Source organism: Antechinus flavipes, chromosome 1, assembly GCF_016432865.1.
Source record: "Antechinus flavipes isolate AdamAnt ecotype Samford, QLD, Australia chromosome 1, AdamAnt_v2, whole genome shotgun sequence".
Lineage (NCBI taxonomy): Eukaryota > Metazoa > Chordata > Mammalia > Dasyuromorphia > Dasyuridae > Antechinus > Antechinus flavipes.
In genome coordinates this window covers 668,774,550-668,916,736 of record NC_067398.1, presented here as the reverse complement: position 1 = coordinate 668,916,736, position 142,187 = coordinate 668,774,550, and the positions used below count along the sequence as shown (strand labels likewise).

General features: G+C 45.6%; 5 protein-coding genes across 8 annotated transcripts in view; 2 read left to right on the top strand and 3 right to left on the bottom strand.

Annotated features, from left to right (window-relative positions):
- LOC127545083 (myeloblastin-like) overlaps positions 1-5,171 on the bottom strand; it is a 6,686-nt gene extending 1,515 nt beyond the window's left edge. Inside the window, exons 1-3 of the mRNA XM_051972123.1 lie at positions 5,054-5,171; positions 2,928-3,084; positions 1,549-1,690 (exon numbers count right to left, since the gene is read on the bottom strand). Of these exons, the coding sequence (XP_051828083.1) occupies positions 1,549-1,690; positions 2,928-3,084; positions 5,054-5,099 (345 nt within the window). The 5' untranslated portion in view covers positions 5,100-5,171. The remainder of the gene's footprint in view (positions 1-1,548; positions 1,691-2,927; positions 3,085-5,053) is intronic.
- An 18,384-nt stretch (positions 5,172-23,555) lies between these two features.
- On the top strand, positions 23,556-40,143 carry PLVAP (plasmalemma vesicle associated protein). Of its 2 annotated transcripts, none has more exons than XM_051972122.1 (6): positions 23,556-24,014; positions 29,340-29,436; positions 31,115-31,818; positions 33,431-33,488; positions 33,856-33,937; positions 38,813-40,143. In XM_051972122.1, exons 1-6 carry the CDS (start codon positions 23,652-23,654, stop codon positions 38,817-38,819), a joined length of 1,311 nt encoding a protein of 436 aa, XP_051828082.1. In that variant the 5' UTR covers positions 23,556-23,651; the 3' UTR covers positions 38,820-40,143. The 2 variants fall into 2 exon arrangements, with proteins under 2 accessions (XP_051828082.1, XP_051828081.1); XM_051972121.1 differs by having other exon boundaries at positions 23,557-24,023.
- A 4,629-nt stretch (positions 40,144-44,772) lies between these two features.
- Positions 44,773-53,639, bottom strand: GTPBP3 (GTP binding protein 3, mitochondrial). The gene is given in 10 exon segments (XM_051972120.1): positions 44,773-45,382; positions 45,722-45,991; positions 46,437-46,602; positions 46,979-47,122; positions 47,278-47,350; positions 47,643-47,845; positions 47,936-48,022; positions 48,538-48,782; positions 53,420-53,508; positions 53,511-53,639. Coding segments are annotated over 10 exon segments (1,623 nt in total). The 5' UTR covers positions 53,625-53,639; the 3' UTR covers positions 44,773-45,150.
- Positions 53,640-68,957: 15,318 nt separating this feature from the next.
- Positions 68,958-90,049, top strand: ANO8 (anoctamin 8). 2 transcript variants are annotated; one of them, XM_051972117.1, is made up of 19 exons: positions 73,762-73,862; positions 78,279-78,389; positions 78,575-78,707; positions 79,265-79,403; positions 79,534-79,630; positions 81,240-81,356; positions 81,756-81,883; positions 82,323-82,484; positions 82,864-83,016; positions 83,155-83,281; positions 83,780-83,835; positions 84,358-84,432; positions 84,779-84,922; positions 85,287-86,078; positions 86,354-86,545; positions 86,657-86,788; positions 86,951-87,061; positions 87,429-88,065; positions 89,229-90,049. In XM_051972117.1, exons 2-19 carry the CDS (start codon positions 78,323-78,325, stop codon positions 89,603-89,605), a joined length of 3,639 nt encoding a protein of 1,212 aa, XP_051828077.1. In that variant the 5' UTR covers positions 73,762-73,862; positions 78,279-78,322; the 3' UTR covers positions 89,606-90,049. The 2 variants fall into 2 exon arrangements, with proteins under 2 accessions (XP_051828076.1, XP_051828077.1); XM_051972116.1 differs by lacking the exons at positions 73,762-73,862; positions 84,779-84,922 and adding an exon at positions 68,958-69,246.
- A 5,149-nt stretch (positions 90,050-95,198) lies between these two features.
- On the bottom strand, positions 95,199-131,840 carry DDA1 (DET1 and DDB1 associated 1). 2 transcript variants are annotated; one of them, XM_051972119.1, is made up of 5 exons: positions 131,724-131,840; positions 105,914-105,994; positions 105,318-105,369; positions 102,860-102,921; positions 95,199-96,122 (listed from the first exon to the last, which is right to left on the bottom strand). In XM_051972119.1, exons 1-5 carry the CDS (start codon positions 131,832-131,834, stop codon positions 96,012-96,014), a joined length of 417 nt encoding a protein of 138 aa, XP_051828079.1. In that variant the 5' UTR covers positions 131,835-131,840; the 3' UTR covers positions 95,199-96,011. The 2 variants fall into 2 exon arrangements, with proteins under 2 accessions (XP_051828079.1, XP_051828078.1); XM_051972118.1 differs by lacking the exon at positions 131,724-131,840 and adding an exon at positions 122,887-123,206.
- Between the last annotated feature and the right edge of the window lie 10,347 nt (positions 131,841-142,187).

The following is a 142,187-nucleotide window of genomic DNA, read 5'->3' as shown; positions in this document are numbered from 1 at the left end:
ATCCTCTTAACAACTGATGATTAATATTCATGTTTTACAGATGAGGAAACTGAGGCTCAGAAATTAAGTGATTTGCCCTTGGTTACATGTAGCTATCAAGTGTCAGGGCTAAGACACAAAAACAAGTCTCTCCTAAAGGCAAGTCCAGTATACCCTTGGGTCCTGCCATGTGCTAATTGTGCGAATTGGGGTAACTCTGTATATGCTTGTATAGACTAGTCACCTTTGTGCTGGTGTGTGTGTGTGCGAGCACTAATTGGATATTGTTAATTGCATATGTGAGAATTCATTATGTGTTTTATATAAAAATTAGGTATGTCTCTAATTATATATGGGTTCATATATGGCCATTGTGTGTAAGATTTAATCACATAATTGCATGATATCTCACAGCTGACCTGTGCTAACTGCCCAGGTCAATGGATATATTTCAGTCGTTAGAAATTTCATGAGATGGAGGACAAATCCATTTCTGTAACATGTACCCATTGTTGCTAATTCTGACCTCTGCTAGCCCCTCAGACTAGCAGGTCCCTGAGGGCAGGGTTCTGTTTCTTCCTTCAAACTAAGGGCTTCCCTAGGCTGTGCCTCCTCTCTCTCTGTCTCGCTCTCTCTGTTTCTCTCTCTTTCTCTCTCCCTCTCTCCCCCTCTCTCCATCTCCTCTATTCCTTCCTTTCTCCTGGTCCCTCTATCTTTCTTTCTCTCTCTCCTCACCTCCATCCTTCTTTCTGTCTCTCTCTCCTTTCTTCCATGCCTTCCTCCATAACTCCCCCCCCATTTCTCTGTCTTCTGTCTGCCTATCGGCCTCTCTGTCTCTGTTTTTCTCTATCTCCCTCTCTCCCTTTCTTCCTCCCTCCCCTCCCTCCATCTCTATCTTCCTGTTCTTCCCTCCCTCCCAGTCCCTCCATCTTTCTCTCCCTTCTTCCCTCTCTCCCTTCTTCCTTTCCATCCCTCCCTCTTTCCCTCCCTCTGTCTTTCTCTCTCTTCCTCCTTTCCTACCTCCAGCCTTCTCTGTCTCTCTCTCCCTTCTTCTATCCCTTCCTCCATAACTCTTTTCTCTCTCTCTCTCTCTCTCTCTCTCTCTCTCTCTCTCTCTCTCTCTCTCTCTCTCTCTTTATCTTTCTTTCAGCTAAGTCCCTTCAGGTCCTGATAGACAAATCATCACTGAACTCCCCTGAGCTGGAAGGAACCTTAGAGACTTTCTAGTCCAATTCCATGGATAACGCTTGCCAGATCAGGGTTCAAGCTCAGACCTTAGATCCAGTTCACTTTGTAGTAGGCTTCTCCTAAATACTTCCCCCCACCCAACCTTCCACAGATCTCCCTATGACAGGACCGCCATCCTATCAATGGCCCCCCAGAGATATGGAGCCAGTGCTGGCCATTCTCTAGTTATTCCCATGATGTCTCTGGACCTTTGTGTGTTTCTTCTCCAGACTCATGAGCTAATGGACCTTCTTTTCTCCTCTTCCTGTCTCCCTGGCCACTTGCATCCCAATATGGAGTCAGAGGCCCACCTCTCCCCCTGCCCATCTACTTCCCCCTCACCTGAATGAGTGCGATGTCATTGAGTTTCAGGGTTTCATCGTAGTTGCTTATATAGAGGCGCTGAAAACCCAAGGTCTGCCAGGAGGCCTCAGGGCGTGTCAAGTCATGGGCTCCAGCGACCACCATCATCAATTGAGGCGTGCTGGAACGGGAAGAGAGGTCACAGAGTTGGGGAGGAAGGCTTCCGTTAGGTACAGTGGTCATTATAGTCACGTGTTTGAGGGACTGAGGGATCCTCAGAACCAGAGGGAAGACAAGTCTTGTTCCCATTTTATAGATAAGGAAACTGAGACTTAGACCAACCCAACGTCACAAAGCTAGAAACTGGGACCATCAGGATTTGGGTTCAGCTGGCACCAAGCCATGTCTTCCCCCCAACCCTTCACTGCCTCTTTCTCATTCCCCTACACTGGAAAGCTCAGACTTCTCCCTGCCTCTTGCCTCACTTTTACACAATTAGAATAGCCCAACTTAGAAATAATAATCATTGACATTTTTGTCCATCTTTATTAAGAAGCACTTATTCCTAAAAATAACATTGAAAGTTAGATAATGGCCTCGAGCCTTGCTCATGCTATCTCCTCAATATTTCTCCTGCCCCTCCTTCCACCGGCATCTACAGCTGCTGGGACCTAGCAGAACAGGCGCTTTGCTGGTCCTCCTTGCTTCTGGCTACAATCCATCCTTTGCTGCCAGCCATCCCTCTCTCTAGCCTCCCCCTTCTTTTACTCAGACGCCTTCCTTGGCTCCCTATGGCCTACAGGAGAAAGTCTAAACTTTTGAAAAAGTCCCTTATTCCCTGAAGCCTTCTTAGATTGCTCCCACTACTTTCTCAAGGAGAGTCATGTTTGCATTAATATGGTCTTGATCTTATGTTTATATATATTTATATATATATTAATTCAGAGAAGGTTTCTGAGGCAGGGTTCTGTCTCCCCTTTTAGACTAAGAGCTTCTCTAGGATAAGACTCCTCTCTCTCCCCTCCCTTCCTCCCTGCCTCACTTTCTCTTCCTCCACCTCCTCTTCTTCTTCTTACTCCTCCTCCTCCTCCTTCTTCTTTCTGTCTCTGTGTTTCTGTCTGTCTCTCTGTCTTTGTCTCTCTATTCCTCCTTCTTCCCTCTTTCCTTCCCTCCCTTCCTCCTTCCTTCCTTCTCTCTCTCTCTCTCTCTCTCTCTCTCTCTTTCCATCTCTCTCTCTCTCTCTGTCTCTGTCTCTGTCTCTCTCTGTGTCTCTGTGTGTGTGTGTCTCTCTCTCTTTCCTGAGGTAAGGGTTAAGGTCGGGGAATAAGACCTAGCTCTCCCGTGTCCCTCTCCCTGAGGAGGACACTTTGCCCACAGAGCCCAGAGGACCTCTCCGCTCCCTATAATTAATTACTCACATTCGGGCGACACAGTGGGCTGCCGTCATCACAAACTGAGGGTGGATCAAGGTTCCCCCACAGAAGTGACTCCCTTGAAGCTGTAGGGAGACTATATAGGGCCGAGAGTGGGGAATGGCAGTTCTGCCACCCACAATCTTAGAGCTAAGGACCAAACCTGTGGTGACAATACAGAGAGGAAGAGACAGATGAATTCAAGTATGCTGGTTCTATCCTTCAAGGTCCTCTCAGCAACTCATCCTCAAAGGGGACTCCCAGTGACCAGTAGTAGAGATGTCTCTATCACTCAGGTGTCTAAACATTACCTGAGGCAGGCAAAAAAGCCTAGACTGGGAGGCAGGAGTTCTGGGTTCTAGCCCCATCTCTGCTACTGACTAACCCTATGGCTGTGCATCTCAGTTTCCTCACCTTTAAAAAGGGGCTAGTAATTCTTGCATTACCCACCTATCTCAAACAGCTGTCTGAGGAAAGTGAAGCCTCGGATTTCTAGAGCCATAAAAGGAGTTATTCTTATTTTTCTTTTCACCTCTTCAATGGCATTTTGAATATTTTTTAATATTATTGGGTCTCATGATTGTTCTCAGTGTCACCTTAAATTCAGTGATGTTCTTATATTCTTATCAATTAATAGCATTAGATTATTATTCTCAGTGAATATCCCAATGTCTCCAGCTCATTTTACAGATGAGGAAACTGAGGGAAATAGAGTGAAGTGTCTTGCCCAGAAGTACATAGCTAGTAAATGTCTGAGCCCAGATTTGTACTCAAGAAGATGACTCTTACTGATTCTAGACCCGGCACTCTAGCCACTGTGCCCATTATTTAATACTGCTAAGTCCTTAATAACATAACAATATAATTAGGTTATCATCATTATTATTACTGGGTAGTAATAATAAAACTCAGGTCTCTGCATACATCTTCTTCCAATGTCTCATTAGGACATAATGTTGTCATAAAGCACCGTATACATGTCATTTATCATGATGATGATCATGATGTTATGCTATATTATATTATTAATGTACATTTATATGTAAATATGTTAACTACAAAAGCATAATCATCATATTATAATTAATGGTGTTATGCTTATGATGATGTTAAATTATATTATTAGGTTTATATATAATATATTAAGCAATAATGTAAATAATTATCCAATTAAATATTATGCTATATTTAATATATTGCTATTATCATTATGATGAACATTCCTTATTCCTCTCTGCAAGGAACTAAGGAAGCCCAGACACCTCTGCTGTGAGGTCCCTTTCTGACAAAAGATCACATCCTTCAATCTCATTAATCTGATCAGGGTTATTTGTTATTATTCAGTTGTGTCCACCTCTTCCTGATCTCATTTGGGGTTTTCTTGGCATTCTTGCTATTTCCTTCTTTAGCTCATTTTACAAATGAAGAAACTGAGGCAAGAAGAATTAAATGACTTGGCCCTAGAAAGCATCTAGGGTCACATTTGAACTCAGCAAGATGAGTCTTCTAGATTCCAGAGCTGTTACTGTATCAATTGTTGTTATGGAAGGAAGCAACTTCTTAATTCCCCCAGGGTTTAACAACTACATTAGGTTTGGAGTCTGGAGGACCTAAATTCCAGTGTCATCTCTTGTCATTTACTATCTGGATGTCCTTGGGAGGATATTCATCTATGAGCCTCAGTTTCCTTATCTGTAAAATGTAGAGGAACAATGTGAGACTAGGAGATCTCTAAGGTCCTTTCCTACTCAAAATCTGTGATCTCTATTTTCCATAATCTCCAATTCTCCCCACATCCTCTCCTTCCCTCCCCTCCAGCCCCAGTCCAGACCCCAAAGTCCCTGAATGATATCTGGGAGACCCTGAACTGGCTTATTTCTCCACAAGTTCCTGAGGAGCATTATCTTTGTTTTTATAGATGAATAGAGACTGAGTCATTTGCCCAAGAGCACAGAGATAATAGCTATCTGAGCTAAGATTCAAACCCAGCTCTCCTGGCTGAGGGCAAATCCCCAGAGTCACACAGAAAATCAGAGGCAGAGAGCCAGGTCTGCCTCCCTGGATGCCTCATGCCCCACCCCAGGCAGGACCAGACAGAAAGGTGGTACAGTAAGAAGGGAGATCATACTTACAGCCTTGGATAGAAACCAGCAGTGAGAGGAGCAGTAAGGAGGCCATGGTGTGATAGGTCAGGGGGTGCTGGTAGAGCCTGGGAGTCTCTGGGCTCTCTCTTTCTGATCTGTCCTCTTATAGGCTCTTTGAGAAGGCCGTTGGGATTGCTCCACAGACACATAAATCCAGGCTTCCCCCAACTTCCTCTTGTGCCTCAGTGGGGTGGGAACCAGAAGATGGAAACAGAGAAGGAAGGGAGAAAAACAGCAGAACCCCTGCACCCTCAGGGAGCAGCCCCTGCCTCCATTTGTCATCCCATTGTAAGATTCTTAAAGTCCTAAGGATCCCCCAAGGCCATCCAAGCCAGCCCACCTCCCAAAGGGATGCCCTGAACCATCCCCCAGAAAAGTGACTACCCTCAGAGTCTTATCTGCCAATTTGGAAGCCCAAAACAAGCCCTCTATAAATGGGTGCTACAATAAATTATTGGGGGCACCTCAACACCTGGCCTGGGGGAAAGCCCTCAGGATGCCACCGGGTCAAGTTCTGGAATCTACTGCCCAGAGAAGAGTAGAGGGAGCCTGGGTTTAAAGAAACTGTTGTGTGGCTGGATGGGATGGGACCTTCTTAATTTAATTCTTAGTTATTTTTAATAATAAAAATAATAAAATAATTATTTTAATAATAAATAATAATAATGTTTACAAGGCACTTTCTATATCTTATTTGAAAATTTACGCCCTCTATATTTTAGTCATCCAACCTCCCATAGACAAATACTTTGGGCACTTCACTGGAGACCTTCTTCCAAATTGACATTAAATCATTAATTGTAAAGAATGTTATTGCATGAACCATGGTAGAGTCTCCCAAGCTCATTTTGGTCTGAGCAGCCATTTAGACACACTGGCCTTTGACCCCAACATGTCATTTTGGTCCTCTTTAAGAATAAAGGACAACAACTAACTAAATAACCAAACTGTTAATGATCACTCCTTGGGATGGGCCATTCAAACAATTCCAAATCCACCTAATCTGTTTTCTAGCCTACATTTTCCCTTTCTTTTCATAAACAGAGCAACAATCAATCCATCAATCAGCATTTAAGTACCTATTATGTGCCAGGCACTTTACTAGGGAATGGATGAAAATTTTTATTACATGCTCTGCTAAAATCTAAGGAAACCATATCTATATAACTCTAGGTTTAAAAAGGAAATGAGGGTGAATCTAACATGATCTGTGCTTGATGAAGCCATATTTGCTAAGATATTCACTAGCCAATTCCTTCACACAGAACTTGGGGTAGGAAGAGTACCTCTGATGGTGTCTACTCTAACTCCTTCACTTTACAGATGAGAAGAATGAGATTTCTGGGATTTTGCCGGCAATAAAAGTCCATTTCATTGCTTTATATTTTGCAGGTTCTGTACTCATTCCTCTTACGAAAATCCAGACTGAATTGGCCCTTCTCCCGTCTTGTGGGATGGTTCTGGTTCTCTTCCGTCCTGCAGAGACTCTGGACAGTGGATCAGCAATCACATCTGGAAGAGTAGCCTATGGGTAGCCAAATGTGAGAAGGATATGGACATCTCTTCCTTTGAAGATGTCAATGAAACACGGATTGATGTTTAGCTAATGGATGGGGACAAGCTGCTACTTATTCTCCATTGAGCCCTGGATGTAAATGGGCAGGAGAGATTAAGAGCTGGAGTGTAAGGGATGAGAAATAACCATCAAGAGGAGCCTGAAATATCTGAATTGTACTCTTGAGGGAAGTATGGGGCGGCATCTTGTTTAGAGATTTTACAGGACCAAGAAGACCAGGGTGCAGGGAGGATAGAGCATAAGTCCTGACCCTCTGATTGGAGGTAAGATAAACTGACTTCTGGAAATAATGTCCATTCCAAAACTCTATAGTGGTACTTTCTCTTCACTTTCTCTTGTACTTTTGGAGAATGATAAAAGACAGAATCTTCAGAAGGAAAAACTGGGAATTCTGGAAACAGTGTAGGTACAGAGTGGCCAGCCAGTTTAGAAATAATGTGATATAATTAAGGATATTAGACTTGTATTCAAGTCCTGACTGCTATATTCAGTACCTGTGGGATTTTAGGCAAATTCCTTCTTATCCCTGGTCTTCAGTTTCCTCAAATATCTGTCAAGTCTATCTGTCTTTTTAAAGTCTTCCTCATGCACACATGCCATTTTCCACCTCTAGGCCTTTGCCCTGCCTGTCCCTCATACTTGGGCTACTTTCTCCCTAATATCTTCTGTCTCTGAGAATACTTCATTTTCTTCAAGAATCAGCTTCAATGTGAAACCTTTTCTAATCTTACCCCCGTTGTTATCACATACCCCCCATCATTTTGCATGTTATGTGTCAAATTCTCACACACTTATTAGTTGTATGACTCTGAGTAAGTCACTTAACTTTTAAATAAATTTTTTTAAAGTTTCCTAACTTTCAGAGCTATCCAAAAGTCAACACACACACACACACACACATAACACACAACAAAATATAAACTCCTTGAAGGCAGGGTTTTGTATCTCAGCACCCACAGTGCCAGACCCATAATGAGCACCTAGTAAATACTGATAGGTTGATTTGGTCTCTGAAGTGAGATAGTGTGGTGCAGTGGATGGAGAACTATTCTCAGGATCATGAGGAACAGGGTTCAGAACCTACTTCTGATACATATCTGTTGTGTGACCTTTAAATCATTTATTCTCCCAGTGCTCTAGACAACTTTCTAAGATTGTAAATTTCAGAGGAGATGCCACTCTGTATTGGTAGAGGAAGTTTCTTCTTATGGGAATTCTTTATGCCAATAAAATCACAATTTCAGTCCCTGGCTAAATGTACTAAATGGTGACTGAGGTCCCTTTCAGCTCCGATATTCAGGGGTTAGATTCCCCACACACACCTTGATCCTAAAATTGGAAGCCATGGGAAGAAGTTAGAGCTATCTAAAATTCAGATGGATTGTGTCAGTAGGTGATAAGCTCCCCATCCCTGGAAGACTTTAAGCAAAAGCTAGATTTCAGAGATTGTCCGTGATGTTGTAGAGACATTCTTGGTTAGGTATGAGTTAGACTTAATTGTTTTCTGGGATCACTTGCAACTCCTAAATTTTTGATCCAAACAACCCCCAACCCACCCAGTGTTCACCCTCTTGTTAAGTAATCTCAGGCAGGGAAAAAATGCAGAGAGCACCCCAGTCTGTTCAGTGATGCCCAAGAAAGCCTGGAAAAAAGCAAGCTGACCTCCTCCCCACCCCCTTTTCCTCCAATGTTCCTACTTCAACCGTCCTACAGGTTATGAAAGAGTCAACTGTGGCTTCTAGGGGTGCAGAGAGGAAGAGAGCCCAGGAGGGAAGGAGATGATAGAGAAGGGGGTCTGCTATTTCACCCTTCCTGAGGGGGCAGGGCTAGGTCACTGGGTTTAAGAGAAGCCCAACTGCTCCTTTTTTCAGGTTGAGTCACCCCAAGCTGCCCCTACAGGACCCACCTTCCCCCAGCTATTGCTCAATGATATGGCCCTATTGCAGGAACAGATCATCCCAAACTGCAGAAAAGCCCCCAAACCATGATCATTTGGCAGCAAGAGGCTGCCATGGATACTGATTTTGCAGGTCATAACAGACGAGGACCAGGTGAAGCAACAGAGAATGGTGAAATTGGAGAAAAAGCTTCTGGGATTGCAAGGGCTGATATGTGGCTGAGAGGTAAGGGTCATTCTATTTGGTCCCAGAGAGTAGAACCAAGAGCAGTGTGTGTATGTATGTGTGTATGTATATATATGTATATATATGTAAAATATACATATTTCGTACCAGAAAATAATCCCCACTGTAATATATGTTATAAAGGATACATTATATATTTTGTAGATATAGATATATGCAAATATGGATACATATATTTAGATATGTACATATAGATGTATATATGTGTATCTATATCAATATATCTATATTTGTATATATACCTATACATCTCTCTAATTATATATAGCTATCTATGTAGCCACATATAGATACCAACATATCTATAGATAGGTATCAATATATACATATTTATATAAATGAAACATATACATTATATAATATATTAATATTAAAATATATAAGTATATATTTATATCTCTACATGCCTCTATATCTATAACTATATATTTATTTATCTATAACTATAAATCTATAGGTATAGCTATATATACATAGCTACAATTACCTATATATCTATATGTATCTATATCTGTATATATCCATATATCTATCCATCTTTAAAATACATAATATATATTATAATATATAAACACATATCTATATAACTTTTTATATGTATCAATGTCTTTATGTATCTATATATCTATCTTTAAAATATATAATCCATAAAACTCACATATATACATATACTCATATATCTAAATATATGTATATATCTAAATCTATATTGTGTATTTATATCTGTATATATCTATCTTTAAAGTATATAAAATACATCCAGAACAGAACATACATATATACATATTTATGTATATCCATATATCCATTTATATGTATCTATACCTGTATATATCTAAATCTATATCTTTAAAACATATAACACATATAGATATATGTGTTGCAATGGATATTATTTTTTAATATGAATTGTCTAGGCAGCTGTCGAAGGCCCTTCCAACTCCAGAATTCTGTGGTTCTGTGCTACAGAGAAGTGTGATAATCCTTGCAGCCCAATGAAGATGACCCAGTGATTAAAGAACCTGAGTTCAAATTCTCACACACTTACTAGTTGTGTGACTCTGAGTAAGTCACTTAACTTTTAAATAAAATTTTAAAAAAGTTTCCTAATCTTCAGAGCTAAACAAAAATAAAAAGAACCGCCTCACTTGGTAGTGAGCTCCTGGTCACTGAAGGTTTAAAAGTAAAGACTGTAAACCACTTGTAAGCAATGTAGAAGAAAAACCTTCTTGTTCAGAGATGGTTTGGTCTTTCTAAATCTGAGATTCTAAGACTGCCTTAGAGGGCAGCTCAATTGATGAGAAAGGACTCGATCATAAAGTTCAATAACAATATATTGGTCAGAGAATTAGAAGAATGTCTGAGGAAGGAGAGTAGCCTCTCTGTCCCTTCTATCTCTAGGTTCATAAGGATTCATACAAAATAGCTATCCCCCTTGGACCCTCTGGTCCATACTAATGGACCTCTGGTGCATACTAATGCCCCCAAACTGTGGGACTGTGAATCAGTCCCACCATTATAGAAAAAATCTAGAATTATACTTAAAAAAAAAAAAAAGTCATGAAACTGTATATACTATTTGACCCAGGTGGATCACTATCAGACCTTCCTCAAGAAGGTCAAGAAGACGGAGGTAAATGTACTTCTTCCTTCCTTCATCTATTTCTTTTGTTTTTTCTTCCTCCACAACTTAGCACAGTTGTCTGCTTCTTCTTTTTTTTTTTTTTTAAGCTTCTCAAAGGTCAGGGTAAAGCAAATACGGATTAGAAAATTTCTAGTAAATTGGTACTTAGAAAAATGATGCAATCACAAGCTTCATTGTTATGCAGTGCAGCAAGCAGATAAACAAAGCAAACACACACAATGTAGTATAATATAAACAGACAGAGGTTCCCAAGGAAGCCAAAAATTCATCCAGTGAGAGAGAGGGAGATGTAGCAGTCTAGCAATATGCTTAAAACTGGGATTCAGGTGGCAAGATCATGACTCTTAACATAGGCTTGGCTGAGGATGGGGAACTGGTGCCAGATTAGGAGGGGGCATTCACAATCAGCCCCTGATGTGGGAAAAAGTTCTCTGGGTCCCTTGTGGATACCAGGTTTGGGAGAAGCTCAGGGCCATGCGCAGATGGGAAGATCCAAGGTTAACTAGGGGAGGCAGCTGAAGGCTGAAGACTTAAGGCACTGCAGGTCTGGAGTTCATGGACTCAAAAAGCTACAAGCTTTGTGGCTCTGACACAGAGTGAATGTTGAAAAAGAACAATTGTCTGGTTTTTGCCTCGGTGCTTTTATAGGCATCAGGACTGCTTAGTTTAAGTGACTCCATACTGGAGTCCTATCATTATACTATAGTATTCAACAATAATTCAAACAATATAAGGTTGTTACAGTGCCTGGTACTAAGCAGACATTTAGTAAACACCCGCTTGCTGATTGATTGACTATTAGTGGAGCATGCTTCCTGACTTTTGGCAGTGAGATCTTGGACTCTAGATTTGGAGTAAGGTGGCAGATGGGCTAAGTGTGTGTGGATTTTTTTTGCTGTTTGACTCTGTCCATTTAATATGAGAGAGAAAGAGGCAGAGAGAGATAGATACAGAGACAGAGACAGAGACACAGAGAGAGAGACAGAGAGACACAGACACAGACACAGACACACACACACACACACACAGAGCCAGAGAGCCAGAGAGAGAGATAGAGAGAGACAAAGAGCAACAGAGAGACAGAGACAGAGACAGAGAGAGACTGAGAATCTCTTGAGGGAGAGGAAGCCATTGGGAAATGATAAAAGACATAAAAATGGAAAAGAACACGAATAAAGCACAGGAAAAGATGTCAATTTAGCCCTTCATACCAGCTTCAGGTTCATTCAGGCAGGGCTTAGATTTAAACCTGTGGCTGCCTTTACTACAAGAACAGAAAAGAGGAATGGGATGAGAGCCTAAAACCTCCTGTCCATCTGTTCCTTGCTCTAAGTGAAACTGGTTTCCTTCTCTCTTTATCATAAAAGGAAACAAGAAGCTGACCTTCCCCAACTCTCATAGGACTTCGTCTCTAGTGAGAAACGGTTCTCTCTATCTCTGAGCAGAAAAAGGCAAATTCTTGGTGCCTCCCAGTTTTGACATTTTGGGTTCTAAGGGCCCTCCCAGCCCTGACCTCCTGGGTTCTAAGGGCCCTCCCAGCTCTGACATTCCATGTTCTAAGGGCCCTCCCAGCCCTGAAATTCCATGTTTTCCATTATGGAGGACAATTTGGAACTATTCCCAAAGGACTATGACAGCAATACTGCTATTAGATTTGTACCTCAAGGAGATCAAAGAAAAAGAAAAAAGGTCCTACATAAAATGTTAAAATATAATATCAATTATGTATAAAATATATTGATATCAACTCTTTTTGTGGTGGCAAAGAATTGGAATTGAGGGCATGCCCATCGATTGAAAAATGGCTAAACCAGTTATGATCTATGATTATGATGGAATACTATTGAGTTGTAAGAAATGGTAAAGGGGATGCTTTCAGAAAAACATGGAAAGAGTTGCATGAATTGCTACAAAGCTAAGTATGCAGAAAGAGGGGAACATTGTACATAGTTGCAGCTACATTGTAGGATGATCAACTGAATGACTTGGTTATTCTCAGCAATACGATGATCCAAGATAATTGCAAAGGATTCATGAGGAAACATGTTATCCATTTCCAGAGAGGGAACTGATACATTCTGAGGACAGTTTTTAAGTATATTTGTTTTTTAATTTTTCTTGTCATTTTTGGCACCATAGCTAATATAGAAATGTTTTGTATGACTTCACATGTATAAAGGGTATCATATAGAAAACACCATCTGCAACCAAAAAGAGAACTACAGAGACTGAATGTAAATCATGTGTTGTTATGTTTATTTTTTTGTCTGTTTTTTCCTCTCATGGTTTTTCCCTTTTGTTCTGATTTTTCTTTCTCAACATGATTCAGAAAGCAATGTGTATTAAAAAACTAATGTATATGTATAAAAGCAGGAAAAAATAATTTTTAAAGGGGTATCATATTTTTTGCCTTCTCATTGAGTAGGGGAGGGGGTAGAAAGAGAGGATTTGTAACTGCTTTAAAAAAAGATTTTTTGAAAATGGTTGTAGTAATTCACAGTTTCACCTACAATGCAAAAATGTGTCTATTTTCCCCCAACCCCTTCAATATTGACTATTCCTGTCTTTTGTAATCTTTGCCAAGTTACTAGGTGTAAACTTTCTATATTCTAAGAGGGCTTCCGTATTGGACACTTTGTATTCTAAGGTCCTTCCCAAATGATATTTTATACTCTATGAATTCTCACAGCTTGTGTTCTGTTCTAATCTGCCTTCCAGCTCTGATAGTCCAATTTATTCTTAGGGCCTCCTGGGCATTGACATTCTGGTCTTGAGTGCAAATTTTCAGTGTGAGTGACCCGTAAAAAAGATAGTGAGATATAATGTTGGGTCCCATTTGGGCTATGGTCTCTTTGGGATACAGGCCCAATACAGATACTGATGGATCAAAGGGTACCCACTATCCCTTTAGGTATAGTTACAAAGTGTTCTCTGGAATGATTGGATCAGTTCCCAACTCATAAAGTCCCTTTTAGTCTATATTTTAAGGACCCTCCCAATTCTAATTTCCTTTGTTCTAAGGGTATTCTCAGATCTGAAATATTGTGTTTCTAACAGCCCTCCCAACTCTGACATCTTGTATTCCAAAGGCCTTTCTAGTTCTAAAATTCTCTGTTCTAAGGACCGTCCCAGCTCTGACGTCCACAAGTCTGTGGATCTGATACATGGATATGCAAATGAGAGGAAGAGACCCAGAAAGAGACACACAGAGAGATAGAGACAAAGAGTGTGAGAACATTTATTAAGCACCTACTATATGCCAGGAATCATGCTAAGCACTTTATGACCAAGTAAAAAAATGATACAAAAAGCACCGTCTAGCCCCAGGAGGAAGGGATGTCTGGGTCTAAAAGAAAGTCCCTACAGCTAATCCTAAATAGGCAATGAGAATTTTCTTCTTCTTTGCTGTGAGGACCCAGGAAGGGGAGGGCTGGGGTTCTGAAACCCTAAAGGAAAGTCAGTTGGAGAGAGGTTCAGCAATTGCCACCTAACCCAGCAGGGGGCAGTGAGAGACAACCTGTGGGTTCAGACGCATTCACGCTAAAGTTCCTCAGGCTCAGAAAGGGGGATGGTTTTTTCCCTCCATCTTCCTTCTCCTTCCCCCTCCCACCCCCATTAGGTGTCCCACTCTGTCTCTTTTCTCTCTTTGTGTCTCTCTCCTAACCCTTCTTGCTCTGAGGTCCCAGCCTTGCTCTCCATTAAAAGAGTCCCCAAAAGGCATTCCAGGCCTAGGGCAGAATGAAGATTAGGTAGGAAGAAGATCCAGAGGATTTGGGTTTGAATCTTGAATTTTAACTAGGATTTAGGGCTAGAGAAGATCTAGAGAAAACCATTTAGTCGAACTTCCATACTTTATAAAAGGGGAAACTGAGGCTGAGTAAGTAATGACATATAATATAATATAATAAAACATAAGATAATATATTAACATGGAAATGATATAACATGAGGTTATATGGCATAATATAATATGACAATATGACAATGTGACATAACATAACCTGATTTGCCATAATATACTATGACAATATGACAATATGGCATAACATAACCTGATATGCTATAATATAATATAATATGCCAATAAGATGACATAATATGATATAACATAACCTGATTTGCCATAATATAATATGCCAATATGATATTTCAATCACATAAAATGCAGCAGACAAGTCTCTAACCCAGATCTTCTGCATTGCTTTTCACTTCCTGTGTGACTTTGGGTCTAGGTAATTCACCTCTCTGAGCTGCAGTTTTCCATCTGTAAAATGAGGAAAGGATGGAGTCATGGATCTCCAAGATCCTTTTCATCTCCAGCTCTCATGAGCTTATGATCCACTAACTCCTGGGGTTCCTTATTAGCTACAAAGGCTAATGCAAACTCCTTTGTCCACGTGTAAAACCCTTCACAACCTGCCTCTGACCTCTTTCCATGTTTATTATTCTGCCCTCACTGTATTGTGCAGCCACACTAAGCTACATGTACATCTCATCTCCCATCTCCCAGCCTGTGTATAAACTATGTTCCATGCCAGAATCCTTTCCCTCCCTTCTAGCTTCCTCCAAAGCTCAATTCCAACACCATCTTTTGCATGGGATTTTCCCTGATCTTCCTAGCTGCTAGTATAACATACTCCCAACCTCAATTACCTTAGGTTGGTTCCATTAGGTTCTTTATAGATCCATAGGTGTCCATGTGATCTCCCTCCTTGAAGGCAGATACTCTAATTTTCTTCTTCTTATCACCAGCACCTGGCACCTAATTAATGCTTGTAGACTGCCTAAGTGATTGATCACTTGGCTTCAGGCTGGAGGTGTTTGGTAAGGGTAGCAGAGATGGGGACAGGGTCCAGAATCTAGGATCTAGGGTTATGTCCATTGTTCCAGCCTAGTCTCTCAGAGCAGAAATTCCAGGTCAGCAGACATAAATGGGAGTTCTTAAAACTTTTGTGTCCTGGACCTTACATTCTAATTTAAGAACCCCTGTTTCAGACCCTGTGAGAAAGGTAAATAAAAAAGAGGGACAGACTGTCTGAATAGGGATCAGGAGAATGAGATTCCAATTCTTGGTACCAATATTTACTACACCAGTGTGACTGTCAGTAAATCCATTCTGGTCTCTGAATCTCAGTTTTCCCATCTGTATAATGGGGGGGGGGTGAACAAGAAGGTTCCCTAAAAATCCTCTCCTTGCTTTGATGTTCTAGGATTCTAGACCTTGAGCTATAACTGGCATAGAGCCTGGCCCCAACTGCTGACATCTGGGGAAGAGGGTGTGCTTTTCTCCAGAATCTCTTCTTAAAGAATTCCCCATACTACTACTCTCAGGATCCCATGTCCCTGGGATCCACTCATGGGCCCATTTTCACTCCTAATCCTAGATAGTGAAGAGGACATAAACTTGGATTTAGAGTAAGGAAGGCTTGAGTTTGAATTTCACTTTAGGCACTAATTGATCAAATCACTTAATCTTTCTCTGCCTCAATAAGAAAGGAGGGGGAAATAGGATGGGGAAGGGGGGAGAGAAAGGAGGGAAAGGGAAAAGGAGAGGGGGAAGGGAGGAGATACAAAGAGAGAGACAGAAACACACACACACACAGAAACACAGAGAGAGAAAGGAAGGGGAAGAGGGAAAGGGAAGGAGAGGAGGGAAAGAGGGAGAGGGGGAAAAGAGGAAGAGAGGAAGAGAGAGGAGAGGGAGAGAAGGAGAGGGAGAAGGAAAAAAGAAGGAGAGAAAGAGAGGGAGTGGGAGAGACAGAAAAGGGAGAGAGGAAGAGAGAGGGAGAGAGAAGCAGAGATATGGAGAGATAGAAACAAAAAAAACAGAGATATGGAGAGATAGACAAGTAAAGAGACAGAGAAAGAGTTATGGACAAGGAGAAATAGAGATAGAGACAAAGAAACAGAGATATGGAGAGATAGGCAAGGAAAGAGACAGAAAAAGAGTTATAGACAAAGAGAAACAGAGATAGAGACAAAGAAACAGATATGGAGAGATAGACAAGTAAAGAGACAGAAAAAAGACTGTTATGGACAGAGAGAAACAGCTATGGAGAGATAGAGACAGATATAGACAGACATACAGAGAGACACAGAAACAGAGGCAAATATATGAAGCGACAGACACAGAGAGGCAGGAGCAGATATATGGAGAGACAGAGAAACAAAGAGAGAGAGAGACAGGCAAACAGATTCAGAGACAGAGACAGAGACAGAGCTATAGTGATCAAAAAGCCATAACCAGAACTTTTTATTTTTACAGGGGATGGTCTGCTCTTGCCTCTACATATTTTAAGAATAATTACCATTTCTCTAGTGCTTTAAGATTTGTTGAATTTATGTCTAAAACAAAACAACATTTCTGAGCCTTATTACTTCCCAAAAAAATTATTTAATAGCAAAGCCAGCTGGTTATCATTAAATCAGGTCAGCTAATCCCTCAGAGATTAGTGACAATTTGACAGGTTTCCAGAGCTTATCTTTATAACAGGAAAAAAAAAAGTGATTCTACTCATCAAGCAGATTTAAAGGATTACAGAGAAGTAGGCAGATTTGCAATATTCTGCTGCTTGGCATGGGGATTGGGAGGAATAAAGAATTTCCAAAGCAGGCTAACTGCTAAATTCAATATTTCACTGGTGTAGAGCACATGTCTATCATTCTACAAATTTGTCGGAGGAGTCTACTTCAGTGGGTAAGAGTTTCTGCCATAAGTAGGTGATGCTCACTAACTTGTGGTGAGTTAAGAATCAACTTTCATCCCTCCAGCTGTGTGAAAAGGGCAATTTGATCTTAGGAAAGAGTCTTGTGATATCTAAGCTTAATATAATGATTATATTATTTCCATAAAGATATATTTCCTACTCTAATTTATCAACTATTAATTTTTAAATTTTTAATAGTTTATTTTCCCTCAATTACATGTAAAAAACAATTTTAAACATTCCTTTAAAAAATTGTGAGTTCCAGATTCTGTCCTTCTCCTCTCTCTCACCCATTGAGAAGGTAAGCAATTTCATATTCCACTAATAAATCTTGTTAAAATATTCATTCACTAAATCTAGAGGTAATTAGACTTAAAAAATATTTATGCTAGCTTAGTTCTTAAGGAAACAATCCTAAATTAAATCAAAGTAATCCAAGACCACCATTTTTATGTTTTCAAAACAGTTTATAAATATTATTTCACTTGATTGTCACTACAACTATGTGAGGTAGATACCATCATTATCCCCATTTTACAGATATATAAACTGAGGCCCAGTTGAAGTGATTTAGTTAAAGCTAATTAAATGTTTGGGGCGATTCACCCTTAAGTCTTCCGAATTCATACCCTGACCATCTTACCAGTCTTTCTATGCTTTCAAATGAGAACTAAGGCCTGGGAAGCCGTATTGGTTTCATCTCCACTATTTCTTGCTTGGGATCCTGCTGGCCTGGTTGGCAAGTCCCAAACATGAGCCATTGTATTTAGGCAGCCATAGTCACGATTTGCCTCATGTCTAGGTCAATCAGTGACCTTGCTCCAACCTGGATCCCCTCTACCATTCCCCTTCCCCATATTCCCCACCTCTTCCCCCTTCAGGAACCAAAGCCAAACCACTTCTGCCATTGCTTCCAGAAAGAGTATGGTCAAGCTGCCATCCCTTGGGCCTACAAAATTTCCCCAGCCAGAATATTCTTCCCTGGTCAACTTTCTGCTAAATGGAGAGAGTGAGGAGGGAAATGGGGAGCTGCTCTTCAGAGGGATTTTGAGGACAGGGATTGTCCTTGCTTTTGTTTGGTGTTCCCAGAGACCAACAGAGTGGGTAGCATTTAGAACTTTAAAAATGCTTTTTCATTAATTCCTTCAAAATCCAGCCCTGGTTTGTATTCTTCCCCAAAGACCATTTGCTTTTGTCTGTTCTTCCCTGGGTAGGTGGGTTGTTTCCCTGAGTGAGGACTGGTGTCCCCACTCTGTGACTCCAAGTCTCCCCTGACCTTCCCGCCCCTTCAGGAAACTGGGAGGCTGCTGGGAATCCGGTGGGAACAATGCCGGGAAGAAAAATAGGAAATTGTATAAACCTGGCAAGGTCCGGGGAGAGGGCCCCCAGTTGGAGACACCTTGGCCAGCTCTGGCCTGGGCTGCTGTCCAACCTTCATTCATTCTTTATCCTCAGGGAGCCCTCAACCTGAGCCAGATTACAAGGCATCCTTGGGAGAGTGAGGAAGACCGAATCTGTGTAGTGGGGTCCCTTAGGATAGGAGCCAGCCAGGGCATTTGCGGGTTACCTGGAGAGTGACCAACTTCATTTTTGCAGACCGGAGCCAGCTACGGGGAGCCAAATTTTATGTTTGCCCAGGATCCTAGGAATTCTCAGAATCAAAGCAAGGGCTTCTGTCCCTCTCCCCAGTTCTGGCCCAATTGGCAAAATCAGAGTCTTCTTGATTGACTCTTGAGGCTGTCCCGGATGCGCTTTGTCCGTCATTCTGGAAGAGGATATCAATTTCTCAATGTGAATTGGATATAAGTGAGAATGGACTGTGCAAGTCACCAGCCTCACCCTTTCCTCCTGAGCCATCCGGGTCCAGTGACAGATATAGTTCAGGATGCCTCGAGATGGCTCCAAATGCAACGGGGAGCCTTGGCCTTTTCCATCCAGCTAAGGTCTTTAACTGCTCTGGGATAGGGCTTTACTAGAAACCTAATTGACCTTCATTAAGTGACATTTCCTTTTTCCTCTCCTTAGAGGAATAATTTTCCAACAATAACTCTCTGGTTTTCATCCTTCCCTTCCTTGTGCTTTGCACTTTCCACCCATTCCCCTTTCCTGAGTATGATTTCCTATTCTCGACTATCCATTTCCCCCTAATTCCCCAGTCTCCAGCATCCCTCCCAATTCCCATCGCTCTGATCCCCATTACCCTAACTTCCACTGTAGTACTCTAGCTTCCTAAGCTGTCCAAGCTTCCCTGTCTTACTCCTTGGCCCAGGTCTATGATCTGAGCTCTATCCCACACTCCTGCACACTCCATCATTCCAAATTCCACAGTCCCGGATCCCCCATTTCCAACTCTGAATGACTTCCCTGATTCCTTCATCTCAATCACTCTCCCAGCTCACTCAAAAAAGTCAGCTTTTATTTAACATATATTTTTACTATGTTTAATATATATTGGATTAAATGCCATGTCAGGAGTGAGTGGAGGGAAGGGGAGAAAGTTGGAACACAAGGTTTTTCAAGGGTCAGTGTTGAAAAAATTATCTTTGCATATCTTTTGAAAATAAAAAAATTTCAATAAAAAAAGTCACCTTTTAACTATCAGATTCAGTAGTCTTTTTCTGGACCTCTCTGTAGTCTTTAAGACTACTATCACCCTCATCCTCTGTGCATATTTGTCTTCTTCCTGCATTTTTGTGACATTGCTCTTATTTGTTCTCCTTCGACATGGCTAACTTATCCTCGGTCTTTTTTTGCTGAATCCCTGCTCCAGGTCATACTTCCTAATTGTGGGGGTCTGTCATGGACCCTCTTTTCTTTTCCTTCTGTGCCATCTAACTTGATGATCTCATCATCCTCCATAGATTCAATGATCAACTGTAGGGTGGATGCCCATGAGTTGGGGAATGTTGAATGAGTTATGGTATATGACGCTAATGGAATATTATTGCTTTGTAAGAAACAATCAGCAGGATGATTTCAAAAAAAAAAAAACCAGAAAGACTTACAAAAATTGATGCTGAATGAAGTGAGCAGAACAGGAGAACTTTGTACATGGTAATAGCAATATTATATGATGATCAGCTATATTAGCCTTAGTTCTCACCAATACAGGGATCCAAGACAATTCCAAAAGACTTGGAAAATGCCATCTGTACCCAGAGAGAGAACTATGGGATTATGATTGGGCATCAAAGCATACTATTTTCACCTTTTAAAATTTTGTTTTTTTCTTTCTGATAGTTTTCCCCCTTTGTTCTGATTTTTCATTCATAACATGATTCATATGGAAATATATTTATATTTAACCTATATCAGATTACTTGCTGTCTTGAGGAGGATAGACTTTTGGGAGGGAGAAAAACTTGGAACACAAAGCCTTACAAAAATGAATGTTGAAAACTCTATATGTATTTGGAAAAATAAAATATTGTTGAAAAATTTAATATATATATTTATATTTAATCTATATCAGATTACTTGCTGTCTTGAGGAGGATAGACTTGAGGGAGGGAGAAAAACTTGGAACACAAAGCCTTACAAAAATGAATGTTGAAAACTCTATATGTATTTGGAAAAATAAAATATTATTGAAAAGTTTAATATATAATTTATATTTAGTCTATATCAGATTACTTGCTGTCTTAAGGGGGAGAGACATAAAGGAGGGAGGGAGAAAATTTTGGAATACAAAGTCTTAACAAAAATGAATGTTGAAAACTATCTTTATATGTATTTGGAAAAATAAAATATTATTGAAAAATTTAAAAATATATAGTATGTTTAAAACAATTATACATGTATAGTCTATATCAGATTGCTTGCTGTCTTGGTGGGGGGGAGAGATAAAGGAGAGAAGGAAAAAAAATTGGGAACTCAAAATCTTACAGAAATGAATGTTAAAAACTATTTTTATGTGTAATTGAAAAAAACAGAATACTATTGAGAAAAACAAAAAAGATTAGTTCTAGGAATATGATTCTCAAAGCTATTTATCCAGCCTTGACCCCCAGTCTTTCATCACCGACTGCCTCTTGGGCATACTGTCCTGAATGAACCCATAGACATCTCAAAGTTGAGACCTGTCCAAAACAGAATTCTTTTGACCCCAAAAAGGAGTTTCTCTTCCTGTAAATGGCTTCCTCATCCTCCGGTATCTGCACTTCTCAGCCTCTGTCTCCTTCCCAACTCCTCACCCATACTCACAGCACATACCCAATCTCTTGCCACTCTAATTCTTGGAATTATCTCACATCTTTTAACCTCCCCATTCACACAGACCCCCCTCACCTCCTATCTGGATTATCGATTGGTCTTGCTACCTGCTCTCTTCTCATTCAGCCTCCCTCCTTTCAACAAATTCCAAAGGGTCATCCCATTACTTTGCACTGGTTCTCTCCCATGCCTAGAATTCCATTCTTCCTTGTCGCCTCCCGGCTTTCCCTTGCTTTTGTTTCAAGACAACTCAAATCCTAGCTTCTGAAATAGCTCTTTCCCGCCCCAAGTTGAAAGTGCCTTCTGCTCTGAGATAGCTTTCCATCTCCTCTGTACAAATCTTGTAGGCACCTGGGCTGTCTCCCTTGTTAGAACATGAGATGCTTGGGGAAGACTATTTTTCCTTTCATTGTATCCCTGGCATTTCACTTGGCGCCCGACCCACAGCAAATATTTAATAAATGTTTACTAACTGACTAGTTAGCCCCCTGTTTCCTCCCCCAACAACTGTCCCGTCCCGATTTCCACCTAACCCTCTGGGCCTCCTGACCCAAATGCTGGCCCTCTGACCCGATTTCCTGACTGGTCAGACTCAGTCTCAGTCTACAGGAATTCAGACAAATCAAGGAAACAGAAGGAAGAATACATATGTTTTCTGTTTGAGTTGAAAGGGAGCGTGCGTGAAGAGGAGCAGGAGAAACTAGGGCTGACGAGGGAAAATGGAGAAGACTTCAAATCTGTGGCTGAGGAGATTAGACTTCATCCTGAGGAGATAAGGGGGAAACCATAGATGGTGGGTGAGCAGGGGAGAGATGGGATGAGTCTGGGGAAGATTATTCTTCAGCTCTGTGGAGGAAGAATTGGAGAGAGAGAAAATGAAGGCAAGATGAGTGACTTGTTAGTCCAGTCTCAAAGGGGCCAGTCTAGTGGTAAAGCCCCTTATATGATGGGCCATATCATCATGGAATGCTATCACTGGCAGAGCCTTGAGAATACAGAGAGGGAAGGGGTCAGACAGAGAGGGCTGCCCTTCTCCTGGGAGGGAGCCTAGGGTGTGAATGGAGACAAGAGGTGCACAGCAGGAGAAAGCCATGTGTGATAGAACACCAGAGATCTGCTCGGTCCCAAAGGGCAGAGCCACGGACAGATGCTTCAGAGGGGCAGATTTGGGCTAAGTGAGGGGAAAACTTCCTAATAAATAAAGCCATCCCAAAATGGAAGGCGGTACCTTGAGGTAAGGGATTTCTTCTCGTTAAAGAAAGCTCTCTAAGCAGACACTGGTTAAGTACTTGTTACACTCCTCTAGCACAAGGTAGACAAGGAAGCACAAGGTCAAGTTCTCTGGCAGCTCAACTTAGAAAACAAGGCTACGGTTTGGACATCCTATGTTCTAAGGACCCTCCCAGCTCTGAACTTCTATGTTCTGAGATCTCTCCCCATTCTGACATTCAAGATTCTAAGGGCCCTCCCCAGTTCTGTTCTGTATTCTATGATCTCTTCAACTCTGACATTCTACATTCTATGTTCTAGGCTCTCTTCCAGTTCTGACCTTTTATGTCCCTCTAAATCTGGTATCTCATGTCCTAAGATCCCTTCAGCTCGGACATTCTCTTCTGAGGTCTTCTCAAGTCTGACACACTATGTTCTAAGGTTCCCTGCCCCCCAGTCTCACACTCTGTATTCCCCCAAGCCTAATAGTCTGTGTTCTAAGGACCCTCCCGGTTCAGACTCTGTTCTAAGGTCTCCCTAAGTCTAACATTCTATGTTCATCTCTGCCATTCTGTGAGCTAACGTTCCTCCAAGGCCGACATTCTGTGTTCTGAAGTTCTAAGGTCCCTGTCCCCCACCCGGCTATTCTGTGCTCTTCATTCTAAGCTCCTCCTAGCTTGGACTGTGGGTTAAGGTCCTTTCCGGGTCTGCTGTTCTGTGAGTATCATCCTCAGCAAACAGGACAGCAGGCTTGGCTGGCATTTCTCCCATGGCCCCAGCTACCCCATACAGTGACTTAGGGTGGCAGTCGGGGTCCGGCCCCCCGTCTGGCTGAGTCCCTCGAGCCCTCAGCCAACACTCCCCCAAGTCCAGGGCAGGCTTGTTATGATAACCCCAGGACCTGGTTTCCTCCTGGGCAGGAAGGAGCCAGGAGGAGGAAGTATTAAGCAGGGCAATATAAACACTCCTCCTGCTGAGGAGGGGGTAGGAGAGGCTCCCGGGAGGGGGGGAGGTGGACAGCAGGAGGCCCCACCCCCACCCTTTCCCCTCGGAGCCCAGGGCCTGGCGGCCTGGCAGCAGTCGTGGCCCAGCCATGGACAGAAGCAGCAGCTATTCCCGAACGGGGCTGCACATCAGCAGCTCCGAGCAGCGGGGCTGCTGGTACTATCTGAAATACTTCTTCTTGTTCGTGTCTCTCATCCAGTTCCTCATCATCCTGGGGCTGGTGCTGTTCATGGTCTACGGCAATGCCCACGCCGGCACCGAGGCCCACCTGAAGGAGACGGAGAAGCAGGCGGACAGCCTGTCGGGGCGGCTGCTCAACCTGGGCGCCCTCAACACCAACCTCTCCAAGGAGCTGAACATCACCACCCGCTCGCGGGAAGCCATCATGCAGCTGCTGTTGGGCAGCCGGCGCGACCTGGACCGCATCAACGCCAGCTACCGCCAGTGCCAGGTGGACGTGGTGAGACCCTTTGGGACGGCCAGGGGCTGGTCCTGGGCCCGGGGGGTGGGGGGGACAGCTGGGGGGGAATGCTCCAGCCCAGGGAGATCCGTGGGTCAGCTCCGCTCCTTGGTTGGCACAAAGGGGGCATGGGGCAACTGGGAGCTCATGGGTATGAGGTCAGGGAATTCTGATTGGTCTTCCATGCATGGCATCGCACGCAGGAGCTTCCACTCCAACCCCCTCATTTTTCATTGGGGAAAGAGGTCTAGGAGGTCCCAAAGCAGGTGGTAAAGCCAAGGTAATTCAGGTGTTCCCTTTGTGACCTGGACATAGGATCTTTACCTACTTCAACATGTAGGCACAGGTCAGGGCACAATTCTATGTCCACAGACAGAGAACCTCTCCCATGGGCACAGATACTGCGCCAGCCTCCCACTCCCCTCCCTGCCTCTCCCATGGGCACAGACACTGATCCAGCTGCCCACTCCTCTCTCTGCCTCTCCTGTGGGCACAGACACTGACCCAGCCACACGCTCCCTCTCTGCCTCTGCTGTGGGCACAGACACTCTGATCCAGCTGCCCACTCCCCTCCCTGCCTCTCCCGTGGGCACAAGCACTCTGATCCAGCTGCCCACTCCCCTCCCTGCCTCTCCCGTGGGCACAGACACTGCGCCAGCTGCCCACTCCCCTCCCTGCCTCTCCCGTGGGCACAGACACTCTGATCCAGCTGCCCACTCCCCTCCCTGCCTCTCCCATGGTCATGAGAGAGAGCAGTAGCACAGTCAGTAAAACCTGCCCCCAGGAAACTAAGTTGAAGAGAAGGTGCCATTCTGCACTGGGGGAGGGAATTCCTTCACCTAGAAGTTCCTCAGCCAAATGACATCATAGGTCCAGCCCCTATCCCTACCTGAACACAGTCTTGCACCCACCATTCACAGGCTCTTCCACCACTTTCAGCCTCTCTGGATCACCCGCCCAGCTGCACCCCTCGCCAGTCTTGCCCACACAAGCTGCAGCCCGGTGGGAGCACACCCTCCCTCAAGCAGGCGCCTTCCGGGAGATTGGCCGGGGTTGGGGAAATGAGGAGGGGGCCCCGTTTGCCCATCTCTAGCCAGGCCTGTGTTCTGAAAGGGGAGATAAACTGCCCGTGGGCCAAAAAGGCCAGACTGGCTACAGTCCACAGCCCAGGCCCTCCTGCCCACTCCCACAGAGATGCTGGTGCCCATCAGCCTCCTGCCTTCCCTTGAAACTTGTGATAATAGCAGCGTGTATTTAGAGCTGAAAGGCACTTATAAAGCCTCCTTCACTTCCCAGGGTAGAGGGATTAACAGCTAACAGGTATGGGGAGCTTTAAGAGCCACAAACACCTGGCAAAGGTTATCTCACCTCCCATAGTCCTAGAAGGTGTTGTCTGCATTCTAAGGTCCCTTCCATTCTGAGATTCTATGTTCTAAGGCCCCTTCAAGTTCTATGTTCTAAATTTGATGTTCTAAGGTCCCTTTCAGATCTGACATTCTATCTTCTATGTTCTAAGACCCCTTCCAAATCTAATGTTCTATGTTCCACGTTCTAAGGACCCTTCCAGTTCTGACGTTATAAGGGCTCACCTAGCTCCGACACTCTATATTCTAAGGTCTCTTTCAACTCTTCTCTATTCTTAGGACCCTTCCAAATCGGACATTCTGTGTTTAAGGTCTCTTTCACTTCTCAGGTTCTATGTTCTATGTTCTAAATCCTTCCAGTTTTGACATTCTGTGTTCTAAGATCTCATCCAGCTCTCAGGTTCTATGTTCTATGTTCTAAACCCTTCCAGTTTTGACATTCTGCGTTCTAAGATCTCATCCAGCTCTCAGGTTCTATGTTCTATGTTCTAAACCCTTCCAGTTTTGACATTCTTTCTAAGATTCCTTCTAGCTCTGATATTCTATCTTCTATGTTCTAGCTCTGACAGTCTATACTTCATTTTTTTAGATCTTTCCAAATTCTGAAGTAGATCTTCTTGCCTCAAAGTCGAGCTTTCATCCACCACGACCCATTGCCTCTCTGCTTTGCAAATTGTAAAGCACTAGAGAAACACGAGCCCCTTGTCTGTTATTATTATTATATGACCCAATATAATTGTGGGAGACTAAATGGCGCAGGGGCATGGGTCATGGATTTGAAAGACTGGGTTCAAATATTGACTCTACCATAGACTGACTAGATGGCCTTGAATAAATTAATTTCTTGTTCTGGACCTCAGTTTCCTCATCTATAAAAAGGATGATAATATATGAGGGGAAGTTTTGACTTAATTCAGCAATCATTTATTAAAGTCTGTGTGCCAGGGACAAAAATGAACTGGCGGCCTGCCCTACAGCTGCATTAAAGACCTGGTGATTACCAGCGTAATAACAAGCGCCCGGAGTGACCTCCTCCACTTTGCTCTTTTTCTCATCTCTGGGAGCCCATGCCCAGCTTGGAAGTGGGGGGGGGGTGCAGGACGAAGGGCCAGGAGCTCAGGAAGTCTCCTTGGGTGGAGCTCAGAGGAGGAAGGGAGCACTTAGGAAAAATCCATTGTGCCGGCCTCAGTTTCTCCATCAGGAAACTGGCAGGATCTAAGAGATATCTGAGAGGCTGGCCTCCCTAGAGACTGTGGGTCACTTCTAGAATGAGGATGGCCCCCTCCCCCTCCAAATCCTCTCCCATCCCAGCCTCCCCCCCGCCCCCGTCCCTTTTCAGCACAGGAAGCCACACAGATGTCCTACTTCTGTGTGTGTCTGTCCTGTCCCCCCTCGGTATGGGGGCTCTCTGAGAACAGGAGCCAAGTTTCTTTCTCAGAGTCTGGACCCACTGGGGTGGGGGCCCTGTCTGCCTCTCTGCCCGGGGACTTCCGGAGGGCATTGTGGTCTCTCCTCTGTGCCAGGAGCTCTGGGTTATAGCCCCCTCAGCCTGGGAGTGCCTTGAGGGGAGGACTGATTCCCTCTCAGACTGGGGGGTTTCCATGAATGAAAAGTCTCCTCCCCGGGAGCAGCATTATCTCCCCCCCACAAGCCTATGCGCCCCTCTATCTGCAGGCACCCTGAGGTTGGAGGCTCTGTCTGCCCTCCCATTTTGAGAGCCATGTCTTCCCCTCAAATTAAGGGCTCTTTAGGGCCCTACAAACTAGGGGTTTCCTGAGGGCACCCTTGTAACTTTCCAGGTCAACCAGAAGGAGATCAAATTTTAGGGAGTTCCTCAGAAGGTAGTTTAGATTGTACTGGTCTTCTTTGGTTAATCTTCCATCAATCACACCAGCCACCAAGCAGCGTCTTTCTTGAGCAGGGAGTGACACAGACAAAGGTCCAGCTGTCCTTGATGCATGGAAAATGGAAGAAACCCAGGCTCACATCCCTCCCTCTGCCACTCCCCGCTCCCAACTCCCAACCTGTATTTATGTCTTTATCTACAAGAGCCTTACTGGACTCAGTCAAGGAGTCTCGAGGAAGAGGAGAATTTTAATTTTAAATTCTGTCGAATTTAAAACTGGGAGAGCACCTGAAAGCACTTTCATTGTTGTTGTTGTTGTTTGACCAGGCAATTGAAATTAAGTGACTTGTCCAGAGTCACAAAGATAATACAAGAGTTTAAGGTTGGATTTGAACTCAGATTCTCCTGACTCCACTTAGCTGCCCCTTGAATGAGTCTTAAGAGAGAGTCTAGGAGAGGTGGGGGAGGAAGGAGGGAGGTAATTGGAACAAAGGGTTTTTCAGGGGTCAATGCTGAAAAATTATCCTTGCACTTCTTTTGAAAAAAAAAAAAAACAGTAAAAAAGACTTTAAAAAAAAAAGAGGAAGAGAATGACAAAGGATGAAGATGATGGAAGGGCAAAAGCAAAGCTTCCCAGAGGCTAGAAAGCTTTAAGGGCTAGAACATGGTGGGGAAAACTGAGAATAACAATTAATCTTTAGGAAATAAGGTTCTAGACCTTTCTGTTTTTAAATGTGGCAAAGTGAAAGAGCCCAGAGTTCTCATCCTTCCTTAGACACTTATTAATTGCATGAGCCGGACAAGTCTCAATCTCTGCCAGCCTCAGTTTCCTCATCTGGACAAGGAGCACTATAATGCATAGAGCTTGTTATTACGCTGCTAATCACCAGCTATCTGTGTGATCCTGGGCAAGTCACTTCACCCTGTTTGCCTCAGTTTCCTCACCTATAAAATAAGCTGAAGGAAAAAATGGCAAACTACTGCACTATCTCTGGGATTAAATGTGACTGAACAACAAAATAGATGATAATAGCACTATTAGCTAATAGCATAGGATCAAATGAGATAATATAGGAAGCACTTTACAACCTTAAAGACATAAAAGTTCTAGGTACTATTATTAGTAGTAATAATATTTGTAACATTAATATCATCAGGGTATATGGGAATGTCTGATAACAAGATTAAGGAAAATTGGCATCTTATCATTGATATTAGGGAGACAAGGAGGAAGGTGGGAGGTAGGAGGGACCTATCAATATGATTTGTTTGTATTGAAATAATACCAGTTCTAGTCATTTATGAAGAGAACAAACTTTTAAAGACCGGGTTGAGATACAGGATCACTTTTTAAACTGTAATAACCTCATATTTAATGTAAGATTGTGGGGTGTAGAATGGAAAGAAACTCGAATCATGTAGGTCCACTTCCCCATTTTACAAATGAGGAAACTGAGATCCAGAGAGAAGACTTGCTCAAGATAATAAATAGCAGAATAGGGGCAGCTAAATGACGCAGCGGATAAAGAGTACCGACCCTGCAGTCAGGAAGAGCCGAGTTCAAATCTGCGCTCAGACCCTTAACACTTACTAGCTGTGTGACCATGGACAAGTCACTTAACCCCAATTGCCTTACCTAAATAAATAAATAGCAACATCAATATATAAAGCCAGGTCTTCTTGCTCCATATTCAAAGTTCTTCTCATATACCATCCTTCTATCCATTAGCTTAGTTTTTCTATTTCATTCAAATTTTCAGTTTAACAATTCTGTATTATTTGCCCTGAGATCATACACCAAGGAAACAATATGGTATCACAAAATGGGCATGCATTTAAATCTTGGCTCTCACCAACTTGCGTCTCAGTTTCCTTGTCTGACAAATGGGACTGAAAATATTTATGGTATCGCTTTTACAGATTGGGAATCAAATGAAGTAACTAACATATGGAAAGTGCTTTGCAAACCTTTAAGGGTTGTATAAATGTCAGCTATTATTATCATCATTCCCCATACCCAGCCTTTGATATAGTTGAAGGGTTTGAGGGAGATCAAATGCCTCGGAATGGCCGCCCTAATCTGAGCCCAGTGTCTCCTTTTCACAGAATCAGCACGAGAGCAACATGAAATATGTGTTCGCCATCGTGAAGAGTGAAGAAGCTTGCCGACAAGAGCTGGCAGAACATCTGAGGAATTGCACAGGTTGGAGGAGGAAGATGGATAGGACGAGGGGAGAAGGGCAGGATTGGGATCTGGTGAATGTGAAAGACTAAATTAGAGCCAGAACGCTGGAGGTCTGTGTTATAAATACAGATGTAGATAAAGGGAATAATTGAAGCCCTTGGGGTTCATTGAGCTCAAAGGTCATCTAGTCCAGTCCCCTTATGATAAACTGCTAGAGGAGGTCCAGGACAAGGATTTTGTGGGACACCTCCAAGTAGAGGATGGAATAAAAAACCAGGACTAGGAATTTTTCACTGGGGGCTAGGGATAGGATGATGAGGGGTGTGGGGGAATGAGCCTTGTTACTTCTGGGAAATGAGTCTGTCCGTGATATCATGATGTCATCATACTGAGTCCTAGCCCCGTGGTCCCGCTGTAAGGTGAAAGGAGGAAGCATTTAGGATTCAAATTCTGGTTTCAAATTCTAGCTCTGTTAACTCTCTGGTCTTAGGAGAGTCAGTTCTCCTGGCGAGGCTCCTCATTTGCAGACTCAGGCTCTGGGATCTCTTCCAAATCTAAATAGCCAAAGATGGAGGAATATTAGAATTGTGGAAGTCAAGAGGCTTATAAGGGAGCATCCTATGGAAGTTGGGGTCAGACTAGATGCTCCCTCGGCTCTGAGATTCTAGGATTCAGTCCACAATGGGAAGGGGAGTTCTTCCTTCATTAAAGGTCTTTATCAAGGTCTGAATGACCATTTGCCAGAGCCTTGGTGAGCTTGAGGGGCTGTTGAGTGTCCAGCTGACAGTCAGAGGCAGGACATCAAGGCAGAGGTCAGTGTTAAAGGAGGGCTACGGGAGCCACTTGTATACAGGGGATAATTGATGTATTGGGAGTTAATGGAATTGACAAGGGAGGATGAGAGAAAAGAAGAGAAGGAAGGGAGGAAAGGAAGGGAAAGGAAGGGAGAGGAAGGGAGAAGACAGAGATTCGTGCTTCAGGTATATATTGGATTAGATGCTTCATGAGAGCAGGGGGCAGGGATCATTTGTCCCAAAAAGACCTATTGGAGACTCCTCTCTTCCCACCTCTGTCTAACTCACCTCCTCCTGCTTTCTCCTTCTTGCCATCTCTTTTCAATCTCATCTCTGCTGTAATAATTCCTGGATCCGTTTTACCAGCTTCTGGGGGAAGTGAATGGCGGGCTCGTCCAAAATGACTCTTCTCTACACAAACATCCATTAATATGCTTTGGATAGATCCTAACTAAGATGTAACCAATCTTAAGAGGCTGCATTAATAACACGGAGGGAAGGGACTAGAGCAGAATGAGTGCCAGAGGAACGGGGCTCACATCCCAACTCTGTCACCTAGTGATTTTGCACAAATCAGTTGTTTTCTTTGAGCCTCAGTTTCCTCATCTCTAAAAAGGAGTTGGACTGGATGGTGGCTAAGCCCCTTCCATCTGTGATCTGTAGGTGACTTGTCCCCCACAGCCCCATCTTTTTACTTCCTGGAGTCCTTAGCAAAATCTATGTGCCTCTTCTAGAATAATATCCTGAAGTACATAAAATAAAATATAGAAATGACTTCAATCATCATTATATTTTATAAAATAATAATAATTTAAAAATCCAAGTTCATGGATCTCTCTGAAGGGCAAGTCCAAGTCCAAGGGACTGTCTCTCAGAGTGCATCCATTGCTTCCACCCTCCAGCCCATATCCAGGCCCTTGAGGAGAAGGCCAAGGCAGCCCAGGCAGTGCAGGAGACCCTGAAGATGGCCTGCAACAAGGACAAAGAGACCCTGATGGCGGCCAAGGGCCTGGTCGAGTCCCAGTTGAAAGCCTGCAGCGCGGAGAAGATGAGCAACTTCCGCGAGTACCAGCTGGTGGTGGGCGAGCTGCAGCACGTGCGAGACATGTGCGCTGCCGTGGACAAGGACAAGCTGGTGGCCAAGGTGGAGCAGGTGTGGAGGGAGTCCCTCCTCTACAAGTCCTTGGACAGCATCACCTTGCTGTACTACAACCCGGAGGTGGAGAAGGTGGTGCACCGCTGCCGGGAGCTGCCCAGAGTCATGCTCGACAAGGTCGAGAGTCTGGCCAGGGAACTGAAGGTGGGAATCGAGCAGGTGGCCCGGGAAAACACCGAGCTGAAGCGACAGAAGGAGGCCGGGGAGAAGAGCCTGGCAGCCTGCAAGGAGGAGAAGGACAGGGTCCTCAAGGAGACCCAGGAGAGGCTGCAGAAGGTCCACGAAGACTGTGTCAAGCAGTCCCGGCTGGCCCTGGAGGAGAAGGTCGCCCTGCAGAAGGAGAAGGACGCCTTGAAGAAGGAGCTAGAGGAGAAGAAGAAGGAGCTGGCCCTGATCAAGGGGCAGCTGGACATCAACACGGCCACCCTGGAAACCTGCATCAAGACCAAGGTGAAGTCTGGGGCTGAGGAGGGGCCGTCGGGCACATTGGGGCAGGGGAAGGAGAGGTCTGGATTGGGGCAGAGGGATGGAGAGGACAAGGAGGAAGAGGAGGCGGAGGTTAAGGTCGGAGATGGTCAGGGCACGGATACGGAGGAGAGAAGGATGAGATTGGGGCTGGGGGCTAAGTTAATGAGTCAGGAGGTGGAGACGGGGACTGAACTGAGAGAGGGGATGGGGTTATGTTGGGGATGGTTATTAGACTGAATGACCTCAGCCAAGTCATTTAACCTCAGCTGCCCCAAGCAGCTTTCTGAGAAAACTATGGTAGGAGTGATGGCGATTTGCTCGGTAGAGAGATTCTTCACTGGGGAAGTTCCTTCTACCAATCACAGGTTCATTTCCCTTATTCAAAGAGTTAAAGCGAGGATTAACTGTTCTTGGTTCTTATTCTGTTCTTATATATTCTGATTGTCATATGGTTGGGGATGGGATTGGGGTTTGAATGGGGTGGGGCTGTCTGTGTGTGTGTGAGAGAGACAGACAGACAGAGAGACAGATAGAGAGAGAGAAAGAGATAGAGAGACAGAGACAGAGACACAGAGAGACACAGAGAGACACAGAGACAGAGACAGAGACAAAGATGGAGACAGAGAGAGAGAGAGAAACAGAGAGAGACAGAGACAGAGACACAGAGAGACACAGTGACAGAGACAGAGACAAACACAGAGACACAGAGAGAGATGGAGAGACACAGAGACAGACAGCGACAGAGAGAAAGACAGAGACAGAGCCAGAGAGACAGATAGACAGAGAGACAGAGACAGAGAGAGAGAAAGAGAGAGACACAGAGAGACACAGTGACAGAGACATAGATAAAGACAGAGACACACAGAGAGAGAGACACAGAGACAGAGGGAAAAACAGAGACAGAGAGAGAGAAAGATACACAGAGAGACACAGTGACAGAGACAGAGACACAGAGAGAGACAGAGAGACACAGAGACAGACAGAGAGAGACAGAGAGACACAGAGAGACAGACAGACAGAGAGACAGATAGAGAGAAAGAGAGAGAGAGACAGAGGGAGACACAGCGACAGAGACAGAGACAGAGACACAGCGACAGAGACAGAGACAAAGACGGAGACACAAAGAGAGAGAAAGAGAAACAGAGAGAGATGGAGATAGACACACACAGAGAGACAGAGACAGAGACAGAGAGAAAGAGAGAGAGAGACAGAGAGAGACAGAGAGATCTGTATGATTGTACATGCACAGGTGTGTGATTATTTTTCTAGGTGTGTGTTCTCTGTGATTTGCCCATTTGTTTGGCTCTCGATGTGCCTGAGCTTCCTGTGTGCACATCTCCTATCTCCTAGAGCAATCTGGGGTACAGATCTTGGGCTACAGACCCAAGTAGACTCAGAACCTTGGCTGGGAGGTTGGCAAAGGGGCCTTGAGGCACGTGAGTTCTGGGAGGGCTTAGCTTGAAGAGCTGGGAGGGACCTCAGAGGTCATTCTCCATTTGATAAATGAAGAAACCAGGGTCACGGTTGTCAGAGCCGCCCATTCCAGAGCCGGGACTCTTGCTGGTACACATCTGTGTTCTTCCAACCTTCACAGGCCCAGGGCTCAACGCTCCTTCAACGATCGCCTGCTCCTGCTAAACCGGCTCCCCTCGGTAAGTGAGCCAGACCTTTGGGCTTTGACACTCACGGGTCCTTCCTTTGTCCCTCGGCACTCTCTCGTGTTGCCCCCAGCATCCATGTGCCAGATCTCTGCTCTCCGGTCAGGAGAAAAACACCTGGTAATTTCTAAGGACTGATGTAGCCCCTGAGGATTCTGGGAACCCTTCAGAAACAGCTGGAAGAAATACTGGGAAAATTGTAAATGGGGGGAAAGAGTGAGAAGCCCTCTCTCTTTCTTGATTTGGGGGCTGTTCAAGCCTCATTTATGTGAAAGTCTGTTTAGATGAGACGTCACCTCCCAAGCCCAGCATAGGGTGATGGGGACCCCCAGGTTGACCCTGATGCTTTTTTCTTCCTCAGACCATGCTGCCCTAGAAGAATTCAAGAAGAGGGTCATGAACACTTATCAGAAGGCTGGCCAGCCTTCTGGAAACCCCGCCAGGTGAGTTCCTCCTCAGCCATCCGGGTCATCCACCTGTGTGTGTATATGCGCCTGTCAGCCGGGACTAAAGAGAATAATCTAGATAAGGGTGGGAGGACAAAGGTTCTTTCCATTTTACATTCTCTGCAATGGGAGTGATGTTGTCATACAGAGGATTGGACTTAGAGAAATGAGTCCTGGTCTCACAGAAATGAGACTTGGATTCAAATCCCACATTTGCTAGCTATGTCAACCTCTCAGAGACTCAGTTTACTCTTCTGTAAAATGGGGATAATACTACTGCAGATCTCAGTTTTTCACTTTACCAGCAGTGTGGCCCTGAGCAAGTTTTAACCTTTATAAAGTCTCAGGTTTTTTTTTTTTCTTTTTTAAAAAATGAAGCTTCTGTACTTAATGATCCCTTTTAGCGCTAAATTTAGAAATGATGAAAGCTCACTCACAGGTCCATTATAAATCTACAACTATTCCATTAATATAAATTATCCTTCTTATGGTAAGCCATGGGCCTGACACCATACTAGATCTATGTTTTTATGCAAAAAAAAGATATCTTCCGTTTAATACAGGAATAGTCTGTTCACACATAGATAAGTAAAACAGAGATAGAAAGGAGAGAAATAAAGTGGGGCTTTGAAAATAGATCTTTCAGCAAATCAGGAAACCTATACCCATCATTTCTGAGAAAGCCTCTGAGCCTCAGTTTCCTGATCTGAAAAATGGGAAGGCTTCTGCCTCATGGGATTATGGGGTGAGGGGAAACACTTTGAGGGCTATGGAAGTAGGTCTTACTATTACTGGTCTCCTTCAGTCATTCAGCATTTACTAAGCACTTATTCTGTGACAGTGAGCAAAGAAAAGTAAAAACTTGGTCCCTGCCCTCAAGAGCTTATGGGAGAGGCAACGAGTAAATAAGCAGGTACATACAGGGAGCATACGAGATAGAAGCAGACCAGATGGAAGATGATCTCAGAGGGGAGAGTCTAAAAGTAAAGAGAGTGGGAAAAGCCTCTTGCTTAAACTGGCTCTTCCACCAGACAAGCTCATTCTGCATGGGCTATGAGAGTGGGACTGGGACTGTTGGAAGTTACTGGGAGATCACTTGCAGCTACAAACAAAGATATTTGTGAATGGAAAGGGTCACTTCTTAAGGTAGTGAGGTCCCCGTCACTGGAGGTAATGGAAGCTTAAGAGAGGCAGAAAGATATTTGGTCAGGGACTCCTCTGTAGGAAAGTCTCTACTCTGGAGGAGGTGCCCTTTAAAGAGCCTCTGATTCTGGAACTGGACAAAACTGGGTTGTTTTGTACTGTCCTTTCTAAATACCAGTTGGTAGTATTTGTATTGAGATTCCTCCACCCACTATAGTGATGTATTTTTATTTCCTCAAGACAGTGGTTTGAAGATCCCAGGGCCTTATAGGGACAAAAGAACTAGGCTGGGGGCAGCACGTTTCCAAGATGGTAGTCCCCAGGGGTCCTTGGGCGGTACCAGAGGAAGGGACAGTAGAGGCCCAGAGCCAAAGGCTGGCTCTGGGCCACAAAGGCCCTATTTCAGAACCTGGCTCCACAGACAAACTGGGAAGTGGGATTCGTGGCCTAGTGAATCACCGCCGCTGAAGTGGGGAACCGGTGTCCACAAAGTCAGGCCTTGGGCTTGGCAGTTTGTCACGGGAAAGAAGCATTTTGTTTCAGGGGAAGGGCTGATTCAAGGACATGGCTGAATGCCAGGCCTTGGAGCCAAGAAACCATTCATGATCATCGACTGAAGCTACCTGGGGTCTTTAGGCTATCCCTAATTCTCTCCCTGGGCAGCTAAGCAGTCAGGAGGGCTCAGCTCCCTGAGCTCAAATCTGGCCTCAGATGCTCAGACTCTGGACAAATCACTTCACCCTGTTTGCCTCAGTTTCCTTTTCTGTAAAATGAGTTGGAGAAGGAAATGGTAAACCTCCGGTATCTTTGCCAAGAGAAAATCCCAAAGAGGGTCATGAAAACTGGCTGAACATCAGCTCTCCCTGGGCCCTCCTCTTCCTCGGCTGTCCTTGAGCAGTGAGGTACTAGTAAGGTGCTCCTCTCCCCCATTGAGACAAAGGCACCACGGCTGGCTGTGGCCAGGGGCTCCGGCTCTTGGAGTGTCCTAGCCTGCAAGTCTCAGTCTGGCCCTACTCTGACCCTACTGCTCCTCTCAGCCCCGAGGGAGCCCGATGTTCTCCCATTTAGGCTCCTGGGGGCAGACCAACCATATGTGAGCCATTCAGCTCTTTGCTCCAAGTCCTCACCTGTTGCAGATAAGACCCTCGGTCTGCTTCTCCTGGACTCCATGGCCCATGTTTCCACAGTCTCTCATCTCTTGTATCCCAAACTCAGACTCTCCAAGACTGCTCCCTCTTCTGCCTCCATTCTTCTTTCCTGACCCATGCGTTCATGAACCTTGGCAAGGTCGGCTGCTCCCCATTCTCTCCATCCCGCTTTCTTCCATTTGGATCCTCTTTTTAGAATCTCCTCTTTTCTCAAATCACAGCCAAGGAACTTATTGCACTGGGAACTGGATCCCTGGGTTCTTATCATGATGGTGTCGCTAGCCAACTAGTTACTCCTCATCTCTGCCTTTCCTCCAATGCAAAATAAGGAGTTGGACTCTATGATCTCAAAAGTTCTCCCCAGTTTGGATTTTATCATGTTCTAAAGGCTCTCCCAGCTCTGACATTCTGGATTCTAAGGGCCCTCCCAGTTCTAAGACTGTATATTCTAAAGGCTCTCCCAGCTCTGACATTCTGGGTTCTAAGGACCCTCCCAGTTCAAAGATTTTATATTCTAAAGCCATTCCAGCTCTGACATTCTGGGTTCTAAAGACCCTCCCAGTTCTAACATCTATGTTCTAAAGGCTCTCCCAGCTCTGACATTCTGGGTTCTAAGAACCCTCCCAGTTCTAACATCTATGTTCTAAAGGCATTCCAGCTCTGAAGCATCCTTCAGGGTCTAGTTCACATTGCACCTACTCCGAAGCCTTCTCCAAATACTCCAGAGTGAGCCCCGCCTTCTCTGAACATCCATGAGCACTCTCTTATTGTAGAACTGTAGCTGTTCCTAGTGTCCTAGAAACAGAGAACCCAATCAAATCCTGGACCTGTTCTTACTAGCTTTGTGACCTCAATCACATACTTTCTATTCTCCAAGTCTCACTTCCTTAATTTACAAAATGAAGATGTCAGGCTTCCAGCTCCAAATCCTGGGATCCAAATTTCTCTCTCCCCCCCCCCCCAGTCCTCTTGCCCATCAGCTGGTACAAGTATAGTCATTGTTAAGACTCATTCAATAGACGCTTATGAAGGGCCCATTCTGTGCAGAGCCTTGGGCCGGGGACTGAGAGATTCGGAGATCAGTAAGACATAATCCTGGGCCTTATGGAGCTCACACTGGCAGCAAAAGGGGAGATAGAGAAGAAGGTAAGACACAAGAAGAGTAAAAAAGCGTTATGAGATTTCATTTCCAGATTGCAGGTGGGGAGGGGGCGGTGATTGATGAAGACTTTGGAAAAGATAGTAATTGAGCCAGGCCAGGAAGATTTCAACAGGCCAGGGAAGAGCAGGGAAAGGGGTCTGAGGGATAATGGGGGGGGCAGGGTGATACTGTCCCTATAAGGCCCTAGGATCTTCAAACCACTGTCTTGAGGAAATAAAAATACATCACTATAGTGGGTGGAGGAATCTCAATACAAATACTACCAACTGGTATTTAGAAAGGACAGTACAAAACAGCCCAGCTTTGTCCAGTTCCAGGGTGATACTTTTTTAGCTGCAGGATACTGAGCAAGCCCCCTCCCCTCTCTGTGACTCAGTTGCTTTTTCTGCAAGATAAAGGAGATTGGCCTGAATGTCTCTATGCTCACTTCTTGTTTTCATTCTTGTGATGACTTTTGAAGCTCAGGGGAAATAGGAATGGGACAGGATCTGTAGGATCGGAGATTAAGAGCCAATAATGGGTTGGAGAAACAGGAGATTTAGATCCATAAAGGACCTCAGAGACTGTCTATGTCTTTTTTGTATGTGTCAAAGACTCATTTTACAGTCAAAATGGTGTTTTCATTATTTAATTAATTATTATAATTAGGGTTAAGAGATTTGTCCAAGATCACACAGCCAGTAAGTGTAAGTGTCTGAGGCCTGGTTTGAACTCGAGTCCTCCTGACTCCAGTGCCAGTGCCCTATTCACTGTATCATCTAACTAACCGCAGAATGATGTTTTTAAATGCATGAAATGAAACTGCAAAGGAAAGCAATTTTAGGGAAATACTGTTATCAAAAAAAAATTTTTGTACAAATTTATGGACCCCAAAAGCTCTCATTCCCGTGCCAATGCTCTACCCACTGCAACTCTAACTGCTTGCAGAGTTTTTAAATGCTTAAAAATGCAAAGGAAACCAATTTTAGAGAAATATGATTATCGAAAAAAATTTTAAAATAAGTTTATGGACCCCAAAAGCTCTCATTCTACAGCTGGAGAAGCCGAGGCCCAGAGAGAAATGATTACAGAACTTGGGTCGGAGTCCGGGTGTTTTGATTGCGAGTCGGCTGGTTTGGGGAGAGAAGGCATGGCCTAGACTGATCAGGGCAGGGCAGCGGCCAGAGGCGCAAGGTTTCCAGCTTCTCCTGGTCTCCCGCCTCTTCCCGCCCCCAAAGGAAGGGCTGACAATGGAGAGAAGGCAAAAAGAACAGCAGAGGCAGCCACTTAGAAAAACACCAGATTTCCTGCCTGGGGTCCAAGCGGAAGGACTTCGCCTGCGCCAGGCCGAGCCCCAGGGAGCCGGGGGGCTGACGTGGGGTGGGCGTGGGGCTCACTGGCACTCCGTTCTCTCCCTCCCCAATTCCACTCTCTCTGCAGCGGTTGAGGGCCCGGGAGGCGCGCCGCAGCGATGGCCAGCCCGGCGAGATCTGGCGATCCATTCCCGAGAGGAAGCCCACCAGATGCCCACCAGATGCCCGTGTCTGTGCGCCGTACCCCTGACCCTCAACACACACATATATATACTCTAGCACACGCACTCCCCTAGACCCCGCTCGTTCTTGGCCACGGCCCCCTCCCACAGCCCCGTTCCCCGACATACTCACGCACTCTCACAAACCAATGTGTACACCCTCACGGAAACATACGCCTTGTATATGGGGACCCCAGGAGCCACTCTGGGCCCCTTGGGGGGCTCTGGGCTCAGCACCAGGGGCGCGGGTGGGAGGGGAGCCCCTGAACTGGAATGGTGGGGAGGGAATTCCGGTATGTCCGTGGGTGCTAGCCCAAAGCGGGGAGGGGGGGGAGGGGGGAGGCGGGAAAAGAGGGAACCAGGCAGCCCCTCCCCCTTCCTCCCTGTCCCCCCGGGCGTGCTCTGGGTCTCACCAGCAGTGCTCTCTCAGCACATTTATCACTTGACTGATGTATCCAAGCGGTCTCCTCTTATCTTTATTATCCGTTATCTCCATTAGCTGACACTTCATAGCTTCCAGGCCCCTAGCTGAGGAAAGCTGAGCAGGAAAAGCTCCGGCTCCCAGGGGACCGCCTCCCTTCCCCCAAGACCCTGGAGTTTTCCCCCAAACCCTTTAGGAGAGAGGGGAAAAGGGGGGACGGGTGTTGTTTTTAGAAATCAATGACAAGAAATTGGGCCGGCAAAGACTAGCCCGAACTCCCCTGCCTGGTTCCCTAAGCTCGGCCCAGGAGCCTGGGTGGACAGCAAGGGAAGGAGCATGCTGATTGGCCCCCAAAGACCTGGGTTCGGATTCTGACGTTTCCTGTGCCATCATGGACCTCTCTGGTTCTTGTCTGAAAAATGAAGGGCTTAGAAAAGGTGACTGAAGGTCTCGTCTTGTGACCATGACACTGTCCATACTCCCTCTCTCACACTAGATTCTGCCCAGTCCTACCCTGGGGGCCAGGGTCACACCCCCCCAAGCTTACCCCAGTGCTGACCAAGACTCCCCGGGGGCTCCTGTTTGAGGTCCTGACTCTCCCAGCGCCCTGAATATAGGATCCATACTGACTACACCTCCCCATCCCCAGAGGGAAATGTTCTTGGACTGTCATGAATGGTCCAGTCTGAGCCAGACTATCTGGGAATGGTCAGGTCTGAGCCAGGGAGTTGGGAAACAAAAGGCCTCTCTTTTTCTCATGCTGTGATGCTCTGATTTCAAGTGGAAATCCCTAATAAAGGATAATCAACCCCCAAATGCCAGCTTTAATCATCCTTTCTGGGTTAGCCTGGTTTCTGGTTTGGGGGGTAGCCTGGGACCTTCCTATTACATCTACTCCCCCACCAAGCCAGTGTCCCTCCCTGACGAGCATCAGCCACCAAAGGACTCCCTTGCCAAGCCCCCCCCCAAGCTGAGATGGTATTACCCCCAAAGGTTGGAGGTGGCAGTTTGGGGGCCGGCCCTGAAGTTTAGAGATTGTGGTTTTATGCCCAAGCTTGTCTCTGGAGCCAAGAGCAAGGGAACTTAGGACTTAGGGCCAGGTGGGAAGTGGGGCCAAATGAGTCACCCCAAGGGGAGCAGTTCTCAGGCCCAGCACGGGTGTGAGGTGACAAAGAAGCTGTTTATTCAAGACAAGGATATTTCCGGAGGGCGGAAGTCTGGCGAGAGACGCCTGCCTCTTGAGGATGCACTGGGCCTGGCTGGGGGCCTGCTGGGGCACAGAGTAAAAGGGAGGAGGGAGAGACCCCATGCTTTCCCCTCTGACTACTCACCCTAGATGAGGCAAGGAGAGCCTCGAACAGTCCCCAATAGTAATTATGATCAAGATGACGCAGTCTCCATGACCTGGGAGCCAGTTTTGGAAGGGATCCCAAGGATCTGGGACTATCCCTGATCCATAAGGGGGGCACACTTCCCACTTCTTTCCCCCCCCCCATGTTCTGGCTGGGACTGGGGCTAACCAGAGGGCAGGAAGATGACAGTCTTAGGATAGGAACCAATGAGTCATTTCTTGGAGGCAGAATTTATTGAAGCAGTTAAGAGATCTGGGTTCTACTTGAAATAATTTATTCAACAAATAAATTCAACATTTATTTACATGAATCCCCTTTCCTCCCTACCTCTGTGTCTTCTGTAAGAGAAAGGATCTCTTCCAGCTCAGCCGTCCTACATTCTAAGCTCCCTCCTAGCTCTGATGCCCAATGTTCAAACATCTTAGCAGCCTCAAATCTGACCTTTTAGGTTCTATGGTCCCTTCATTTCAGGCTCTTAAATCCTTTCCAGCTCTCCCATTGTAGGTTCTCAGATCCCTTCCCCTGTCTGACTTTTCCGGCTTTCTATTCCAGATCCTCAGGTGCTTTCCCCTTTCAGATATTCCATGTTCTGAGGTCCTTCCAAGCTTTTCCATTCTAGATCCAAGGTCATCCTGATTTTCAGACCTACTGTTCATAGTAAAACCCACACTGCATATTCCAAGTTCCTTCCCCGCTGACATTTGACATCCTAATGTTGGATGTAATTGCTCCAGTTTTTAGCATCCGCACAGCTCCCCCTGGGGGATGATTCCCCAGGAGCGCAGCGCTCTGGAGCTGCCAATGACATTTGCCCACTTCATTCCTGGAAGTCTGAGTCCAGAACTTGGGGTCTGGGGTCTCAGTTATTAGAGAAACTCTTTTCCTCAATCCTCAATCACAAAAGCCCTGATTAGGGACCTTTCCTTCTCAAAATGAGTAAGGCACTTTGAGTGTTCCTACTGCCCCTGCCTGCTCAGGACCCCCAAGACCCGTCCTCTTCAGCAGTTCCCATTCCATGGACTGCCCCTCTTAGCTCCGGACACCTTGGGGGAGCCCTCAGTACCCCTCCCACCCCAAAGCCTGACCTTGCAATGTCCCCGCTGGCCTTGGACAGCACCCCCACTAATGGCCCTGCACCCTCCTTAGCTCCCCAGCAGGATCTCCTGTCCCACAGAAGGGAGATGGGAACTTTATGTTGTCAAAATCTTTAAAATTTTAGTTTATCTCTAGTTACAGCTTCATTTCTGAATAAAGGTTTCTCTTGTTCCCACGACAGCAAGTTGCTCTGAAGATTATTTATCGACCCCACCCCCCCCAGGCCCAGGCTTGCACGCACACAGAGCACACGACACTCTTGCTGAGGTCTCCTGGGCCCTCAGCCCCCACCCCCTACCCTCTGCCCTGGCCCAGCTCCCGTAGCAGGGACCTCACCAGGCTGCTGGGGGATTTCCTACCCCCTCTATAAATAACAAGGAGGGGCAGTTTCCGACGGGGCCTCAGGATTCTTGGGAAAAAACGGAAAGCTGGCCAAGCTCCTTTGACCCGGCCCTCCCCAGGAGCCCCCAGCACCCTTCCCCATAAAGGCTCGGGAATGCTGAAGGGGAAAGGAAGCTGGGGGCTCCTGGGGAGGGCCTACTTTTCAGAGAATCAACCCATTTCCTCTGAAGGTCCTGAGCCCCGTGACCCAAATGGAACAGGAGACTCCTGGGCTGAACCCAATCCGTCCGAGGTTCCCCCACTCCCTGCCTGAAGCCAACATGAACTCAGTCTTCATCCCCTATGGTCCCCTTGAGCACACACCCCTCCCCTCCGCATTCCCCACAGAGTATTCAGCCTTCAGTGACTGCTCTTCCTAGGGGAGCACAAGGGGGAAGATTTTGCTCCCTGCCCCTGACCGGGAAGGCTTGATTCGCTGATCAGGGAGCCAGCTGGTCTTTAAGGCTGTCCTTGTACTTAATGGCCCCCCCCTTTTAAAGTAACATAATTTCTTGGGGGGCAGTGTGGCTCGACAGAGAGCCCCAGCCCCGAGTCAGGGAAGCTGGGTTCAAATACTGCTTTTGATCACTCTGCGAGTCCTGGACCCCAATTTCTTCCTCAGTAAGAATGAGGGGCTTAGACCTTCTGATCTCTCTAATTAGCAGTTGTTACTTCTCATTTCCCAGAACCTCAGAGCAGGCTTCAGATAATTCCTGGTGGAGGCGTCCCATGGAAGGAAGCCGCCATGCTTGCTACACTGGGGATGGTCCCTTGCTGTTCGCATCTGCCTCCCTACGACTGGCAGCCATTGCTCCTGGGCCAGGAAGGACACGTGCAGGCTTTGGCCCCCAAGGGGTGCCGCCATGGGGGGAGCGTGCTGCAGGAAGCCTGACTGAAGGCTTCGAAGAGGGGAAGAGTCAGCTCTCCAAAGGGCCGCCATTTAGGAAGTACCAGCACTGTCTTGGGCACTGGGGGTAGAGGCAAACGGCCCTTGGGGAGCTTTACTGGCAACAGGCAAACAAATGTGTACAAAGGAGGTGAAGAAGATAAATGAGAGGGGCAGCCAGGTGGTGTAGTGAGTACAGCCTGGGTCTGGGGAACAGTTCAAATCTATACTCAGGAGGAAGAGGAGGAAAAGGAGGAAGGCAGGGGGAAAGGAGGAAGAAGAGGAAGAAGGAGGAAGGGAGGCAGAAGAGGAGAAGAAAAAAAAAAAAGAAAGGAAGAAGAGGAGGAGAAAAAAGAGGAAGAAATAACCAGCAGAGGAAAGGCATTAGAATAAAAGAATTTTGGGGGAGAGCAACCTTTAGAGGCATGGCATGTTAACTGGGATGTAAAGGAAGCCAGAGAGGGAGAGGAGGAGGAGGAGGGTTCTGGTCACTGGGGACAGCCGGGGAAATGGGGTGTGTTGCTCTAGGAAGAGCAAGGAGACCAGCGTCACTGTGGCAGAGTACTTACTGTATGGGGAGGGAAGGGAGCTTTCAGCATGCCAGAAAGGTGTGGGGGTGGAGTCCCAAAGGACTCTATGTGCCAGAGGATTTTATATTTGATCCTGGAGAAGATAGGGAGTCCCTGAGGGAAAGGAGACTTAGCGGGGCTTGGCCCAGAGCCGCTGCATCTGGAGCCGGGAACTTCCTAAAACAGAACTATCCAAGGTAGTAAAGGCTCCTTCAGGGGCCGGTGGGTTTCTCCACTTCCTTGGATGTCTTCAGGCCGATTCTCAGAGGGCTTGTGGGGCACAGAGTCAGCACTTTAATGCTTCGCGTTCATTCCCTCAGTGGTGCTGTAAGGACAGATATTCTGCTCCGGTGCAATGTTTCTGTCGTCCCTTCCAACCCAGATGTTCTGATTCTAGATAGAGGTCCTTAACCTGGAGTCCTTGAATCTTTTTTTCTTCTTAAAATAATTTGATGACTTTCAATATAATTTGTTTCTTTGGTAATCCCATGTATTTTTTAATGTTTATTGATCAACATTCATTTCAAAATATTAATCCTATGTATTTAAATCTGGCCTCAGATACTTACTTGCTGTGTGATGCTGGGCAAGTCATTTAGCCTCTGTCTCAGAGGCTCAGTTTCCCCAATATAAAATAGGATAACAGCACCTACCTTGCAGGGCTGTTGCGAAAATCAAATGAGAGATTTGTGGCACTGGTACACAGTAGGAGCTACATAAATGTAGATTCCCTTCTCTTCTCTCTCCCCCTTTATTTTACACATTTAACATGATTCTAAGAAGGGGTCCAAAGGCTTCCCCAGATTGGCAAAGGGGCCCAAGAAGTTAAAAAGGCTATGAGCGCCTGCCTGAGGAAAGGTCCTCGGTTGGGTGGCGTCCTCCTGTTTCCAGGAGGAAGCCAGGCCCCAGATGAGCTCACCCAGTCCAGGAAAAGGGCCCTTAATGATGAACAAAGAACGGGCCCAAAGACAGCCCAGAAGCTCCCCGAGGTCCACGATTTCACTTTCCCTTCCCTTTCCATGTTCTTCCTTCCCAAAGGGCTCTTTGTCTGGTGGAGACTGGCCCAGACAAGGGAGGGCCATGGGCATGGAATGCCGGTAGCTACCTAAGGGATGGCGTTCTGGGAATTAGGAGACAGAAATACTGTGAAACACAGGGGACGTAGGACAAAAAGAGAGCAATCCAATTTATTTTTAGAAAACCTGTTTACTATCAGGCAGTGTCCTTTCCCCTGCCCAAGCGGCCTCAAAAGCCCAAGCCACCTCCTTCAGTCTCATCAAGGGGGCCGTGTCCATCTGAAATCCCCTGTCCCTCCTCTTCCCTCTCCCAAGGCGCCGTGGGCGCCTAACAGCCAAAGGGGAAGGCGGGCCCAGGCCTCAGACTGGGGGGACAGGGCCGGTGTGGCTGGGGCGGCTGTCTACAAATGGAGAACTCCAGAGCCGAGAGCCACCTGAGGAGCCTCCCTGACGTCCCGCGGTCCTGCCCGTGACCTTGCCCATGGACTCCTCGGCGCTGGAGCCCAAACGCAGTCCTCCGGTCCTCACTTGCCAATGCAGAAGTCCCGAAAGATGACATCCAGGATGTCGTCGGCCCCCACCTGCCCGGTGAGGTGGCCCAGGTGCTTGCGCGCTGCCCTCAGCTCCTCAGCAGCCAGCGCCAGGTCCCGGCCCTTGCTTTGCTCATAACGACCCAGGGCCTCACAGCAGCTCTGCAGGTGGTGGCGGTGGCGGGCCCGGGTCAGGATTGGCGGCCCGACACTTGGGTCACCGCACCTGAAAGGAATGACCACGACCATGGAGGAACCGATCCCACTGGGGCGCCCAGCTTCTGATCCCAACCCCCAAGCAAATATTCTCATCCGGGAACAGCTTGGGAAGGGTGAACCCCAGCCCTCAGCCCCCTGTCCCTCAAGGTGAGAGGCCAAAGATAGTCAATCAGAGGTGGGAGGGTCAGAGGTCAAGAGTAAACACTAGGAGGCCACGTGGCCAAGAAAAAGGAGGTAGAGAGGAAAGGGCTCAATCCGGAGGGAGAATCAGATCATGGTGGTTAAGCAGCTAGATGGGGGGTTGGAGGGCAGAGGTCAGAGGGTAGAGCGGGAGGGTGGTCCTCACACGGCAGCCAGCTCCCTCTTCAGGGAGGCCAGCACAGCCTCCAGGCCGGCTTCTGTCTTGCAGGACAGCAGGAGGTGGGGGGGCAGGGCAGGCCCCCCGAGCTGCATCCCCTCTGGCAGCAGGTCAGCCTTGTTGAGCACCAGCAGGATGCGGCGATGGGGAGGGGAGGGTCCCCCAGGAGTCACCACTGTCTCCAGGAAGCGGCGGCTGGAGGCCGAGGCCAAGTCTGTGGCATCCAGTAGGGCCAGCACGATGTCGGCTTGAGCCAGCCTGGGGGACAGGAGGGAAGCAGGAGCGGCCGAGTCACAGAGACCCCGGAGTGCCGGGCTCTGGCCCCTACCCTGGGCAGGGCCTTCCCTCTCTGAACTCTGGCCTCCAGGCGACAAAATGGAGAGCGCGGTCCTGGGAATGCCCAGGATGTGCGGGGGAAGGCGGCCTGCTGGTCCCATAAACCTCGAAGCAGATTTACGTATGAACTCTCCCACAGACGAGCGAGAACTGAAAGCTGTCGTTTCAGAACAGAAGCCGGAGAGCCCTCCCCACCCCGACCCTCGCCCGCCAGGCTGTCACAGGCCCTGAGGCCCGGGGGTGGCCAGCGTGGCAGGAGCACGGACCCTCTCCTCCAAGGCCCTGCTGCTCCCACCCATGGCCGGGACAGGACCTCCCGTGTCCCCCACGCCCACGGCGGACGGGGCCCGCAGCTCCCGGCCCTCACCGATCCTGGGCCCGCCGGACACCCTCCTGCTCCACCAGGTCAGGGCTGTCCCGGAGCCCCGCCGTGTCACTCAGCAAGGCTGGGAAGCCCCCAATGTCCACGGCTGACTCCACCACGTCCCGAGTGGTGCCCGGCTCGGGGGACACAATGGCGACAGGCCTCCGACCTTGGGGAACGAGGGAGCCCGTCAGCTCGGGCCTCGTGGCCCAGAGCCCAAGTTCCCATCACAAGAGAGCCCACTGGTCCGAGGCTGGGCCCTGCTGCCCCCTGGTGGCGCCCTCGAGAAGCGGGCCCCTGAAGAAACCTCGGGGCTCTCCCTCTCCCACTCCTCATAAGGCCGGGGGCAGGCTGAAGAAAACAGCCCCTCTCAGAAGCCGCCTCTGCACCGTCGGTGACCCCAGATGTCCAGGCCACGGTTAGGCCCTGCTGGATCTGTGGTCTGGGAATATCCCCCCCACAGCATCTCCCCTCATACCTCCCTCCTCCTCCAGAACCTCCCCCACAGCGCCCCGACCCCCAGGGGCCTCCCGCCTCCCACTCACTCAGCAGGTTGATGAGGCTGCTCTTGCCGGCGTTGGCCGGGCCAGCGATGACCACGTGGGCCCCCGAGCGGAGCCGCTGTCCCCTCCGGGCGTCTCGCAGGTGGGCCAGAAGGGCTTCCCGGAGGCCCCGCACAGCACTGTCCACTGCAGGGACAGGGAGGAGAGCCACAAAAGCTCCAGCTAAGTGAAAGGGGCTGGGGCTGGCCAGGGAGGGCAGGGCCCAGAGGGGTGGGGGGTGGGGGGGAGTGCCCGGTGGGGCCAGGGCAGGTGGGGAAGGGGAGAATGGACCGCGGCCTCACCCCTCTGCAGAGCGCCTTCTTCAATGTTGTCATCCTCGCTGAAATCAATGTAGGCCTCCAGGTGGGCCAGGGCCTGCGCGGGTGGGAGGGAACATGAGGCTCCCCGCCTTCCAGAGGAGATGGCCACCCAGTCCGGGTCACCAGAGCGGGTCAGGCCAGTTCAGGCTGCAGAGACCCCAGGGCCCTCGCCACACACTGGGGACCCCTAGACGCCGAGGGCCTCAGAACCACATGGTGTCCACTAGAGGAGACAGGGGGAGAAGGAGAGGGAAGGGAAGAGGAGACAGGAAGGAGGGAGGGGGAGGAGGAGACAAAGGGGAAGAAACAAGGAAGGATGGGGACAAGGGCCCTGGAGCCTCACTTGCCGTGGTCAGGGTCTCTCCCCAGCCTTGGCAGAGCTGTCCCAGCTCCCCCTGGAGCTGCCGGAGGGCCTGGCGTCGCTGGGCCTCGGTCTCGGCGTGGATCAGGTCCCCCAGCCCCTCTACTTCCGTCAAGCTCAGTTTCCCATTCTGGAAAGCCCGCTTGGTGAACTCTCCGGCCTCCGCCGGCCGCAGGCCTCGGATGCTGCCTGCCTGCCAGGGAACATCTGCTCAGAGCCTGCCTCCCCCCGAGAGACCTGGCAGCCCCCAGAGCATCCCAGGAAAGGGGGAAAACTCACCCAGTGCCTCCAGGACAGCACTCACAACAGCCGGCCCGCCATGGACATGGAACTCGGCACAGTCCTCTCCAGTAAAGCTGTGGGGTCCTGGAAGGAGCCGAGGAAGCCGTGGCTGGGAGGGGAATGCTGCCCAAGCAGGGCCCCGACCACAGACGAAATGGGGGCGACCTCTTCACCACGCTGACTCCGTACAGGGGAAGGGAGCCCTCCTTCCACCGCCCCCCCCAAGTATCCCAGCCCTGGCTGCACCCTCACCTCACTTCCCAGAAGGGGGACCAGTGAGGGCACCTCAGGACCAATTCCCGCTGGTGGGGAGAAGGAAAGGAGGAGCTTTGTTGCAGACAAGCTGGAGTCAGAGTCAGGAGCTGCTGGAGCCCGAGCTCGGGGTCTCCAAGCACGTCCACGCCTTCCCACACAGGCTCAGACGCCCTGGCCTGGAGCTCGGCCCTCCGTGGGCCTCAGAACCACGCGCTCCTTGGCTGCAGCAGACTTGGAGCCAGAATCCTGAAGCCGTGGACTTGTTTGGAGAATCGTGACTCCTGAGGGCGTTGTCCCGAAAGGCTAGAGAAGATGAAGGGCTGGCGGGGAGGTGCCCCCCTTACCTGGGAACCAGAGAATCAGGCCCCTGTCCAGGGGCTCGCAAGAGCCAGGGTCCTGCAGCAGTCGGAGCGTCGCCACGCGGGGCTGTGGAAGGGCCTTCGAGGCCGTGAGTCCCAGGAGAGCGGGGCCACTGGCCGGACCACTGATGCGGATGACCGCCACGCCACACTTGCCCTGGCCAGAAGACAAGGCAAAGATGGTGGCTCGGCCGCCAGAGCCAGGTCTGCACAAACAGCGTTTTGGCAAGCTGGGCAGGGAAGAGAGAAGAGGGGTCAGCGGGGGACACCAGCAGGATGACGGGTGGGCTCACCAAACAGAAATGAAGGATCCCTGCAGGCCACGTTGTACTGACTTAGAAAACCCCAGCATCTACGTTTTGTGGTATTTGTACTTATTTTTATAAATACTTCTCAATTACTCTCCTACCCGGTCTAGGTTACACTTGGGAGTGTGGGTGGGCTGAGGTGTTTCCCAGCCCTCAGATCTGCTGGGAAGAGTTAGGAATCTGGAGGAAGGAGGCTTAGGAGGTCACTGGTCAGTTACTTGTGGACACCAGGGTCACTTTTTATCTCTGGCCTCAGTTTGCTTGTCTGTAGATAAGGACGTTGGACGGTTGCCTCTCAGAAGTCTCAAACCACAGATGTTCCAAACTCAGCAAGCCAAAAACGGAGCTCAGGCTCCTCCCCTTATCTATCACAGTCCTCCCAAGCACCCCAGCTCCACCCCAGGAGTCACCTGTCACCATCCTGACCCCGACCTGTCCCAGCTGTTGCCAACTTCTCCCTTGTAATAGCGTTCTGGGAGGGGGCAGCTGGGATTGAGCGCCTTGCCCAGAGTCACACGGCTGGGAAGCATCTGAGGCAGGGTCTGAACTTCCTGACTCCATGGCTGGTGCTCGGTCCACTTCGCCATCTTGCTGTAATATGTTCTGAGTGCACCCTCTTCCTCCTCTGACACAGACACCGTGGGGTGCAGAGCCTCATCACTCCATGTCTGGATCGCTGCCGCAAGGCTCTCCCCACTCCAGTTCATCCTTCATTCAGCCCAAAGGGATCTTCTGAAAGCACAAGTCTGATGATGCTGTTGTTCATTGTTTCCGGCCATGTCTGGCTCTTCACGACCCCATCTGGGGTTTTCTTGGCAGAGGTACTACAGTGGTTGACCACTTCCTTCTTCATTTCATTTTACAGATAAGGAAACTGAGGCAGACAGGAGGAAGTGATTCCCCCAGGATCACACAGCTAATGTCTGAGTCCAGATTTGAATTCAGGAAGATGAGCTTTCCTGGTGCCGAGCCCAGTGCACTACCCACTGTGCTACTAGCTGCACCTGACACGCAACAGATGCTTAAAAATACTGGCTGACCCGATTCCCCAGACGGCTGCTCAAGTCCCTTCCAACTCTCAAATACTGTGATTCTACCTCAAGCCACTGGGTGGCAGTGTGAGTAAAGGCTTAGAGGCTCCAGAAGGAGCTCTTCCTCCCAGTGAAAGCCTGAGGAGTAACTTTTCTTAGCCTGAGGATCATCTGAAGAATGGGGACAAAAGCACTTGCTGTACAGGGGAGGCTCAATTAAGATAACAGTAACACAAAGACACTTAGTTCTGTTTGACTTCTAAAGCTATTCACAACAAACAACAAAGGGGAGCACCCTTTCTACTTTTCCAATTTTCTTATATTTACTGTCCTACTGGCTTTATTTACTTTTTCTTTTTTCTCCCTATTTAAAAATTTTATTTAATATTTTTATTTTCCTTGGTGACAAGTAAACCAATTTTTTCTACATGTTTTTAAAACTGAGTTCCAAATTCTCTCCTTTACTCTCTCTTTTCATCCCCCATCAAGAAGGCACGTGTGAAATTGAAGCGGGTTGTGGTTCCTTTAAGAAACTATACTTCCTATTGATCTGTGATTCCTTTCAGATTCTCAGCCCCTCCTAGCTGAGGCACATCCTTTCCAGAAAAAAGTTGAATTTCCTGGATGCCAGGACCTTTGATTCACAAATCCTGGTCAAAAGCATCCCTTTGAATTCCAATAGGAGATCCGGGCTTGTCCCAGCCCCCACTGGATCTGAGCCAACTTGGGCTCTTCCAGCCCCCACTGATTCTGATCTGTTCCGGTTGTCCCAGTCCCCCATTCTGACTTGCTTGAGCTTTCCCAGTCCCTACTAGTTCTGATCTGTTCAGGTTTCCCAACCCCCACCAAGGTGAGCAATATAATGAGCTTCCATCAACTAAGGTCTTTGCAAATGGACCTTGGCAGCTCCCTTTTCTGCCAGGACCTTCTGTCCACTGAGAACTGCATTCTCAGTGCAAAACTCCACTTTGCAAAGATCTGCCCGTTGGAATAATACTCTTTTCCAGTGTCAGACTCTCGTTATCCTCACCTATTTCCCTAACCAAACTTTATGCCTCTCTGTCAGGATTTCTAACCTTACTTCCAGTTCCTATAATAAGTTCTCTTATCAGTCTAGGTTTTGGGGTCTGTAAATTCCTTTACAGAGAACCTCTGCACTGCCAGAAGGGAGTCCCCAAAACTCCCTAACCTTGTGCCGAATCCCAAAGGGTTGCAGGGGAGCCAAACCTACCCTGAACCCCAAAACTGTCATTAGACCTTATCATTTAACTCCCTGACCACCAGAAACCCTAATTTCATTTTGGTTCCCTAAATCTAAACCTTATCAAAAATTATGCATAACATTTCCATAAAAGTCAAATTGTGTATTTGCTGTTTGTTACACCGATTACTCCATTTCCCAGCTCTCAGCCTTTGGCTTCGGTGACCCCTGGGTTTGGAATGCTCTCTCCCCTCACCTAGACTTCTGCCTCCTGGCTTTCTTCAAGCCTCAGCTCAAATGCCACCTTCTGTCCCCTCCAGACCTAGTCCCTTCCCTCTGAGGTTACAATGGATCTAGCTTATTCCTACACAGTTGCTATATTGTAGTTCCTTGTCTTTCTTTGTAATCTTTAGTTCCTATTACTGTGTCTGACAGGTTTTTCCTAGGTTGTTCAGTCATGGCCAATTCTTTGTAACCCCATTTTGTTGAGGGGAGCCCTGAAACTGTCACTCTCTCAGACTTTGGGGGGAAAGTTTGGGAACTCCCTCAGAGAAGCTCTGCCCTGAGAGACCTGCCCCAGGAATCAAGATAAAGTGGTTTTATTCTGTTATCTGGGTGGGACTAGTTGAATCCAGGACCACTCCTACTTAGTCTGAGCTGGAGATGGAGATTTCTATCCAACTCTACTGAGTTGGAGATTAGTCCAGGGACACTCACTGAATTCCAAGATTCTCTATTCTGATTCCACTCAAACCGCTCCCAGCCCCTACAGAGAACTGCCCATAAAACAAGCCTCCTTCAGCTCAATCCCAAAGACATTCTCTTTTCAGCATTACTCCCTCTTATTTCTCTCACCTATTTCCCTAATAAGACCTTATTCACCTCTCCCAGGATTTGTTAGAAACTTTCTCTGCTAGACCTTTAACAATAAACTTCTTTTGCCAGTTTAACTTTTCGGGTTCATAAATTCATTTATGAAGGACCTGCACTGCAGAAGGGGGTTCCCACAACTCCCTGCCCTCGTGCCAAACCTCATCATTTTTGGTTCCCTGACCCAGAATCGAGGGGAGCCGAACCTCATCAATTTTAGACACTGGAATGATTTGCCATTTCCTTCTCCAGCTCCCAATAAGGAAACTGAGGCAAACCGGGTGAAGTGGAAGATGAGTCTCCCTAACTCGAGGCCCATGGCTCTATCTCCTCACTGCCCTTGGCACATAGTAAGCTTTTTAAACACTTGCTATCAGTCCAACCCCTGGGAGCACAGGTCTGACAAATTTCAGTCCCCTCCATAAAAACATGATTTTCTAACATGATTTCTACTGACTTTTCCATCCAGTGACGTCAATCTAGTCTAGGTTCTTAATTTGGGGTCTGTGAGCTTTTAAAAATGATATATTTAGACAAATATTTCAAAATAACTGCTTTCCTTTGTCTTCGTATTATCTTATTTATTTAAAAACCTGCTTCTGAGAGGGGGTGCATGGACTTGGCCAGACTGCCGGCGGGAGGGATCCAGGACACAGCAGAGGCCGAGGACTCCAGCTGGAGAATGAGAAGAATTCCGAGCCTGGTCCTTCGGGCCCCCACCCACCTCCTGCACAGGCCTCACTTCATTCCCAGACTCCTCTGCACTTACATACCGCACATTCCCGCCAACTTAGCTAGGGGCACTTAATGACATTCCACCTCCAGGAAATTCTCCACCCAGCCCGGGGCCTGCCTGGAATTCACTTCCTCCAGCAGGGGCCTTCCGGATTCCAGGCGCCAACGCCTCCCAGAAGCCCTCCCTGATTGTCAGCGCGAGAGCCTTCTCCAAAGGGCTCTCATTTTGCTCCCTTCCCGGAGGAGGGGGAAGGGTTCAATTTGCCCATCCCCCGCCTTTTCATTTCACAGGCCCGGAAACTGGCCAAGGGTCACGTGGGCAGAAGCCAGTCCCCCACCTCCAGAGCCTGAACTCGGCATTGCAGCAGGTCGCCTTTTCGGTATTACGCTCCTGGGTTCAGACCCCCCAGTTTAAAAGGCAAACTCCTTTAGGGCAGGGACCGTCCTTGTTGACACTTTGCCTCTTCGTAAAGCCGAATAATCGGCCTTAGTTCACAGTAGGCGCTTAATAAATGCATGTTGACGTTTTAATTACAGAAAGACAGCACTGAGGTCCAGAGAGGGGCAGCAGGGGCGCAAGAGCTCATGGCCTGTCAAGGCTGCGGAGGAGAGATTCGAACGTCTCCCAGATTCGCGGTTTGGCCTACGCTCCGCCCCGTAGTTTATCCCTTGATCGCCGAACCGGACACCACCACCCCAGCCCACCCTGGACCGGGACGCACCTGGTGCACAGACGGGAATTTTGGGCTAGCCCGGACACTAGGGCTCCCAGGAACCGCCACATGGCGCGGGAGGGAGGCAGGACCCGAGCGCCCCCTCCCGACTACGGAGCCACGCGACTCCGACGTCGACGTCCGTGGCTCCTCCCGCAAGCCTCGATTCACTCTGCAGCGACTTCCCGCAAGAGCCCCTCCTCCCTATCCCCATTGGTTGGAATCAAGGAGGCTCCTCCTTCCCTTGAGGCTTTATTGCTTTTTCTCGATGGCACCGCCCTTTCTGTTGCTTGGTTGGCTATTATCTCTAAGAAATTTCCTTTCCTGAGATGTGGTTGGTCTACACCATAGTAGTCCCTCCCTCCTACCGCAAGATCTTATTGACTATCTTTTCAGTGGCATCTCCCCGAACCAGACATCACTCACGTTAAAGTGTGCTTGATCCGCCTACCTGTAGGCACCACCAATGGGAACGGCCCGATCTTCCCTGAAAGTTAATTGGTCGTCTCGTAGAAGTCCCGCGCGAGGTTCAACAGTGCCCGTTTGTGATTGGTTGAAACAAGGGCGTTCTGTGCTGAGGGCTAGTCCTCGGGTGGGAGTCTGACCTGAAGCCCATCATTAGGCGCTCCCCCCACATCCAATCGTCCCGTGTATTGGGGGAGTGCGGGAGGCAGAACCTGCCTGAGCAGAAGCAATCCTCCGTACACCCGGACTTGGGGGGCGGGCCAGGGGAGTCAAAATCATACTGAGGACACTTGAAGCCACAAAGTGTGACATAGAAATGTAAAGGAACGTGCTCGTGCAATGGGAAATGATGCGGAGGCGGGGACCGGAGAACGCTGACACATCCGGGAATTTGTTTGATTGTGATGACCAGTCTTGGTCCCAGAGAACAGATGACAAATTGTGTTCCCCCTCCTGGCTAGAAAGGTGGAACGGTGGGTGTGGGCGTCGACACTCTGTCAAATGGGATGTCGCATGAGCCCGTTTTGTAAAGCCCTCAGCGTACACAGCAGCCGCTTAATAAATGCTCGTTCCCGTCCCTTATCAGACCGGAGCTCGGGTCGCCGAGATCAGGGGGGATGGGCTGTACTGCCGTAAGCCGTCATTTATATAAAAACGAGAGACCAGGAGTGAGATGGCGGAGTCCTCTCAGGGTTAGAGGGATGTGTATGCTGGGAAAATCCTTTTCCCAAAGGCCCCAAATACCTTGTATCTAGCCTCATAAATCAAATTGTTTTGGATAACCATGAGAGCATCCTGACCATGAAATCATATTTCCTCAGGCAAAAGTAAAAAGTTATCAAGACCTCCAAACTGAAAGGGAAGGATCGTACCCTCGCCATCTGGCGGGATGACATATTGTGAGAAACATATTTTTGTGCTGAGATAGGTTTCTGCAAATAGATTGTGTCTCCTAGGATCCAGCAGATGGGCTGAAGAAGTGGGGAGGAGGAATTTGCATGAGAGTCTATATAATCTGCTTTGCCGAATACACAAGCACACTTCTCTGTTGACAATACCTTTGGTGTTCACTGTGTCCTTTCTCGAGAAAGTTAATAAACTTTCCTTTTTTTTTTTTAAATTAAAAGCTTTTTATTTTCTAAACTTTCCTTTTTACTACACTCTGGAATTATTGGTAAGGGTCTTCGAGTCCCACACAGCAATAAAATCTTTTTTTTTAAGCGATGAGGTAGAAGACAAGTAGGGACCCTCTCCCCCAAATCCTAGCCACTGGGAAGAGAATTTGTGGTGGAGTGAGGTCTCCTGAGGGGACAGAAGGTAAAGAAAGAGGGGTGTGTAGAGGATTGGTGGTGTCGAGACTGGGGAACCTAATCCTCTGGCATAGCTCTCAAGGTGATCAGTCCAGGAACCAGAGTATTGACTTCCGGGGCAGAGATTGATGGGTTGGGGTGCCCAGCGGGAGATCACGGACTTTTTGCAATGTCGGGGCTGTGGCAGGTGCAATACTGGCTATGGAAGGAAGGGAGACTAGGTACTTTACTGACACCAAATGTGAGCCCAACCTCCTAGCCTGGCATCTTTCCATGTCCAATTCCCTAGCCTGGTACTTTGGGATCTCCAGACTTTGGACCCCAGGGCTCCAGAAGGGATTGGAGGGATGGAAGAAGGGGTTGATATGGGAAGAAGAGCAGCTTCTGTCTGACAACAGATAGAACACAGGTCAGGAGATAAAAGAAGAAATGGGTTCCTGGACAGACTAGCCCAGCCCATGGTCCAGGGGACTCCAGGTCCTACCATCCAGAATAATTAACGTAATAACATGCCCAATCCAATGAATCCAGATACCAGTCCAGATTTCTGAGCAGATTCACCCAAAGTTGCTTCAAATAATCATGAGATGCATCAACCCAAGGAACATTATCAAGGCTCTGCCTGGGGGCCCCTGAGTGGAGCCCCAGCTCTTGTCCTCCAGAGCGCTACAAAAAGAGAATATTCAATAGACACAGAGAACTGGGAGCTCAAAAAGAACTTCCCCCCATGTTCCCCCTGCTTCCCTGGGCACCACTTTATGCTCTTTCACATCTGTGTGGGACAGCAACCACTGGAATTGAAAATCCAGAGTCTGAATCAGAAATCGGAAAAGATCTTTATTCTTTCTCATGAGAAAGGACACAAACCCTTGTTGCTCAAGTAGCAGCAGCCAGGGTATGCACCCCACTGGGTGGGAGAATAGAATTTTATAGCCCTAGCCCATACCCCTTTCTACTCTTTTACCCTTTCCCTATTGGCTGGGTACTCAGGGCAAAGAATCTAAATGTGGCAATACCCAAGAGAAACTTGTATACCCATATTTAGAAGCTTAATGCATATAGTATCAGGAAACAAGCGTGAACAGGAACTGCCTCTGCTGATGTGGATTTAGAAAAATAATGGACACGTACTATCCCACTTCATTTTAGAAATGAAACAGGCCTGAGGAAACTGCACTACCAGTCATCCCTCACAATCCCCCTTATTCTTTTATCATGTCTTTGGAGTTTCCTCACACCACTGTTGATAGGTCTCATCCAATGGCCTTATGGCCTTCAGATTCAGTCCTATCCAGTCTCTAGAGGAGTCTGTCTCTGAGTTTTCATCATCATAATCTTGATTTCCCCACTACCAGACACATGTAATATCTTTTGCACTGAGCTTTGTACTATTCTGGTGATCATTTGCATCATGCAAGATGAGCAGATGAGAAGGAGTATTACTACAATTCTAGCAATAAGTAGGAACTTATTTGTTTCCACCAGGATCCCCTAAACCAGCACATCAAGGAGAAGTTAAAAGGAAGGCTCCATATCTGGACTGGCTCACGAATGATTTTTCTTATGTTCTGAGTTATATCTTTTATTACTTGCCCATTATCATCAATTTTCATACAGCACTCTTTCTTCTGCCAAGAGGTAATCTAAGACCAGTTGGTGCTGGATCACCACTTCCCTGATCTGAGTAGCCTGATCAGCTAATAAGTCCAGGGCCCTCATGGTCTGATTGGTGATACGATCTACTATAGTTTAGAGTCTGATCAGCCTGTTAAGCATATAAATCAGGGTCCTGTAGCTCCAACTGCCATAAATCTGCACTATCCTCTCCGGGGGCCAGGTATCTCCCTCCATTAGCATCCCCCGTGCTTGTTAGGGAGGTATCAATGCTCCTTTTGGCTCTACCCAGATCATCATATAGTCTTAACTCCTAAATGGCCTCCTTGCCTTGACAAGAAGAAAAATTCTGGGCAGACAAGTCTAATATAACAACTTCCTGACCAGTTTTTGGGTAAATGGGTATAGGTAGCCGATCCTCATATCCAACAATGTCTTTTTAAAGCTGATTGTTCTTCAGGGGAAATAGTTGATTGACAGTAGAGACTGTCCTCTACTCAGTCTCAAAGGTCCCCCTTAAGAGCATCCCCAATGATTCTTTGTAGGTACAATTCTGTAGTCCACGATCTATTTCCCATTCATATTAGTCCATTTCAGGGCTCAATGTCTCATTCTGGGGGGGTCCAGAACTATAAAGAGTCCCAATTCCCAGAAAGTCTGTCCAACTCTATATGTGGTTATCTTCCCCTACTTTCATATATCCTTCTCACAAGAATAGGTCCAGTCATATTTACTTTTTCCCAACCATGTATCCTCTTCAGTTTGATCAGGAAATAGTTGCTCTTCACTGACTCTCAATTGCCACTGATGTCTTTCCTCCCCTGTCCAGTATCCCATATCATTATGTACCTCAGCTGTTCCTGAGGATCCTGACTGGAATTAAAGATACTGGCACCCAAAGCCACCTCCCATTTGCTGTGGTCCTCCACAGATCCAACAGTTTTGTTAAATTAAAGCCAAGTGCTATTGCTTCCACCAATCCAACAAACTTAATGTTCTCCTCTTGCCAGGAATTCCTGGAAGAGGAGTGGGTCAAGCAAGAGATCATGAAGAGAGCAGGCTTGAGCCAGGGAACCATGGGGTCTCTGCTTTTATCCCTGTTGTTTTTGCTTCTCTGGCAGAGTAAGAAATGATTATATCCTTGTGGAAATAAGCAAAGTCAGATACTAGGGGCCAGAATGAGAAATAGAACCCCTACAAAGGAAGAAATCAAGATCACAATTGTTCTTTCTTTCATCAAGGATTATAATCAATCCCTTTTGTTTCCTTATGGTTAACTTGTAATTCTCTGGATCACCAGAGACAACAGTCTACTCAAATGATTGGTCAGCAGATTCTTTGACCTTTGGAGGGTATCTAACTTTTCTCCTTGATTCTCAGTGCAATGTCTGTAGTAAGGTTCATCTGGAATGGCCCCTCCCAAGCAGGTGACAGCTTGTCTACCTTGGGATGAGCACTCAGTCACCAGATTGGTATTTATGCACTGGGAACCCCAGTGGAGGGGTTTGGGCAATGAGTCCTTTTTTCCTGTAGAGAAAACAAGATAACTTGCCAAAGACTATCCATAGTCTTTAAGGAATTTTTCCCTCGTGTCCCACTGGAAAGGCTGGGACAATCTGGCTGGGTAAGAGTGACCACATAAGCGTTCGTAGGGAGACAGATCTATAGCCCTACGGGGTTTGGTTCTGATGTGGAGTAGAGCTAGTGGTAAACACTTAGTCCAAGGGAGTTATAGCTCCATCACAAGTTTTGTGACTGTCTCAATCTCCTGATTCATCTTTTCTGCTCTGCCCAAAGGAGTATGTAACTCCTAAGAAATCTCTAGCCTTTTATTAAGGATTGGAGGACTCGAGGGGTGAAATGAGTGCCTTGGCTGGAGTCAGTCTGTTCGACCAACCTGTATAGAGGGATAATTTGTTCCAGCAGAACCTTACTTACCAGGGATGTGGTGGTCTAAGCCAGAGGAAAAGCCTCCACCTAGGAAATTAAATGGTCCACTATCACCAACAAAAACTTCAGTCTCCCTACAGGGGTACCTTGGAAATCCAACTGTATGCTCTGAAATGGTCTGATTCCTGGAGGCCAGCCTCATTTTGCATGGTGCCTTTGGCTATTGTCATTTGTCCTTTGACAAATAACGCAGCCATCAGTTAGTTACCTGCCTGCAAGGACAGATATACTTGGCCAAAACCATGTCACACAGATTCTGAACATCCCAATGGCTACCTGCTGCAGTATCTGCCTCAAAATGGCCCCGTTTATGATCTCCCTCCCCTCTGGGAGAAATCACATCCCTCACTCGTCCTGCTGACCTCCCTATTCCCAAGCTTTCTTTCCCTCCTTCTCCATCAGAAGGGAGGGCTTCAAGTTAGGAGGGAACATGGCAACCAGAACCAATACTGGCTCAATCATCTCTTGCTCAAGTTCTCCAGCCCTTTTCACCTCCCTCAGCCAGACATTATCCCTACCCTCAAAGAAGTTCCCCCTTTGATGTCCATTGACCCAGACTATAGCTTTAGGCAAGTGCAGATTTTCCAATACCTGCTGTAACAAGGTATAGTGAGGCAGCTCTTTTCCTTCACTAGCCTCCCATATCTTTCCAAACACATGAGCCACCCCTCAGGCAAAACTTGACTCTGTATAGATATTTCCTTCCTGGTTCTCTAATAATTTCAAAACCTAATTTAGTGCATGTAATTCACAGGTCTGTGCGGATCAATTATTTGAAAGCTTTCCCAGTAAAAAGAAGGTCTTATCCCCATCAACAAGTGCATACCCATTCCTTCTTTTCCTGTCTATTACCCATGAGGAGCCATCTATAAATTGATTCAGCCTTCCAGGAATGGGGGACTCCTGTAGTCCTTAGCTGGTTTTTGTCTGAGAGTCAATTAATTCTATACCACAATGCTCCCCCTTCCAATCTTGTGCTATCCCCCCCACCCCCAGTCAGGAAAGTGGGAGTATTCTGATTGGGGTTGATGAGGCTTTCAATGTTGGGTGTAGTTAGCAGAGGAATTGATAAAAACTCATCCCTGAGGCAGGCAAGGCAGGAAGAAGGCACTGGTAGAGATCAGTGTAGCTCCAAAGGTCCACTCTCTGAGGAGGTCCAGTCAGAAATCCAAGTTATGTCAAACCTCTGAGACATACCCTCCGTGGAAGTCCTGAGCTTCAGGATGGGTTGCAGGGTAACAGCCCCTTCAGGATTTTTCATAAGGGATTGGAGGGCCTTTCCCCAATTCCAGCTCTGATGAGGGCAATGAGTTTTGCCCTCTGAGCAAAAGTCTCAGGGTGGATTGGCTTGGTCTCCAAGGTTTTTTGAGGCAGGTTCAAGAAGTGACAAGATCTGAGCCGTACTGAAGATGTTTCAGATTTTATTTCAATAATCAATAGAATAGCAAGTCCCATAGACTGTATCAATTTAGGGACCTAATCTCATACAGGTATATAGTCATTTACCTAATTATTTAGGGTGTAGCAATTATATATTTTCAGATTGAAAACAGCAAGATTTTAGATATTTGTATTGTGCTCATAGTTTCTACTGACTAGTTGATCTGATTACAGAAATTTACTATGAAGAAAAAGAGAGACATGATTATACATGACAGGATTAAACATCCTTAGATCTGTTTGACAACTAATCATGCAGGAACAATTCCACCTCATAGCTTGGGAATAATCAGGTGAGAAACAAACAGAGCTGGGAAAGTGAGTCAGTAGGATCTGACCTTGAGCCGAGGTTAAGACTGTCCTCCCAGCTCTTGCCCAGATAAGATGTCCACCTATGACAGTTCAGAAAGGCATCCCTCTGAGTAATTTATGGCATTTCTCTCTAATGATGGGTTATTACTAACTTAACAATCTGTCAGGCAATCATACCTAAATTCAAAGCTCAAAAGATCAGTTACATACAGTCCCAAGAGATTTTATTTCTAATAGCAAATTCTACTAATCACAGCTTAGAGCTAGATATATTATTTTTAAAAGATTATCAGGACACACACATAGGAGATTTTGTTTAACATGTTTTTCTTCTTCTTAAGTTTAAACTCATCCTGGTGCAAAGACCAATCATTAAACAAGCTTATAGATTCTTAGTAAACACATTCCTTGTTTGGGAACTATACTTCCCATACAAATTCATTTCTCAGGGCTGATGATCTTGCTTACCCTGATGATTTCAAGAAAATTAGCAAGCTTATAAATTAAAGGGAGTTGACAGAGACCCCAGAGAAGGGACTGAGTTGCTATTGCCCACCCCACCTATCAGCTTCTGTGAACTGTGCTGTTTGATATCTTCCTCTATGAAGGGGAAAAAGGGTACTTGAAGATGTACTGGTCAGGCTTTTGCCTTCTTCCTCTTGTTCCACACACAGTAATTACCAATTTTAGGTTTAACATGATGACAATAATTCCAAATAATCTAGTTAACAATAGCCAAATAGTCTTTGCTATAATTTCCTCTTAATTTTCTAGCAAAGATGGGAATATGTAATTCCCTAAATTATATTTGCAACACATTATAAAACAGGGCTAGCAAGGCTAAGTAAACTTTCTCCCTTCTTTGAGTTGTTCAGTTTATTCTGTCCCCAAGCTATTGTGCCTTTGAAAGTTTTTAAGGAAGGTTATAGCTTCCCCCTTTCCCTAAATAAGTTTCCCTTTTGTTTTAGGGAGTAAACAAGACAATTCATAAAATTCAGATAGAACAGAATATTGAAAAAAATGAATAGGAGACTCATAATTTACACTCAAGTTTCCAATTTTAACATACACACCACTTCTAAAACTATTTTTTAATTGACTTAATTTTAATTTACGAGATTCCTTAAATTCTAATTAAATGTTCCAGACAAACTGAATTGTCATTTGGTTATTTTCTAATTCACATAAACCATTTCTCTTTTGTGAACCAGGAAACGATTAAGTGTCAGTTTTTATTGACAGGGCCCCTAGAACCTGCCAAAGGCTGGGGTGACTGGTACCAGGATCTCCCCTTGATGGAAGTTTCAGGTGCCAGGGCTCAGGGAATGCTGACCATAGAGCCTGATCTCCACTCTACACCCCCATACCTGCCAAGCTGGGTTGAGATGTGAGGTCCCCACGGCTGTTGCTGCTTCCCCCATTTCTACATGTGGGGCAGAATATGAATTTCCCTACATTTCTTCAGCATTCTCTTTTCTTAATCTGATCTGAGACAAGAGGAGCAAACAAAGAGGGGCTATATCTATCCCCACAACTGAGATATATTCAGAATTGGTCAGTGGAGAATGCTGAGTGATCAGGATTATAAAGAAGATCCCTTAATACCTTGTGGGATGCTTTCCCTTTTCAGCATCTACCTTAACCTTTATGTAAAATGAACCATATTCTCCTTTCCCAATGGAGCAGAGGAGGATTCTGGACAAGAAAGGAGTCAAGGAAGGGATAGCAAAAAGTTTCTATTTTACTTTTTTTCTTTTTCTTTTTTACTCTCTTCTTTCAGAATGGGGAAAATTCTTGGAATTTATCCCCAATATTTCAGGAATTTTTTCTTGCATTCTTAAAATGACTAGTTGCCAAACTCCTTAATCATTGTTCTCAAAACCTTGAAAATCTGCTAAGATGTTATTTTAACAACTCTATAATTTTAACTAGCTAACTTGATTTCTGTAGCCCATAGCTTGGCCAGAACTGTGGTTCACAAGAAAAAAGTCAGGCTTTTCCCTTTTGTGGGAGTCATGGATGTTAAATCTTTCTCAGTTTTCTTCTAACTACAGCATAGAAGTTTTTTTCTTGATGACTGCATTTTAAATCTTTCCAGGTAACAAAATCTAACTCACAGAACAAACATGACACATATTCTGCACAGAGATGTAGACACAGACAAAATGACATGGAGGAAGATTGTCCCATCTTTGCCAAAAGCCATAAAATTTCTATTCCTATAATGTTTTGCCTCCTCCAGCATCTCAAGGATGAAAAGGTGGCAAAAAAAAAAACCCACCTATTAACATAATCAATCATTTCAATAATCAAACTAAGAGAAACCACATGATTATATAAATAGATGCAGAAAAAGCATTTGACAAAACACAATACCCATTCCTATGAAAAAACACTAGAGAGCATAGGAATAAATGGAGTTTTCATTAAAATGATAAGTAACATCTATCTAAAATTATCAGCAAGCTTCATATATAATGGGTATAAACTAGAAGCATTTCCAATAAGACCGGGGTGAAACAAGATTGCCCACTATCACCATTACTTTTCAATATTGTATTAGAAAAATCCACACAAGTCATCAGCATTTCTGTATGTTATCCACAAAGTTCAACAGCTAGAGAGAGAGAGAGAAATTCCATTTAAAATAACCAAAGATAAAAGGCAGCTAGGTGGCTCAATGGATAGAGCACCAGCCCTGAAATCAGGAGGACCTGAGTTCAAATTTGACTTCAGACACTTAACACTTCCTAGTTCTATCATCAACTTCTGTGGTTTCTTGTTTATATCATAAATATGATATAAAATATGAAATTTATATTCATAAAAAGGAATTTATATCATTTAAAACAAAAATAGAATCCTAATAAAGTCAAGAACCTGGATTCAGTTAGTTCTAAGCTTGAGTATTTATTTCTCCATGGGCTCCTTATTTAGGAAGGCTAGTGGAGTTTCATCTTTCTCTTGCATGATTTCAGTCCCCTTCTCCATAATTAGACTTTTAGGGACCGCATTCCCCATTCCCTCCTCCATCCTCCTCCTTAGTTCTCTCATATTTTGTCTATGGGGGGCATTATTATGGTCCCGATCAGGGTCTTTTTGCGGGGGATTTCTGCCTCCTTGAGTCAGTGGGCGGGCGGCATCCCAAGCTTTCACAGCCGCCCTCCAAATTTGCCTCTGCTCCTCCCCAACGAAGAGAATGTCCAATAGGGCCATGGGCTCCTGCCCTACAAGTGGAGCTCCGGGAGTGGGTGGCCCCAAGTGGATCCTCTCTCAGGTCCTTCAGAAACGGGGGGACGTTCCCACGGAGCCAAAGGAGCTTCTCTTAGTGGGAATAAGTGGGTGAGAGGAGAAGCCAGAAGAGAGAAGTTCTCTGGGGCTTGGTGGAGGAGAGCCTGCGGCGGGATAGCAGCCCCCCTCCCATCCCCCCGATTCCCCTGGTCCTCCCCCCGAAGGTGCAGAGGGATGGGAAGGAGGGGAAGCGGGGGGAGGGGCGGAGGAAGAGGGGAAGCTGGCCGAGAAGCTCGGGGAGGATGCTCCTCCTCCAGCCTACAAAGTGCTCCGCAGCGGGCCGCCAGGGGCAGCAGACACACACTCCTCCGCGCGCCGAGGTTCTAGGTAATTCACGTATTTGTCCTCCGGACACCCCACTTTGGCCAGGAGACATTTCCTCCGAGCTGGACCCGTTCCAAATGAAAGAGCAAAATTTCATCATTTTCCTCTGGTCCTTTCCTTCGTATGTCGGTTGTTCATCCCAACTACGTAACCCAGACCCTGACGGACTATTCCCCGGAGAGGGGAACCCACAATTCGCTTTTGACTGAGGCTTTCCCGTGTCTCTTTCAACTCTTACTTCCGGCTGGAGAGCTTTCTGTTTGTTGCCCGAGTTTCTTATACTCCGGGACATGACTGGGATTTCTGCCGGTATGGCCGATCCGGGCTCAACTAGGCTAATCCCCACTAGGAGATGACCAGGATCTCTTGGAACCTTCAATCCCACAGACGACCTATATCCCACTCTATCTGGTCACCCCGAAATCCAGAACAAAGAGGCTCATCCGGCTCATGACCAATCAGTGGCTCCTTATAGTTTCTCTTCGGGTCTCCTCAGAGGAGAGTCTCCTTCACACTTGCCGGAGGGGGAGAAATCCCGGGACTAGCCCCCAAACCTCTGTAAGAGGGCGACCCATCAGAATCAAAAATCCGGAACCCGAATCAGAGATCAGAAAACATCTTTATTCTTTCCTCGTGAGAAAGGGCACAGCCCCTCTTAAGTCAAGCGGCGGAAGCCAGGGAGTTCACCCCATAATGGGAGAAATAGAATTTCAAAGTCTTATCCCCCCTCACTCCCTTACCCTTTTTTCCATTGGCTAGGGGAAGGGGAACACAATCTAAACTTGTCAACTAATACTCAATAGAAATGTATATATCTATATTTGGAAGCTTAATGCATTCGTGTATCTGGGAGCAAGAGTAACCAGGAACCAAATCCACTGAGTGGATTTGGAGAAAAATTGGAAACTTAATGTCCCACTTCATTATAGAAATTGATGAGGTCTTCAGTGTTGGAGGTAGTTAGCAGAGGAATTGATAAAAATTAATTCCTGAGGCAAGACAAGCAGGGAGAGGGCACTGACAGAAATTAGTTTACTCCATGACTCCACTTTCTGGGGAAGTAGTCCAGTCAGAAATCCAGATCTGTCAAATCCCTGAGACCCAGCCTCTGTAGAGATCTTGAGCAGTCTCACTTTGCCATGCCCTGTCAGAAATCCCAATCATGTCCCTGAGGTTATATTTTCCCTATATAATCTATTTAGGGGTCTTCCCCATGGCTGCTGCCTTCTTTTTGGGTCAATCCCCCATGGCATTCTGCCTCATGGTATCTTTCTCCTTCCCCCTCCTCCACACCACATAGTATCTCCCCTACCTCCACTCTGCTTCCCAACTCCACTTCTCCTCCTTAGAACTAACTCTTTTAGAGTGCTAAGGCCCTTTCAGGATTTAGCCTACTAGCTAAAGGCACGCCCCAACCTCATGGGAGTGTTTCCTTTCTGCTGGTAAATGGCAAGTTCCATTAGAGAGCTTGCCCTCTCTATCATTAATTATTAAAACTGCTTTCTATGCTCTCCCATTCTATTTCATATTTACCTTTCCTGGTGTCTATTGCATTCCTTCATTACATCTCTAACCTATTCCCCTAAATAAATCCTCCTTTTACCAAAGAGAATGGCCATTGTAAATTCTTCACGTGACTGAACCCCAACTTTTGGTGTCTACCATCATCTGGAATCTACATCACCCACATCATTTTGGTGCCCAAAACAGATCATTTTGGCATCGAACCTATCAAAATGAAACAAGCCTGAGGAAACCGCACTGTCAGCCATCCCTCATACATCCCTGCAAAGTGGATAAACTTCCTCTTTAGTGAGACTCACAAAGCCTACATAACTCTGTCACCACTATCCTATTTGTCCACAGCACCCCTATCTGCCCAGCTCTTTTCTTCAGCCCATTCTGACTCCCAAGATTTCTCCCAACTGATATTTAGCAATTCCACTTGTTCTGGGACAAGGTATCAATCAATATCAGTCAATAAATAAACATTTTATGAAGTACCTTCTATTGCCAGGTACCTTGCTATGCAGGAGGGATGCAAAAAGAAGAAAAAAACAGTTCTTGATCTCAAGAAGCTTATAATTGAATGGAAAGATAAATAAACAGATATACAAAGCAATCTATAGAGGATAAGAAGGAAATAATTAATGGAGGAAAGGCAAAGGAATTAAGAGGGGTTGAAGAAGGCTTCCTGTGGGAAGTGACATTTTTGTTGAAATTTAAAGGAAGCCAGGGGAAGTCAGTAACTGGAGCAGAGGGAAAGGGTTCCAGACATGGGGGACACCCCAACCCAGCAGAATGCAAGGAGCTAAAGATGGAGACCATTGTGACTGGATCAAAGAGTATGTGTCTGGATGCATGTTTAAGAATACTGGAACGATAGTAGGGGGTTGGATTATGAAAGACTTTGAAAGTCAAACAGAGCATTTTGTATTTTATCCTAGTAGAAAGGGCAGGGGGAAAAGGCCAGTGGAATTTATTGAGTAGGGAAATATATGCTTGGACTTAAACTTAAGGAATCTCTTTAGTAGCTGGATGAAGGAGACTTTGGAGTAGAGAGAGACTTGAGGCAGGCAAACCCCCCAATTCCCCTGCCTCATCCATCTCCACTCTCCCAAAACCATTGCGATGATCCCAGCAGGAGATGATGGCACTAGAGGGTAGCAATGTCAGGGAAGAGAAAGGGATGTATTGAAGAGATGCTAAAATAGTGAAATTCACCGTTTTGGCAACAACCTGGCCATGGAGGATAAGAGATAGGTAGTGAGGAGTCCATGATAGCTAAGACAGTGAAGAGAATAGGTTTGGAGTCTGAGGAACTGGGAGGATGGTGTTGCCCTTTACAGTTATTTGGGAGCAGGGAGAGGGTTAGGAGGGGAATTAATTTTGGATCTATTGAATTTAAAATGTCCACTGTTGATCTGGTTTGAGATGTCTGAAAGGCAGTTGGAGATAACAGATGAGAGACGGGCAGAATTAGTAGACTGGAGAATCATCAGCATGGAGATGGTCATTAAATTAATGGGAGCTATAAGCTCATCAAGTTAGGTGGTATAGAAGAAGAAAAGGACGAAGAACAAATCCCAGAAGGACACAAGGTTAGAGGATATAAGATGGACTATCCAGCAAAGTGGACAGAGAAGTTGTCAGAGAGATAGGAGGACAACTAGAAGGTAGTTGTACCCCAATATATGGGACGTGCAGACCCTTACCAACAATTTCCAGAGTCTCAGGATAAATGTAGTAAGAAGGAAAGTTTATTAGCTTTATTGAGAAAGGATACTCCCAGAATACCAAAGCTGGTGTTAAAAGAGAAGTATTGATGTGTTCAGCAAAGCAGATTATATAGATCCTAACGGAAACCGGCCCCCATCCTTTTTCCCCTTTGACCCCATCTGCTGGGTCTCAGGAGGTACACTCCATTGGAGGAAATCTACCCCAGCATAAAAGCAAAAAAAAAACAAACAATATTTTTCATAACATGTCTCACCAGATGATGAGGCAAGGACCCCTTTCCCTTCTAGTCTGGAGGTTGGACAACTTTTTAGTTTTGACTATTCATGGTCAGGATGTCCTTTAAGCTGTCAAAAACAATTTGATTTACAGGGCAAGCTACAGGATATTCTGAGCCCTTCGAAATGAGAGATACTTTCCTACCATAAACATTTATGCTTTAGCCCTGAGAGGACTTCATCTCACCAAAATCCTAAAGGGAAGAGAAAATCAAGAAGGAAAGAGCGATCAACATTGCAGAGATATGGAGGAGACTGAAGATTGAAAAAAGGCAATGGGATTCGGCCACTAAAAGATGATTAGTATCTTTGGAGAGCAGTTTCAGTGGAATGACAAGAAAGTCAGCTTGCAAGGCAAGGGGTGGGGGGGGTGTCGGGAATGGTGGGGGAGGGGCTCCACCTGAGCCTGCCCATCTAGCCTGTCTGGCTGACCGCTTCTTTGCCCACCTGTCTCCCAGTCCCTTGTCTGCCTCCCTGGATCCCTGTCTGCCAGTCCATCTGTCTCCCATCTTGTATCCACCTGTCTGTCTGCCCTGGCATCCTTCTTGCTTCTCACCCTTTGTCTTACAATCTACCTCCCATCTCTCCTCCGAAGTAACTGCCTATTTTCCTGCTCGCCTGTCCCATCGCTGTCACACACACACACACACACACACCATCCTTCACCATTCTCTCGTACGACTAGGAACTCCCCACCCATCCTAGTAAGATGATAGAACCCACGGGTGGGATTGGATCCCAGGAGGACTTTTGGTCCAGCCCTCTGCTTTCACGCCAGAGAAAGTCTACTTGTTAGGTGGATTTTGTCCATCTCTCATCCCAGACCCAAGGGAGGACCGGTCTTTAACAAGCCTCCTTAAATTGAGGGGTGGACCCTCCTCTCCACACTCTCGCGGGCGCGCTCCCTTGCGCGCGCACCCCCGACATCCCTCCGTACACATTTCTGGCCCTTTTTGATGGGTCGGGGCAAACTCCGACCGGTCCAATGGGGGAAGGGCCCCTTTTTCCCAACGGGGGAGAGGCTGAACGCACCCTCCGTCCACTTCCAGGCCAGAGTCGTGGGCACATTGACCCCAGCCCCTGGAGGGCCCAGCCAGGTTCCCAGAGCAGGCCGAGTTTGACCTCGCTCCTCCGGGCGCTGCGGCCAGTCCAGCCCCGGGCTGGTCAGATTTGGGGGTGCTGGGAGATGCTCCGAAGCCCGGGTCCCTCCGCAGCTCCAGGGCTGGCGCGCTCGGCCCCCCGCCCAGGCCTGCCAGAGGCGGCCAATCAGCGGCGGGGGGCGCGGCCGGCTGGGCGCTGGGGCGGGGACGGGCCCCCCCAGGATCGCGCGGCTCTGGCGGCGGCGGCGGCGGCAGCTCCAGCGGCTCCAGCAGCGGCGGCTCCTTCCTTTGTCTTCCGCTAGCCCGGGCGGCGGATCCAGCCCCATGCCCCTGCGGCCGCCCCGGCTGGGCTGCGCCCCCCGCGGCCCCTGAGCCCTCCCTCTCCGGACCGCCCGCCGCCACCATGCCAGACACGGCGGGGCCCGGGGCCGGCGGCCCGGCGGAGGGCGAGCGCGGCAAGCGGCCCCCCCCGGAGGGCGAGCCCGCGGCGGCGGCTGCGGGGGCCGGAGTCCTGGGTAAGGCGGCCGCGGGACTGACCGGAGCGGGCGGGGCGGGAGCGCGGGGCCGGGGCTGCGAGGGGAGGGGAGGGGCGGGGCGGGCCGGGGCACTGCAGCGCTGCGGACGCCCCCCCACCCCGGGCAGGCAGGCTGCAGTGGGGTGGGATGGGGGCATGCGAGGCTCTGGGCACTCTAAGGCCCGGGCGCTGCGGGGCAGTGCAGGGCGGCCACCCCGGCCTCCCCGGCAGTCCCCGCTGCCCGGCAGATGTGCGGGCCAACTCCTGCCCCATCCCCCGAACTGGGACGCTGGCCGAAGGGCCCTAGAGCCCCTTTAGCCAGAGTCCCCGGTCTCCTCCTGCTCTGCGGTCCCGGTGACCTCAGATCAAGGTGAGGGGCCCTTAGGGGACCTCAATAAGGGCAGGGGGAGGGGGCTCTGCCTGGGGAGCAGGCAATCTTGGTGGCCTCCTCCCAAAGCCAGGAGCACTTACCCAGGTGGGACACAGACAGGGCTGAGGGAGCCCTTTCAGGAGTGCAGCTCCCCGGCCAGGCTGCTACAGCCTCTAGGTTCCCCCAGGCCTGTGAGCCCAAACCCTCCTTGTCTTTGCTGGGCCCACTCGCTGCTCCTTCCTCACCCACCTCAGGCTGCTGTCACCCACCGGAGCTGGGGTCTAATGGGGCCAAGGTCACCAGCTGAAGCCTTCCTTACAAACCCATCTCTTCTCTCTGTTTCCTGACCCCAATGAATCCTGGAGCCCAGATCCAAACTCAGCTCCCCAGATTGCCTCTGACTTCGAAACAAGCTCCCAAACCCAGAGCAGGATTGTCTTAGCGTGTAACCCCAAACTGAGCCCTGAGCCCCAGAAGGAGGGCGCCTGGAGTGGTGCAGATGGCAATGTTTATTGCTCCTCGGAGCGCGACTGTGTGTTATAGGCCACAGACGAGTGTGTGTTTGGGGGCAATCTCTGTGCCCCAAGGCTGGACTGTCATATAAAACAGGTGAAGCATCCTGGACAGCGCCTTCAGAGAGATGCCAAAAGTGGCAGGCACACACCTCCTGGCGCCTGACCAGCTTACTCACACACGTGTATCTGGGCAGCGGCCCACACGCCCAGGATTGTTTGCTGAGCCCTGGCCCAGATCTGTAGCTAGGTTACCTGCCCAGGTACACAGGTATGCAATGCTTTCTGCAGCCCGCCCTTCTTCTTAGGCGCTTCTGATGTGGGTCAGCTTCTGGGGACACCAGCTCCCACTGGAACCATTCCACTGTTGCTTTCAACTCCAGGACTCTCAACTCTTCAAATGTGCTGATCTCTTGTCTCCATCCTGAGGCTGGAAGGCCCAGCTCATGAACTTCCCCTGAGTCTCCTTAGCCCCTTAGCCCTTGCTGCCTTGCTACCAATTGATCTAAAAGAAAACTTCCAGGGTCCAGCCTAGAGAGTGCTTAAAGTTTCCAACCGAATCCTTAATTTAAATTCCTTAGTCCCAATTTGTTATTTTACCCTCTTCAGGCCTAGAATTTGTCTTCAGATCTCTCCATTTGAGATTTGAAGATGGGCCACCTAGGTTTTCTAGATTTGAATCCATTGGTCCATTTTGTTATCCCAGGTTCACTCTCAACCAATCAAAAAGCTCCATAATTACTACTGGATTTGGGGCTTCTTTCTTACTAGTACCTGCTTAGCCCTTTCCCAAAGGTGGACTAGCAAAGATCTTCAATTGGTGTTCCCTTCTTTTTAGACCCAGGAGGAGAAGGAATCCCAGGCCTGAATTTTATCAGTGTAGGGAATTCCTGGGGTGAAAACATCTTCTACCAAGTCAGAATAGTTGCTACTGTTCTTTAATTTATAGTCTTAGAGAATTGCCAAGGGTAACTTAGCCTCTATGTGTCAGGGAAGAACTTGAGCTCAGGTTGGACTCCAAGGCTAGCTTTGGATCTTGGTTCACAATACTGACCCTGTTTTTCCTATCGTCTCAATAATAATAATAATAATAAGTTGGGCTCATTTAACTTGATAGCTGGGTGATTTGCCCTCCTCCATTCACAATTGACCGTACTTTTTCTGATCATCAGATTTGTTTCACCCAGATTTGCAGATGGGGCCCAGCCTGGATCCTTCCCAGCTGTGTAAGCTTCTGTCACACTCTGCAGGTTCTCTGCAGACAAGGTAGTTACACTCACAGGTTTATATGGCCCTTCCTGGATCCATGATATTTTTATATACAGCTGGACATCCTCTCTCCTGTAATTACAGACTCTATAAACACCCACAGGTACCCGAGTATACACACATGCCCCTGTCCTCACCCCCAGCTGTGATGAAATCATTCTTGGCAGCTTCACATGCTGGGCATCCACCCAGGAGCATACATACATGGATATGCTGGGGCCAGAGCTGTGAGATTATGTAATATGGTCAGCTCTGGACTACCTTCACCATGGCTTGACCTGGAGGAGAAGCACTGAATGGGGAGGGAGGGATCATTTGAAGGAACAGATAATCCCAAATCATTTTCATTTGGCTTTGAAATACATGTCTCTGAGTATGTTCTGCCAGGCCTGGGAAACTGAGGAGACTGCTTGAGTTACTTTGAGCAATGGAACTGATCTGTCAGGAATAGGAGGTGGAACCTGGTGGAGAGCTTGGCCTGGCACTGAGCAGCTACTGAATGAAATGGAAGGGAAAGAACCAGGGATTACCTGGGATTTAAGAGACTCGGTTCTATACCTAACCCTGACTATAACTTGTTAAATGGTCTCTAAGCTTCCTCATTTTAAAATGCGGTAAAGTTTGGATCAAGTAGTCTCTAAGGTCCCTTCCAGTTCTGACTTCCTGTGTTCTAAGGAACCTCCAAGTTCTGACACTCTCTATTCTAAGGGCCCTCCCAGCTCTGACACTGTTCTAAGGAACCTCCCAGCTCTGACACTATTTGGTCTAAGGACTCTTTCAGTTCTGACAGTCTGTGTTTTAAGGAGCCTCCCAGCTCTGACATTCTCTGTTCTAAGGGTCTTCCCAGCTCTGACACTTTCTGTTCCAAGGCCTCTCCCAGTTCTGACTCTTTATGTTCTAGATTCCCTTCTAACTCTGGAAAAATTTGTATATTCACCAAATACCACAGGGTGCCCAAATGAATTTATTCTTACTTCTATCATCTGATGCTCAGTTATATTCCTTAGATTTTAAGTAAGAGTAGTTACTCCTTAGTAATCATTTCATTTGATCCTTTGAATAAGATGTCATGAATTTAAGGAGTGATTCCATAACTTTTTTCCTCTTCTACTTTTCTACTTTTTCCCTCCAAAAAGGCCCTCAGGTCCTTCAGTTTGCTTGGATGAGCAATAAGAACAGCTCTTGAGGAGTTTGCTTTCTCTTCTGTACAGTTGCCCTAATGTGCACCTTCAGAGTTTTATCTAAAATGACAGAAATGTACTGTGCAAATGTTCAAACTCTTGAGCGTGTGAGTTTCTGGAATATGCTGTCTTCATTTTAATCTTTGAAACTACTCATGCAATTAAAAATACAACACAAAAAAGGAAAGAATGAACTGACATTTTATTCTCTGTACTAAGGACTCTGACATTCTATGCTCTCAGTTCTCTTTTGATTCTGACATTCTATGCCCCTGTATTCTGTGGTTCTTTCCAGCTCTGACAGTCTAATCTTTATGTTTTAAGGTTCTTTCTAGCTCCAACATATTTTCCTTAATGTTCTAAGGTTCCATACGGCACTGATGTTTAGTGATTTCCACATTTAATTCACATTCAGAATTCTGATTTGACTAGCCTTGGCAGTGTGTAAAGTAGTCTGCCCACATGTGTCCCCACAAAAGGATATTCCCAGGTCTTGCTTGTCTAGGCATCCTGGTTCTCCAACAGGCCTGTCTTTCTTTCCCACTCTGGCTAGATGGCTGCATCATTCCCTGCCCCTGCTTTGTCCTGCTTAGCCTCCCCCAAGAGAGCTCAGGCTGTGCCAGGGAGCATGGGCGCTGATAGTTCTGGTCTCTGGCTTGGGGAGAGACTGACTGCCTTTGTCTCCAGGCTGGGGTGCCTAAAATATGGCATAGTAGAAAAAAGAATTAGATTTGTTGTCAGAGGAGCTGAGGTCACATCCTGGCTGAGCTACTAACTCCTCATTTGATCTTGAGTGAATAAATCACTTTCTCCCTGGGAGCCTCAGTTTCTCTATCTGTCAAGTAAGGGACTGGACTTAATGCTTTCTGAGATCTCTTCCACTCTTTAAATCCTCTGGTCTGAGGAGTCAGAAAGTATGAGCTTTTGCCAGGTTCAAAGCAAAACTTCAGCTACTTTCGTGGAATGACCCATGGTCCCTTTGGTGGGCATGGGGATGTCAGGACATGTGTATGTGGAAGGGTTGAGGTCTTGTCTCTCAAATGTGGAGAAACCAGAATCTTCCTTGAGCTGCATGTCCCAGGGAAGCCTGCCTGCTCAGGAACTGCAAGAGTTAAGAGAGACACACGTGTGCACACACAGAGACTTACCCACACAGAGCTAGGGAGAACCGGAAACCCTTTGAGTCAGATTGGGGTGGGGGTGGGGGAAAGAGCCAAGCAAGATCCCCGTACAGAAGATGGCTTGGTTTCCTGGTCTCCTAGTCCTTGCTTGAAGTCATTTTGATGTAAGTTGGGGAAATTTGTCACTGAATATGGGTCTGGTCCTAATCTCTTCAGTCCTAGGGCATTCGTGTCTCTATAGAGACAAGCTCCCGTTTCCTTATCCCCCTTTAGGCTTTTGGGCCTGGTTTCTGGCGCTTGTGGGAGGCTGAAGCTTGTGGTAGCCCAGGCAAGGGCTCCAGGACTGGTAACTGGCTAAGCTTGGAAGAGAATTGGGGTGAAGGGAGGGAGGTGATGGGAGTCGAAGAAGCCCCAAGAAGTCTGGGAACTCCTAAGAATTGTTAGTTTGGATGTGGGTAGACTGGCACAGCCTTTGTCCCTCCGTGCCTTCTCCCCAGCCTCCAAGGGCAATAGGATCTTGTGGCAGGGGACCCAATGCTTAGTTGACTTACTCCTATTGTGATACTTCCCTTCCCTACTATCCCCAAGCTAAGCTGTGAGCATCTAGATCTGATGACCAATAAGTCATTTATCTTCCCCTTCTCCCCTTCCCCCAATATGATAGAAATATCCCCAAATATGATAGAAAACGCTTTGGAATTGAAATCAAAAACATGGTTGCAAATCCTGCTTCTTCTGCTCTTTATTACTTGGACAAGTTACTCCCCCTCTCTGGCCCTCAGTTTCCTCAGCTGCAAAGTAAGATGCTTGGATTGGTCTCCAAGGTCTCTTCCAGCAGTGATCTTCAATAGAATCTTTGATGGAGAAATTTCAGCCATCCCTGCCACTGTAGGTTAATATTTTTTGGCTTTTATTTCCATCTCAGCTTCTTTCTTTTTAAAAAAAATGTCTCTTTTCACTGTTTACATGGACAGATTTTGTTTTAGTTACCATTTGGGTACAACAAATAGTTCCTAACAAATTTGCAAACAGCCTTTCCCTGCAAGCACAAAGTAGATTCCCCAACAGTACTATGTCATTTTCCAGTTTTTGTCAATGACCATTTATTACAGTTAGGAAAGTTGGGTACCATATTGCCATGGGTCTGTGACATAATTTTACTTGCTTTTATTTATATTACAATAAGTCATTTTCTATAGAGAGGCAGTATGGTGTAGTGAATAGAGAAGAGGGTAGGATCTTGGAACTTGAAAACCTGTTCTTAACTCCTACATCCAACCCCATATACTTGCTGTGTGAGAGAACAAGCTATTAAACTCTCATAGCCCCCAAAGGTAATTTGGGGCAATAAAAAAGCCTTGAATTTGAAGTCAGAGGACATAGATTCAAATCCTGATTCTGCTACTTACTACTATGTCATCTTGGCTAAGTCCCTTTCTTTACCTTACTAGGACTCAGTTTCCTCATCAGTAAAATAAAGAAGTTGGATCTTGGAGGCCCCTTCTTACTGTAAATCTAGGATCCTAGAAAGTTACAGCCTAATTGCAATTTGCATCAAATTTGAATTTGAGGAAATCTCAAACCATTATAATCACAGGCCTGGCTAAAAAGAATCATGGCTTATTTTGTGGTGGGAAATATTTTTGAAGAGGCAAGTATGGCTGAGTGGAAAGTGATCAAAATGAAAGGTTGTCTCCATTTTCTAGTATTAGCACTTCTTAGATGTGTGACTATGGACACATTCCTGACTCTCTGTTAAATGGAGGTGATAATCTTTATATTAGCTACTACATTTATATGTCACTATAAAATTCATTCATTTCATGAGTATTTTTTAAAATATCTACTGTATATGAAAATATCTGTACAGTAAAAGGATCTGAATAGCATAGTGGATGGAAACTTGAACCTTGAAAGGCAGTACTGAATTAAAATCTGGTCTTACTAGATGTGTGACTTTGGGTAAATTATTTAATTTTGGCCTGTCATGGTTTTCTATTTTGTAAAATAATAGGACCTGCCTTGGCAGGTTGTCAAGAGATTAAAATGAAATAATATTTGTGAAGTGCTTTGCAAAACCTCAGGTGCTATAGAGATGCAAGCTATTATTAGTATTATTACTGTGTTGAATATATAAATACCAAAAAATGCAGTAATCCCTGCTCTCAAGGAGTTTGTATGAATAGGGGTGCATATATGCAGAATAAATACTGTATATGCAAAGTAAATATTTGCATTCACTTTGGGAGAGAGGGTCCTAACTTGGTAAAATCAGGAGAGGCTTTGCATAGAATATGATTGAGCTTCATATTGTAAGAAATTAGGGATTCAATTAAACAGAAGTGAGAAGGGATGGCAGACAGCCAGTACAAAGGCACAGAGGTGAGAGATGAACAGAAGACCAATTTACTTGGCCCATACAGTATAGTAATAAAGGTGGGGGCATGTATAATGAAACTATAAAGATAGATTGGGGCCAAGTTTTGAAGGTCTTTAAGAATCAAATCTTTTAAGAATTTTTTTTAATCTTTTAAGAATCAAAGTTTCTAGCTGATCCTAGAGGTAGTAAGGAACCATTGGAGTTAATATTGAGTAGGGGAGTGACATCAGATTTATGCTTAAAGATCACTTTGGCAGCAAGATACTGGTAACAGCAAGTAGGCCAGTTTGGCTGGAACACAGAGTACATGAAGGGAAATAATGTGCAGTATGTCTGGAAAAGTTGGCTGGAACCAGATGATGAAGGGCATTAAATGCCAAATGGAGAAGTTAGTATTTTATCTTAAAAGGCAAGAGGAGTCATTAAGGAGTCTTAAGAAAGGGGAGTGACATGATCAGATCTGTGCTTTAGGAATATCATTAGCTATGGGGATGGATGGGAGAAGGAGTTCGATAAAGGCAGGGGGACCAATTAGGAGACTGTTGCAATAGTCCAAGCAAGAGAGGATGAAAACTTGGCCACATAAGAGGCAGGATTTGATGTCAGAGATGTTTGGTGAGGGGGGGGGGGGAGGGTTCAATTTCAATTGACATTACATGGCACTTGATTGACTTATGGGGAAGGGGAGGAAAGAGAGAATGAAAATAAAAAGTGGCTTCAGTGTTCTGGATCCGGGAGATTGGAAAGATGGCAGTGCCCTCGGAAATAGGGAATTGAGGAATAGGAGGGGGCTTGAAAGAGGTTCACAAAAGTAGAATATCAAAGGAACTAATGAACAAAAAGTAACAAAGTAGGGATCCAGCATGCCCAGATCTCAAACTATTACAAAAGAATTTAGTACTGGTTTTTTAAAAAATTTAGATTAGTGGAACAAAGCAGATACACAAAATAGATTCAGAAACAAAGGAAGTAAGTAATCCAAAATTTAATAAGCCTGATAATATAGGACCATGGAATTAGAGGAGCAAGGGATGTTCTGGACGCTATCAGTCAAACGCTCTCATTTTACAGATAAAAAAACCTGAGACTCAAAGATTTAGGGAATTTGCCTAAAGTTCTAACTCTAACTCTATGGAATGGCAGGATCCAAATCTAAATCTCTTGACTCTAGGTTCAATGTTCTTTAAAAGACACCACTTTACTGATAGGATTTTTTTCTTGTGCAGCATGAGAAATGTGGAAATATGTTTAGAATTGTACATATTTAACCTATATTGCTGTCTAGAGGAGGAGAAAGGGGAGGAAGGAGGGAGAAAAAATTGGAATAAGGTTTTGTAATGATAAATGTTGAACATTATCTTTGCAAGTATTTTGAAAAATAAAAAGCTATTATAAAAATAAAATAAATTAAAAAGCAAAAACAAAACAAAAACAAAAAAGATACCCCTTTGTAACTAGTAGTAGTTAGTTTTGGTAGAACCTCACTTTTTTTCTAATACACTTAAGTATGAGGTGTATTGGCTAGAGTGCTGAGTTCAAATGCAGTCTCAGCCACTTACTAGATATGTGACCCTGGACAAACTATTTAACCCTGTTTCCTCATCTGTAAAATGAGCTGGAGAAGGAAATGTCAAACCACTCCAGTATCTTTGCCAAGAGAACCCCCAAGTTGGACAAGCCTGAAAACAACTAAACAACAAGATGTTAGATTACAGCTCTAAGTTGGAAGGGACTTCTGAGGCTATCTTCCTCAATTTTTTTTATCATTTTTTTTTAATAGATGAGAAATAAGGCCCAGAAAAAAAATAAATCAGAGGCAGGATTTGCACACACAGTGATTTTTTTTCTCCCTAAGCCACATTCCCTCTATCTTCCCCAAAGCCCTCAGAGGTTGACAGTACAATGATTATTATCTCCATTTTACAAAGAAGCAAATTAAAACTCAGGGAGGGGCGGGTTTGTCCTGAAATCAGGAGGATCTGAGTTCAAATTCGAGCCTCAGACACTTAATACTTACCAGCTGGGTGACCCTGAGCTAATCGCTTAACCCCAATTACCTGAGCAAAATAAAATAAAATAAAATAAACTTAAGAGAGCTTCGGGATCACAAAAGTCCGAACCAAGATCTGAATCCAGGTTTCCTGTCTCCACGTCCAGGGCTCTGCCATAGTCCTTGGGTCCCTTTTCTCTCTTTTCTCAGACAAGCTGTTTGGGAAGCGGCTGCTGCAGGCAGGGCGATATATCATGTCCCACAAATCCTGGATGAAGACGGTGCCCACGGAGAACTGTGATGTCCTCATGACCTTCCCAGGTACCCTAGACCTCCACCTGCCCAGGTCCTAGCCATCCCTCCCCCTAACTCTCGGGAAGGCCCGCTTTCTCCGGGAGGGAGAGAGGGGCGGACCCTGCCGGCATTGGGGAGGAGGGGGGCTCTGAGGACCCTCCGAGGGACAATCAGGAACCCAGCCTGCTTCCTCTGCCCCACCCTCCCCTCAGACACTACTGACGACCACACTCTGCTGTGGCTTCTGAATCACATCCGCGTGGGTATCCCGGAGCTCATAGTGCAAGTCCGGCACCACCGGCACACACGGACCTACGGCTTCTTTCTCACCGCCACCTATGAGAGGCAAGTTCAGGCTCTGGGCCTCCCAGAAACCCCCCCACTCCCGCCCAGCCCGAGCCCGGCTTCCCCTCCCCAGCTCTGGGGCTCCCCTCCAAGCATCCCCTCCCCCCCAGCTTGAACATTATCCAGCCCCCTCCAGCTCTGGGTTCCCTCCCCACACATCTTCTCCCTCCTCCCCCTCGGTTCTGGGCTCCCTCTTTGTGGGTTCTTCCCCTCCCCCAGCTCTGGGCACCTTCCCCAGCCATCTCCCTGAAGGCCCTGGGATGCCTTCTATCTTTCCTCCTACTCCCTCCACCTCTGGGACCCCTCCCTGTGCTTGTCCCGCCCCCAGCTGTGAAGCGGATCCCCAAGCATCTTCCCGCCACCAGCTCTGGGCCCCTCCCCGTTGAACTCCTGCCCCAGGGTTCCTCCTATCTCCCCCGCCTCCCCCGGCTTCCCCACGAATCCCTCGTACCCACCGCCCTCGGCTCTGGCTCCCTGGCTCCCATTCTCCCCCTCCCCACGCCCTCCGAGGCTCCGGGGGGAGGGAACCCGTGGTGACCCCAGCCCCCTCCCCCCAGCCTGCTCCGCGGGGCCGATGAGCTGGGGCTGCGGAAGGCCGTGAAGGCCGAGTTCGGCGGCGGCACTCGGGGCTTCTCTTGCGAGGAGGACTTCATCTACGAGAACGTGGAGAGCGAGCTGCGCTTCTTCACCTCCCAGGTGCGCCGTCCCCTCGGGCCCCACACCCAACGAGGGGAGAGGTGCGGGGGAGGGCTCCCCTTCTCGCCCCCTCGGCGGACGGCCCTGGTGAAGACCCAGAGACGCTCCATCCTCCCCCCCTTCCCCGCAGGAGCGGCAGAGCATCATCCGCTTCTGGCTGGAGAACCTGCGGGCCAAGGCCGGGGAAGCGCTGCACAACGTGCGCTTCTTGGAGGACCAGCCCATCAGTGAGTGCGCTTGAGGGGAGGGGTCTGGCGGGCGGCGGGGCCAAGGGGACCTACCCCTCCCGAGGGAGCCAGAGAAGAAGGGCCTCTTGGGAGGGCCCCCCACCTGTCCATCAGCCTCTCAGTCCCTCCCCCATGATGGGGACAGGTGGGGGGGCGGAGCCATGAGAACTGCCACATGACAGGGTGTAGTCAGATCTGGGGTTGGAGGACCTGCTAATGAGTGAGGGTTCAAGGGAGGGGCCTAGGGAGAAGTCCTCCCTAAAAGAGGTGCGTTCCAGGGGACGAAGTTGTGGAGGTTGTTCTAGAGAGCTAGTGGGGGGGGGGGGGAGGGGCACAGGGAAAGAGCCAGCATTGGGTCAGAAGACCTGGATTCTCTTCTAACGTCTTTCCTCACTTCTGTCATCTTGGTTGGACAAGCCGCCTCCTCTGCTGTCCTCAGTTTGCTCATCCATAAAATAGGGAAAATTATCCTTTCCCACCCCCTCACCAGGTATTATGACTGGGAAAACACCTTAGTGCAGGCAAAGTTATTATGTATCATAATTATGGTAACCACTAATGAATAATTATTTTTGCTCTGATCAGAATTATCACTAATTGCCAAAAGTCTTCTCGTAACATAATTATATTGACAATTAACATAATTTGACAATAATAAATATAGCCATCATCATCATAACATAGGGACTAGACAGGACTTGGAGCCTCTTTGTCTCTCCCCCTCCTCTTTAGCCACACTTGTGCGTGAGTGCACACACACATCCTCTGAAAAGTACCCAAAAGATTGTATTTCTCATTGTAAAAATTATTTCAGGTTCCACCCACACGTAGGTACAGACCCATATACACATATATAGGTCAGAAAATTGTAGGATGTAGAGCTGGGAAGGCCCTTGGGGCTTAGAATGTCAGAGATGAGAGAAATCTTAGGAAACATCTTGTCCAATCCTTTCATTTTACAGATGAGGAAACTGAGGCTTAAGACACTTAAATGGGATAATAAGCAGAAAAAGGGACTCCTGATCGAAGCCACACACACATGCTCATAACGCATGCATACTAACCTATTTTGAGGCAGAACCCTGAGAAGCTTGTTCTCCCAGGGTATCTCCAGGCTTGGGAAATGGGTTGGAGAGGTGTGAATTGTGTTCGTAGCTTGAAAGTTAGGGGCCTTTCAAGGGCAATTGCTCCAACAAACGGTCTGTGAATTCCCTGTGTCGCTGTCTGTGGTGCTGAACGAGGAAAGGGAAGGCTCTATCCTCTGGAGAAAGCCTTGAATGACATGGGGGATGTCTGGGGGACAGGAAGTGATTGATAGCATAGAGATTGTCCAACTAAAACCCCAGCCTGGATTATAGCTATATGGGACAACTGAGTCTCCCAGTGAAGGGGAAGGCTCTACTGGACTCAGAGCCCACTTCTTTTCCTTTCCTCTCACTCCAGTCTCATTTTTATCCTCACCACCACTCAAAGATGAAAGAACTATTTTTCCCATTTAGAAAACCAGAAAATAGGGCTCAGGGGAAGGAGGGCACTTATCCAAAGTCATGCCCAGAATTGGTAACTGTCAAGAACTAGATTTGACAAGTCTCCATCCCTCCTTCCCCAGTCCCAGAGTTGGCTGCCCGTGGGATCATCCAGCAGGTGTTCCCGGTACATGAGCAGAGAATTCTTAACCGGCTCATGAAGTCCTGGGTGCAGGCTGTATGTGAGAACCAGCCTCTAGGTAAGGTGGGGATTTGCATCCTCCCCTTCCCACTGTGGTCTTTGTCCCTCCTCCTTTGGTCTGAATGGTCAGCCATTCCCTCTCCATGTAGAAGAATGCACGGTCCCTCTTTCTGTCTCATTTGGATGTGTCCCTGGCTAGTTTTAACTTCCCTCTCCTTGCTCGGGACTTGCACATGGACTGAAGACCACCTGATCTCAACTCCTTTCCCATGCCACGAGAAGCCTTCTCCTTCACCTACAGATGAAGCCCCTTCTCTTTCTTATCCAGCTGCATTGTTCCCCCCATTAACCAGCCCCTTCCTCCAGTCCCAAAGGGAGATCCGTAGAAGGGGAAGGGAGGATGGCTTAGTTCTTATCATATGGCCCCAAGCCAAAAGCCTGATTCTTTGGATCCCAGATGAGATTTGTGACTACTTTGGCGTGAAGATTGCTATGTATTTTGCCTGGCTGGGTTTCTATACCTCTGCCATGGTCTACCCAGCTGTGTTCGGTTCTGTGCTCTACACCTTCACCGAGGCTGACCAGGTGAGCCTTTCCTTGGGAAGACGTGGATGTCCCAGATTACACCCGGGGAGACTTACCCAGAAGTCAGAGATGTGGAGACACGGGTCCCAAAAGAGATAGGAAGCTTGGGCGATGGGGAGAGCCAAGGAGATTCAGTGAGACTTGGGGAGATTTGGGAACTCTCAAGACTTTGGGCCTTGGGACAATGTAAGAAGTCAGAAGGACGGGGGTCCAAGGAGCAGATTATTACAGAAAGATGATGCAAGAGGGGGCAATGTAGGGAGAGCACATGGGGGTAGGAAAGGGCAGAGGGGGAAGACCACTCTTTGGCTTGGCACAGAACCTGGCACTTTAATATTTACTGGGTGGAATTGGCTCTGAAATCAGAGCTAGAAGTTGCTAGGTCTGGGATGTTCCAGCCTTGCCCTCTTCCTTTCATTGTCCCCCTGGATTCCCCCAGACCAGCCGGGACATCTGCTGTGTAATCTTTGCCATCTTCAATGTGATCTGGTCTACACTGTTCCTGGAGGAGTGGAAGCGCCGTGGGGCTGAGTTTGCCTATAAGTGGGGGACCTTGGACACCCCTGGAGAAGCCATTGAGGAGCCCCGGCCCCAGTTCAGGGTGAGCTATCAGTCTCCCCCGAGGTCCAGATCCCACCCCAGGCACTTGAAGACAAGGTGGGGACTCTGGAGATTAGACCTCACGGTCCCTGGGAGCCCCCGAGAGGCTGCCTGGAGATGCTGGCCCCGGGCAGGACGAGGTGTTCCAGGCTCCGCCCCAGGACCAGGACTCAGCCAGCATGGGAGAGGCAGGAACCGTCCCTCCCGCGGCCTCGGCTTCCTCACGGAAGATGAAGCGACTGATCTCTGTGGGCTCTGGAGGCCGTTTCTCCAAAGAGGCTAGGGCTGAAGAGCAGAGGGCTCTGAATTCGGGTTTGCTTTGTCCTCAGAAGCGGGGCTCCCTTGGGGCCAGAGCCCCTCAATCATGCCTCCTCCTCCAGGGCGTCCGGCGGATCAGCCCCGTGACCAACGCTGAGGAGTTTTATTATCCACCTTGGAAGCGGCTCCTCTTCCAGCTGCTGGTCAGCCTGCCAGTATGTGCCACCTGCCTCATCGGGGGCTTCCTGCTCATGCTCGGCTGCTTCCAGCTGCAGGTGAGGCCTTCCTGCCTCCCCCAGACCTTGTCCGGCCTCAGCCCAGGCTGAGTGCAGACCCCGCAGCCCCAGACCGCAGCCAGGCCCAGGCAGTCTCCCAGCTGCCAACGGCCTTCACTCTTCCTCCCTGCCGGGCAGGAGCTGGTGCTCAGTGTGAAGGGGCTGCCGCGCCTCGTCCGCTTCCTGCCCAAGATCGGCCTGGCCCTCCTGGTCAGCGCCTGCGCCGAGGCCTACAAGAAGCTTGCCTACTGGCTCAATGACATGGGTATGCGAGGGACCCCTGCCCAGAGAGAAACCCCGGCCTCCGCCCCTCGGGCTGGGGACGCCGGCTGGAGGCCCTGGGGAAGGGCATCAAGTAGGGATGGGCCTCCTGTGGGCCAGAGTTGTCGTTACTTGGCCCTTTATGTTCTGTGCTTAAAACCTCGGGCTGTTCACAGCCCAGACCAGTCCAGGAGACTCGGCCCAGAACACTCCCCAAATAGAGGGCGCAGAGAGGCCCGGGAAAGCCGCCCGCCCATCCAAGCCCCCGACTGGGTTAGCCCCTGGTCCCTCCGTGGCCTCCTGCCTCCCGGCAGCCTCGAGCTGCAGACCCCCTCCTCAGGGCTGTGGGCAGCGAGTGTTGCCTCCCTGTTCTCACAGCTCAAGCATCCTACCTCGGACTGGGTTAATGTGGGGAGGGGGGAGCACGTGTCCCTGTGGGGACCATCCAGGACCCCAGCTCCCCAGCCCTGGCAACTCTGCCCCACCCCCTCTCCTTTGGCAGAGAACTACCGCCTTCAGAGTGCCTATGAGAAACACCTCATCGTCAAGATAGTTTTGGTGAGTGAGGGGTTTGGCTGTGCCCGAGGTCGCGCTCCAAAACCGGGGATTTTCCCCAGAGCGTCGTGAGCCAGTCTCAGCTCCCCCGTAATCAGTGGAGTCAGTCACAGCAGACGCCCGGGGCTCTGGGTGTCCTGCTGGCTTTGGCCTTTGGGCCCCTGTAGCCAGCCCAAGGTTCGGGCCCGGGAGCCTGGGTGTTCTCAGAGCCGGCACGCCGTGGGGGAGACGGGGGAGGAGGAGCCGGCCATTTAAATCGGAGGTTCCGTTCCTACTGACCAGAGGGGCTGGAGCCGGTCGGGAAGGACTTCCCAGAGGTGGGACCAGAACGGTGGCTAGGGTTTTGAGAACCCGGGGAGGATATTTTAGACTGAGGGAAGAAAGGAGCGAGCCTAGTGCCTGTTGAGGGTGGCAGGGGGCCCCGGCTTGGCTGGGGTAGGATGCCCTTGCTTCCCTCGAGGCCCTGGGCTCCCCGGACTCAGCCCAGCCCCTCAGCCCCCTCTTTCCCACCTACCCTCCACCTAGTTCCAGTTTGTAAACTCGTACCTGAGTCTTTTCTACATCGGTTTCTACCTCAAGGACATGGAGAGGCTGAAAGAGGTAAGGGACCCCCATGACCGTGGCCTGAACTTGGGCCTTTTGGCTCCCAATTGGGCTCCAGCTCCCGGCCCTTCTCCCCTTCTCCCCCCACCACCCCAAGCCTCTCTCTGGCAGATGGAACAAGGGAGCCGGGAGCCAGGGCATCCCCCGAGCTGGCCCTGCAGCCACAGCCTCCAGTCCTCCATCACCCCCCCTTCCCCTCTCCATCTCCCCCCTCCCTGTTTCCTCGCCACTCTTCTCCCTCTCCCAGTGACTTCCTGAGCCCCTCCTCTCCTCTCTGCCTGTGTCTCTCTGTCCGTCTTTCTGTTCTGCCATCCGTCCTGTCCCTGTGTCCGTCCCTCCACAGCTCCTGCTCATCCTCTCTCTCTCCCAAAGCCTGGAGCGCCAGCTCCGAGCGGCTGTCGTCCCCTACGCCGCCCTCCGTCTCCAGCTCCTCCTCTTCTCCTTCCAGGGTCTCCTGGCTCTGGCCAAGGCCAGAGTACGGGCTGGCGTAGGTGGGGTCATGCGGAGGGGGAGGCCAGCCAGGCCAGCCAAGGGGACGGGCAGGGATGGCGTGTGGGGCCGGGGGGGGGGGGGTGCTGACCAGGCACTCGGGGATCCTGAAGCCCAGGCCTTTGGGGAGAGGAGGGGGGATTGGTGGGGTTTCCTACACGATTTTTCCCACTTAACCCTCCGTAAGAGCTCAGATCATCCACTCCACGTGTGGGGAAACCGAGGCTCGCAACAGGAAAATGCTTTGGCCGGTCCCTCGGGGCATTAAGGGAGGGTGGGCTTGGTGACCACACGAGTGACCCCTCCGCAGGGTGCGCCCCCTCCTCCGCCGGTCCCCCCAACCCCGCCTCCTTCTCCCCCAGATGTTAGCCACCCTGCTCATCACCCGTCAGTTCCTGCAGAACATCCGGGAGGTGCTGCAGCCACACCTGTACCGCCGGCTGACCAGCGGGGACCTGAGCGCCCACACCCTCTGGGAGTTCTCCAAGACCTTCCTGCAGCTGCTCACTCACAGGCCTCCTATTCCAGAGGCCCGGCCCCGAGAGCCCCTGGCGGGGCCGCCCGAGCCCAGGGCCCAGGAGGGCGGCGGGGGCCGCAAGTGCCTCAACGGGGGCTGCGGGGTCCCCGAGGAGGAGGAGGAGGAGCGGCGCCGGCGGGCTGGGGAGGGAGGGGAAGAGGTGGGCGCTGGGGGGGGCGGAGAGGAGGAGGAGGAGGAGGACGACGAGGAGGACGAGGAGGAGGAAGATGAGGAAGAAAGCCTTCTGGACTGCAGCCTAAAGCTAAGGAAGGTGAGCTTTGCCGAGCGGGCCGAGCGGCAGCGACGGGCAGGCCCCACGGGTCCCGAGAACTTCCTGGAAGAGGGCAGCCCGACCATGGTGGACAAAGGCCTGGACCCGGCCGCCGTGTTCGCCTTGTGCGAGGATGAAGAGGATGCCGAGGAGCCTTCCGACAGCCCCGGGCGGGAGCCCCCAGAAGCCCCGGCGGGCCTGCGTGGGGAGCGGGCGGGGGGGGAGGGCGACGAGGCCGAAGCCCCGGGCCCCGGGGAGGACAAGCAGCGAAAGCACAACCGCACGTCCTGGATCGACCCGCCCGAGGAAGATTATTCCCCCCAGCTGACCCAGGCCGAGCTGGAGAGCTGCATGAAGAAATACGAGGTGAGCCCTGCGGAGGGGGACGGGCGGGGGGCAGGAGCTGGGGACGGCTCCTCGGCAAAAGGAGAGCCTCGGGTCTGGAAGGACACAGAGCACCGAGCTGAGCCCGAGGCGGGAAGACTCCTCTTCCCCAGCTCAAACAGAGCCTCGGGGGGGCGTCCCCTGCGGCCTCAGCTTCCCCGGAGAAGGACATGGCGGCCCCTTCCCCTCCCGGGCTGACATTGCGGGTCCTCACGGCTCCGGGGCGGCGGCGGCAGCGAGGTCTGTGTCCCCCCCAGGACCCCTTCCAGGACTACCAGGAGATGTTTGTCCAGTTCGGCTACGTGGTGCTCTTCTCCTCCGCCTTCCCCCTGGCTGCCCTCTGCGCCCTCATCAACAACCTCATCGAGATCCGCAGCGATGCCTTCAAGCTGTGCACGGGCCTGCAGCGGCCCTTCGGGCAGCGGGTCGACAGCATCGGGCAGTGGCAGGTGGGGCACCCACGCCGGGCCGGCCAAGGAGCTGGTGGGGGCGGCGGGGGAAGGGCGGGGCCTGGGGCCCTCGGGGGGGTGACGCTTCTGCCCGTCCCCTTGACCCCGCAGAAGGTGATGGAGGCCATGGGCATCCTGGCCATCGTGGTGAACTGCTACCTGATCGGCCAGTGCGGACAGCTTCAGCGCCTCTTCCCGTGGCTGAGCCCGGAGGCCGCCATCATCTCCGTCGTGGTGCTGGAGGTACAGGCTCCCGAGGGCATGACCCACACTGACCCTCCGGAGACCGGGATGGGGGGTCTCCGCTGGCTCAGCCCCCCTTCGGCGTGGCCTCGGAGGCCCGGCAGGTCGGGGAGGGCCCCGCGCCTCTTGGCTCACGCCCGTCTCTCCCCTTCCGGGCCGCAGCACTTTGCCCTGTTTCTGAAGTACCTCATCCAGGCGGCCATCCCCGACATCCCCGCCTGGGTGGCCGAGGAGATGGCCAAGCTGGAGCACCAGCGGCGAGAGGCCTTCAAGGTGAGCGCGTGTCCGGCCGGGCCCCCCCACCCGCTCGCTGGGGCCTAAGGGGGTCGCCCCTCCCGACAGCGAGTCCTTCCCAGCGTCCCCCACTGTCCTGGCATCCGCTCCCCGCTGTGGCTCCCCTTCTCGCCAGGACCCTCCTCCGATGGCCCTCCCGGTCTCATCCACCCACCCTCATACTCAGCCCCCCAATGTCGGTCTCTTCCAACGCCCGGCGCTCTCTCCTCCGCCCCCCGTATGTGGCCGTTGGGATGCCTCCAGTCTCCCGCCTGTCGCTCTGGTGCCCTTTCCCCCAGGCCCGCCGGCCTCCCCGCCCCCGGGACCCCCGGGCCGGCCTTCCCCCTGACCCCCCGGCTCTCCCCAGAAACACGAGCGCCAGGCTCAGCACCACTACCAGCAGCAGCAGCGGCGGCGGCGGGAGGAGGAGGAGCGGCAGAGGCACGCGGAGCACCACGCCCGGCGGGAACGTGAGGCTGGGCGTGAGGAAGGCCGGGCTGAGGGCAGCGGGGCAGAGCTTGCCCCCGAGAAGGCGCCGGCCAAGGCCAAGGGGGGGCCCGGCCCCGACAGGCCCAAGAGGCCGGGCTCCCTGCTCGCCCCCAACAATGTCATGAAACTCAAGCACATGATCCCCCTCCAGGGGAAGTTTCTGTCCTCATCCTCTTCGTCATCCTCATCCTCCGCAGGGGGTGCCGGCCCAGCCACCCGCCAGCCTCAGGCCCCCTCGCCCACGGGGGAAAACCGCCTGCCCGCCTTCCTCAGCTTTAAGTTTCTCAAGTCACCGGAGGCCAAGCGAGACCAAGAGCGCAGCCACTCGCCCCCCAAGCCCTTCCACGCCGGCAAGCTCTTCCCCTTTGGGGGCCGGGCGGAGCCCGCCGCAGCTAACGGGGCAGGCGGGGGGCAGGCGCGGCCCGACAGCGCTCCCGGCAAGGCCCAGCGGCCCGGGCTGGCGGACGAGGCCGGCGGGGAGGAGCCGGAGGCCCATGCAGAGGACGAAGGCTCAGGTCATAAGCTTTAACGTGGGGTGGGGTGGGGACCTAGGGGACACCCGGGTCCCAGTTACCAGAGGATTGAGGGGCAGATGCAAGGACAAAGGGGGCCTGGCTGGGGAGGGGGAAAGCCATAGGTTCCCTCCGCTGCATCTGACCCCTGGAGGTGAGAGGGTATGGGAGCTAGGGGCTCCCCCCGGTCCCCTTGGGTAGGGGCAGCTCCTCGAACCCAGGGCCCCCGGGAAGGCACTCTGCGCTAGAAGCAGGTTTCAGAGAGCAGGGGTGGTCTGGACAGCCCCCCTCCCCATTTCCTGCCCTGCCCTCCTAGGACAGGCCACCCCCGCATGGCTGACGAGCCCACCTCCATGGCCTTCCCTCCCTCCTGCCTCTATGCAAACCCCAGTGCCCCCAGCCTTAGCTGGGCCGGCCCAGGGATCTGTCTTCTGGGAGGAGACCTCAATCAGGGAGAAGGGGCGAGCTGGGAGTGGTCAGTCACCAACCGGTCTGAGGCCCAGGAGCAGGGCTGGGGGGCCGGGTCCCCGGGCCCCAGAGACCCCGGCCGCAGCCCCAGGCTGCTCCGCAGAGGCTCAGCCAGCCCGGCCGCGGGCACAGCAGGGAGTTCCTCAGCAGTGCTGTTTGGCTTGGCGCTCCCGCTCCCTCCCACCCAGCCCACAAAGCCTGAGCCAGAGGGAGAAGCGGGATCGGGTGACACCTTGGGGGCCCTCCCTCCCCTGGCCCCCCAGTCTGGGAGGGGTTAGGGGCTCCGAGACATGGGGCTGGACCCGATGAGCTTCCCCTGCCTCTTCTCCTCCCCTCCCTGAGCCATTGTCTAGAAGCAATAAAATTGCCTTCCTTGGGGGTAAGAGCGGGCCCCAAACCTACCCCGGCCCAGCTTCTCTGTGCTTGGTGCCAACCCGGGGGCACAGGGCAGTTGGGCAGTGCTGGGTGGGGGTGGGACCAGGTTAGACCTTTTCTGGTTCTTGGAGGGGATAAGCAGCAGGGAACCCCCTAAGGAGGAACCTCCACTCCTGACCCCAGATTGGGGAATGCCACTTTGTGCCCAGGGGCAGCTTGTCTGAAGCCAGTGTGAAGCAGGGGCAGTGCCAGCCAGGCCCTAGTCCTTTTGGTCTAGCCCCCAAGGGCACTGCACTGGAACTGCCCCCTCTCCCCTTCCGCAGGGACAGCGCAGCCAGCTTCTGGCGTCCCCTCCCGCATCCATCGCCGGAGCCCTGCACCACCACGCTGCTCCTGCCCACCGTCACCCAATACGCCCCCGCCCACGAGCTGCTGGCAATGGGAGGGCCCCTGGAGTTGTGGGGGAGAGGGGAGTGCCGCTCGAGGAGAGGGCCACGGAGCCGAGTGCCCCCCCTGTGCCCGGGCCCCAGGGAGCCCTGCCTGGGTCCCTGCCCCCCTCCCTGCAGCCCCAGCTCAGGGTGGTGACAGGTTCTCCAGCCCCCCGCTCCCGGGGCCCTGCCCTCTGCCCCCAGCTGACAGCCCCAGCCCCAGCCCCAGCCCCAGCCCCCAAGCCATCTGCTGGCCAGCCGGGTGGCACTAGGCAGCCCCCTCTTCCCCACCACTCCACCCTCCACTCCTGGAGCCCTGGGCTTTCCTTCATTCACATATGCAATATGAGTTATTAAGGCGAGGAGCTGAGGCTGAGCATGGCCGGTGAGGGCCAGCCCGTCCTCCCCAGGCCAGGGGAGGCAGCGGAGTGGGGGAACATGTGTCTGGCTGCTGCAAGCCAGCCTAGCCTGGCCCGGCAAGTGGACTGGGGGGTCAGGATCCACCCGTCCCAGGATGTTTACTCCCCAGCCACTCCCTGGGCTCTGAGGGTTGGCCACCGTTCAGAAGCGAAGAGGAAAAGGCAAGTTTTTTGCCGTCTTCTTTCTTTCAATCCGGAAGGAAATACCTAACGGGGATTATTTTGATTTCTTCTTAATTTATTTTGTCATATTTTTGTAAACTTTGCAGAAATGCAATAAAACTATATTTCAACAAACCTGTCTGGTGGGGAAATACTAAGTGGAGTGATGACTCCCAAGGCACCTTTGCCTGAATACCCAGCTCTCCCCTCATTTTTACCTTCAGACCAGGAACCCCTTCATTCTACCTCCAACACACCACCACCACCCCCCCACCCCCCACATGCCATTTCTTCATGGCTCAGCCCTGATCATTCAAAAATCTGGGAGTGGGCCCAGAAAGCCTGAGCCATGGACTATGATCTGGACCCCCTCCCTCCTCACCATGGGGCCAGCCCAGATGACTGGGCAAGTGCTTCAGGTTTCCATCCACAACAGCTCCCTTCTCCCATCCCCTAGTTTCTTTTGGCCCTATCCTGCTTCCTTTCTGGCTTCTGGACCCTGATGAACCCGCAGGGTAAGGCTGGCTCCAGGCCCAGGATCCTGAGAGGCCCCTAGAAGTCTCCACTAATAGAGGAATCGCATTTCTGCTTCGTGGGCATCAGGGTGGAAATGGGATATCGTGGGGAGGAGAGAAGGGCTCACACCTAAAGCTGCAGGACTCAAGTCCTCCCCTTGACCCTAAAGCCCGTCTGGCCTGTTTCTGGGAAGGACAGAGAAGGAAGAAATTCTTTTATTATCTATTAGCCCCCAAAGACAAGAGGAGGCTTGAGAAGTTATAGTGAGTGGGGACCACTGGAGCTGACACTGGTGAGTTTTCCCGTGGGGCCAAGTGTTGAGGCAGAACCTGGACCTCACTTGGCAATGGATGGGTCATCAGGCTGGCTGGCCGCTTAGGTCACTTCCAAGTGCAGGGCCCGGAGGCACCTGGACAGGTTAAAGCAGCGCAGTGGCCCTCCATGATCAACTTGCCATAGAATGAAGCCACGGGCCCCGGCAGGAAGCTGGAAGCCCCCTGCTGGGATCTGGGCCTCCCCAAGTCAGAAAAAAACAAACCCAGAGCAGGCAGGACAGGACACCAAGTGCCCGCCCCTTCGAGGGAGGTGGCAGGCAGCTGGGAGCCAAGGCAGCCGGAGACGGGAGACAGGAGGCAGGAAGGGCAGGCGGGCAGAAGCCAGGCTCAGACTATATCAAGCACCTAACAACGGTGTACGGCATTGGGTACGAAAAGCAAAATCAAACCAAGCCTGCACTGACCGTCCTTGTCTTAAAGGAGCTCACATTCTAGCCAGTGACACAAATGAAAGTTAACTTTCTGGTTTGGACATTCTCTGTTCAATTTAATTCAACAAACATTTATTGCCTACAGTATTACCATGTGCAAGAACCGTGGTGCTAGGCCACTGGGGAGACAGAAAGCGGAAAACAACTCCTGCCCTCAAGGAGCTTACATTCTCCGGGCACAGATACAAGGAAATGCAAGATAATGGGAGGATGGAGCCCACTAGCCACTGGGAGGGGGAGGGAGGAGAGAAAGTCTGCTGGGGGAGGCACCCGAGAAGGGCCTGGAGGAAAGCTAAGGAGTCTAACGGCAAGGAGGTGAAGTACTGTGTTCTAGGTGGGTATGTCCAGTCTGCACCAAGGCACGGAGGCAGAGATGAGCCAATGTGGCGGGAATGTAAATCATATGATGAGGGAGAATGGGAAGTCCCCCCAACTCCAGCCCTGACTTCCCATGTTCTAAAGGCCCTCCTAGTTCTGACATGCTGTATTCTAAGTCCCTCCCCCAAACTCTCTATGACATTCTGGGTTCAAAGGATCCTCATGATTCTGACATTCTGTATTCTAAGGCCCCAAACCCCCACCCCAGCCCTGACATCCTGTGTTCTGAGTCCCTTCCCACCTCTGATAGTCTATATACTAAGTCCCCTTCCAGCTCTGACATCCTGTGTCCTAAGGATCCTCCCAACCCTGACAATCTCTGTTCTTAGAGCCCTCCCAGCTCTGATATTCCATGTTCTAAGGGTTCTCCCTGCTGATCTTCTAAGCTTTGTGTTCTTCCAGGAAAGACATTCTATTCTTTATTAGGAGGCCCCTGCCACCGACAATCTATGTCCTTTTTTTGCAGCTGAGGGGATCGGACTAGGGGTGGGCAGAGGTTACACACGAGCTGCCTTCCCATTAAAAGACCTGGTGAACAGCCTAAGAATATCTACTATCTCAGGAGATCTCAGCAGCCAGTCAAGTCTGTAACAGGAACCCCAAAAGTTCCCTGGGCAATTTACTGGCCAAAGAACTATCTAGAGATGCACAAGGATTAACTAAAGCTTCTGATATCTTTGTGGAGTCCAGGCTGGAGTTTTGAAAAATAAGTGGCAAGGAAGAATATGCTTTTAGACTCTCAGAAACTTAATGGGAGGAATTCTTACCCACAATGAACCCACCAACTTTCTTTTCCAGAAGATGGCAGGGAGCCAGGAGCAGTGGTGGTACTATGCAAAGAGGCCTGGGCTCCTGTGGGACTGAGAACAAGCCCCTTCCCTCCCCTGGGTCTGGTTCCCCTTTTATAAAATTAAGGGATTAAATGATGAGATCTCCAAGCCCTAGACCAGCTCTAGGTTTTGAACACAGAGGACTTGCACTTGAATGCCACACTGGATTCTGTAAGACAAAGCCCACAGGCTGATTCCTAGGAAGCAGTCAGGGCAGGAGTCCAGACACCTAGACTGGTACCAGGTGGCCACTTACTGGTCCCTTCCCCTGCAGCTAGCCATCTCCCTCTTTCTTCACCACTCACTGGCAACCTCAAAAACCAGAGTAGATGATGTATTACAAGCCCCACAAATGCAATGCTGTAGATGATGAACTCTCAGTGCCTCTGGAACCTACTGGGATTGGCTAAGTAAAAGTTCTCCTATGTAACTTTCAAGAGGTTTCTAAGAGAAAAACCGAGGCTCACATCAAGTGTGGAAGGAACAACCAGCTTGGGCCTGCCTGGGACCACAAAGGCTCTAGAGTACCTGGGTCCAGTCATCATTCAAGTCTCCAAGGCTCTTTCCCAAGTCTCTCTTCTCCACCCTTCAAACTGGGGAGGTATCCTTAACTCCTGTTTGGGAGTCCTATTTGGGAAGCCAAGTAAGGCACCCCAAATAAAAAGTGGGGCCACTTATAAGGCATGGCCCAAGCCTCTCTGCATGAGATTTGAAGGACAGTCGTGGGCCGGATGTCTACTGGGAAAGGCAGTGATTTGGAATCAGACATTGGGCTTCAATCCTGCCCTTGCCTGGGTGATCTTAAGAAAATCCCTATAGCTCTCTGAGCCCAAGTTTATTCATTTGTAAATCAGCAACATCATCTTGAAAGACAAGACTTCCATTCCCCCTCTTCCTACAGAGCTGTTGTATGGAAACGAATTTGTAGACTTTAAGGCATTAACAGAAATAAGAGAGGACTGTTAATAGAACTGCTCAGATTTGAGGGAAGGTCTCAAAGGATTTCCAAGAGAAACAACCATGGAGCATTTGTGAAGGTTTTCTCCCATAGGTTCCCTAAACAGATTGTTTTCCCTATCCCACAAGGAAGAAGAAATAAGCTGAATGAGAGGTTTGCGAAGTGCTCTTCTCAATCTAGACTCATGTATCATCCCAGGAGAGTGGAAAGATCACTGTTCAAGAGTCAGAAGACATGAGCTCATTTCCTAGGCTCTTATTATGTACACATCCTATGTGTGTGTGAGGCAGTCCCTTCCTCTCTGGATGTCAGTGCCTCAGCTGTCAAAGGAAAATGTTGGGACCAGATGATTTCACTCACTTGCAGCTCTCGATTCCACATCATTCTAAAACTGAGGAAGGAGAAGAGAAGAAGGAAGGGGGATCACTTAGTCTAGCAGCCCCTTCAGCTCCTATGCAAGGAAGAGTTTTGACTGAAGACTTGGCAGTGGCCCAAGTGGCCCAAAGGCTGGTCATTCCCCTCCGAGAAAAGACCCAGAGACCCTTCAAGCCAGCTCAGGCAGGATCCACCTGGCAACAGAGAGAGGGCAAGGCCTCTGGGCTCCAAACTACCTGCCAGGACACACCACAGTGACTCCATCCTGCACCACAGCTGAGATGTAACAAAATCCAAGAATTCTTGCCCAGAAGTTCTTCCGGTACCAAGTGACTCAGAAGGAATCCTTCCGGGGTGCACCTGAAAAGCCACGGAGGAGTGCTATCTCTCAGGCTGAGATCCTAACAAATAGGGAACAACTTGGGATAAAAATATGAAGCGACCTCAAAGTCAGAACAAATTCAGGGTCTTCCAGCTTTGCCTTCTAAGGAGGTAAAAAAGCAAGTTGAGATGCTTATCCCCTACTTCTCTCCATCCCCAAACTTGCAGGAAGGCTGAATGCTTTCAAAGTTACCTCCAAACTCATACAAGGGTGAGACTCCCATTCCTGCCAGCAGGCCTAAGCTGAGCTTGCTCAGGGAGTCCCATTCCCATCTATAGCGCTGCAGGAAACAGCTCTAATCACCTCCAAACAGTAACACTCAGGATTCACTATTCTTTCCATTCTGGGATTTCAAAGCAAGTAGCAACCAAACCAGTCCCAAGAGGAGGTGATGGAAGGGAGAGGAGCCGAATGTTTCAGTCCCAGTCCAAGTTGAGTCTTGCATATTTGCAGACCCCGTGCTTCTGGCCTCCATGGTATCTGCTCCTGGCTGAGAGACCCATGGACTCATTTTTCTCCAACTATCCACAGATCAGGATGATTTGGCTCCAGGTGTGAGACAAGAGCCCTTCTGATGGCACCACTATCACTTTAAGCATTCCTACTGTCCTCCCTATAACCCCATTACAGGGGATAAGGGCAGGCAGAAGACTGGAGGTTGTCCCCAGGGCAGTGACACAGTTTGGAAGGCAAGTCCCAGTTTCGTTGAGAGCTAGAGAGCCAATTCTTTTCCCGGCTGCAGTGTGACAAGGCAGATCACCATCATCCCCAACCTGTCTTCCTGAACCAGAATGACAAACATCTGAACAGTGGGGCTGGCCTAGGCTGCTCAGAACCTGCAGGGACACTGTTCTTCTATCAACTGAAGCTCCAAAGACCCAGATAAAAGCCCAAGACTGTGAATATCCTTAGAACCATGGCAGAGTTGCCCCGCCCATGAAAAGCATCAGCCCCGAGTGACACTGCTGGCCGGAGAAACTCAATAAAAATGGCCGATGAAGAGAGAGATAAGAGACAACCAGACTCAGACTAAACTCAGTGCAACATTACTAATTGTACTGCCGATCAAATACTCAAGGTGGGATAAGAAATATCCTTTTATTTGATTGGAGAAGTTGAACACGCCAGTCCTTATTAAATTGATGTGGGAGGGAAAAAATAATAATAATAAAAACAAAAAACAAAACAAAACAAAAAAACCAAAGGAGTTCTGTTTAACTCCAGCTTCCTGGAATGGAGGCCCTGCAGTTGGAGCACTCAATACTGCCCAAACATGCAGCCTTTGCCAAGTGCCCAGGGGGCACAAGAGAAGCCCACAAAGAGCCTTCTGAACTGACCAACTCCAGCAGGGAGGAGTCCGACAGTTTTTGAGGCTGAGAGTGGAGCTGCAAGCAAACCCACTGGCCTCCTAAGGGCCCTGCCATTGGGAGGAAACACTGTGAGTTCCAAGAGGTCCCAGAAGAAGCTTGTGGGTAAGGCCTGGAAGGCCCAGACTGCATTGTCACTGAACCCCCACCCCCAGACTCTGGGACTAAGCAATGCCCCAGCCCTAGAGGGGACAAGACACATAAGGCTGTGCTTGGCTCCCACCTTTTCCCAGCTACTTCCGAGTTAATTAAGTAACAGATCTAGTAAAACCTGGAAAAAAAAAGTGACCATGTATTTTTTTAAAAAGCATCTACCAATGTTACACTACACCATCCGATGACTTGCTTTTAACCATCACTCCATACATTTTACAACATAAATAAAAATTACGGAAATAAATACATTGGCTCCTATGAAGTCAGAAGTGGTTTGGGCTGCATAGTGCGGAGGGAAGGGGCTTACACACTGTGATGAAACAAGACAGGAAGCGCCTGTAGACAAGTTGTCGAGGGAAAGCAAGAGTCCTAAGTGTCTTCGTTCATGTCCTGGCTGTCTGTCCTGGCAATTTTTCGGGGGGGCGCTGAACTCTCACCTTCTAGTTCTACTTGTTCCTGGTCTCTCTTCTTTGCAGCATTCTGGTTAGGAGAAAGAAAGAAAGAGATGAGCACTCCAGTGACCCTGGCCAGGTCTGCTCTGGGCCTCAGGACCATCTGTAACCTGAGAAGACTGGACTAAATGATGGCCACCTGAAAGCCCATGGTCTGCACCCCTCTTCTGGAGAAGTACCAAAAAAGCGGCTTTCCCCTTTAGGTGGGAGGCCAGCTAGCCCCCCAATACAGTAGCTGCTCTATTAGCAGTCACAGTGAAGTCTGAGAGCAAAAGCCTGCTAGACAGCCCCTTACTGAGGACCCGCTCCATTCCAGCTAATGCCTGGCCTCAGGCAGGGCCCTTCCTCCTGGTCTCTTAACTGAAGGGGCCACAGACAATAGCCAGGGATCTCTTTGGCTCTACATTCTATCATCCCGTCAGTCACTCTGCCCTCTCTGCCCTCAGTTTCCTCATCTAAAGGTAGCGTGGACAGTTCCAAGGTTCCCTCTGAGCTCACTAATAATACTGGCCGTGCTGACACTCCAAGGCCCTTTCCCCTCACTATACCACAAAGCTCCAATGAAATTGGTCCCCAGTCCCCCAAGCACACTCTGGGCTTTCCTCTGCTCATGCTAAACCTGAGTCTGCTGTTCCTGGAGCACTCATTCCCAATGTCACCTCCTTCAAGAGGCTCTCCTGATTGCTGGCACATAGCAGGCACTCAAACAATGCTCTATGACTTTCATTAAGAGTTGTCTCCCCCTTACATGAACTGATGCTAAGTGAAATGAGCAGAACCAGGAGATCATTATATACCCCAACAACGATACTTTTTGAGGATGTATTCTGATGGAAGTGGAACTCTTTGTTAAAGAGAGCTAATTCAGTTTCAATTGATCAAGGATAGACAGAAGCAGCTACACCCAAAGAAAGAACACTGGGAGATGAATATAAACTGCTTGCATTTTTGTTTTTCTTCCCGGGTTATTTATACCTTCTGACTTCAATTCTCCCTGTGCAACAAGAAAACTGTTCGGTTCTGCACACGTATATTGTATCCAGAATATACTGTAACCTATTCAACATGTAAAGGATTGCTTGCCATCTGGGGGAGGGGGTGGAGGGAGGGAGGGGAAAAATCGGAACAGAAGTGAATGCAAGGGATGTTGTAAAAAATTACCCTGGCATGGGTTCTGTCAATAAAAAGTTATTAAAAAAAAAAAAAAAGAGTTGTCTCCCCAACCCCTATCCCCCAGACTGAAGGGACTTTAAGATAGCAACTTGTCCAAGCAGATCAAGTATTATTTTACAGAAGAGGAAACCAAGGCTAATTGATTTCTCCAAGGTCAAGCAACTAAAATTAGTGATGGAGCTGTGGCTGGAAAGGCCATGTTCTCCTCACTCCAGGGCAATGCTTCTCCCCAGGGGGTTCTGAGCACTCCCATCCCTCTAGTATCTGTAGCACTCTCCAAACGCTTTGTGCACATGAACTCACTAAAGCTTCACAACAACCCCGAGTAGGCAAGTGATGCTCCCATTTTACAGGAGGAAACGGAGGCTCAGAGATGAAGTGACTTGTCCAGAATCGCAAAGTTAGCAAACGACAGGCAGGATTAAAAAACAGCCTTCTGGTTCCAAATTTTCTGCTTTCTTTTTGATGAGGGGAGACAGCAACAAGTTTTATTACCCCAACAAAGACAGTGGGGAGGGATCCCTCCTGCCCCCCATGTTTGCAAAGAGTTGTCCTAATGAGTGATTCTGGCAGATAGATGGGCTTTTGGGGGGAGTAGAGGCCATCAATTACAAGCTGGAGCAGGGGAATGGTGAGGTAAGTCGAAAATTAAATGGTATGTAATACCTAAAGAAAAGGGGTGATTGGTGAACAAGAGGATAGAGCAAGAACTGGGATGAACTAAGTGCAAATCCAGTCTTAAACACTAAGCCTGTGACTCTGGACAAGTCAGTTGAACTGTTTACCTAAGTTTCTTCAATTGTAAAACAAAGATGATAATTGAAGCATTTATTTCACAGGGTTATTGGGAGGAGAATATGAGAGAAAATACGGAAAAACATTTCATAAATGTTGGTTATGACAATGAAGAAGAGCTCAGACATAGCTCCACTTTTACCTAAACCTTATGATGCAATCCTCAGTGCATATAATCATATAATTAATTGCAGCCTGAGTGATTATTATGTGCAGAGAGAATTTAGTATTTGGTTTTTGGAGAATCCAACCCCAAACTCCAGAGAATTCTCAAGGCCATTTAATGGAATGCACAAATGCACAATGTTCCTCTATAGGCCTTCCTTGAATCACAGTATCAGAGGCCAAAGGAGGCCACTCCCCTCCCATAACAGGCAATCCAGAGAAGCTGGAACTCAGGCGAGCAGCTGGGCCAAGACAAAGGATTCTCAGGCTTACAAAGCGCCTCCCTCCTAACAATCTTAAAAGATAACCAGGCCATCTTCACTTATGTACAAGAAAACCTTTTTAATGGCTCTACAAAGGTGAGTAGTTATGACTAGTGTCTTCACCCCCTTGTTTCTTGGAGTCTAAAACAAAGCCATACACACCTTATAATAAAGGCTTAGTGATATTAGCCGGCTAACCTACAGACCTATGCCCCTAAGACTGCCAAAAGAATTTTCTACACATGGGGTTAATGCAGGACTGTTATTTACCTATCAAGAATAAGGCCAAAGGCAAAACCAATTTCTGGGCACTGCTATGCTTCACACTCAATTTACTGACTTCATATTAGTATTACATATTACTGCCTATTTGCAGGAAAGTAAAAGGATCGTTTTCTCAACTCCTCTCCCCTCCCCTTTCAATCTACTAGGGAGTGGAGAAGGAGGGGGACAGGCACACCTCCAGGGCAGCTGACTGGGTTGCCAGATTTACAAAGGTGAGACGGTTTTAAGCATGTAACCCTTCTGCAATCTTGGATGGCTGCAAACAAGAGTTGGGTGGGACACAGAGGGAGTTAAATGGTCCTGCCCTGGATAGCCTTGGTACAAAAGAGCGACCTTTGCATTGGCCAGAAGGCTCAGTTGAGGAGACTATTTACATCTGAGAGTCAGGAGTCGGAGAAGGCAGGGAGAGTATGAAATTACAGCACTTCCCGAACAACGTCCAACACTCTATGCTGAGCCACTATAACAAATGATCAGAGAACCTCAAGAGTTGGAAGGGATCTCAGAGGGAAATAAGGCCAGCGCTTACTTAGCAGAAATCCTTTCCATCAAGAAGCAGAAAAGTAATAGTAGAATGAGCCCTAGACTTGGAGTCAAAGGATCTGGGATCAGGTCCTAGTTCCACTGCTGCTACCTGCCTCCCTCACGCATAGGTCATCACTTCTCTGCTAAATAAACTCCAATGACTCCCCTAGCAGTTTCATGAGTAGATACTTTTAAGAAACTCCTTTGTCTTGGTCGTGTTCATTTACATCTTTCAATTTGTTAATGTCCTTTCTATGTCCTTGTTACACAGAAATGAAAATTTTAAACTGTGGTCTAAAAGGATCAGAGAAAAGTGATCTGATCATCTCCCTCATTCTAGAGACTGCAAGTGTATAAAAACAACCTAGGACCTAATCAGGTTGGTATGATTGTTACAACATCACAACTGATCTTTGAGAGCTTCTAGTTCACTAGGACAATCAATTCTTTTTCACATAACACTCTCTCCTCACCCCTCCCTAAAAAATCGTTATCTAATCAAGACTCCCTTCTACATTTGGATAGCTATGTAAGTACATTGGCCACAAGGCGATCACCAGGAACGGAGACGACAATAAAAGTGGTAGCAGAAGTAGAATCTGAGCCAGGGAGATTGTCCCATGCTACTAGTACAATGGGATTGAGTCATTGTTTTAATGGGATATGACTTAGCCTGACCAGTCAGTGCTTCATTCCACATTGGGAGCACACTCTGAATACGGATATATCCAAGTATGTGGTTACCTACACAAAGAATGGGCCAGAATGAAAATAACCCTCCAAATAAAGGTCAATTATTATGATTCTTCTTGGTGCCTACCTTCTAGGAAGGATTAAGACAAACTGGAGTATATCTGTACAGTAATTCCATGCATCTCAAATTCGACCACTTCTCCTTTCTCTCAACCCTTCATCCATCTTGCCTACATTACTACAAGGGTCTCCCAGTTGGTCCTCCCTGCCTCAAGCCTCTCCCTACTCCAATCTATCTTCCACATAGCTAATCTGATCATGTTACTTCTTTCTTCAATAAACTCTAGCGGCTCCTTGTTGTCTCTGGGATCAAACAGAAATTTCTCTAACTTTTCACTAGCCCAACCTTTCCACCCAGATTAAACATTACTCTCCTGACCCAATCAAACTGGCTTTCTTGATGTTGTTCCCCCTTCCACATCTCCTGTCTCTGTGACTGCACCGGCTGTGCCTCCTGCTGGATATGATTCCTTCCTCCCCTTGCATCACAGAATCCCCAGCTTCTTTCAAGCATAAGCACCACTAGAAGCATCTCCTCACTGTATCAAGTTCTACTATCTTTCCTCTCCAAGGTAGAACTTGAGACCTATTTTGTACCTATTATTTTCTGCATATGGTAAATACATAAACATACCTTGTTCTCTTCCTAATTTCCTCAGAGTAAGAGAGTTGTTTTTTATTTTGTTTTGTTTTTTAGAGAGGTGATATTTGTACACTCAACACCTACCACAGTTCCTGGAACACAGAGGTGCTTAATAAGTGGTTACTGTTCATTGATTTATTGGAAATTCTACCATATTAGTTGAAGAAATTAGAAATGGTGAATTTGAAAATGGTAAGACCTGGGAGGAACAGCATAACTGTCTCCAAGTATTTGAAGAGTATATAAAAGTGGAAAAGAAATGGGCCTTGTTCTGCTCAATTCCCAAGCAATAGCAGCAGAGCTGGAGTGTTCCCAGGGTCTCCCAAATATTCAAAGAGCCTGGCAGGGAGAAGACAGTGAATATGTATATAAGCAAGTGTGCCTGCACAGCTCATGTGCACCTAAGCTTGCAGAAAGACAAATCTATTTAAGAGACACACAGTGGGGCAGCTAGGTGGCACAATGGTTAGAGCACTAGCCCTAAAGTCAGGAGGACCCAAGTTCAAATCTGACCTCAGACACTTAACACTTCCTAGCTGTGTGACCCTGGGCAAGTCACTTATCCCCAATTGCCTCAGCCAAAAAAAAAAAAAAAAAAAAAAAGAGAGAGACACACACACACAAACACAGCAAGCATGGTTGGAGATTAAGGATGGAGATCTCTCACATCCTCATGCATACATGTAGGCACACATAAATTATGAAATATATATGGATCCCAAAAGACAGATACAGCATGGAAGGAGGAAGTCTGTATGGAGTGGAATGTTCCTTATACTATCTGGTCCAGTCAGGGTATCTATTGGCTTTATTTAACAGTTTCTCATGGTCCTAAGAGAGGATTGGTAATGAGTGTCTAAGTAATCCTAGTGCAGAACAAAAAAGAATCAATATATATATATATATTTTTTAAAGAGCCCTGATCTGGGAATCAAGAAGCCTAGGTCGGGAAAGGGACCTGTATGTGCCAAAATGTTTGTGGCACCCCTGTTTGTAGTGGCTAGAAGCTGGAAAACGAATGGATGCCCATCAACTGGAGAATGGTTGGGTAAATTGTGATATATGAATGTTATGGAATATTATTGTTCTGTAAGGAATGACCAGCAGGATGAACACAGAGAGGCCTGGAGAGACTTACATGAACTGATGCTAAGTGAAATGAGCAGAACCAGGAGATCATTATATACCTCAACAACGATACTGTATGAGGATGTATTCTGATGGAAGTGGTTCTCTTCGATAAAGAGAGCTAATTCAGTTTCAATTGATCAAGGATGGACAGAAGCAGCTATACCCAAAGAAAAAACACTGGGAAATGAATATAAACCGTTTGCATTTTTGTTTTTCTTCTCGGGTTATTTATACCTTCTGAATCCAATTCTTCCTGTGCAACAAGAGAACTGTTCGGTTCTACATACATATATTTTATCTAGGATATACTGTAACCTATTTAACATGTAAAGAACTGCTTGCCATCTGGGGAAGGAGGTGGAAAGAGGGAGGGGAAAAATCGGAACAGAAGTGAATGCAAGGGATAATGTAAAAAATTACCCTAGCATGAGTTCTGTCAATAAAAAGTTACTTTAAAAAAAAAAAAAAGAAAAGAAAAAAAAAAAAAAGAAGCCTGGGTCCTAGGATCTGGCAATGCCAACCATTCAGTTTATGACTTGCAGTAAATATTTTTGGCTTTTACTGCCTGTCTGTGAGGTGATAACTACCATGAGATGATTTGGCTGCTCAGTCTGTCCATTCCTCTTAGTTCCATCATTCTTTGCTCTTCCAGAATATCAAGAGTTGGGAAAACTGCCCTACACTCGGTAGTGTCTCCCTCTCACATGGGACTCAGAAGGCTATGAGTAAGAGTAGGGAGTACTCCTGGCCTCTAAGTCAGACCATCTGCTGAGCCCCAAGAAAGAAGGTGACTTCAAGCAAGACTCATGGCTCCTGATGCCCAAGAACCTGACAATCACCTTTTTGGGTCTGTATGCTCAGCACCTCACAGAGTATCTGGCACCTAGTGGCCACCTGAAAGTGCTAGTTGGCTGGGTGACTGATCAAAAGAAAGAGTTTGCCTAGAGAAGGACAGCCATCACCCATCATTCCCACCTGAATATTCCTATTTCTGCAATGAAATGGTATTTCTCCCCAAGTTGCAGCACTTACCTTTTTGTCCCATTGCTGATGAAGATAACGTAAAAGAATGTTTGTCTTTTCTGTTACGATAACTGGAGGGGTAGACACACAAACAGAAAGCAGCAGTTAGTCATGATGCTTCATTTTTCAATTCCTGTGTCAATGACACATGACAGTGGCGGCTCAAATGTCCAGCAATCACAGCAGATGGAGGGGCTACAATTATGGAACTTGTCATCTTTGCCTCAGACACACAAGTGTTGTTTCAGCTCTATCATGAATTCCAACCACCAGAACCATTTTGAATTAATGGGAAATCTTATAAAATATTTTAAAGCAAAGAGCTCTACCTTATACCATGTGACTTCAGACAAGTCTCTCACTCCCCTCTGAGCCTGTTTTTTCCTATTCAATAAAAGAGATAGATTAGGGGGTCTTTTCCAGATCTCAAATGTGGCCTCCTTCAGGGCACAAGATAAACAAAGTATTTCCCAGCACTAGGCCAGGTCCTTAGGAGTTCTGTTTTTTTGTTAAGAATGATTTATAATGAGCAGATCAGTATTTTCAACAGGACATCTTAAATGTCTGAGGAGTTTAAAAGTGGGCAAAAGAACTCCAGGATAAAATTCTATTTACTTCATTAACTGAAAACTTCCAAATACAAGCTATTCCCCAACTGATATATGGTCAAAGGATATGAACAGACAACTCTCAGATGAAGAAATTCATGCCATTTCTAGTCACACAAAAAAATGCTCTAAATTACTATTTGCAGAGAAGTGCAAATTAAAACAACTCTGAGATACCATTTCAAACCTCAGCTAAAACAACAGGAAAAGATATGATTAATTTTAGAGGGAATGTGGGAAAAAACTGGGACATTACTATATTGTTGGTGGAACTGTGAATTGATCCAACCATTCTGGAGAGCAATTTGGAATTATGCCCAAAGGGTTATCAAGCTCTGCATAAATTTACTGGGGTCTTATCACAAAGAGATCATAAAGAAGGGAAAGGGACCCACACATGTGCAAAATAGTTTGTGGCAGCCCTCTTTGTAGTGGCAAGGAACTGGAAACTAAGTGGATGTCCATCAAATGGAGAAGGGCTGAATAAATTGTGGTATATGAATGTTAAGGAATATTATTATTCTGTAAGAAACAACCAACAGGATGATTCCAGAGTGATGGTGCTGAGTGAAGTGAGTAGAACCAAAAAAACATTGTGCACAGCAACAAGATTATGTGATAATCAATTGTGATGGACACCCCTTTTCAACAATGAAGTGATTCAGGCCATCTGCACTCAGAGAGAGGACTATGGGAATGGAATGTGGATCAAAGCATAGTATTTTCACCTTTTTGGTTGTTGTTTGTTTGCTTGTTTTTTTCGCCCTCATGGTTTTTTTTCTTTCACCTTTTGATCTGATCTTTCTTGTGTAGCATGATGAATATGGAAATATGTTTAGAAGAAATGTATATGTTTAATCTATATTTGATTGCTTGCTATCTAGGATAGGGAAATGGGAAGAGGGAGAAAAATTTGGAACACAAGGTTTTGCAAAGGCAAATGTTGAAGACTATTTTTACATGTATTTGGAGATCAGAAAAAAAAAAAAAAAGAAAGAAAACTTCCCAAAGAGCCGGCCGTACTTTATAGGGCCTCTAGTAGTATTGATAAGGATCAGCTTGTCCTTAATAACAGACACCAAGACACCAAGCTCAGATAAAAAACTATTCCAGGTTGTTGCTCCATAGGTCTAGCCTTGGAAAACCAGTATTCTACAGATTTTATCATTGCTATTGTTCTTACTATTATAAATAGCAACTCATATTTATATAGTACTTTACAATTTATAAAACAGTCTCAGAAATATCTTATGAGGTAAATGTTGCAAGCATTATTATCCCCTTTTAAGAGATGAGCAAACTAAAATGCAGAAAGAAAATATGAGTTTTGGGGATTAGGAAAGAGACACACAGCTATAACCTGGACTTGAACCCAGATTTTCTGACATGATATCCAGTGTTGTTTTTTACAACACATATTCTTCAGTATATTCTTATTCAGGTAACTCTTTCTTCACAGATAGGATAAAAAGCCAACTTCTACCTAGTCATGTCCCAATTTCCCTGATGAAAAGATATGGCTTAACAAGGTAACAGCACCCTCTTCAGTAAATGAAAGGAGCGAGAAGCTTGGCCCCAGATGTTCTGATCAGAGAATTCAGAGCTATGGAAGCTAGCTTGCTATAAATGGGGACAACAGCAGGGTGGAGATCTTGATCCTCTTTCCTGAGCTCAGCCGCTCAAACACAAATCATTTTGGACCACAGCCTCTGGTTGGCCTGGGCCTAGCCTGGCCTGACATGCCAGCATCCTTCTCCTGGGAAGACAGAAGGTGCTCTCCTCCCCAACTCCTAGGCTAGTAAACCCAAATCCCTGCTTGGCATCTAAGCACAATAGGTCAAGAAAAAGATTTCACTTACTCTGTTCTGATGGATATTCTCTTGTGGGAAGATAGACTGATGGCCGTCTGTTCTGTAGGAGAATCAGGAAGGAAGAGATTAGGAACCATGTGGTGATGAGGAATGCCCAAAGTACTTGGAAATGAGGATAAAGACATATTCTATCCCTTTCCCACAACCACTCAGCTCAAATTAGCTACTAGTGTGTTACAGAGGCAGAATGTGGCACCTCAGAACTTAGACACTTGGAATTAAAATGAAAAGGAGGATTCTCCCATGATAGAGTTCAATTCCTCAATTTACAGAAAGGAAAACTCTCAGAAATCCAGATCCAAGCTGAGACTAGAGCTTGCAACCTTCAACCAAGTGTCCCTCCACAATGCTGAGTCCTTACCTTCAATGGGAAAAGCACATGAAACAAAGCATAAGCTATAATTAATAATCCACCTGAATCATATCCCTTACAACTGCTTAGCTGCAATTAGTTCCAAACTAATTCTATCTCTAACTCCAAGGTCCCTCTAGCAAAAAAAGGAGCTCATGGCAAGTGATACTCCTTCTAATTGCCTCATCCCACAAAGCCTCTCTATACCACCCCACCCTTCAAAACTACTCACCGAGGCTTTGCACACCGAATCAGCATGAAATCTACTAAAATTGCTCTTGTTGTAGACAGGTAATCCTTTCAAAAAATCTGCCTGAAAAAAACACAAGAGATCCAGTAACATCAGTAAAAGACAATGTTCAGATCAGCCAGTAAACAGAGAGTAGCTCAACCACAGTAGAGGGTGACCTCCAAGATCTCAAGATGGGGTCATGAGGGTGAAGAGTCAATGCTTCCCTTTATTGTGTTTGATAAGCAAGGCCATCTTGGGATTGATAAGCAAGGCCATCTTGTGAGTGTTCCACCATTCAGGTTACTGCAGGCTCTCCAGCACTCAGGATCCTTTATACAATTTGGCCAGACAGAAAAGGAGAAAGAAAGGCTCCTTTTTGGCCTGGAATCTTTTCATGAGAGGAAATCCACAAAGGGCATTTAGTGGTCTTCCCGTCAATTGTTCTCTCCTTCCACCCTAAGCAGAAAAAGTCATCTGCACCAAGAAAAGGATTTATAGTTAAGGGACTTAAGATCATCATGGAAGACTTAGAGATGAGAAAAGGACAGAGACAGGGCAAACATCAGTAAAACAACTTCTCAGAGTCCTTTCTCCCCAGATCCCAATCTTTTTCTTTTTCTTCTTATTCACATCTTTTCGCCTCTTCCCCCTTCTCCTTTCCTATTAGAAAGAGTGTAGGACCTAAAGCCCTAGGTGCAAGACCTGACTCCACCATTAATCACTTTATAAGGTATAAACTGGGGATAATACTTGTACAGCCTGTCTTCCAGGATGATTGTAAGCAAAGTGTTTTATAATCTGTCAAGTGCCACAGAAATGTTATTATTTCAGTTCTCCCTGTTCCTAGCCCAAGGATAATGTTTTGCTAAGTCCATTGGCAATGCTTACACAGTCCAAGTTTCACAGTGGGATCCAAAAACCATACTGTGGCTCATAACTACCATTTGGTAACAACACCCTCTCTGTATAATTGCTTGATGAAGCCATGGCTTCACTGGTATTATGACCCTTCCCCACCCATCCCCCAAGTTGACTTCTTTAGGAGAGTTTCTTAATATAGACCTTTTAGTGATGAGCCTCTCCATATTTAACTAGTAGTTAAGTGAAATCCTTTGACAAGCATATTAGCAGTCACCAGGCCTATACACAAAGCTTTTCTGATTTGGCATACTCTGCCTTTGTTGACACAGACTTCAGAGGACCCAAGGACACCCCCACACCAGGCAAGAGAAATCTAAACGGCATTTTAGTGAAAGTCCTGAGAAACAATACAGGGTTGTGGGAAGGACAAGGACCCTGGTTTCAATTCCTGGATGTTCTTGATTCCCTCAATCACTCTAGACAAGAATTCTACAGTATCTGGGCACCTCAGGTTTTCATCCATAAAAGGATTTAAATTAGCTGACTTCCAAGGTTTCTTCCAAGTCTTTTAGGAATTACTTCCCTTGACTGAATGGATCACAACATAGTATTTTCACTTTTTTTATTGTTGTATATGCTTGTATTTTGTTTTCTTTCTTATTCCCCCCCCCCCCCTTTGATCTGGTTTTTCTTGTGCAGCACGATAATTGTGGAAATCTATGTATATAGAAGAATTACACATGCTTAACATATATTGAATTACTTGCCATCTAGGAAAGGGAAAAAAAATTTTGGAACACAAGGTTTTGTGTGAGTGTTGAAAATTAACCATGTGTTTTGTAAATAAGCTTCATTAAAAAGAGAAAAGAAGAATACATAAATGTCCAAAAAAAATCAAGTGCCGGATTTAAAACATTATTTTCCATTAAACTTCATCCTATCAGTTTAAAAAGTGTCCAGGAACTATTTTGTACTGGGATTTGGAATATGTTCTTATACTTGGACATCTCATTGTACACTCTTTTAGATTGCCCTATTACTTTGGAAATGTGTTGCCTCAAAATGTCCTTTCTTCTTGCAGATCTTCAAGCAGAGGTTGGACAACCATTTAGTAGGTATGTTACAATGGAGAACCTTTTCTATATGGGTTAGGTGAATGCTAACTGAGATTCCCTCTAACTCTTAAATTGTATAATATGTACAGATTGACCATTCTTTTTAAATATATATATTAAAAAGCATTTATTAAATACAAAAAAAATTAAATTAAAAATAAAAGAATTATTCCCCTTCCAAGTCAATAGTTATCTCCCTAACCTGCGCTCTTACTAACAGGAACTCAAGTACTAGACTTGACAGAAAGTACATGGTTGAGAGAGTCTTCTATAATTGTTTTTTCTAGCTCTAAAAGTCACCAGAAAATTGTATTCTTTTGCCTTAGTAGGAAGAAATGAGAAAATCTCCTGTTCTATGAATGCTAGACAGCTTTCAAAGGAAAGAAGAAAGACTGCTGCAAAAGATATGAGGTAAAGAGCAGACAAGAAGTTAGCAGGAAATCATTTTTGCTGACCAGCTAGACATGTTATCCTAGAGAAGGCAGCTGAGAAGAAAAGGAGAGACTAGGAAATCAGCATTATCTTCTCAAAGATGCCCAGGGAGACATTAATACATGGTTGGTGGAACTATGAACAGATCCAACCATTCTGGAGAGCAGTTTGGAAGTATGCTCAAAAAGTTATCAAACTGTGCATACCCTTTGACCCAGCAGTGCTACTACTGGGCTTATACCCCAAAGAGATCTTAAAAGAGGGAAAGGGACCCACATGTGCAAAAATGTTTGTAGCAGCCCTGTTTGTAGTGGCTAGAAACTGGAAACTGAGTGGATGTCCATCAATTGAGGAATGGCTGAATAAGTTATGGTCTATAAATGTTATGAAATATTATTGTTCTGTAAGAAACGACCTGCAGAATGATTTCAGAGAGGCCTGGAAAAACTTACAGGAACTGATATTAAATGAAATGAGCAGAACCAGATCATTATACATGGCAACAGCAAGATCATACGATGATCAGTTCTGATGGATGTGGCTCTCTTCAAGAATGAGAGGATTCAAACCAGTTCCAATTGTTCAAAGATGAAGAGAGCCATTTATACCCAAAGAGAGAGGACTATGGAGAATGAATGTGGTTCACAACATAGCATTCTCACTCTTTTTGTTGTTGTTTGCTTGAATTTCATTTTTCTTTTTTTTTTTTTTTTACTGGTTTGATTTGATTTTTCTTGTGCAGCATGATAATTGTATAAATATGTATGCATATATTAGATTTAACATATATTTCTACCATATTTAACATATATTGGACTACTTGCCATCTAGGGGAGGGAATGGGGGAAGGGGAGGAATTAGAACACAAGGTTTTCCAAGAGCTAATGTTGAAGAATTGTCCACACATATGTTTTAAAGAACAAAAAGATATAGACATAAATATAGACACACACACATGCACACATATACATATATATTTTATTGATGCCCAGGTAAACACACTGTGACGACCAGATCTGGAACTTTGCAAAAGAGGTGTAGATGCAAGAGCCAAGTTCCCATTTCAGCTTTGTCACTACTCTAATAAACTTAGGTCTCCTTTTAACTGAGTGAAAGAGGTCATTTGCCTCATGGCTACCTAATCTTAATCACTGATGAGTACAGCCTCAAAGTGAAACCTGTTGAAGATCTTAGTTTTAAAAAAATCAAGATTTCCCACTGCATCCAGGGCCATCTCCAGTCATTTTGATCCATATCTTTTTACTGATTTCAGATGGCTCTGGAGAGGAAAATGAGGCAGGTGATCCTGCCCAGCCCTCCTTCGCTTAAATCAATTCACTTGCATGTCATGGCATCACCTCTCTGATGTCATGGTCCTCTTCAAGAACTATTGCTAATAGCAATTAAGTGACTATTGAAATAGAAAGCTGCATTTGGAGCAAGGAAAACTTGAAATCCTATAAGTCTCAAACTTAGTTTCCTCGTCTACAAAAAAAGAAGCTAACAGAACCTAAGTAACACCTTTGTGGCCATGAGCAATTCACTCCTCATCTCTGTATGTAGAACTGGGGTTTGAAACCTGATTCTTGGGTTCATGAGCTAAAGTTATTTCCTTTATAATTATAGGATTGCTAATTCTCAAACAGATGTTCGGCTGCTATCAAAACACTCTGAAGACAAAGCAAATCTCAAGCGACGACAGAGAAAGGTAGCTGATTCTCCAGTTGATGAATAGTCAAAGAGTATATACAATTTTCAGCTAAAGATATTAAACCATTTTTAATATGAAAAAATGTTCTAAATCATTATTGATCAGAAAAATTCAAATTAAGACAACTCTGAAGTACCCCTTTTCAGAACTACACTTTTCAGACTGACAGGAAAAGGTAATGATGAATGTTGGAGAGAATGTGAAAAAAATAATATGGGACACTCATACATTGTCAGTGGAGTTGTGGACTGATCCAACCATTCTGGAGAACAATCTGGAACTATGACCAGAAGGCTATCAAATTATGTGTGGTCAGCAATGTCTCTACTGAGAAGTATCCCAAAGAGATCATAAAAAAGGGAAAAGGACCCACATGTGCAAAAAAATGTTTGTAGCAACTAGGAACTAGAAACTGAGTGGATGCCCATCAGCTGGGGAATGGCTGACTAAGTTATAGTATATGAATGTTATGGAATACTATTGTAAGAAACAACCACCAGCAGGATGATTTCAAAAAAGCTTGGAGAGACTTACATGAACTGATGCTAAGTGAGAAGAAGAATCAAGACAATACTGTACACACATCAACATCAAGATTCTGTGATGATCAACTGTAATTTCAACAATGAAGTGATTCAGGATAATTCCAATAGACTTGTGATGGCGAGATTGTATCCAGAAAGAGGACTATAGGGACTAACTGTGGATTACAACATAGCATTTTCACCTTTTTTTTTGTTGTTTGCTTACATTTTCTTTTCTTTCTCATTTTTTTCCTTTTTTGTCTGAATTTTCTTGTGCAGCATAATAGTGGAAATATGTATAGAAGAATTGTACATGTTTAACATATATTGGATTACTTGCTGTCTGGGGGAAAGGAAGGGAGAAAAAAATTTGGAACACAATGGTCTGCAAGTATGAATGTTGAAAATAATCTATGCAAATGTTTTTAAAATAAAAAGCTTTATAAAAAAAAGATGGCTAGCTCATAATAAATGTACATATGTATTTAAAGTTAAGAATTACAGCACACTTTCCTTGCTGTGGCATGGGGTTTAAGGAAGTATTATTATCCCTATTTTAGAGACAGGGATCAGAAACATAAGGTTAACGGAGACAAGTTTGAGCCTAGATCTCCTGATTATCAGTGTTTTTTCTACTCTACCACCCTTCAAGATGGTAAAAAAGAGACTTAAAAAGGAAGAAGTGGTTTGTTTAGGGTTACAGTCAAGGCAATGCAAGAGCCAAATTACCTAACCATGGTGTCCAGGACATAGGGGCACTGGAGAAAACTCAGCAAAGCCTCTAGCAGAGGGAACATTAGGGGAAACATTCTCCACTAAATATTTCAAACACCACCATTGGTTTCTAGTGCAGCCTCATGGGGCCTTCTTTCAGAACCAGTATAACAGGTCTGGAGCTCAAATGCTTACTTACAAAGACAGTAGGAACTCCATTAGGCTGGTACATGCAGTTAAATTCCACCATCTGTATTGGAAACAAGGCATCAAATCTGAGAGGGAAACCAGGCTTCTAGGTAGGAAGCCAAAAACAACAGGCCTCATTCACATGTCTGTAGGTCTTTTAAATTAGAAAGCATTTTGCATATATAACCTTTATTGATTCTCACAAAAACTCAGAAGACAGATAGAGTAAGTACTTTTGAAAAATATGAACAAACTGAGACTCAGCGAGATAAAACTACTTACTTAATGTTACATAGTTACATGGATTCTTATGACTCTTCTAGCCCCAAAGCCAAGAATAATGGGCATAGGAGGCTGGGCGGCTTATTCAATATAAGTCGATTGAATAGGCACTGTTTAAACATCTACAATGTGTAAAATACTTTGTCAAGAGCTAGCTTTTAAGAAGAGAAAAGGGGACCAGATGATGAAAGATTAAGTATAAATGGGAACATTTCCTACCTCTGTGACCCTGGGCAAGTCACTTAACCCCAATTCTCAGCAAAAAACAAAAAGTACAAAGGGGAGAAAGGAAATCAGAAAAGATAGTCTTCTCTTCATCTATAACATGCCATGGATCCAAGAGACAATACTGATAAGCCAGTGACAATCAGAAGGGACAAAACCCTCCTGGGTACCTGTAATACTCTTCACTGCTTGGGAATCACTGCCACTTGTCTACTAGGGCATGCTGAAAAAATCAAACACTTAGCAGGGTTATACAAGATCCAGGGATGATCTATAAAGTTTTGCCACCAGGCCTAAGAAAACGCCATGATTTCTGAAGGATGAATAAAAAGGTGGTTTCGATTCTACTTAGAGCCTGTCATCAACACACCACCTGATAACATAGGTTCTGTAGATTATCACTTAGCCTTTCCTCATCATGATTCTGTCCAATCTTGCCAACCACAGCACTAATAAGATGAAGTCATTTTCATATTTGTAGGCTCACAAGTGCTAGCTGCTGCATCCCTAATATTGTGAACCAGGTGATTGGATTGGTGGCTCTCAGAAAAAAAAAAAAAAAATCTATCTCTCCTACCACACCCTCCAAAGAAATGGGTTCTACTTTGGAGTTCCTTGTGAAATTATTCAAAAGGTTAAGTCATGATAGATGGCAGGGTAACTAAGATTGGCACCTGGCATTCAGTAGAGATCAGTATGTAATTAATAGTTGCTCTCAGGCAGGCCGTCTACAAAAACCACTGGTAGCTACATCACTCAGCAATATCAAAACTGGAAAAGTCTTATCCTAATCAATGGAAGGAGGCAGAAGTTTCAAGAGACATGGCAAGAGAAGCTGTATTTCTTAATCAAAAATTAAAGGTTTTGCAAGGGTTGATGTTGGAAAAATTACCCATGTTTTGTAAATTAAAAAAATAATAAAAATGAAAAAAAATTAAACACAAACATCTTTTCCCCATTATCCTATTTACTTTTAAATGCTACCTCTACTCTCCATTCAATAAACTCCAGTAATACCCTATTACCTATAAAAAATACCTTTTGTGGCTTTTAAGACTTCTAAGAAAAATTCTTCTCCAATTCTTCTCCAGTCTTAAGACCTCCTTACCATTCCCTTCCACACTATGCTCCATCCCTTGATACTCCCTCCAAATCCATGCATTTCCACTGGCTACCTCACAAACCTGGAATGCCCACCGTGGCTCCCTTCTAGCCCCAGCCAAAATCCCACCTTCCCCAGAAGCCTTTGCCAATTTCCACAATCCAAGCACCTTTCCACTGAGATTAACTCCAATCTGTCCTGCATGTCTCATTCATATACAGTCATTTACATGCTGTTAAACTTTGTGTTCCTTAACAGCAGGATTGATTTTTGCCTCTGTACACCCAATGCTTAGCATAGTGCCTATCAAAAGCAAATGTTCCCCAAATGCTTTTTGACTGGATTGGCTTCTCAGAAGTGGGAACACTTTCTACTCCAATCTTACCCTTTGCCTCTCCTCTTTATGTCACACTAAACTAGCCAGTAAGACCCCACCCCATGTGCCCTTCTTGAAAAAATCCTGTTTTCTTTGCGCCTTTTCTTTGTTCATGCTCTTTTCTTTACCTCCATTCCACATCTCTAAACTCAGACCTTCTGAAATTCTGCCCAACCTTCAAGGCTTTGCTTTTACCTTAGCCCCTAAGTTGGAAATTACCCTTTCTCCCTTGGACATCATACAACAAGCTATCTCTCTTATATACATATCATGTTTTACTTTATATAACTGTTAATGGTATACATATATATTGTGAGCTCTCTAAGAGCAGAGACCATGTCTATCTAGATCTTTCCCACAGCCAAGTATAGGTGGCTATTTAATAAATAAATGCTTATAAATTTTAGCTAAGCAGGGTAATATTTGGGAAGTTCAAGGGGCAGACTTCAGCACGAGGAAGTATAAATTTCATAACAATGAGAACAGCCCCAAAGAGAAATGGGTCATCTTGCGAGGTAGTGGATTCCCTCCCCCTTACTAGAGACAGATGACAACTTTTCAAGAATGCTGTTGAAGAGATTCCTGTTCAAGTACAAGTTAGCTCTTCTAACTCAAGGATTCTGTATTACTCCATCATAAATAACCATAAAGGCAAGAGTCCCAGATGTGATCCTCTGGACCCAGAAGGGTAGCTGTGACAAATTAAGTTCTCACAACAATCATAGCTTTTCTCAGAAAGATATACACTAGATTTTGTTGCAGAAACAATCTTGCCTGTCTCAGAAGACAAGAATTCCAAACTGAAAACACACAGCCCAGATATCACAGGCCTTAATGAGATAGTAAAAGTCCAATGACCTAACAGGAAGCAAGGAATGTTTGTTTCCTGTTATCTTGCTTAAAGCAGAAAACCACAGCTCCCCAACTTCCTAGAAATATGCTGTCTTAATAGAACCAGGGACAACAACAACAAAAATCATCTGTTTCCAAATTGAAATACAAGAAAAGATGGTTGTTTTCAAACATTGTTATGCTCATTCCACTTTGTTACTAGCAACAGGGTTTCTTCTAACACAAAGGACAACAATCCCCTTTTCTCACACTGTTACTAAAATCATCCCATCAGAAGTCAGTATTGAAAGGGTTCTGGAAAGTTAGGCACACAATGCATTTTTGGTGAAGCTATGAATTATTACAACCATTCTGAAAAGCAATGTGGAATTATGCAAATAAAGTAATTATAATGAAGATAGAGAAGCATGGGAAAATTTACATTATCTGGTACAGAATGAAATAAGCAGAGCCAAAAAAAAAAAAAAAATACAGTGACAACATAAATGGAAAAAAAAACAAAAAAAATGTATGTGGATATTGCAAAATCACAAAGAGCAAGTACAACTCCAAAAAAAGATATGAAAAAATATCTTCACCCCACACCTTCAGAGGTCCATGGATGTGATATACTACATGTATTTTCAGATTTTTTTGAAGCCATAATTGATTTTGCTGAGTTTTTTTGGCTCCATTTCTCTCTTTCTTTGAAAAACATGAGATGGCTTTCTGGAAGTGTGAAGGAAAGATATCCAGAAAAATCCTGGCAATGTAAAAAAACAAAATATGTCAATAAATGTAATTTCTTTAAAAATTATTCCATTCTTAGATGCCCATCAACTGGGGAATAGCCAAAACAAGTTGTGGTATATGTAAATAATGGAATATTACTGCTCTATAAAAAATGATGAACAAGCTGACTTTAGAAAGACCTGGAAAGATTTACATGAACTGATGCTGAGTGAAACAAGCAGAACCAGGAATAAATTGCACACAATAATAGCAAGAATGGGCGATGATCAATTATGAAAGACTTAGTTCTTCTCAGTGGTTCAATAATCCAAAGCAATCCCAAAAAACTTTGGATAGAAAATGTCATCCAGAAAAAGAATTATGGAGAATAAATGTAAATCAATACCTGCTATGTTCACTTTTTTTTTTAAATCTCTCCCATGGTTTTTCCCTTCTGCTCTGATTTTTCTCTCCCAACACAATTCATAAAGCAATTGTGTATTGGAAACAAATTAAAAACATCATCCCATTCTGATCAGCTGTAAATGACTGTTAGTCTAAAGCAGTACAATAATAAACAACCACTACTCTTAACAGACTTATCATGAAAAATACTATCCATACAGAGAAAAAAATGACTGTGTCTGGATACAGATTGAAGCATTATCTCTCTAAATTTTTTAAATATTTTTTTTAGAGTAGGAAATTATGTTTTCTTTCACAACATGACTTTTATGGAAATGTTTTGCACAACTTCACATATGGTTTCTTAATAAGGATAAGGGAAAGAATCTGGAACTCAAAAGTTTTAAAAACAAATATAAAAAAAAATTTTAAACTCAATCAGGGAAAAAAAATCTAATTAAATAATTAATTTAAAGAATCGTCCTATTCCCAAGTATAAGGGAAATGAGGAGCAGAACAAATATTTTCAGACCCAAGATAAAAATTGCTATCATATATATCCAAGGTTGTTGGGAATAAAGAACTGATTTTATTAACTTAAGCTCATATTTATAAAATAGTTTGTAAAGGAGCAGCTAGGTGGTGCAGTGGATAAAGCATCAGCCCTGAAGTCAGGAGAACCTGAGTTCAAATCTGGCCTTAGACACACTTAACACTTACTATGTGATCCTGGACAAGTCACTTAACCCCAATTGCCTCAGCAAAAAACAAAAAAAATTAGTTTGTAAAGTGCTTTCCTCAATTATCCTATTAGGATATTATTTTGGGATCATAAACTCCTTTGGCAGTCTGATAGTCTATGGAGCTTTTCTTAGGAATAATGTTTTTCAATGCATAAAATAAAACACATAGTATTACAAAGGCCAATGGAAAATATTTTTTAAAAAATTTTCTTAATGGATCCAAAGTTAAGAATCTCTGTGTAATTTTCATTCACTTATTCAATAACCATTTTTAAGTACATACTGTCTTCCGAAAACTGTGCTAGAAAATAGGGGAGTTAGAGAGATAATTAAGATATAGTCCTTTGTCCTAAATAATCTTGGAACAGGGAAGAATGATGAAGCCTAGGGAAAAACTGCAGTACTAATTATTTCCAATAAACATTTCCTCCCATGTCTCATCATGGAGTGGCGGTGACCCCTTGTTTCTAAAGACTTCTAAAGATGGTCTTCCTATTTCAAGTTTCTCCCTTCACTAAAATTGCCAAAGTGATATTTCTAAAATACTATATATCACTCCTCTTGCCCAGCAAACTACAATGCCTCCTTATTGTTCTTGGATCAAATACAAGCTCTGTTGTTTGGTATTTAAAGTTTTTCCCCACCTGGTTCTAATTTTCCTTTATAATTTAATTTTAGTCGCCTTTGGAAAATGGAAAAAATTACTTGTCAGATATCTATGGATAAGTTAAAAGTTTATGATCAAACAAGATACAAAAGGATCATGAAAGACAACATGAACAATTGTGATTATGTAAAATTACAGTTTTTTGCATAAACAATATTAATGCAGCCAAAATCAGAAGGAAAACAAGAAACTGAGGTAAATTTTTTTACATTATGTTTACCTGATAAAAGTTTCATTTCTCAAATATATAAGGAGTTGATCTAAATTTTAAAAAATAAGGCCAACAGATACGATTAGGCATTTTTCAGAAGAAAGCAAAGATAACAATGTCATATTAAAAAATACTTTAAAACTACTAATAGAAAAATGCAAATTAAACAACTCTGAGGGGCCATTTTACACCTATCAGACTGGCTAACATGATTTTTAAAAAAATGAAAATGACAAATGCTGGAGGGGATATGAAAAAATAATACAGTAATATACTACTCTATTGATAAGAGTTGTGAACAGAATTACATATAAGGCAGTGGAATAGTAAACTAGTTGAATCATTCTAGAGAACAATTTGGAACTAGACTCAAAAAGTTGTAAAACTGTGCATACCTTTCACCTAGCAAATGGATACATACCTTGGGTATGTATCCATAAGGGGAAAGGAAGGAAAGAAGGGGGGAGGAGGGGAAGGAAGGAAGGAAGGAGGGTGGGAAGGAGGGAAAAAGGAAGGAAGGGAGGAAAGAAAGAGAGGGAGAAAGGAGAAGAAGGAAGGAAGGATGGATAGATAGAAGGAAGGAAGGAAGAAAGGAAGTATGAGGAAGGAAAGGATGTATGTATGGAAGGAAGGAAGGAAGGAAGGAAGGAAGGAAGGAAGGAAGGAAGGAAGGAAGGAAGGAAGGAAGGAAGGAAGGAAGGAAGGGAGGGAAGAAAAAAGGGAGGAAAGGAGGAAAGAAGAGAAGGAGGGAGGAAGGAAGGGAGGAAAGAAGGGAGAGAGGGAGGGAAGAACTTATGTGTACAAAATATTCATAGCAGCTCTTTTTGTGGGTGCAAAGAATTAAAAAAATCAAGAGGATGTCCATCAAGTGGGGAATGGCTGGACAAGTTGTGGTATATGTCTGTAATGGAATAGTACTGTGCTATAAGAAAAAATAAAAGATGATTTCAGAAAAACCTGAGATTTATGACTGACACAAAATGAAGTTAAAACATTGCACATAACTGTAATGATTATAAATTGACTGACTTTTCTTGGTTTTCTTTTTTTTACAATCTTGTTAATAGGGAAATATGAAGATTTCATATATAATAAGTATCAATCATATTATGATTTCAGAAAAATCTGAGATTTATGACTGACACACATGAAGTTAACAAAACACTGTACATAACTGCAATAGTGTAATGATAACCAACTATGACTGACTTTTCTTTTTTTTTTTTTTAAACAATATGGTTAATACGGAAATACAATTGACTTCATGTAAAATACCTATCAACCATATTGCTTTTATCTTCTCAATGAGAAGGGAAGGGGCTGAAGAAAAGTTGGAACTCAAAATTTCAAAAATATGAATGTTAAAAAAGTAAAAAATATGTTACTCTCCTTTATATACTCTTGGTCTAGCTAAAATGGCCTTATTTTATTATTACTTGCATTCCATTTCCCACCTCCATGCCTTTGCACACTACCCCTCTTAGAATCTCTAGTTTCCTTTGGAGTTCAGCAAAAGCATGACTTCCAACAGGATTCTCCCAAGTACTGGTACTATTAACTCCACCAAAAAAATTGCCCTATAGCAATTATTTTGTAAATACTTAAATGTTTACACATTTTCTCCCCCAAGAAAATCTAAGGTTTTTCAAAGACAGGAACTATTTCATTTCTTTGTATTCCAAGTGCTTGGAAAACACAAGATGATTGACTGACAGGTTCTACAATCAGTTGCAAAGACCCTGAATACAAACCTAGCAACAAAATTTATGTTATAAATCTATTGGTCTTCACATCAGCAGACCTAAGTTTGGAGAGAGTCATTACCCAAAAGATGTTACCCACTGACTAATTTTTCTGGCTAATTATGATTGGTAGAGGGGATGAAATCCACATTGGTATAGGGAACACATACTACAATAAAATAAGGAAAAATCTGGAAGCCTCCATGCAGGAGGCAGCATTTGAGTTGAGCCTAATATTTCATAATAGCAAGAGTATGAAGAACAAGTGATCATCTTGTCCAACCCTTTCAATTTGCAAAGAAAGGGACTGATCTGTTTAAGACCCAAAAGCAAATTAGTTACAAAGCCAGGACTAGCATCAAGGGTTAAGATTCCCAAGCCAGTCTTCTTTCTACCACATGATGCTATCATCCCAAAGGAAGAAACTGACATTGCTAATCTCTGAGGAATATTTACCTTGCCCATAGTAGATGCTCAATAAATGCTTGTTAAGACTGTGGGTTCCTTTAGGGGAGGATTAATGTCTTATTTTATCTTCATACGTCCAATGCCAAACAATATTGCACATAGTAGGTATTTAATAAATGATTATTTGATCATCTTGAATTAAGGCAGAAACATTATGAGACATTGACAGCTAAATGGTGCAACAGATGGAGTACCAGGTCTGAAGTCAGGAAGACAACTTCCCGAGTTGTAAATCTGACCTTAAAATACTTACTAACTGTGATCCTGGGCAAGTCACTTTGCCCTGTCTGCCCTCAGTTTCCTCATCTGTAAAATGATCTGGAGAAAGAAATGGCAAACTACTCCAGTGTCTTTGCCAAAAAAAAACCCCAAATGGGGTCACAAAGAGTCAAATGTGAGTAAAAAAACGAATGAATGGGGGGGAGACAACAAAAAACATAAGACATGTTGGAGAGGATACCAAAAATTTTTGTATAGTTAAAATAAATGAAGAAAAGATTAGAAAAACAGGCTGAAGCCAGATGGAGGACATTGAATGCCAAAACAAAGAACTGAAATATAGTCCCATGTTAAAGTTAGAGTACCCACCTTCTATACTTCTGGAACACATAGTATTTATTTCCAAAGCAGAACTGCAAGATCCTATATAATCAGAGTTCATTCAAAAGGTATTTAAGAAAAGGCTTTATATACAGCTAATGTTCTCTCAAGCCCTATTCCCCGAGGGATAACACTCAGGTCACATTAAAAATTAATCTCTCAGAGCACCCTTAGGTGAAGGCTGGCTATCTAGGACCATATACCTTTTCAGGTTTCAAACTCTATCAGTCCACTTGCTATGTTCTAGATCAGTGGTTCTCAAAGTTTTTGGTCTCAGGACCCCCGATGCTCCTAACAATTATTGGGGTTGTTCAAAGAATGTTCAAATACATTAGTAAATTATAAAAATAGTTTTAACTTCAATGATCTCCTAAAACCATCTTGGGGACTTCCCCCCATACTGGGGGAATAAAAGAACCTGGTATTTCATTCTGATAAAGCAGATGAAAACATTCATGAACCATCCAATAAGCAATCCTATATTTGCCCCCAGCACAACATAAATTATTAGGGGATAACATAAACCATAAAGGTCAGGGAGAGTGTCAGAGAAAGCAGGATTTCAGTAATGCTGACTTAGGTAAGCCTGAAAACAAGGCCACATGTGAGAAAAATTTGATGTCTCAACCCCTGAGACCCAACTGTCTGTGGTAGAAAGCCCTGAAATATGGGACTATGTGGAAATGACTATTGGAGGCTCCAAGGGACATGCATGGGGGATTCATCCACTAAGCATGAAGTCCTAACCCCCCACCCACCTCTCCCTAAGCCCCGCCCATGGCAACAAGCAGAAGAGGGAGGCTGGCGTGGCAGGAAGCAGAAAATGGTAAACATGGACAGTGGAGGGAATGTGGCCTCTTCATTCACTGGCATGAGGGACACCCCTCCCTCTTTCCTGCAGCTTGGAAATCATTCCAGGGATGGGCTCCCTGAAGTGGCTGAGATGTTTGTGAAGTTATACTGACAGCAGCAGGAGCAGGGACCAACTGGAACAGAGAGATGGCAGCAGAGTTCAGAGAGACCTAGGGGGAAAGGGGCCAGAAACAGATCCTTCTCTTTCATACCAAGCTTCAAGAAGCTAAAAGGTTCAATTAAGCTGCTGAACAGTGACTCAACTGTAGAGTCGGTTGCTTGACACTCCTTCCCCTCCTCCCAACAGAAACACATCAACAATCAACCACAATAACAAAATGAGACACTGCTCACCCCATAAATTCTAAGGGGTGTGGTTTGTAAGTGTATAGAGAGGGGAAAGGCTCAGGGCAGATCATAAAAGGTCAGGGCTGTAAAGAAACCTTAGAAAGCATCTAGATCAACACTTGCCTTTTGCAGATGAGGAAATTCAAGTCTTAGGGAGGAGATATTACTTGCCCAAAGAGTCGTCAAGTCCTAGGAACAGGTTAGGACTGACATCCTCTTCCCCCCAATGGAACAAGCAGAGGGACTGCCCTTTGAATATGAAATGTGCACAATTGTAAGAATGGAAAAGGCTGCCCCACTGGTATCTCCACGGAGGGAATCAGCAGAAAGAAAAGGTAAAAAAAGGATTTCCAGAAGGGTTCTAAAGGATGATACACAAGGATCCAAGAAAAACCTTGAAGGAAAAATCCAATTCCCAACAGTAATGCTGGGGTGCAAAAGGAGATAAAAAATAAGAATTGCTCACATTTTCCTAGCATTTTGGGGTTTCAAAGCAGTATGTATGTGGGGGAAGGGGTAATTTCGATAAAATACTGTGAAAGGGGCTATGGGAGCTATTATCCTCATTTTACAGATAGGAAAACTGAAGGATTAAATGATTTGCTGCAAAATCACAAAGCTAATTTGTATGAGGCAGGATACTCAAATGTTTCAGTCTTCAAATCTATAATACTACCCACTATGTAATACTGCCTCTCAACAAAAATGGAGAAAGATAAAAGAAATAATAATGGAAAAAAGGGAAGGAGGGGTAAAAATAGGAAAATAAAGAAAAAGATGAAAGAATGAGAGACAGGGAAAGAAAGCTCTAGTCGAAGGGTAGGCATGAAAAAGAGAAGGGGGGGGAGGAGGAAAGCTCAGGAAACATCAGATAAGCTAGACACTGGTTATGTTTTTACTATACATGAAATATTCCAACAGGTTGGGGTGGGTGTTGGATGAAGCAAAGGAGGAGGGCAACGGAAGATGGGAAGGAGAGCTGGGGCACTAAACTGATGTGGTATCTAGGTCTGAGAAGGGCCATGTCCAGAGAATGGGGGAGGATGCGCAGCAGAGAGGAATGACAGCAGAGCTAATGGCAAGGGGATAGATAAGGTCCCCCCGGGTGGAAGGGGAAAAGGGGAAGGAGAAAGTGACAAGAATGGTGGAAGCTAGAGGGCCTGAGAGCTCCAAAGAAGGAGGAGGTATATAAGGAGATGGAGAGGAAAAGAAATGAGTCATGTGGAGGATTGGGGAAGGGGTTTTTATGTGGTTGATCAAAGGGACCGAGAGGTGATTCAGGATTCGAGGAAGGGGGGAGACAAAAGGATCGAGGAGGAAGGTTGGGGAGAAAGAATCCAAGGGGGAGGCGGGAGTGGGGGAGGGGATAGGTGTGTCTAGACTAGAAGATGAAAGATGGGGAAGAGGAATGTTGGGGGAAGGGAGACTTAAGAAAAGAGACAATGGAAGGGAATGTCGGAGAGTGGAATTGGGGGGAGACCAGAGGTGGAAAGGAATGGGGATGACAATGAGGGGGATAGACAGGGGAGGGGGCCAAGGACAATGAGTAAAAAAGGGAGAAGGGGGCGAAATAAAAATGGGGAAGGGGAAACGAGGAAAGTAAGGGGGAAGGGTGGGGTGTAAAGGAAGGGCGGGTGTGGGGGAGGGGCGACAATGAGAGGAGGGGGAGGGGTGGGGGAGGGGCGACAATGGGCTAGGGGAGGGACCCGCGGCAGCGCCGACCCGATCTGGGGGCTGCGCCCTCAGCGGCGCCTGCCCTAGCTCCCGAGCACGGGTCCGAGCCGTCCCCGAGGGCAAGGCGCCATTTTGTGGGGCAGGAATGGGTTCGGGGAGCGGAACCTACCATCTTCCTCTGCCTCTTCCTCAGCCGCCGCCGCCGCCGCCACCACCACCGCCGCCGCAGAACAACTTCTAGCCCGACGCTGCCCAACGTGACGCTGCCGTCACGGATTGGTCCGGGGCTACCCCGCCCCAGAGGCTTGAGGACGTTTAGCCCATCCCCATTGGCTAATAACCAAACCAGTCTATACTTATTGGCTAAAATGGAGAGCCCGCCCACCATATACGCAATCGTGCTTGGTTGAAGGAGCAAAAAACCCCGCCCGGGAGTTTGAGGGAGCAGGATTCCGGAAATGGACCGAGAAACGGAGGTGGGCAGGGGATAAAGGCCGGAGCTTGCCTTTGAGACTCATGGGAGTTGTAGTTTGAACACCGGAGACGTGTTTCTTCTGGGGAGGTTTCATTGTATGGTGTCATATAGCAACTAAATCTAACAATCAATCAATAAATCCACAAGCTTTTATTACGCGCGTATGTGTCAGGCACTGTGCTGGAGATACAAAGCCGGTGAAACAGTCCCTTTCTTCAAAGAGCTTACATTGTTTTGAGAGAGAAAATACAAAATATTCACCAGATAGATACCAGATGACAGGAACTAGAAACGAGATGTGAATGGAAAGGAGGAAAGGCTTCCTATGGAAGGCAAGGCGGCTCCCGAGCCGAGGCTGGAGAGGTGAGAAGGAGTACACTCCGGGAAGAGCAGCCCCTGCCAGTGGGAGGGACTGGCTGTGATTTCCTAGGGATAAGGAACAATCAAAAGCCCAGCCTGGCTGACTTAGTCTCAATCAGTTAGAGTCATTTGTTAACGCTCACTAAGCACTGGGGACGCTTCCTAACAGCCATCTTTCTCCCCTCCGCCGCCTCTGCCATGCGGCGACAATGGAATCCTTGCCGATCCCGGATGGCAAGGAAAGGCAAAAAAGCTGACACGGAGCTTACGCTTGAACGGAAGGGACCACCCGTCCATAACCCCATCTACCCGGGAATCATACCCAGAGTAGATACAAGGTAACCTTCGAAGGGAAGACGCCCTCCCGCCAAGGGCAGCATGGGAGCCCAGTCTAAGGAAGCCTGGGGTTCTAAGAGGCCGAAGGTCAAAGGAGGGAGAGTACTCCCGCAGGAGGAGCTTTGGGGAGCCTTGCGGAAGCAGAGGGGCCAGCCGGGGGAGGAGAGCCTTAGATGCTGAGGTTCTTCAGCCAGGCTACCCCCGTGGCGGTCCCCTAAGCCCCTACCCTGGGCCCTCTTCTCTTCTCCATCTAGGCTATTTCCCCTGATGATCTCATCGGTTCTGATGGTTTCAATGATCACCTCTCTGCGAATGAGTCTCATATCTACCTGTTAAGCCTTAATTAACCTGTCTCCTCACCTCAGAAAAATCTCACATCTCCAGCTGCTTATTGGACCCCTCTTAAGTTAACATATCCAAAAGGAACTATCTTACCTCAAAAATTCCCCTTTTCCCAAGTTCCCTGTTAAAGATACCAGTGTCCTCCAGTCACCTCTGACTTCTCCCTTTCTCCCCCTTCCCACAAGTCCTATCATATCCCGGTACATTTATCCCCTTCCGCCTGAACTACTTCAGTAGTCTGCTATTTCCCTTCATCAGCCCGCCCTCCATTCAGATGTCAGACTGCTTTTCCTAAGTGCAAGCCAATCAGTCAATAAGTGTTAATTAAGTGCTAAGAAAGGCAAAAGACTGGCCCTGTCTGTGAGGTGCTCACAGATGCGGTTCTGGGTGGGAGACAAGCTTGAAGGCCCAAGGACAGAACTCTAAGTGACTGGATTTGGTTTAGGCCTCTAGTTCCAAAGGACTTTTGAATACAGTCCCACCCTAGGTAAAGGTCTCTAGTCATCACATCTTACTACATCCAATCAGAAAACCAAGCTCTGATGTCAACCGCCCTATCAGGATGCAGGTTATATTTCCCCTATAAAAGATCTGCTCATTCTATAGATCATCCTTTTAATGGTGTCTTCTTCCTGGTTTAATAGTGAGTTCTCCTGGGGAACTCGTCTTTCCCCTTTGTTAATTGTTAAACCTCTTTTTCCTCAATAACTCCTCTTGGAATTTAGCCTGTTCTTAACAGATAATAAAATCTTAGTTCCTTGATTTGAAGGTCTAAGCCTACGGATTCTTTCCAGAGGTCATGTCACTGGCCCATAACCCCAGTATACTTTTGGGGTCTCACCCATACCTCATCATTCTGGTGACCTGATATGGTGAAAGTCTGAATATACCCCATACCCTTAACATCACAATGAAATGAGGCAGACAACATGCAAACAATGATGTACAAGCTATTTGTAAGATAAATAGAAAATAATTAACAGAAAAAAGACCTTAGAATTAAGAAGTATTAGGGAAGGGTTCCTGTAGAAGCTGAAACTTCCGAATCATTCTCTCTTGTCCAACAAGTGACTATCTTAAGACCACTTAGTCCAGTGGTTCTCAAATTTTTGTTTTCAGTATCTTTATCCTATTAAAAATTATTGAGGATCTCTCCAAAGAGTTTTTGTTTATCTGGATTGTATTTATAGACATTTACCATATTGGAAATAAAAACTATTTTTGAATTTTTAGAGCCTCTAAAAGGATTTCAGAGATCTCCAGGATTCTCTAGATCATACTTTGAGAACCACTGACTTAGTAGAGATACCCCATGTTTTACCCAACCTATGATCCTTCCTGCTACCATGTCATTTTTGGCCCTCAAGAGCAATGAATGACCTTTTTTTTTTCTTTTTTCTTTTTTTTAATTTTAATTTTATTTTATTTAATAATAACTTTGTATTGACAGAATCCATGCCAGGGTAATTTTTTACAACATTATCCCTTGCACTCGCTTATGTTTTGTTTTTTCCCCTTCCTCCCTCCACCCCCCCCCCCCAAGATGGCAAGCAGTCCTATATATGTTAAATATGTTGCAATATATCCTAGATACAATACATATTTGCAGAACCGAACAGTTCTCCTGTTGCACAGGGAGAATTGGATTCAGAAGGTAAGAATAACTCGGGAAGAAAATCAAAAATGCAAATAGTTCACATTCGTTTCCCAGTGTTCCTTCTTTGGGTGTAGCTGTTTCTGTCCATCATTTATCCATTGAAACTCAGTTAAGTCTCTTTGTCATAGAAATCCACTTCCATCAGAATACATCCTCATACAGTATCGTTGTCGAAGTGTATAATGATCTCCTGGTTCTGCTCATCTCACTTAGCATCAGTCCATGTAGGTCTCTCCAAGCCTCTCTGTATTCCTCCTGCTGGTCATTCCTTACAGAGCAATAATATTCCATAACATTCATATACCACAATTTACCCAGCCATTCTCCAATTGATGGGCATCCATAGCAATGAATGACCTTATCAACCAATGAAATTCTGTATTTCGTAATGCTTCTTTTGCATATTTGGGTATCAAACCCCATAAAAATAAGGTACTGGAAGGAAGCATCTCAGAATGTGAGGAAATATGAGGTCCATTTCATTAACAGGGACCCTGGACTCTTTAATAAAATGCCATTGTCATATCACTCTACCTCAGTCTCTTTTATTGTAGGTTGGGCAAATTTAATTCCCATAGAAATAGCACCTTGAGATGGGATTGTATATAGACATCAACCTCTTTAGCCAGCTCCTACAAGACACCTAAAAAGGAAGTGCACTCAGGTTGAATTTTCAACACAGACATCTGCTGCTTCAGAGGTTGGATTCTTCTCATTATCTGCATCTAAATTCTCTGAGCCTAGGATTGTCTCTCCAAGATTGATGAATTTATCTTGATTTATTCTAAATTAATTTTCTTTAAAAAGAGTTCCTGATAGGGCTAAGAGGGACTGTTTGAATTTGTGACTAACCATTTAAATCTTTTTTTTTAATAACTTTTTATTGATAGAACCCATGCCAAGGTAATTTTTTTACAGCATTATCCCTTGCATTCACTTCTGTTCCGATTTTCCCCTCCCTTCCTCCACCCCCTCCCCCAGATGGCAAGCAGTCCTTTACATATTGAATAGGTTACAGTATATCCTAGATACAATATATGTGTGCAGAACCGAACAGTTTTCTTGTTGCATGGGGAGAATTGAATTCAGAAGGTATAAATAACCCGGGAAGAAAAACAAAAATGCAAGCAGTTTATATTCATTTCCCAGTGTTCTTTCTTTGGGTCTAACCATTTAAATCTATAAGCTCTTAAATCTATAAGAATTTTTATAAAAATTAAATGATCTAGTGGATGCCCATCAGTTGGAGAATGTTGAATAAGTTGTAGTATATAAATGTTATGGAATATTATTGTACTGTAAGAAAAGATCAGCAGGATGATTTCAAAGAGGTCTAGAGAGACTTGCATGAACTGATGCTAAATGAAATGGCTCTTTTCTTTTTTTCTTTCTTTTTTTTTTTAATTATAACTTTTTATTGACAGAACCCATGCCTGGGTAATTTTTTTACAACATTATCCCTTGTACTCACTTCTGTTCCGATTTTTCCCTCTCTCTCTCTATCCCCTCTCCCAGATGGCCAGCAGTCCAATACAGGTTAAATATGTCACAGTATATCCTAGATACAATATATGTGCGTGGAACCAAACAGTTCTCTTGTTGCACAGGAAGAATTGGATTCAGAAGATAAAAGTAACCTGGGAAGAAAAACAAAAATGCAGTTTATATTCATTTCCCAGTGTTCTTTCTTTGGGTATAGCTGCTTTTGTCCATCATTGATCAATTGAAACTGAGTTAGATCTTCTCTTTGTCAAAGAAATCCACTTCCATCAGAATACATCCTCATACAGTATCGTTGTTGAAGTATATAATGATCTCTTGATTCTGCTCATTTCACTTAGCATCAGTTCATGTAAGTCTCTCCAAGCCTCTCTGTATTTATCCTGCTTGTCAAAATGGCTCTTTTCAACAATGAGATGATTGATGCCAGTCCCAATGATCTTGTGATGAAGAGAGCCATCTACACCCAGAGGAGGACTGTGGGAATTAAGGGTGGATCACAACATAGCATTCTCACTCTTTTTGTTGTTTGCTTACATTTTATTTTCTTCCTCTTTTTTTTCCCCTTTTTGATCTGATTTTTCTTGTGCAATGAGATAATTGTATAAATATGTATGCATATATTGTATTTAACATATATTTTTAACATGTTTAACATATATTGGGTTATTTGCCATCTAAGAATGGGGATGGAGGGAAGGAGGGAATTTGAAATACAAGGTTTTACAAGGGTCAAAAATTATCCACGCATATGTTTTGAAAATAAAAAGCTTTAAATAAATAAATAAATACATACATACATACATACATACATAAACATTAAATGGTCATAACTTTAGCTTTTTATACACAGACTACTGGGGTCCCCCCACTCCATTTTCTTTATTTTCATTTTGTTAAGATTAGAGAGATTCAGCAGTGGAATTGCTAGTTCCTCATTTTCAGCCAGCTAGCTAATTTTAAAACTTTCTGTTGACAGAGTATTTTTGTATTTAATTTTTTTGTATTTAAATTCTTTAATCAAGGAGTAATTAAATCATTCTTCTGTTAGCAGAGAAATCTCTTCCACAGCCAACGAACTCATCTAAAAGACTCTAGGATCAATCCCTAGATGGAATGATTCTTCCACCACGAGGGAGCAATAGATCAGGCAAGAACCAATAGCCTTAGGGAAGAGATTCCCCACTTCAAGGGTAAATTATCAAGTCATGAAAATGATGTGAACTGACTCTTCCCAATCAAGAAGAAGCCCAAATGGAATAAGGTGAAGTTAGAATCTACTGTTAATTCATCCATCCTGTCTCCAATTTAGTGAGAACTTTAAAGACAAATACAACCTTTGGAACAACCTTGATGGGAATTTAGCTTTCCCAGACTGTCTTATTATCATAAGTTAAAAGACTCATAATGTAAACTCTATCAGTCATAATTGAATTCAAAAAGAAAGTTAGCTTTCCCAGACTATATACAGCATATCTTTAGACAAGTCTGGGACCTAGTCTACCAGATGCATTCCATCTACCTCTTCCATTCTGTCTATGAGTTCGCCTTTAAACCTGGCAAAACTCAAGGCTCTATTTCTCTTATAAAAGATCTGGTTATGATGAAGATCTTTGCAAAGTTCTTTTCAGGACTAAGGCTACTATGAGGTTATTCTCTCTTTCCCTCCTCATAGTGCCTTCCCTCTAATGGTGTATTTGTTCTTACTCTGGCTAACTCTGGTTAGTCTATATGTTTTCCCACTCTATTTCATATTTACCATTCCTGGGGGCTATTATATCCCTTCATTTTGTCTGCAACCTCTTCCCTTAAATAGCATGTTTATTTCAAACTAGGAATTGTTATCCTGACCCCATCAAGACCACCCTGTAAACAATCCCAATCTCTTCTAACCTAAAAAGAAGGCTCATTTTAGTTTTACAGAGATGAGGAAAGGAGAAGATTCCCTTTCATTATCATTATTCATTATCACTTGTATTTAGTTGGGATTAAGTCAGTCACTGACAATAAGAGCTAAATTTTCAAGAAGTTTTAAAGGAAAGTAGATATAATATTGACTTATGAAGGGCCTTTAGGCCCTGGTTGACTGGTTTTGGTATTTTAGAGGTTAAGTCCAGAAATTAAGAATTGGAAGTATTGGATAATTTGCTAAAACAAATCCCCAAATATTACATTATTAGCTGGAGGAAAAGAAATTCCATGTAGGTAGAACCCAGATGGATAGAATATTGCTTCCCTCAATTGATAATCTGAAAGGGCGGGAAAGGGGAGCAGCAGACATTTCCAGCATCTTCAGTGGAAACTTCTCAAATGGAGTAAGCCAAAAGGCAGGTACCTCAGGAATCTAGTCCAATTCTCTCAAAAGTTCCTCTGAGGAGTCCCACTCCTACTTGGGCATGTCCCCAGGAGAGATGGATTCTGTAGCCTCCTTGTCCCAGTCATGACTAAACAAAGAGCTACTAAGCTATGTAAAGTTTTGTTTGAGAATACAAAGAATTTAGGAAACTCTTTTGATCAAAGCACAGAATTTTTGATGACTTAAAAATTACAGAATTTTATTGAACAATCTCCCAAAATCAGCTTAGAACAAACGAACTACTGATATTACAAAATTCATCATCATTCTCAATTTTTTTTCCTGGGGTTATATTTTGGCAAAAAGACTAAGGAATGAAACTCTAACCAGTTCTTCTATCTCTTAGGAATTTGTTCTAAGAACAAAGTGATCTTTTAATAGAATATAATTTCTAGGGGAGAGAGCAGTAAGGAGACCCCCCTGACTAGAGTACTTTTGTTCTAACAATCTGTCAATGATTCTAAAGTCTTTTGGCTTTAGAATCAGGGATCCCGAAATCCCCCCAATTTTAAAGTGCTATTGTTCTCACAATCTGTCAATGATTATAATTCTGGCCTAGGAAAATAATATTTCTTCCCTTAGACTTTATGGTATATATGAAGCTCTCTGACTCTAGAGTGCTATTATTCCAACAATCTGTCTATCAATGGTAAAGCCTTCTGGCTTTAGGACAGTCCTAGGTCTGCTGGTCAGTGGTAACCAAGCTCCTGAGACCACTCTGAGGAGTTCTACTTTTAGGCCATAAAATAGCATATCAATGACATAAAGAACTGGATAAATGTGTCTTCTTGCTCCTGGTTCTTTGCTAAATTCTTTTGGAACTTAGCCCGCATCAATTGGTGTTACAATTATAATAAACTTTGCCCCTTGACTTGGATATGGGTTCAAGCCTCCAAATTCTTTTGAGCACCTCATGACACCAGTCTGTAACCCTTTTGGGTCATAACTTTTTGGGGTCCCTTCCCAACCTCAACATTTGGTGGCTAGTGCAGGGAGTCCAGCCTCTCCTGACTTGATTCCCTCTTTATCACAGTAAGCCCATTTTTTCTCCCTCAGTCTTATAGCTGGGACACCCATAGCCACTGGGAGAAGGCTTGTCTGGGTCACCGTGAGCTCCACACTCAGCAAGTTTTCCTTGACTGGGGACACCTTGACTTGAAAATTCTTGCAATTTTCAGCATATATTCCAGGGAATCTTTGCCACCTTTTCACCTCCTCTGGGATGCCAAAGGAGACAAAGTGCTATAGGATGGCTTTTAGCAAAGAAATTTTTATAGCTTTTGGCAAAGATGGGGTAGTCCTCTTCAATGTCATTTTTGTCTGTGTCTGAGTCTCTGTGCAGAATGTCTGAGTCATGTTTGTAATGTGAGCTAGATTCTATTACCTGGAAAGATTTAAAATGCAGCAGCAAGAAAAACCTTTTATGCTATAGTTGGAATGCTGGGAAGATTATGACTCCCACCTTAAAAAGGGAAAAAGCCTGACTTTTTCCTGTGGACCATAGCTCTTGCAAAGGTTGGAAGCTACTGAAATAAAGTTAACTAATTAAAATTAAAATAGCATCTTAGCAGATTCTCAAGGCTTTGAGAGCAATGATTAACAAGTTTAGCAATTAGTCATTTTAAGATTACAAGAAAAATTCTTGAAACACTGGAAATAATTTTGGTAATTTAACCCATTCTGAAAGAAAAGAAAAAGAAAAAAAAAAAAAACTAGATAAATAGCAACTTTTTGATAACCCTTCCTTGACTCCTGTCTTGTCTGGAGTCTCCTTCTGATCCATTGGAAAAACATCCCAGAAGGTATCCAAGGAACCCTCTCCATTCCACTCCCCAGAGTCCTGAGTGTGTCTCAGTTTGGGGGATTGCTAACAAAATCAATATAGCCCAAGCCCCTCTGTTTGCTAACTTCTCTCATTTAAGATCAAATAAAGAAAAGAGAATGCTAAGGAAATGTAAAGAAACTCAAATTTTGTCTTACCTGTAGAAAGGGGGAAGCAGCAACAGCCATAGGGACCCCACACAACCTTGCCAACACCCCCCCAGCTTGGGAGGGTGGGGGTACAGTAGGAGTCAGGACCATGGTCAGCATTCCCTGAGCCCTTGAAACTACCATCAAGGGGAGATCCTGGCACCAGTCACCTCAGTCTTCAGCAGGTTCTGTCCAGCAACTCCTGGGAAGAATCCGATTACCCCTGGTAACCCCCCAGCATGGCAGTGTGAGGTGAGAAAACTAGTCAGCCCCTACATTTGGTAAGCTCACCATTCTCTGTTTCAGTTCTGGATATGAATTAGCTATATAACTTATGGCAAATTATTTTATCTCTGTTTCATAATTGCAGAATTTTAAAAGTAGTAGCAAAATGCCATAATGCCCAGTTTTCTGATTTGTAAAGAGAAATAATAATGATTGTTGTTGTGAAGATCACATGATTGTAAATGTGCTTAGCATAAAACATTCTATATGAATATTAACTGCTTTATTGGATATAATCGCTTTATATTTGATAAGTTTATATGGGTTTTTGGATATGACCAACAAATAATTCCAGTGTTTAGGTAAATGATTTCTATGTGTGTATAAAGTAATTTGGAAGCAAATTCAACTAAATTAAGGCCTCTCTAAGACTAGGAAGATAGTGCATAGAGGAAAGAGCAATTCAATGAAATTTGGTATGATAGTAAATGCAGTTTTAAAGGCGCTCTAATTAAAGCCCACTAAAGGGATATATAAATTGTAAACTATTTGCATTGATTGTGTTAACAGAAGATTTAAGAGTTTGGGAACTTTAGGAAAACAGAAAAGCAGTTTGCTATTACTTTAAAAATTTTGGCAACAAATAGCCTACTTTTCAATTATCTAGAGTCAGGTTTCTGAGGGCCCTGTCAGTAAAAACTGGCACCTTAACCCTTTTCCTGGTTGGAAAAAGTGAAATGATTTGTGTGAATTAGAAAATAACCAAATGGCAATTCAGTTTGTCTAGAGCATTTAATCAGAATTTATGGAATCTCATTAACTAAAAGTTAAGTCAATTTTAAAATCTGTTCTATCTCAGTTTTAAGAATTGTTTTGTTTTCTCCTTAAAACAAAAGGGAAACTCTTTAAGGGAACAGAAATTGCAACTAAGATTGGCTATTACTTAGAAAAACTCTAAAATTGTTTACTAAATTATTTGGAGTTACTGTCATCATGTAAAACCTAAAATTGGTAATTAATGTGTGTAAAACAAGAGGGATGAGGTGAAAGCCTTATCAATTTATAGTAGGAAATGTGCAGTACCTTTTCCCCCTTCACAGAGGGGGAGGAGGTATCAAACAGCACAGCCCATGAAAATACTAAGAATAGTTGGGCTGGGCAATAGCAAGCTCAGCCCCTTCCCTGGGGTCTCTGTCAACCCCCCTTAATTTGCAAACTTCACAGTTTTCTTGAACCATCAGTGTAATCTGAGTCATCAGCCCTGAAAAATGAGCCTGTTTAGGCTCTATTTTCTGTTTACTAAATAGGCTCATTTCTCAACTCCTAAAAAAGGAATGTATTTACTAAGAAAATATAAGCTTGTATAACGATGGATCCTTTGCACCAGGATAAGTTTAAACATAGAAAACATGTTAAACAAAATCTCCTATAGGTTAAGTCCTGGTAAACTTTTAAAATAACATATCTAGCCCTAAGCTGCGATTAGTAGAATTTGCTATTAGAGATAAACTCTCCTGGGATTGTAACTGATATTCTTTTGAGTTTTGAATTTGATGCCTGAGTCTGTAGCTCACCATTCCAGAGAAATGCCCTAAATTACCCAGAGAATGCCTTCCTGAACTGTCATAGGTGGGTGTCTTATCTGGGCAAGAGCTGGGAGGACAACCTCAGCCTCTGTTCAAGGTGGGATCTCTTTGACTCAGTTTCCCAGCTCTGTTTGTTTGTTTCCCACCTGATTATTCCTGAGTCTGGCTATGAGGTGTAATTGTTACTGCATGATGGGCTGTCATACAGATGTAACTAAGGATGCTTTATCCTGCATGTGTGCTCTCAGGCTGAGGCCTGAAGGACCAGTTTTGATGTTAGTGTAATCATGTCCCTGCTTTTTCTTCTTATAGCAAATTTCTGTAATCAGGGCAAATAGTCAGCAGAATCCCCGAGCCCAGTACAAGTATCCCAGGGGACACAATGGTTTTCTACCTTTGCAGATGCTTTCTTTTGCATACCCTCCCATAAAGACTCACAGTCTCTTTTTGCCCTTGAAGGGGCAAATCTAGGGGAGCGCAAGCCCCACCAGTGCCCATGGGCAGTCATGTCCCTCCCACAGAGGTAGCTCAGGGCCTCCGGGACAGTCCCCACAGGTTTGGACAGGCCCCAACTATCCAATAGGTAGACGATAATTTGATCTGCAGCCCCACTGAGGCTTCTCTGGCTGCAACCATACAACCCCCTAACTTCCAGGCCCCTTCTTTGTCTAAAGGCTCACATTGGCTATCATTTGTTAATCACTCCCTGAACCCCTGTGTGCTTTCCTGGGCAAGGCTGGATTTTGTACCTAACTGTAGTTATTGCCAAGGCCCTCCATGATTCTGTTCCAGGCCCTGACACAATTCCCCTCCAATGGGGCCCTGATCAGGCCGAGGTGTTTAAGCCCCTGAAGGCCAAATCCATCTCTTTCCCCGGCCTTAGCCCTGCCTGAAGCCTTTCCCACTGTACATCGAAGTTGGGGCAGGTCCTAGGGTCTCAACTCAGTCCCTGGGACCCTCTCCCAGACCCCTTGCTTACTTCCCAAGGAAACTGGGTGTCTAAAACAGAGTTTTAGAATTGGGGAAAGGAATGAGAGTGAAGATCTATACTGACTCCGAATATGTCTTTCATGTTTTATATGGAAAGAAAGAGGACTGTTGACAGAAAAATAAATAATAATTCCCCCACTAAAGGTTCAGGGGAAATTCCAGTTATTGCAAGCTGTCCATGGATCCAGAGAGGTCTCTGTTATGATTGCAAAGGACCCCAGAAGAGGGATTCACTTCAGGCCAAGGGGAAAACAGGCCTGTAGATTCAGCTGTCCGTGCTGCTGCCTGTTTGCCCTTGACCCTGGCACCTTTAATTCCCAACTCCTACACTTCTTTGCTAAGGAAAGGGGACACACCCTTTCCCCCTCTGGGCAGTTTCAAACACCCTGGGACCAATTTCCAATCTCAGGCCAACCAATGGAAACTTCTCTATGGCCTAAATCAAGGTACTGGGGGGGAGGGGAGGAAGAGGGGGAAATGCTCTCCAGTCCTTGTGAAACCTATTCCACAGGTCACAAGCTGGGAGAAGCAATTAAACGGATCTGTCAGGTCTGCCCAGTTTCTGAAAGGGCTGCTAACCCCTCTCCTGAAGCCCATCTGGAGGAGGGTACACACCCAGGGGAGGACTGGCAGGGGGATTGTGCACACAGGCCCCTCTCAGGAAAAGTTGTCTGGATGAGAGACATCATGATAACCTTGTCTACACCCCAGCCTTCCTCTGGGTGGGGTTCCTGGTTCCTGTCCTAGTGACCCCCACACTGACTCCACTTTTAATTATTCTTTTTGCTCATATTTGGCCCCTGCATTTTTATTTATTATTTTTTTTATTTACAAGTTATATGCTGTACAAAGAATCGGACTCTGAAATAGTGTACAATTAGCCTGTGAAGGAAATCAAAAATGCAGGCAGACAAAAATAGAGGGATTGGGAATTCTATGTAGTGGTTCATAGTCATCTCCCAGAGTTCTTTCCCTGGGTGTAGCTGGTTCAATTCATTACTGCTTCATTGGAACTGATTTGGTTCATATGATTGTTGAAGAGTGGCCCCTGCATTTTTAACTTACTTGTGAGCAAAAAGTCCTAGGTCTGCTGGTCAGTGATAATCAAACTCCTGAGACCATTTCTCAGTTCTACCTCTAGGCCATAAAATAGTATATCAATAACATGAAGAACTGGATAAATGTGCCTTCTTGCCCCAGGTTCTTTGCTAAATTCTTTTGGAACTCTTAGACAGTGTCAATTGGTATTACAGTTACAATAAACTTTGCCCCTTGACTTGGATATGGTTCAAGCCTCCAGATTCTTTTGAGACACCTCATTACACTGATCTGTGACCCCCAACCTTTTAGGGTCCCTTCCCAACTTCAACATTTTAAATGGGTGAACCCAATTGGCAAATTAGGCTAAAGACATTTGTATTGTTATTAAATCACATAGTTTATTGATAAGATTTTAAAAGTTTTAACATAGTTAGGAAACAGAACTATCCCAGGTAAAACCCCTTCTACAAGATGGTCATAAGTTCTAAACTTATGAGAGAAGACAGGTAAGATCTTGACTTCAAAATCTCCTAGAAAAAAATTTATAAGTTCAATCCTGATTTAATTTTATGTCTTATTATATATTTTGTGTGTGTCTATTTGGTAAATGATGAAACTGAATTTAGGAATAGTGGGGTCCTTACTTCAGATAGAAAGGGATCTTATATAATCAAGAAAATGTTTAGAAGAACAGGAAATAATTATCTGCTTATGTTATGCTATTTGTGGTTTGTGCTAACTCATAGCTAATAGATGTTTTACATATACCTTTTCTTTTGGCACAATCAAATGAAGGAAACAGACTTTTAAAAAACTTTCATAAAAAGGCTTAAAAGAAGACAAGTCTCTCTTTTTTTCTCTGTTTCCCTCAATGGCCATGTTGGAGGTTGTTGATTGAAAGGCAAACACAGAAATTAATTGATAACATTAACAAATAACTGGAAATCAAGTCATGAAAAAAGGAATATCAAATTTCTTTCAATTCTAGATTATAATCTGGATGTCTTTATAAATATTTTGATGAGTTTAAAGCATACTAGCAATTTTGTAGAGCTTAATGAAACAAATATCAATAACAAAAAGTCACAGATCAGTTATTCCTTAAAAGGGATCTTTAAAATGACTAGGGATTGATTTAAAGTTGAAATCTGTATTTTAAGAACTATCCTTTTAGTCATGAGATATGTTCAGAAGAGATTTAGTGAAATGGGAATTCAGAGCAGTGTTATAATAAGAAAAACTTAGGGAATAGTATGAGTGAATCTAGAATAAAACTCTTATGAACTTAAATAATTTCATAATTCATAATTTAAAAAACATTTGCTTAAACCAAAAGAATTTTCAGCTAGCCAATCTCTAAGTCTGTATCATTTTGAGATATCAACTGTGAAACCGGTTTTTAGTGTAGATTAAAGATCTATTTTAAAGCTACTTAAAATTGGGATAAGTTTATCATAGAAAGGAATTTTTATTATTAGAAAGCAGAATAAGAACATTTTAGGCCATCTTCAGAAAAGAATAAAAGTGAGTATAACTGGAGTTTATTTACTCTTCTGTTGTTTATTGCTTTTAAACAACCAACTAGAGGGCACCAAGCAAGTCCTGATTAGATTCCAGATTGAAGGTGATTGCCAAAGCATTTACAGAAAAAGAAAACTTGTTTTGAAGTCAGAAAGCAACTGAAAATAAATAAAATTTAATGATATATTGTCTAGGTAAATTAAAACAGTAAACTTGTATTGAAATCACTAGGTAAGTAGAAATAAATTCAAATAGTATAAATAAGGCTATAATAAATTAGAGAAAGAATTATTGATGATAGGATTAAACAAGAATATTAAGAAGATATAAAATAAATTAAGTGCATGCACATTTAATAAAATTTTGGGAGGAAAAACAAAACTTACAAATTATTCTAGAACAAATAAACATTTTATATGATGAAATAAAGAAATTTACAGTATAAAAAATTATTCTCAAGTGGAAGCTTGCAAAGTCATAAAACAAACAGTGATTTGGAATTTTTACTAAATGATACCTTACAACAAGTTAGGTTTAAAAAAAAGAACATAAGCTTTGAGTGATTTGAAAGGGAAAAAGTTATACCCTGAGCCCTTCAAAAAGTATAACTTCCATCAGATAGTTTTACTAATGCAATTCTTATTAACTCTAATTCAAAATTGTGTTTTAATAAAAATAAAAATTATCAAACTATAATTAAAAGAAGCTTTCTAATTCAAATCATTGTCTAGTATATATATTCAAGTATGTGTACATTGATGATATTGGGTCCTGAAAATTTTAATCTTGACTGTTATTGGCCTTATTGAAGTTGAAAATTTTAAATTATTTAACTATATTTAGCTATATTTCATTTAGTTAAATTAGTGTAATAAGGATTTCTTTTAATTTCTAACTATTAGGAAATTAGCTCTTGTTTTGATATGAGGCAAACATAAAATTCCCAACGAGAAGACTATCGAAACTTTGTAAAAGAAAGAGGCATTCAAAACACAAATCAAAACAACCTGGAGATTTTATGTTATACCTGGCAAATGGAAAAAAATGACAAAAAATGGCAATAGTCAGTGTTGGAGAGGTTGTGGGAAGAAAGGTACCTGAGTGCATTATTAGCGAAGTTGTGCACTACTAAAACCATTTTCAGAGAAAAATGTTGAATTATGCAAATAAAATGACTAAAATATCCATTAAAAAAAGAAAGAAAGAGGCATTCAGGAGTCAGAATCATTCACAATCCGCAAGCACAAAAATGGAAGTTGCCTTTGAAAAAATAGTTCCGTGTTTCATTAAGAGTAAGTGATATTATAAAAGTGAATGTTGAGGAGCATAGCCAAGGTTGCAGAGTGAAGGTTAGGACTCTCTCGAGTTGTCCCCTAAATCTCTCCAAATACCTTTAAATGATGACTCTAAACGAATTTTGGAGCGTCAGAACCCACAAGAGTGGAACAGTTTTCTAGCAGGAGGTGGCTTGGAAGATTAGCAGGAGGGGTTGGTCTGGAGCAGCTGGCACAGGCCAAGCCCGCACAACAGGGCCCAGGGAACCAGGGGCAGACAGCGGGCCTCTTGAGTGGTGGCAGCGGCAGCGTTTTCCAGACCCCTCAGCCCAAAGAAGCCAACAACAACTCAGTAGAAAAGCTCCCGGCTCTAGGAGCTACTGAATCAACAGCAACGTATATGTATTCTAAGAGAAATAATGACTCATTTCCCATTTCAGGCTCTCAATGCAACAATTAAAATCCTCCAAAGTTTTAGGTGAATTGTGTATTTTTAATATACTAATTCTTCTCATACCTCATTTTTATACTGAGTTTGTATCAAGAAGAAGATCTGGAAGGAAGAAGTATCTTCGAAATTAACCTAAGAACATGGCTTGTTTAAGAAGTATAAAATTAAATACCTTGACCTTTTTTTCATCTCAAGGATATGTATGTGATCCTTAATAACTGAATCCATCTAAAGTTATGAAGCTATGGTTATTGAAACTTACTATCAGACCTCCTGGGACTATAACTGATGTTCTAAATATGATTCCAGGTATGATCATCAAGGACTCTTATTAGGTCAATGATCCATGATACCAGTAACCCTATGCATGAATTGCAGGTGAAGTTTTTATGAGGAAGGCTGGAAGAATGATTCTAAGCATGAGCTGAGGTAGGATTTTCTGGACTTTATTTCCCCAGTATAACATTTCCTCTTAAATGGAAAATATCACACCTGAGAAGAGGGAAATGGGCACAACTTATAAGATACTGATTATGTTCTATCTGATTAAAAATTAACTCATAATCTACTAAATATACAAAGATATCTGAGGTGACTCTCTCATTAACCAAAGAAAAGTGTCACTTCATCAGAGACTGGAATGATAAAGAAAAAGGGAATGATAAATGGTCTCTTATTTTCTGAGGTGAGATTGCTAACAAAATTTATTGATCAGCCACTTTCTATATGTCAGACATTGTAAAGGATGTAAAGAAAAGCAAACAATTCCTGTTCTCATCCATGCTCTTCAAGTGTTCAATGTAATGGGGAAGACATAAATATCTACATAAAAGATTTATATAGAGTAGATGTTAATCCAAAAAGGAAAGGATTTAGCTGGGATCTGGAAAGGTTTCTTGTAGAAAGTGAAATTATTGCTGAATTTTTAAAGTTTCCAGGAAAACTAAGAGATGGAGGTAGGAGGCAGAGCACCCAGGGCATGGAGGATAGCCAGAAATAAGAAATAGAATATCTCCTGAAATGTGTTCAAGGAACTGCACATAGGCCAGTGTAAAAGGGTCATGGAATGAGTAGAAAGGAGTAAGACAGAAGAAAGCTACAAAGGTAGGAAGTGTGTTACTTATGAAGAGTTTCTTTCTTTCTTTTTTATTTAGAGCTTTTTATTTACAAAACATATGCTTGGGTAATTTTTCAGCATTAACCTTTGCAAAGCCTTCTGTTCCAAATTATCCCTTCCTTCCTCCCACCCCTCCCATAGATGGCAGGTAGTCCAAAACATGTTAAATATGTTAAAATACATGTTAAATTATATATATATATACACACACACACACACACACATAGTTATCTTACTGCACAAAGATCAGATCAAGAAGGAAAACTGGGAAAGAAAACAAAATGCAAGCAAATAACAAGAGAGAGTAAAAATGTTATGTTGTGCTTCACACTCAGTTCCCAAGCTCCTCTCTCTACAAGTAGATGGCTCTCTTCATTGCACAAGTGGAACTGGTTTGAATCATCTCATTGTTGAAGAGAGCCATGTCCATCAGAATTGATCAGCGTATAATCTTGCTGTTGCCATGTATAATGAAGTTTATCAAGAATCTCAAATGTCAGATAGAAGACTTTATATTTAATCTTAGAGGAAAAAAAGGGCAGGGAGGTGTTGACATCATGCTTCAGGATACTTTGTTGGCATCTGAGTGGAAAGTGGACTGGAGTTGGGAGAGATGAGGCTTGAGGCAGGGAAACTAGTTAGAAGGCTAATGGAGACGAGGGGTGATGGAGCCTCCAGCAGGGCGATGGCTATAGGGGATGTTGTGGAAGACTGGATATGTGAGGTGAGTGAGAATTGGAACTTGAAGATCTCATTGAGACTATGGGCCTGGGGGAGTGGGTGCACAGAAATGCTGATGGCGAGGTTTGGTAGGAAAGGGGATGTGGGGGAAACATTGACTCCTGTTTTGGCCCCTCTGAGTTTAAGATACCTACGAGATGTCCTGTTTGAGATAAACCAAGAAGCGGTTTGAGAGGCACTGTTAAGGACCATGCCTGGGTGAAGGGGCAGGTCAATTCTCCGAGAGCCTCCACAGCTGTGGATCATCAACTTGAAGGAGTTGCAGGGCAGTCTTTACTGATGCAGATGTTCCTTGTGGACAGAGAATGAGATAAATTGGAGGCAAAAGGGGAGAGGAGAGAGGTCAGATAACGCAACTGCCTCTGTCTCCTTGTATCACCATCATCCATCCTCTCTCATGAAGAGATCCATTCTAGCCACTGACAGGTGGCTCATGTATTACAACAGTACATGAGTACTCAGGAGGGAAACTAAGGCTGTATATATAGATATGGGAATTATTTGTATATAAATAACTGAATTCATGGGAGCTGAAGAGATCAAATGAAATATAATACAGAGTGAAATAAGAAGGGGAACAAGGATAGTCCAAAACAGAGGCTTTCATAACTCCCACAGTTAGAGGGTATGGTATGGATAAAGAACCAACCAAAAAAACCTAAAAAGGAGCGATCACAATTGAGAAGATGGGGGTGAGGAGAACAAAACATTAGACATACTATTTCTTGCAAATTTGATACTTGAATACTTGAATTTCTCTATAGATGGCAAGTCAAAGAGTTGACTTTTTCCATGGTGACTTAGCTATGGAACTCCAGCTCTCAAATCCAAATCCAGAGTTCCTTCCAACACACACGCTGCCTTTCACTTCATCCATATCTTTCCCTACCAATCAGAAGTCAAAGGCACTAAATAGGGGCAGACTCATAGGATGATATAGAGGAAGACCTCAAGGGCCCTGCCCCACCACTCAAGTGTTTCGTCTCCTGAAGACTCCCGTCATTGAATTCTCAGTCCAAGAGGAAAATGGAGGGGATCACATGAAGGGCCACAGTACAAGGAGGAAATCGTGAGCCCAGAGAGGTACAGGACATTATCTGGTTGGCACTCAGGGCATAGAAGACCACAGGATGGGGTCAAACTCAGAAAGGATTCTGCCTGCACAGCATCTGCCCCATCAATCCCATTCTCCCCACTGTGGACAGTTGCCATCTGGCTATATTCAGACTTCTATTACCTCTCATGCCAGGCTACAGGCATTCCAGTTTTCCCAGAAGGAAAATTATAAGCAGTTAAATGAGAGATTTAGAATCTGAAGGTCGGTATTCAAATCCTGGTTTCTTGGTTTCTTCCTCATGTATAACTTAGTCACGTCCCTGTAGAGGACTGCAGATATTGGGGAACTCTGAGAAAAGTATACTTGAAGCAAAGATACTTACAGCAGGGTGTTAACTCAGTGTGACTGATGAGATAATGGTTCTCTAGTTCACATATACTTAGTACTTAGTATGGTGATGTAATGGTTTT

Excerpts from the sequence above, each read along its gene's own strand:
- ANO8 (XM_051972116.1), top strand. The coding sequence starts at position 69,135 with ATGCCAGACACGGCGGGGCCCGGGGCCGGCGGCCCGGCGGAGGGCGAG. Across the intron at positions 81,884-82,322 it reads CCTTCACCGAGGCTGACCAG|ACCAGCCGGGACATCTGCTG; the intron begins GTGAGCCTTTCC and ends GGATTCCCCCAG. Across the intron at positions 83,836-84,357 it reads TCATCGTCAAGATAGTTTTG|TTCCAGTTTGTAAACTCGTA; the intron begins GTGAGTGAGGGG and ends CCCTCCACCTAG.
- PLVAP (XM_051972121.1), top strand. The coding sequence starts at position 23,652 with ATGGACAGAAGCAGCAGCTATTCCCGAACGGGGCTGCACATCAGCAGC. Across the intron at positions 24,024-29,339 it reads GCCAGTGCCAGGTGGACGTG|AATCAGCACGAGAGCAACAT; the intron begins GTGAGACCCTTT and ends TCCTTTTCACAG. Across the intron at positions 29,437-31,114 it reads ACATCTGAGGAATTGCACAG|CCCATATCCAGGCCCTTGAG; the intron begins GTTGGAGGAGGA and ends TCCACCCTCCAG.
- DDA1 (XM_051972118.1), bottom strand. The coding sequence starts at position 123,105 with ATGGTGGGCGGGCTCTCCATTTTAGCCAATAAGTATAGACTGGTTTGG. Across the intron at positions 105,995-122,886 it reads GGAAGAGGCAGAGGAAGATG|GCAGATTTTTTGAAAGGATT; the intron begins GTAGGTTCCGCT and ends TGTTTTTTTCAG. Across the intron at positions 96,123-102,859 it reads ATCAGCAATGGGACAAAAAG|AATGCTGCAAAGAAGAGAGA; the intron begins GTAAGTGCTGCA and ends TCTCCTAACCAG.